General features: G+C 39.2%; 2 protein-coding genes and 2 long non-coding RNA genes across 4 annotated transcripts; 1 reads left to right on the top strand and 3 right to left on the bottom strand.

The window, feature by feature from the left end:
• Window positions 1-34834: 34834 nt before the first annotated feature.
• sf3b3 (splicing factor 3b, subunit 3) lies at window positions 34835-57976 on the bottom strand. The gene is made up of 27 exons (XM_044125844.1): window positions 57850-57976; window positions 56293-56413; window positions 55959-56114; window positions 55038-55208; window positions 54233-54405; window positions 53894-54035; window positions 53067-53179; window positions 52788-52925; window positions 52233-52336; window positions 51983-52148; window positions 51802-51897; window positions 50685-50757; window positions 49703-49854; window positions 49329-49484; window positions 48669-48824; window positions 47938-48081; window positions 47529-47651; window positions 47255-47409; window positions 46347-46521; window positions 45590-45795; window positions 45347-45503; window positions 42781-42906; window positions 40623-40835; window positions 40113-40211; window positions 36574-36717; window positions 36006-36110; window positions 34835-35482 (listed from the first exon to the last, which is right to left on the bottom strand). The coding sequence occupies exons 2-27, from the start codon at window positions 56360-56362 to the stop codon at window positions 35342-35344; spliced, it is 3654 nt and encodes a 1217-aa protein (XP_043981779.1). The 5' UTR covers window positions 56363-56413; window positions 57850-57976; the 3' UTR covers window positions 34835-35341.
• Window positions 57977-59967: 1991 nt separating this feature from the next.
• Window positions 59968-110962, top strand: st3gal2 (ST3 beta-galactoside alpha-2,3-sialyltransferase 2). The gene is made up of 8 exons (XM_044125843.1): window positions 59968-60344; window positions 92192-94829; window positions 102700-102759; window positions 102899-103032; window positions 108168-108347; window positions 108544-108589; window positions 109944-110063; window positions 110151-110962. The coding sequence occupies exons 2-8, from the start codon at window positions 94434-94436 to the stop codon at window positions 110322-110324; spliced, it is 1110 nt and encodes a 369-aa protein (XP_043981778.1). The 5' UTR covers window positions 59968-60344; window positions 92192-94433; the 3' UTR covers window positions 110325-110962.
• On the bottom strand, window positions 64653-65523 carry LOC122836134. The gene is made up of 3 exons (XR_006371413.1): window positions 65412-65523; window positions 65262-65342; window positions 64653-65194 (listed from the first exon to the last, which is right to left on the bottom strand). It is a non-coding gene; the product is annotated as an uncharacterized LOC122836134 (long non-coding RNA).
• Window positions 71673-72279, bottom strand: LOC122836135. Its single transcript, XR_006371414.1, has 3 exons — window positions 72113-72279; window positions 71963-72043; window positions 71673-71895 (listed from the first exon to the last, which is right to left on the bottom strand). It is a non-coding gene; the product is annotated as an uncharacterized LOC122836135 (long non-coding RNA).
• Window positions 110963-115164: the final 4202 nt, after the last annotated feature.

Raw genomic sequence — 115164 nt, 5'->3', positions numbered from 1 at the left:
AATAAGACAAAACAAACCTATAAGTAACTTTTCAGCAATTTATATGAGTTTTTATTAAGTTAATAATTGCTTAAAATTGATGAAATGAAAATTGCCGGCAGTAAGTCGGGCTCGTTTCCAGTGAGAGTTGGACTCTATCAGGGCTGCCCTTTGTCACTGATTCTGTTCATTACAGAATTCACAGAATTTCTAGACCAGCCAGGGTGTTGAGGGGATCCGTTTTGGTGGCCTTAGGATTGCATCTCTGCTTTTTGCGGATGATGTGGTCCTTTTGGCTTCATCGGGACGTGATCTGCAGCTCTCGCTGGAGCCGTTCGCAGCCGAGTGTGAAGCGGCTGGGATGGCGATCAGTGCCTCCAAATCCGAGGCCATGGTCTTAATCCGGAAAAGGGTAGAGTACCTTCTCCGGGTCAGGGGGGGTGTCCTGCCCCAAGTGGAGGAGTTCAAGTATCTCGGGATCTTGTTCACGAATGAGGGAAGAAGGGAGTGGGAGATCGACAGGCGGATTGGTGCAGTGTCTGCCATCAAGCGGGCGCTGTACCGGTCCGTCGTGGTGAAGAGAGAGCTGAGCCAAAAAGCAAAGCTCTCGATTTACCGGTCGATCTACGTTCCCACCCTCATCTATGGTCATGAGCTTTGGCTCATGACCGAAAGAACTAGATCATGGATACAAGCAGCCGAAATGGGTTTTCTCCGTAGGGTGGCTGGGCTCTCCCTTAGAGAGAGAAGCTCAGTCATTCGGGAGGGATGACTGAGCCGCTGCTCCTTCACGTCGAGAGGGGCCAGTTGAGGTGGCTCGGGCATCTGGTCAGGACGCCTCCTGGACGCCTCCCTGGTGAGGTGTTCTGGGCACGTCCCACCGGGAGGAGACCCCGGGGAAGACCCAGGACACGCTGGAGGGACTATGTCTCTCGGCTGGCCTGGGAACACCTTGGGATTCCTCCGGAGGAGCTGGTGGAAGTGGCTGGAGAGAGGGAAGTCTGGGCCTCCCTTCTGAAGCTGCTACCCCCGTGACCCGACCCGGATAAGCAGAAGAAGAAGATGGATGGATGGATGAAAAAGTACAAGGTATATCAGCAGATTATTTCACTCACAACACAGGAAAATATCTTGTTAAATAATATGCTAACTTTTAAAGCAGGCATTGAGTTAAACTGCAATGTGTTCCTGCAAAGTTATTTGCAAATTGTAATTGTACTAAGGCATTTGCACTAGAAACCAGACCTAATGTACTTGGTAAGATTTTGTTTTTGCAGTGCCGAAACAGAACTTCACTTTGTAAAAACAAAAAATCCAGCTGTTGGAAAATCACCAACATTGCTCAAGCAAAAGCATAAAGGAGCTTATTTGTAAAAAATCTACATTTAAATGTCTTTGGCTATTTTTCTTCGCAAAATCAACTCAAAGCCAAAAATTTAAAAAAAAACTCTGCGTTGTCCAGCTGCAACTCAATCATGCTTTGGTAACCATGTGCGACTCCAACTCTCAGACTTTATGAATCCAAAGTAAGACTGTTTTGACACAGAGACTCAGAAACGGACTTCCAGCAGCGTAAATGGCTGCGAACCGAGAGGAAAGTTCACACAGCCATGGATTATCCGGAAGAATCAGAAAAAGAAGAAGAAGAAGAATAAAACACTCCTGATGTTGTAAAACAGTGATGGGAACTCTGAAGTTCTTGATTTGAAGTCGCCCATCAGGGAAAGCCTCGCCTGTCCTGTTCCTAACTGGCAGTTTTTGGCTCATATGGTTCCATTTATCACAGCTGTAAGGGTTATTTTGAGACATGAACTCAGATTTGTTTGTTAGAGGAACTTCACAGATGCAGTGGCTCATTGAGACTCTTAAACGTTACGGATGGATTGAGCCGGGAACGATGCATCATTAACTGATTATGAATAAACTGAACCTTGGCTTTGTAACACAGGGCGGATCATCAAGGCGAACATGTTTGTAATTGCTTGAAATGTTTCCCGCTGTGTGAAGGGAATCAATATGATGGGTCTCACACACACTGCACACGCAGGAGGCCGGCGCCGTCCATAAAGGCCTCAAAGCCTCGCGGAGCGAAGAAAAGATTACAATAAATTACAAGCTGTCCATAAAATTAGATCAAACCAACGTTACATAACCAGCTTGTTGTTCCTGGCGCAGAATGTGATTTCAAACAAGGCCGATGTTGGTGTTTTTCTTGATTAAAATTGATAAAAATAATCATTTATGTTAAGAAGAAAACATCAGCGATGCTGTTTCAGCTGAACTCATTAAATTTTCTTACGGGTGGCCGATGTGGACAGAGAATTTTATTGCAATATTTTATGGAACTAATGATAAAAAATAATGAAAGATAATGTTATTTATGGAACAGCATTCATTGCGCCAAAAACACAAATAATGTTATTGAAAAACTTTTCATTTGAGTTAAATCACCACTGATTTCATATCATTTCACTAAACCACACACAGAAACAGCATTTAATCACATTTTCAAATATCCTGATATTTGTTGAGGCTGTTGTGGATTAGAGGAGTAAATATTTAGATTAACTCCATCGGTTCTGGTTTTTATTTAATGTCAGTAAATTTAATTTACTGAGACATTTATATACTAAATATAAATGTCCAACATTAAAGTCCTCTGCATCAGCCTTTCATTAAAGGGGCGGTATTATAATGCCAGTTAAGTAACTATGCTACCCTCAGGTGTTATGAAAACATTTGAAGGAAAAATCTGACTTTGCATCGCAGCTGCATCTGGAGCCTTGAAATTGGCCTCTGTCTCTTTATGAAGCTCCTACCATTTATGACACGCCCCTTCATTACATCATCACAGCCTCCATTCAGCCGTTAAAGGGGCAGAATCATGTTTCCCAGCCACATAATGCAACTCTAACCATGTTACCTTCAGTTGTTATAAAAATGTATGCACCATATCTGAAATTGTGTCTCTGTCTCTTTAAGAAGCTTCTGCTCTTTCTGAAACTCTGCCTCACACTGTGGCTCCTCTATTAAATATTCAACAACATTTTTACCAGAGGTAGCTGCTATAACGAGCTCAGCTGATGAGCAGCTCCATCAGGTGTTTGCTAATTGCTGCTGGCTAGTCTGCAGGGGCTGAGTGAGGGAGGGCTGCTGTGTGAGACAGAAGCTGCAGCCTGAAGGCAGAGCTAGGTTCATCTGAATGGTTGCCATGGAGGTTAAATGATTTCTCAAACATGCATGAAAAAAAATAAATCCAACTCCAGGTTTGTGTTTGATGATGGAATCACGTCATAACGCGATGTAAAGCTCAAAAAAGTAGATTTTATACAATACTGCCTTTAAATAAAGCAGAACGGGTCAAAGCAGACAGTTTATTGTTTTATTGCTTTCCTCCAGCCTGAAGTGCTGCCCTGCAGACATTTTAGGTGTTACAACCCAACAAATCGCAAATTTTCAGATTATTTAAAAAAATTCTCTAAAATTTAATTTGTGTTTAGGGGACGAGCAGCAGGAGCCAAAGTCTGAACAGTATTCATTCCATTTAAAAATTAAGTTAATACATAAATTGTGTAATGCACTTTACCATCAGTCACTGTGCTAAAAAGAAAATGTCAGACAGAGCTCCCAGACTTTGATGGATCTTTGAGGTTTGGAGGTCAACTCCTGGTTTGTTTAACGGTGCGATTATCTGTCTAATTACCAGGCAAACGCTGCAGGAAAGCTCTGCAGAAATCCTGCCTGTAAAGAAAATACCAATCTATTTCATCACAAAAACAGACGCCTCCAGTTACATTTTCATCCCTTCATCTTGTACATAAGGAAAATAAAGGTTTTTATAAATGTTGGATTATGGAGTTTGGCATCTTTCTTAATGATCCTTGGATTTCAGGTGGAGAAAGTAGCTGGAATCGAACTGAAAACATTCCGAAAACCACTTCCCACCGAGCCAAATCCCCCATCTGCTCTCTTAAATAAGATGTTCTGAGTTAGTTGGACAACATGGCTCTGAATAATAATTGGAAAAATCCATCTCAGACATGTTTTCCCTATGTATTCTGCTTTATTGTTGCATAAAAATCCCACACTGATATTGTGAATGACTCATTAAGTCATTGATGGCGAGCAGAGCCGTGGTCCGGATCAGCTGGACATTTTCAGCATGCAAACAAACCAACTCATGGCAGAAGATCTGCTCTCCATTAAGACACGACCTTCAGCAGTTATCCACACTACAAAGGCCTTTCAGCTGCAATTCTCCACAGAAAGTGAAGATCTGACTTATTGTTTGCTCTTATAAAAGCTGGATCAAAAAAAAAAAAAGAAAAGAGATTTGGAAATTTGAGAAATCATCAATCATCATAAAGTTTGTGCACACAAGCAACAAATTTGACTTTGGTTTCACTTTGGTTTCAGTGGAGAGAGTTTAAATGTAAACATATAAGAAGTGAAATCAAAATAAAAGCGTTTTTCTCTCCCATCTGTGCAGATATGGATGATATTGATCTGATCGCTCCAGCTGTTAACTGTTGATCAGAGACAGCCTGGGGGACAGAAACAGTGCTCTGAAGGTAAACAGTCTGTGTCCAGGATGTGTGAGGTCTGCAGAGACGCTAGCTGCCTCTTTCCTGACGTTTGACCTGATTAAGTCCTGGATGGAGGGGAAACGAGAAGCAAGTATTTCTGTCATAATAAAATATTTTAATGAATGATAAATTATCCCAGAAGTTGTAGCGGTAAATAATAATGTTGTTTTCAGAGCATTTTGAAGTAATATCCAAAATAAATGCATAAAACAACAAAAATATACATATTAACTTTATATATATATATATATATAGTCATATTTAAGCATAAAAGGCTATTTGGGACCAAAACTTTTATCATCCAGTTTTTGGTAGAAAAAGAGAAAAACAATAAATAATCCAAATAATTCGATCCAAAGCTGATTTATTTAAACAAGTTAAATTACTGTTACAATGATCTAACCATGGAAAAATTAAAGCTCAAGTTCAGCTTTTGAAATTAAAAGTCTAAGTTTTTTTCAAAAAGGTGCTCAAATTTAAAGAAAATAAATAAACTATGTGAAGAGTCCAAAACGTTTTCTGATATCTGGGACCAAATGATCAAAGTCTCAGTTGTTTTTCTGTTTAGCTGCAGAAAGTTGTTTAACACTTTATTAAGATCTTTGGGACAATTTTGTAAAATCAGAGCAAAATATCTGGACATCATCAGCATAAATATGATATGAAATATTTTTGTGCTGTTTGTCGTCTGGATCTGTCCTGTAGACGACGCACTAAGATCTATCGCAAGAAATAATCAATTAATTAACCGCATTAATCTATTTTATTTATAATTTTGGTCTTTGTTCATCGTTTTTGGTTTTCTTCCAGTTTCATTGTAGACTGTTCTGTGCAAAAGTAAAGTTTAACAGTCTGAGAGGTAGAACTTACATTATTATTGCATTATCATTATAGTACTTGAAAATGGTCTCAAATTAGCAATGATATTATCATTTATCGCAATAATTTATTACAATTTATCATCCTGCATGAGTTGTTATTGTGGCAGTTTAACCCAAAAAGGATAAACTACCAAAATACAACACTGCAAATGTTTTATTTTGGTTGTATTACTAAACACAACCAAAACAAACGCGCTAGCCTAGGCTAACGTAGGCTAACCTAACCTAGCTTAGCGCTAGCGGGAGATATTACCTGTGGTAGTTTTAATCAAAGACAAAAGAGAAATCCTACAACAGCTAAAATCTGTCGTTACTCCATTTTTGTTTCCATTTATGAAGAAGGAAGTGGAGCTCAGTGTCTCCAGAGGTTTTTTTGTTGTTTTCTTGAGTTGTTCTTGGTGCAGCGCCCCCACAGGCGAGGAGGGGAACAGGTTTTTCAAATGTTCTGGTCTGTTTGACTCAGTGCTGTCAGACAGATGTTGCAGTTTTGGTCCAGAGTCGAACTGAGTCAACCAAACTATCAGGGTTTAAACATCTTTAAAAACGGAACATTCTGATATTTGGTTCATGGAATCTAAATTTTGGACTCACTGCATTTATCTCCAAACATCTGAAAGCATTTTGTTGCATAAAACCGTTTCACACATCAAGGTCTCCAGCTCTGGACATCATCTCCATGTTTCAAACAGAAGGACTCCAGAACCGTTTGGACGCTGTGAGATCGCTGCGCTTTGTAACACTGACAACATGTGCGCCCCTATTGAAATGGATAATTGCATTTTCTTTTGTCACTAAACAGATTCTCAGCTAAGCTGCAGGAAAACACGAAATCACAGCGATAAAAGCAAAAGTTCACAGATTGAGTCCAGTGTGAGTATTTTTGTGGGGCCTGTTCTTCGGCCCGGCGTTGGTTTTGTCTTCTTCTATTCCATCCCATTCCCATTATTATGACGATGCTTCTGAACTCTGCGCTTTCTGGATTTTGTCAAGAAGATCACAGTTAATCTTCCACAACGCCCAGGAATGCCTCTGAAGTTCTGATGGAAATCAGGTCTCTGAGAATTAAATCAGCAACATGTGTCATAATTTACCCAACTCAGATTGATCAGATGTCGTTTAAGACTCAGCATGTCTGCTTATTAGCCAGGCTGTTGGAGGAATGGTGTAATTATGTCACTGGGTATGAAACTCATCAGGAAGTAAAACCAGTTTAAGACTGGTCTTACTTCCGTTTCTGCTTCAGATTTATGGGGAAGAATTACAGAAATATTGACTAATTTGAATTATGACTCACTATTTCAACCTGTGCCCTTCAAATTTACATGCTGCCGCTCTGTCATCGTCTCTTGATTTACATGTGAGAGTGAACTTCTTTAGTGCTCTGCAGCTGCACCTCCCTGAACAGCCAGCAAACTATAACTCAGAGAGTCCCTGCAGGGCGTCGCTGCAGCTGGAGGTCAACAAAAATCAGCAATAAAAAATTATTTTTTTACACACGGTGCTCTGGACTAATAGGGCCATTGTAGATAGAAAAAAACGGAGGAGTAAATTTCATCAGAAAGAAAAAAAATCTGAAATTTTTAGATTAACTTGAAAATTTGTACAATATTGTACAACAAATACAACATTGCACAACAAAACTTGAAAATTAGTGAGAAAAAGTTAAAACATTTCCACATTTTTCTAAAAAAAAAAAAAAAAAAAAAAAAAAAAAAAATGGACATTTCTGAAGTTGAGAAGCCAAAAATTTTCCACAAAAAAATTTTATTTTGATTTTTCCATCAAATTTTTCTAGAATTTTTTTGGGGAAATTTCTAAGTTTGAAAAGTCAAAAATTTGTGACAAAAAAAAAAAAAATCAGAAATTTTGAAATTAGTATCAAGTTTTACAGAAAATAATATCGGAAATTTCTGAGTTCAAACAGTTAAAAACTTGTAGGAAATAATTCAATTGTTCATGTTTTTTTTTTTTTTAGAAATAAACGTAAATTTCTAAGCTTGTAGTAAAAAATAATCTGAAACTTTGAGATTGATATCGTATATTTTATTTTTGGGGCTGCACAGTGGCGCAGTTGGTAGAGCTGTTGTCTTGCAGCAAGAAGGTCCTGGGTTCGATTCCCGGCCCGGGGTCTTTCTGCATGGAGTTTGCATGTTCTCCCTGTGCATGCTGGGTTCTCTCCGGGTTCTCCGGGTTCCTCCCACAGTCCAAAAACATGACTGTCAGGTTAATTGGTCTCTAAATTCTCCCTAGGTGTGAGATTGTGTGTGAATGTTTGTGTGTCTCTGTGTTGCTCTGCGACAGACTGGCGACCTGTCCAGGGTGAACCCGCCTCTCGCCTGGGACGCAGCTGGAGAGGAACCAGCAACCCTCCTGACCCCAATAGGGACAAGGGTGAACAGAAAATGGATGGATGGATATTTTATTTTTGGTTTTTTTTTTTCAAAAAGTTGAACATTTGAAGGAAAAACACTCCATTTGGTGTCAGTCTCACAAATTTCCTACAAAAGCTTTCCTAGAAACTTTCGAAACCCAGAAAGTTTTTCTAGAACATGTCTGAGATTAATCTCAAGATTTTTTTATTTTTTTCACAAATATTCAACTTTTTGAGCCCAGAAATTTTATTTTAGAAAATTTCTGAAAATAATCTCAAAATTTCAAAGTTTCTTTATTTTTTGCAGAAATATACTTCTTTTTTTCTGTCAGGTTCAAATTCAAAAATACGATTAGCTTAATTAATTAGTAATTAACTCTATTACTCTAATAGGATCCTAAGTTGTACCAGTCACAAATTGTTGTAAACTCTTTACCAGTATGAAAAAAGGGTGTGCCAAAAAATAAAAAATTATTCACACAAGAATCATGTTTGTCATTTGTTATGATCGATTTAAAACGTCCAAACATCAATTTGAAAAAAATAAAACAAACACGCTGCATGTTGGCCTCTATTCTGTAACTCCAGGGTCAGAGGTCATCACACAGATGGTTGTTTGTTTGGTATGAGACATTTAATCTGTGAAAAGGTCGATCTCCTCCACTTTCTCTCCGAGCTGCTGAAGAAACGCACGGCTCCCCGTCAAAAACAACCAGTCAGAGCCAGGAGGCGGGTCTTAGCGCTGCCAATCATGCTCATTTGAACTAGCTGTGGGAAGGGTGTGAGCAGCGTGTACACAGGCATGATTGACAATCTTTCTGATTGTAAGAGGTGCATTTCTGTAGTTTTGATTTCTTCACATATTATTTTACCAAATCGTCACAACACGGTGGCAGGTTTAACAAACATGTGAAAACAACGAGGTCATTAGCAGGACTCTGGAGAACCTGACTGCACTTTGGAGGTGATTCAGATGTTGGATTCAGGCGTGTTGGACCAGGGAGACATCAGAGCTGCAGGACACCGGCCCTCCAGGACCAGGAGTGCCCAGCCCTGGTCTAGGTGAATTTATCTGAGCCTCTGATTTTACCCCTTCAAGAGAGAATCCAAGGTAAGTTTACAGCCGTGAAATCCAATTGATGTTTTTGAAATCATAAATGTTGCATAAGCTTTCCAACCTGGAAACAGAACTGTTGAGGTAAGCCATGGACTTCTGACTGCGTCTTTATTCAAACGGACCAAGCCCCAAAACCAACATATCAAATCTTTTATTGCTTCTGAAAAATGCCAGCAATTCGTCCCACTGCACTGGGAACAAAGCAACAAATCCCAGCAATGGTTTTGGTGGAAAATCCCAAAACTATGTGGGAAATTATCACCAGATTAGATGCAGAAGTGAGCATAAAAACGTTTCCCAGAGAGGATTTCTGGTGTGAAAACAGCGATTCACTACTCAACCGAAAAGTGAACTACAACTCCCAAACTGCTTTATGTTGCATCACATTGTTCATTCAGTTTTAACTTATTAACTTAGATGAAAGCAATGTTGTGCAACTGCACCAGGAAACACATTAAACCATGAGCAGGCTGACAATCAGTCGCTTTTTTATATTAACTGCATCACATTTGCAATCAGTGTCATCTTTTCTAAAAATATTGTTGTTTTTATTAACAAGGATTATAAATTATAAACATAAAACATAGTTACCACAGGTCTGAACAGGGATCTGCGCCATCTTGGTAGGCAAGTGCAGCGTAATCCACAGCAGACCCATGACTTCCAGACCAAGAAATACACATAGATGCTCTTCTCCAAAGTGTGAAAGATACATGAACAACATCATGATGGAGATTTTCCTAAGATTTCCCTGAGCGATGGGGAAGGAAAATATGTCAGACGATGTGAACAAGCTGCCTCCCATCTCCCACTACGATGTAGTTCACTACACAAAAACACAACATGGAGGAGCTTCCAAAAATAAAACAACATAATGAAACAGATTTGATAAAGAGGAGCACCACCTACAGATGGTTTAAGACAATGATTTAAAGCATTAAAGCATGTAAATAAACAGCCATTTTGCAACATTTGACAAAAGAAGCAGCAGGAATTGCAGTTGTGGTTGAAGGCAGGTGTAATCTCTGACAGACACTCCTGCTGAAACGTCTGCGCCTGTGCAAAGTGTTGCTAAAGACACCAGAAACCTTTGTTTTCACACTGACGCAGCACACGAGGAATGCAGGTCCCACGCACCTGGAGAAACTGAAACCCTGCACCCGTGACCCCGCCGTGACCTTTCAGGACCAGGAAGACTGAAACAACCCTCACTATAAACAGACATCTTTAAAGTGTCATTTCTAGTTAAATGGCAAGTCTTATTTTCACTTTAGTTCATTTTATTTTTGTTTTTTAATCTTGCCCTAATGCGAATAATAAATTTGAGTCAGAGATTTTAAAAAATATTTTAAAGTATTTAGCACTTTTTAATCATGTTATATTTAGTTTCTGGCAATAAAGCTGACTCACCTCACAGCAGCAAAATCTACCTAATGGGATAAATAAAGTTGATTGATTGATTGATTGATTGATATAACATTTCTTTGCTTTAGCCACTTAAATAAATTTAAATCTTACTTGTGTTAGAAATCCAGCTGCTGACTAATGTCAGAACCACAGACCCAGAAAATGCTGAGTCACTGGTTGCCATGGTGACTTCGCCCTCATTTTCCGTTTTCTTTTCCGGAAAGCAGGTGAAACTGGAATATCACAGCCCCACACAGGAAAAGACAACCTTAAACAAACTGTAACTGTGTGAAAACTATTTGTTACATCAAAAATATTCTTTGTATGCGAGTGGGAGAAACTTCTGGAAGCAGCATTTCTACATTTCTACGAGCCTCCTGTGTTTGCTGTGGGAGTTATGAGAGAGTAAAGAGCGCTCTAAACGGGAGGAATTATGATTGAAACCAGACAGTAATATTTACATCCTGACAGATGTAGAAATGAAAATGTTCTGTTTGACGTCGCATTTGGGCCGTTGGAGATGGAACACAACAAAAAGAGGAGTTCCATCAAAATAGTCAAATTTGGAGATTAATCTCAAATTTTCCTTTTGTAAAAAAAAAAAAAAAAAAAAAAAAAGAAAAATAAAATTTTGAAAAGTCAAAAATTTTCTAGATTAAAATTAAACATTTTTTTAGATTAATCTCAGAAATTTTTAAGGAAACAAACTTGGAATTTTGTCAGTTTCAAAAGTCAAACTTTTTCAACTTTAGAAAATTTTCTGACTTGAAAATTTGTGACTTTTCATATTGAGAAATTTCCACCATTTTTCTAGAAAATTTCTAGAATCTTATTCTGGCACATTTTTAACTTTTCAAACTCCAAAAATTCATTGACGTTTCCAGAAGGTTTCCGACATTAATACCAAAATTAAAGATTTTTTCAAGAATTTCTTTTTTGTTTTTCATTTTCAAACTAAAAAAAATTCTTCTTTTTTTTTGCTGAGTTTTTTTTTTAGCAAATTTTTTGAATTTTCAAACTCAGAAACTTGCATGTTTTCTGAGAAAATGTGCAGAAATTTACTGGGTTTTTTATTTTTTATCTACAGTGGCCATATTACACTGCTTTAGAAAAAATAAATACATTTTGAACCGTTTTTTTTTATTCCGGTAAAGAGCAACTTCCTGTGAGCCGTTTAAAACCTGAACATTTTTTCTGCTGGAAAGTCCTGAGAAGAGGGTTGGTTCTCTTTATTCCCATGACAGAAAACATTTCAATGTCATTACCACACATGATTTTGATGCTTTTTATGTTTTTGTTTGGGTTTTTCCACCCTCACAATAGAGGTGAAAACCAGAGCGACTCCTAGAAAAGCTGCCTGAACAGTGAAGAGAAGAGAAGAGAAGAGAAACCGCCTACAGATGCAGGACAGGTTGAATTTTAGCCTCTGGTTTCTGCAGCCCAGACGGTTCTGATGCATCAACCCCCCCGGTCACAGCGACCGCAGGACGCCCACAGTCTGAACCTCACCAAACCTCATCTTAATCCTAAAACTACTGATGCCGCCCAAAACGTTAGCATGCATGGATGTATATAAAACGCCAAACCTCAGGCTGGTTCTGAAATGCAGCAGCAGACAGGAGGAGCAGGTCAAGACTGACTCACTGCAGCGGTCGCTCCGTTTTATGTTTGCACGTTTTGGTCAGGAATGTTATCATCAAATCCCAAAACAAAACGCTCAATGTGCTGAAGAATGCAAAACGTGTGAATCGTGTCAAAGAACATTAAATGTACATTTATCTGCTGGAAGAATCACCGTTTTTCATGAAATCTCACTTTAATTACTTTACATTTAACATGCAGAAAGCAATTCAGGCATTATTATTGACAACAGAGTTCATTTTTAATGTGATGAAGTTCATTTTCTTTAAGAAACTGAAAGAAAATCAGTTTTAAAAGCTCTTGAAGAAAGAGATGAAAGCACAAAAACAACTGCAGCAGAGATTCATCTCCTCATCAGGCTGGAACTAAAATCCTGCTACGTTTGAATTTTTCAGATTCAACTACAAACAAATTGTTTCTGTGGCATTCTGCTGGATTTAAAAGACACAAGCATTGGATTTCCTGTCTGAATAAAAGTTTTTCCAACCATAATTCGCTTTATTTTAAGCCAGACTGAAACCTATATGAACATCTGCAAGGATTTACATAAATATGAAGCTCCAAGGTTGTTTATGAAGATGTAAGGAGGAAAACGTGTATTTTTATTCTATCTCGATTTATAAGTTGCAAGACTGTTTATGTGAACATGTAGGCAAGAAAACGGATTGTATGTTCTCCAGTAGAAATACTTAATGCTTCAGTTACAGACTTGTTCTGCTGTTTCTCTGCTTTCAAATAAATGAAATAAAAAGATAAAATGTAGCAACAGAGATCAATAAAAAAACAATAACCGAGTCTCAAAGACCAAAATAATCACATTAAAGTCAGAAAAAGGAGGTAAAACGATATTCGTGCAGAAGTTCTGGGTTTTATCCAGCGCAAACTCTGTCCCTGTTTCCACAATTATCTAAATCAGTGTTTCCCAATTCCAGTCCTCAGGCCCCCCTACCTGCATGTTTTAGGTGTTTCCCTTCTGCCACACACCTGGATTGAATCTTTGGGTGATTAACAGGCTCCTGCAGTACTTGGTGGCTGCAGAAGATGTCATACAATCATTTGAGTCAGCTATTCTGGTATAGAGGCACATCTAAAACATGCAGGCAGGGGGGCCCCGAGGCCTGGAATTGGGAACCACTGGTCTAAATTATTTCAGGGGAGCAGAGGCGCACCGCTTCCACCTCTCCACTCCGCAGCTCAAACATGAGCGGACCTGGCTGTGACCCGGATGATCCGGCTGCAGCCCTAATAAAGAGTCGCAAATGTCAACAGCCAAACCTGCGCAACGTCTGACGCAAAGCCGGAGGAACGCACGTTTCGCTCACCTTGACGAAAGTGAAAGTGTTGCGCCCCACTGGGGTGTCTGAGTTTAACAGTCTGAGCTAGAAACGGTTTCACCTTAAAACCTGAGCGCCGTGACCGTGGGATCTGCCCTTACCTTTCAGAAACCGCCTCCACGCCCAGAAAGTCCTCCCGAAAAGCCGCGGCAGGTAAAGACGTAAGAGGACGCAGCAGCTCGACTGTCCCGCTGCGCTCCGGGGATGCGTAAAGTCTCTGCGCGCTCAGACGCGTTGGCCGGGTTGATCTCCTGTCATCTAAGCGGATCAATAAGAATCCATTCACAGAGCTGTGCGTAAAAATCAGCGTGGGAAGGTCATTTTCGGTTCAGTCCACGCGTGGAGCCGCCGCGATCTGTGGCTGTACGTTCCGCCAAGTGCGCAACAGGGAGCCTGCAGCTTCTTCCAATTGCTTCACACCTAAATACTGGCTGGATTTCAAAATAAAAGCCTGTCTGCGCACACCTCCAACACCCCTGGAAGAGCAGCCGACTTCCTCTTTTACAAAGCAAAAGCACAAGGAGGCAGCAGCAAACCTGACCGCTGGTTTTATAATTAGATAAATTAGAAATAATGACTGAATTACTTCCCCTGTAAATCTCTGACTAGAACTCAGGAAATCGTTTCAGGAAGATTTTAACTCACATCTTGATTTGTTTGCTGCAATCTGCTCGGTTTCCTCAGGCAGAAATATTTTAAACTAATTTCTTTTGTTTTAATTCTGTTTCCTATATTTTTTATTTATTGCCACTTTGTTGCTGTTTCACAGAAATTTCCCAATTATAGAAGAATAAGAATAAATAATATTTCTTAGAATTAAATTAAATGTGATTGAATTTAAATTGTTTTTTTCTCTTTCTTGTAAAGTGTCCTGACATTTATTATCCATTGGTGCTACATAAATAAACTGAATTGATTTTTTTTACATTTAAACAATTAAAATAATGATTTATTTTAATTTATATAATGTTGAACATTAATTGTTCATGTACATTTCATATTAAACGTGAAAATTCCAATAAAAGGTTAAATAATTTAAAAAACCTTCATTTAGTAAAGAGTATTTATTCCCACACCTCATCTATAAGACAATTCTGTTAAATCAAATATAAGCTAGAAAGTATTTTTCTTTGTAAATTAAACTGAAAAAACTAAGTATAATAAATGAGGTAGAAACCCTTAAAATAATCCCAAGTTTAATTTTTTTCATTTATTGATCTCTAAATTGTTTTGTTTGGTCAAATTAATTGTTGGAACAAGTTTGTCATTTGTTGAGGATCAAAATAACAGCAAGATGAAAAGAAATGTGCAACGTTTAGTGGAGATGTTTTGGAAAAAGGAAACAACACAAGAGGAAACGAAGCAGGGAAACAGCAGAATGAGAGCAACTTTAACAGCAGCAGCAACACAGACGGGATTAATTAACAATAAATGAGATTCTGCTGAGGGAACTGGAGAAAATGAGGATTAACCAGACCACAGGACAAATTCAGAAACAGGAGCAACAAGGGCAATGGGAGCAATGGGAGCAACGAGGGCAATGGGAGCAATGGGAACGATGGGAGCAACAAGAGCAACGAGGGCAATGGGAGCAATGGGAACGATGGGAACGTGGATTAATTGGATCTCATGGAAAATGTACAGAGTCACCAGAAGTGCAGGAAGAAAAAATAAATAAAAGAACAAAACGAAAAGATGAGAAAACTGGAAGGTTTCTATGACAACAGCAGATCTTTCATGACTGTTTGTTCAAACACCTTACAAATATAATGTCATAAGGCACCTAATGCTTCCAGAAACCCTAGCAAAGCTCCAGCATGTTTGGTCAGCTGGTTTTACTGACGCATGCACTGTACAATGGCTGCTGGAATAGACAAGCGTTTTGTTGTTGTCTTACCATCCAGAAACCATTGCTGCATTCTGGTTGGTTGTGCCGCAGGCTCCACTTCTGCTTTTCAAAGTTGTATAACTTAGCATCGGTTTCAGCCGTTTTTACATGTGAGCGTAAAAGTGACAGGAGGCCCTAAAACAGCAAATTATGAAGCTGAACTAAAGACTAAAATCTCATTATCTAAGAATAATTTTGTTCATTAAATGAAATGAACAAATTTTGATGAACATGATTGATTTGTAAAAGTAATAAAAAGGGTAAAACATCCAGAGGTGGATACTTTTTATACGAAATATGTGCATCGCTTTCGCCACGCAGGGAAAACAGAATCATCTGAGTTAATTTCAGCACAATCAATGTTAAAACGTGGAGTAAAGACATAATAAATGCATGTTTTAAATTTTATATTTTCCAGTTTACCTCAGCTCTCTTCTTTAAGTCAATCAAGATTTTTAACCCACTTTTGCAGGAAAAAAAAAACTCAGGCAGACCAGAAAGACTTTAAATAAATATAAATGCCAGCTGTATTTTATAAGCATCGTTTACAGTTTTAAGACTGGAAACACTGAATTCTGCAGAGACCGTCTCAGTGAAAAGAGTTTTAAACCAAGATGACACGTTTCGTGGTATTTTGCAGGCAGCAGTGAAGTAAAACGGTAATAAAGAAGAAGCTGCTGAGTCAGTGGTTGCTATGGTGATTTTCCTCTTTTGAAAACACACAATGGATGGAGCAATTAACGGTTACAGGGTTATATTTTTTGCTGATTGACGTTCAAACCTTTGTGATCACAGATTAGGAGTCCAAAGGAGAAAGTAAAGTTGGATGAATTACAAAATAATTATCTTGTAATGTTACTTTATTTTTCTTTAGACACTTCCTCAACCTTTCGGAGTAAGGACTTTACCTGAGAAGCAGCAGCAGGATAATTTGGACTCATTCTTTCCACATAAAGCTGGAAATCTTTGTGCACAATTTGCTCTCCTTCATGGCCCATAAGGAAACCAACGAACCGGTTTGAATGCAACATCTTATTTATTTCTGCCGTGATTTATTTTTTAATTTTGCAGTGTGGTGGAGATGACGCGGTGTAAACATCGCTTTAGAGGAATGTGGCGGCGGGCAAATGCCCCGTTCCCCCGTGGGCTTTCCCATCTGAGCTCAGCAAACCCATGTGGTTGTGGGGGAAGTTTGTTTTGGTCTGATCCAGATTCTGGTTCCTGACTGCTGGGATTCCATTACTGCCTTTATTTGGTGACTAATGAAAGTGATGCAACACCGTTTTGTACAGGTTTCTCTCCTCTTCTGGATGTTTTATTCTCAAAGTTGGAAAAAAAACAGAAGGATTATTGATTAAAGCTCAGCTGGCTTTGCAAACAGATCAGATCCATTGATTAATTGATTATTGCCCAGCTGTGAGTCAGCAAAATACTACAAGAAAAAAACATCTTATTCTGTTTTTTTAATCCCAGTTTTTTATTTATTCATCATTGTTTTACTCCGACGTTATTTGGCTTTGCTATAGCTATTATCATAAAAATGTTTTGATTTTATTCTGGTTATAATCTAGTTTTTATTTGAAGGAAGTAAAGTTAAAATTATTCATATAGCACCTAACAGAGACACTGAATTCACAAATCCTTCACAAACACATATATAAAAACTGACATTAAATTTAACATATTTAGATTTTGTCTTATTTTCATCTTGTTTAAATTTAAATTTTATCCTTTTTTTTCTGGTACAATATCTGCAAAAAAACGTCGACATAGAATATTGTTACTTTTTAAAGCAGTTTTTTTAAACCTAAACGTCGCTTTGATTTGGGACCAAAATTGCAACATTTCTTCCATTTTCAGCTCCTGCAGTTCTTCACGCTGCGAACCAAACATGTTCCCCTCCTCGCCTGTAGGGGAGCTGCACCCAGAACCACTAAAGAAAACGATACAAAATCTTCAGAACCACAGTTTCCTTCTTCGCAGAATGTAAATAAAAATGGCGTGCCGTCAGATTCCAGCGGCTGCAGGATTTCTCTTCTGTCTTTGGCACTAGATGCTAGTTTGTTTTGGTTGTATTTACCCAGAATGCCCTGCGCTGCAGTCCACTTCCCCAGTCCGCTTGCCATCCGTATGAGCATTCAAACCACACCACAGTTCACTTCAACCGAACTGAGACGGAGGTTTGTCGACAAACCAGATTTTGAATTTTGCTCCAAATCAGAGTTCAATTGAACATTCACAGCTCGAAAAACAAACCGGATCGTAAACGATTGGGGAGGATTCTGATTGGCGGTTCTTTACCACGACGGACTGGGTCCATCTGGAAAGGAGCAAACCAAGCAGGTGGTTCTCCACACCAATGGAGGTTAGACTGTTGAGGATGATATGATGGGGGATCATCTCAAAGAATGGGCTTTATGGACAGAAACCAGAATCAAACTCTTTGCAGGGATAATATTTTTAGCAAGATGATCATAAACTTGTAAAGCAACTTTTTTTTTACGGATTTCAAAGCAGAAATGTGAGGTTTGAAACTGGTCTGTGTTGGTTTGAGTGACCTGAATGAATGGGGCTTTGCTGTGTCTCTTAAACAGGCATCAGCATCTCAGATACCAGCTGGGCTTCATGCAACGTTACCAAAGAAGTTTAAGAGATCAGGAAGCCTCATTGTGGGTTTTTTGAAAGATGTATTAGATTTTTCAGAAATAAAATGGAGAAAAGGCAACAGAAAACCCCTTTAAAAACCTGGAAATAACAAATCAAAGAGACAGTAAAACCACGGAAATGTTTCCTCCCTCACCAACAGTGGTGACTCAGCTGGGACAGAAGTGCTGGGTTGCTACCAGTAAAGGCCCTGTGGTCAAACTAAGAAGTGTTGTTTCATCGACTTCTGCCTTCCCTTGTTTAGTCAACAGTTAGTCAAGATATGGAGCGTAATCTGGGCTAAATGCAGAAGTCCTCATGGATTACATCTGAGGAGATAACGGACATTTGCTCCAGATGCTTTCCAGTGATTTCTGCTCTGACTGTATTGATCCGACGTTTTTCCGGCTGTAGTGGGAATTTTTACATACAAACCTCAGATTACAAACATCGCTAATTGGAGCGGTTCCTCCAGCGATCGATAACTGCGACTGGCTTCCTGCCAGAAAACGAGAACAACAGAAAAAGTGGCTGAAAACAAGAAAGAATGGAGGAGTTTGTCATTTATATCAAGCCAAGTTTATTTGTATTGCACTTTTCTTCAACAAGCCAGTTCAAAGAAGAAGCAATAAATGTTACATTTTCTCAAATCCCATCATCTTGGCCATTTAAGCACCTTGAAATGCTTCTAATGGAGCCACATCTAGTGGTGCGTTCATACCAAACGCGTTTTGGGCATCAGGTCTGGTTTACATTCAAAGTTTATGTGGAGTCGGACGCATTGAACGCTTTCGACGCATCAAAGGCTGAAAACGCTCCAAATCGCGCCACAACGGGCCCTCAACGCGCCTCCACATGTAAACCAGACACACCTGACGCTCAAACCTCCACTCGTCTGTCTTCGCAGTGAGTGGCGTTTTTAACCAAAAAGGTCTATTTTGGTCTAATCTGCTTTTCTGCATCAAAAGGCATCAGTTGAGGTGATCCAGGCGTCTGATCAGAAAGCCTCTCTCTGCAAGTTTTCCAGGTATTTCCCAATGGGAGGAGATCCAGAGGAAGACTCAGAACTACTGGAGGAAAAATGCATCCCATCTGGATTGAGAAATCCTTGGCATAAGAATGACTGGGGCTTCTTTCTGGACTGGTTGAAGGCTCCAGAAGCAAAAGACAACATATGATGGATACAGAGAAAGATGAGTTGAGTTTCCATTAAACATCAGCGCCTGATTACACTGAAGTTTAATGTTTAATTGTCTTATGTTAAAAGGGACCCAATATGCAAAATTCACATTCTGCATGTTTTTTACTTTCATTTTGGTCTTTAGTTCTTCTAAAAACAGTCAACCTTATTATAATAAAAACCGGATTGTTTTTTGGAAATAAGTTTCTTGGTGTCTGGAAAATGAGCTATTTGAAAAACTTTCAGAAAGAAATGGTGCAAATCAGCAGGCACTGCCTGTTACCTAGCAACCCCAATGATGGGGTGCTGTTATTTAGCAATCTAAGCAGAGCTCCAGCATCTTTGGTCAGCTGGTTTTACCGCTGCATGCACTGTACAATGGCTGCTGGAAAAGACAAATGTTTTGCTGTCGACTTACCATTCAGAAACCACTTGCTGCATTCTTACTGGTTGTGCAGGAGGCCCACTTGTACATTTCAAACTAGTGCAGTTATATGATTGTTCATGTTTGCAGCCATTTTCACATGCTAGTGTTAGCTGCAAGCTGCATCCTATCTGGATTTAAAGTGACAAGAGTCCTTATAAAACAGCTCATTCTGAAAGGAACTCAAAATAGCAGACTAAAATCTTAATATCTAAGAATTATTTTGTGCAAAAAATGTAGTGAACATGTTTTGTAGAGACCATGTACCCATTCTAACCTGTTTAAGGAAGCATAATAGGTCACCTTTAATTGTAGCTTCTTCTGCAGGAAAGTTTTTACTGAAGGATTCAGTTTATCCTTCATGTTGATTCCTGATTCTTGATTTTTTTTAAATTAAATTTATTGTGTGACACTTGAGCAAAACTTTAACTGTGTCACGTGCTCTCTTGACACAAACATCAACAAATCGTCTGTTTTCCACAGGTAAGTGTCAAAATAAAGTCCCACATTTGTTTATCTGGAGCGCGGCGACCTTACACAACAACTGTAACCAGCTTTGTGTGTACAGGTGTCGTGGTGGTGGGTTGTTTGGGCAGAGAAAGCACAACCGCTCAGAACAATGAGGACAAATAAAATGGCTTTGTTCCCAGAACCGAACCTCTACCCTCTACCACCAACCAGCCGCTGAAGCCTGAGGACAGAAACGCAGCAGCCTGTCCGTAACTTTCCCTCCCGCCCCCGAGGTCGCTCCATCTCTCCAACGTTTGTGTAGCACTCCCCCCAAAATAGCCTCAGCATGTTTAACAAGTCCGTCGGATCTCTAAGGGTGGCTGCACAGATTCAAAACAAATCCTGTGATTATTAGCTTGACTTGATCATGACCATCTCATGCTGTTTGTTGGGAACATGCAGATGATCCACATGTAGATTATAATAACTGATTCACAGTTTGCTTCCAATGTCTGCCTTTAATCTTGCTTCAAATAGTGAATTGCATGCCGCTTGCAGACTGTTTCTCCAGCAGAAAGTATTGGACCAGTATTGGACCAAAGGAAGCATGATGGTTTCAAGCCTTTATGGAAGAGCTTTTGGGTCTGTGGTGACAGCAGCTGCACTGGAAGAAGAACCAGTACAGTTCGTGCAAAGACGATCTAAAGTCAAATTAAAGTCACGTGACGTCAGTCTCCCTGAAGAGGTTTGGACCGGAGACCTGGGAGTGTGTCTGGTGCTGGATTTTTGTGTCACTAACTTACTTACTAACTTCTGATCAGTTAATTTGGAGAAATGTTCCCTGATTTCAAAACTGGCTTGTAATCCCAGCGTCCAGAGTAGCGCTAATTCTTCCTCCAAATCAACATCAAAACTTAGAGACATTTGATTAGAAACCTGAATAATTCGGGTCGACGTGGCCCAGGAGAGAGCTGAGACTGTCAGGCCAGTGTAGTTAATCGTTTAATTTCATTATTTTTGTGTAGTTACTGGGGCAGAGAAAAACTTACATGAATTCATCTGCTTACAGTGTGATTGCATGATGTGGATTCTGTTCAACATCAAGCTGAATGGATATCATTATCACTTTGACGGGTAAAAACAGATTTTCTTTTGATACTGTCAGTCAAAATGACTGACGATGAAAAAAAATCCAGCGCAACTTCTGGTCTGAAATCTGAAAAACAGAAAAATGATAAGATGAACTACATCTTTCTGTAGTTCACTTTGTGAACACAGAAACGCTTTGAGAGAACAGAAGCAGAAAAAGACACAAAACCGTGGAAAGACTGATGAATAAATTGGAAGTAAAAAAATAAATCCCAACGCAGTGCTAATTAAATTAAGTTGAAAATAAAAGCACATCTTGCTCTGTTTGACTTTGCCATCAGTAAAATCCATTGTGCTTTTCTTGAAAGGTCCAGGATTTCATCTGATGCGAGGGCAGAGGCATGTGATTTTTATTTTCAGCCAACTTTAAAGCTTCAAGCGAGAACATGCCTGTGGACAGAAGTGACAAAGTTAAAAGTAAGATTTACGTCCTCAACCCCCTGCAGGTAAGAACTAAATACCAGCCCAAACCCTCAAAGACGGAGCGGAGACAAAGTCTCATGTCACATCTAATCAGATAGCAAGTCTGCTGCACTAATAAACTGGGCTGTTCATAACTTCCCATGACACATTTCACATCGCTTTTTGTAGAATCCATTTCTTAGCATAACTTGTTTACAATAGTTAGTATGTCAAGCTGAAGGCTGAGGAAGTATTTTCACGTGGCTCATAAAGAGCAGCTCAAGACGTTGACAATAAAAACGAAAAGACACGCAGTGATGAGACGGCGATCAGCGGACAGGAAGCAGAGGACAACTTGGACAAAACGCAAGTCCATCACGGAGGACAAACATCATGAAGGGAAATTTAGGGAGATCAATCAATCAATCAATCAATCAATCAAACTTTATTTGTATAGCACATTTCAGCATCAAGGCATTTCAAAGAGCTTTACATCAAATCAAACACAAAAACACAATGCAACATAGAATCAACAATAAAAACAACATCAAGTCAGATTCTGTCAATAAATTTGCAATTGATTACGTTTCAAATCCAACTCTAAACAAGTGGGTTTTTAGAAAGGAAGTCAGTGTTTCAGCTGTTTTACAGTTTTCTGGAAATTTGTTCCAGATTTGTGGTGCATAGATGCTGAATGCTGCTTCTCCTCGTTTCTCACATTTTTTGGACTGGAGGAAGCTGGAGAACCCAGAGAGAGCGACTCATACAAAGGGAGAACATGCAAACTCAGATCGATGCAATTAAACATAAACTGTGACAAGGGAGGAAAATATCACACAATCTTCAGTTTCTTTTACAAATGTTTACCCTGGCATCAATATTCAGCCATTTTCAACCATCTTTATCTGAATTTTCCTGTTTTCAAAGATCCTTTTTGAAAATAAATTATGCACATTTACATTACAGCTGCAACTCTTTTATTTTGGGATTATTTCTCTGTCATCTAAATTAAACTTTGTTCATTCAGTGCTGACCATTCCTCCATGTTTGTGTTGTGATGTGTGTGTTTAAAACTCAGACCGGAGCTTTTAAAGAACACAACGAGAGAATTTATTAACAAAAACTGAAGATTTACCAACACCGACGCAGACAAAGATGGAAAAACATGAAACCAGAACTCAAATAATGAAGGATAAAGGAGGTGAGGTGATAGTAATGGGGCAATGAGGACAGGCAAACAGAGAAAGAGTTAATCTGAAATTAAACTGAGATTAACACTTTAATTTACACAAATAATAATAAACCAAAAACTCACAGAGGAATTAACGAATACCAGGAAGAAATCATTAAACGCTTCTTAAAAATTTAAACTCCTGTCAAGATTAATCCACAAAAATTCAAAGATAGCTCTTTATCTTCAACTGAAATTTATAAATAAATGATTATTCAGGATTATCATTTATGTAAAGGCTTGATAATGTTTATAATGATGACTTAGACTGTTAGCTGTTTTTAGTGTTATTTTGCTTCATGCTGCAAAATGCTAATATTTTTAGTAATATGTTATAAATATATTTGTTTTTATAAATATTTTTATACAAATATTTTATATTTATTTTTATTAAATAGTTAAATATTTTTACTATTCATATAACAAATATTTTTATAAATATTTTTACTATTCATCTTACACTAGATTTTTTAAAAATCGATGTGAGTAACAGGGATTTTCTGATTTTTACTATGAAACAGTCACACCAGTTTAAGGTCAGTGAATCACTCCTGTTTTCTCCAGGATATTCCAGGCCCGTCACTCATTGAATGTATTTAAAACCCACAGAGTGACGGCAGCCTGATTCATTCCTGAAAACGACTATTTGTGTCCAAACGTGTTTAAAACCGACCACATCCCGCTGAGCGACGCTCCAAACCCTCAGCGTTCCCTCCACACACCGAGATGAGGCTTTTACTGCAGCAGGAAGGAAAACTTTGCCTCACAGCTGCTGGGATGAAAGCAGCTGTCAGAAATCACACCTTGGTTCCTGACGGAGGGAAGAACCCGGCGAGGCGCTGCTCTGATCTGTTGTTGTTTCAGCAGACAATAAATCACATCGATGATCGTTTTTTTACAACCCGCAGCGTTTTCCTCTCTACACATTACAACCGTTTCTCCTCGTCAAACGGGGAACTGAGTTCAGTTTTTATTCATATTAGTTTAAAAGGTTTTTAATCTAATCCAGCAGATTGGATCCAGTCATTGAGATGCGTTGAAATCATTGGGAGTAATAAAAATTCATTTAATTAACAGAAACATTTCTAGTTACATTTACATTAGTAACTTTTTTGGGGAAAAAATTACTTTTAGGAGTATTTTTACTAAGCTGTACTTTTAATCTTTACTTTAGTAATTTTATTATAAAGTATTTTTACTCTTACTTCAGTAAAAGTTTTGAATTTTATTCCCATTGAAAGAAAAAAACGTTTTAACCAAAAGTCCACCAGACAGATACACACCTGCAGTTTTTATTAAAGTTTTATAAGTTTTATATTGAAAGAAACTGATTTGGAAACATTTTCTTGTGCCTTATTTCTATTTTTATTTATTTTTGTTACTTATATGATTAATTGTCCTTTTAGTCCTTTGAAATACCAAAATTTCCACTTAGCTTTAAATTTTGGTCCATCAAACGAAGCAATTTTAAAATATAAAATGATTGATAATTTGATCAGTTACTCTGTAATTGAATAAACTTTTTACTAAATGTTATTTTACTATAACTTGAGTAATCTACGTTTTATTTTAACTTGAGTAAAAATATGTTGAAGTATTTGTTTAGAGTTGGTTTCATGCATAATAACTGGAACACTGATCAATTTATTGGATGATTATTTGCTTGGTGATTTATAAGATGAAATTTGACAGAATATAAAGTAACTGCTGTTTCATAATCGGTGCTTTTATGATGCAAAGCACTTTGAGTTGTTGCTGACATGCGTCATGCAAATAAACTGGACTTGATCGGGTGAGTTTCTACAGAGGGAAACTATGAGAAAAAGATAAAAGTTTAAATGAGCAAATATTGGAAAACGAAGAGTAACAGAAGAGGAATAATGGTCAGTATTGTTAGAGACAACAGACTTTACTGGCCCTGAATGAAAGTATTTAAACTGAACATTTTATTTTTCCAGATTTCTCAGTGTCATTTTCTGCTACTGCCACAACAGATTAATTCATTTAAGGGTTGGGGTTGTATGTATCTTTATTAAAGGTCCCACATTTTGGTCTATGAGGTTTTCTCAGAGTCCAGAGTTTGCGGTAACTTTCCTCAGAAGAACTCCGATGTTTTTGGTTACATTTAAATAATCGGCGAATCTGGGAGAGACCAGATGATATTTGTGATCTCCTGATATACAAAACCGCAGAATTACAAGAGGATCTTACAATGACTGCAAGTTAAATGAAGACAGGCTCAGCGATGACTCTGTCAAGATGACAGCAAAACCGAACCCAAAGAACATTTGACCGCAAGCCGAAACGACAGAAAACAAAAAGAGTTTTCCTTCAAACATCTGAATGATGGAAATGAATCTCTTTGTGGTTTGGCAGTCTGTTTTCTTCCAAAGGAAAACAAAGAGAGAAGAGAAGAAGAAACTTTCAGACCTGCGGAACACATCAACAATCATTTATTTGGAAAACAGTACCTGGAAAAAGCTGGGATATGTCTTCACTTTGGACGTACTTTGAAATATTTTGGTTTAAAGTAAAAAGTCTCAGAGTTCAGCAGATAAGAAACAGACGTTCACACGGCCCATATGTGACTATATATCTGATTTAAAAGAAAACAAGCTCTTTGTTTTGGGTTCTGAAGTAAATTTACCATGATTCTTTGTAAATGCGGCTGTTTTTGAAGATCTGTTTCTGGGGGGCATCATGCTGAAGTCCTCCTGGTTTATGGCTTTATGTGTTTTCCTAAGAGATAAAGTGGGAGAAGAGCTGCTTCTCCACATAGAAGGAAATAAAATGAAGTCGTTCGTCTTCTGGACTCCTTCATTTGCAAAAACACAACTCTGTAGATCAGCGTTTCTCAAAATGATTGCCACTTACTCCCATTTAACAAAAACTCACAGACCACATCATTTCAAATAGCCCGCGCAAAAACACATATTAATATTTACAACCTGAAATTAAAATATTAGCCTCTTAACTTATTGCCTTTGTTCATCCTAATGTGAAGGCTGGTATTGTTTTGTAAACGTGACTGGCTACCATACAACCATAAACCACTACTTGGGGCGTTTTGAGTTATTCACACATTTTGAAAGTTTGGAAATCAATAAAGTTCTTTATCAGAAATGTTGTGGGCACTAATAACATATTAAGGATTATTTGTAGTTAAGATCCAGGTCGACTTGAGTTGCTTTGGAAGCCAACAAACATTTTCTTTCAGCCAATAGTCCGATATAAATGATTTCATTTTAGGTGTTTAGATGCAGTTAGTCAGCGTGGGGCGCAGCGCTGCTTAGCCACTCATCACCTTCATGTTGCTTTCAGCAAAGCCGCAGACGGAGACAAAGGGTTGAAAAACTAAAGTTCTGCAGCTCATCTTGAGAAACTTCCCACCAGTATCTTCAGATTTTCTTTAATATGGCCCAGTTTTAACCAATTTATCCATTATTATTTTAAGCACAATCCTTAGCTAAGCTAACTGCAGCGTCACTCTTTGAACTGACGTCACAGCATGCAGCGCCTTGTTTACATGCAGTACTTTGCGGACCACTAGGGGGCGTCGGCCAACCACAGTTTGAGAAAGACTGTTGTAACAGGACCATTTCTACGTCGGCAGACTCTGTTTCATGATTCTGTCAGCTTGGCGTGTCACAGTCCTTATTTATGCTAAAAATACATCGAAGCTTCTGCTGTTATTTGAGTTCTACAGTTTCCTAACTTGTTGGTGAAGATATCGTTTTTAGTTTATTCCCAGCAACAAAAGTGAGAATTGTCTTTAAATTTTAAATATTGGGTGTGTCTAAGTCTGTCTGGCTGGAGATTCGTGGCTCTGCTTACTGTGACATTAAAATAAAAGCAAAAAACTTCATTAAACATGGCTAATAAAAGGAAAATAGCTTTCTTCTCATTGAAAATCTCAGACAAAAAAACAAAAAAAAAAACACAAAACCATTTATAAACCACATCCAGGGACCACACAGAACTACCCCAAGGGCAGCAGTTGGCCCCCGGGCCACACTTTGGACACCCTTGGTCCAACTTAAGAACAAGCTTCATGCCTTCCTGTCTGCTGCAGCTTAACATCAATGGAGAAGAATCTGCTGGACCCGGCTGCATCACATGACAACACTTTGTTTTGTCATGTGATGCAGCCGCGTTCTTCTGTGTCACTTTAATGCTTCGACTAATTTTACCACTGAGAGACGAGAGACAGAAACGACCGTAATGGACCTCAACTGGGACACATTACTTTCATTTGTTACAATACAAAATGTGGAAGTGCTGGAAAAGACAACCCAGTTCACTGTCAGCTCCTAATCCAGCTGGAATCCCAGTACGCCCAGTAAAGAGTTTTGACTTTTAGATAAAGGTTTGATGGAGATGATACGTTCCAGTGAAAGCTGGTTCTGATCCTCATGTACCAAAACAACATGGATGTTGATGAGAACCAGTAAATGGGTCATTACAGAAAGTATGGCAAGACGTCTTATCATTAAATCTCACAACACATTATTAGTAACTTCTGCACCAAATCAGAGCAACTTAAATTATTATATCATACACATTTACATCCAACTGAACATCCAACTGAACATCCAACTGAACATCCATCCATCCTTACATCCATCCATCCTGACATCCATCCATCCATCCATCCTGACATCCATCCATCCATCCTCACATCCTTCCTTACATCCATCCTTACATCCATCCTTCCTTACATCCATCCATCCATCCATCCAACCTTCCTTACATCCATCCATCCATCCTTCCTTACATCCATCCTTACATCCATCCTTACTAATCAGTCATTGACTTTCTTTGCTGCATTTGAGAAGCTCCAGTTACTTTTGATTAATTTTGACTAAATTTTCTCCAATTGCTTCGATTCTTGTAAACGGTAAATGGTTTGTAATTTTTCAGAGCTTTATCCAGTCCAGAGGACTCCAAAGTTCTTCTCATTCAGTCACGCACTTTAAAACTTTCTCTGTTGAGTTTGGGCTGAATCCTTCTTTAACTGGTCCTCTTGTCTCCCCAGTGAAGCGTTTTTGCTAAAGTGTTCATAATCAAATATCCATTTCCAAATCTAACTGCAAATCTTTAAACAGCATCCAGAAGGCGCAGCGTCTTGGAGCCGGATCAGATGGATCAGATTCTCTCTGGTCAACAACATCTTAGCGGTTCTGTTGCCTCCCTGGGAGGAACTGCTAAGCAAAACATAAATACATTAAGTTAAATACACAACAGAAATAAGATGTTTCTCCTTCTAAAACATCACAAACACATCTGACTGCATTATTATTTCAAATTTCAACCATTTCCAACCAAAACAAACCCAAAGATTCTGCACATTTCATCCCAACAGAGCTACCGCTTTAACCAATTTACGAAACTAAAACTGACCAGAGGTTGGTCATTTGCCATCATAATACGGTCGGAGAGGGAAATAAAACAAACAGCAGCAGTGAAAATAAATGATCCGCGAGGCCGGAGAGGTTATCAGGAGAGAGTTAAACCAAACACTTACTGGGACTGATCTCTCATTTCCTGACCCGTCTGCACTAAACAGGCCAAGGGAGGCAGCCTCTGTTTACTCAGACTTAAATTAAATGGACAGATTTATTTCAGCAGAGGCATGTGAGAAAACTCTGGTCCTAAATAAATCAGACTCAAAGTGAGACAGCAGTGAAGCACTAAACGTCCTGCAGCTGTGGCCCGCAGTCTGATAACGAGATGGCAGATTTACTTCGAGGCTGAAAATCAAACAAAGCACACAACTATGAGACGAGAGCCTGATTTATCCACTGCTCATTACTCCCAGCAGGTTCACACACACACACACACACACTGCTGCTTAACTTTGATCAGACTCAGAGGTAACCGCTGAAAGCTTTTATTAATTCAGGGTGCTTAAAGTATCACTTATCATTGTTAGCTTTAGCATGTTGGGACAGATGGGGAAACTTTCTACAACTAAAACTTCCTGCCTCCAGTTGGATCAACTTTTTAGAAGAAATAGAAAGTTTACACTAAACAACTCAGGAAGTTTACACCCTCAACTCAGCAAAGTGATTTTAAAGGGGCAGTGTTATGTATTTTCAAAGCAAATTGTGCCTTTTTGTAGCACAATTAAGTAATTATGTTACCTTCAGTTGTTATAGAAATCCTATATTTCTATAACCTCCCACCTCCTCCTAATGTCTACCACGTCTTATGAATCTCTTTCAGTGTGACGAGGGCAAAAAAAACAACAAAAAAAAACAAATGATGAAAATTTCCTTCTGAAATCCTTTGAAAGGCAAAAATCAGAAAGACAAAGAGTTGTTTTGAAGCCATTGATTCCTCCCGGAGTAAAGGAAACATCAAACCGAGTAGCTGACGCAACCAATCGTCTTGTGACAAACTGCTTCTTTCAAACAGCTTTCATGGTCTGTAATTGGATTTTCATGGCTGCTAGTGAAGGATTGGACATCTAACATATCAGGTGTGTCTGTGATTTAATTTGCCTAAATGTTGACGCCACTAAACCAGCTCCAAAATGATCTGAAGAAGAATCTCTGGTGTTTATCCAAGCATTTAGATGTTTTTTCTGTTAAGTCAAGTTTAGAGCAGGAAGATAAAATTAGCTCAGTTCTGAGGATTCTTAAGTCACGTAACCTGTTCATGTAATCTGATTACATTGGAGGTCACTATGAGGTTCCTTGTGTTTGCTGCTTTTATCAAAACACCAGAGCAGGAGCTAAGGCTGCATTCACACAAACCCAGGTTAGTTTGCTTTCATCCAACTCCAGTTTGTTTGTTTGGAAAGTCTGGTTTGTTTGGACCAGAAAAAATAACCGATTTGCCTACTAACCTTGGTGTCGGTTTGGCTGAAGTGAACTGATGCGATAATGAACGCCAAGCGGACCGGAGACCGCTCCAAAAGTAGGAGGCGGACTACAGCGCAGGGCATTCTGGGTAATTACAACAAAAACAAACGTGAGTCCAGAGCTAGCGGGAGAAACGACTCTTACTTTTTACAAAGACAAAAGAGAAATCCTTAAACCGCTAAAATCTGACTCTGCTCCATTTTTGTTTACATTTTGTGAAGAAGATAGTTGGGCTCTGAGTCTTTTTCAGAGGTTTTTGTGTCGTGTCTTTCAGTGGTTCCTGGTGGAGCGCCCCACAGGCGAGGAGGGGAACAGGTTTGGTTGATTTGACATTGCAGTGTGAAACAGAACTGCAGCAGCTGAAAATGCAGCAAATGTTGCAATTTTGTCCCCCAATTGAACTAAGTTTACCAAACTATCAACTGTGATAAGTACACACCAGAACCAAGAACCGGGTGTGAATTCACCTAAGACTGAATTCAGCAGCTCTGTTTAGTCCTCTTTAATAGTTTGTTTGGAAAGTGCAGTTCCTTTGCAGAGGTGTGAATGTGTAATCAAACTCTGATTTGTACCAAAACAGCAAACTGTAATCTGCCCATAAAAGTTGGTCTTGGTTCGGGTGAATAGAACTATGGAGCGGTTCAAATGTTTTTGGAAATGCTAAACGGACCGGAGATTGCTCCGAAAACAGGAAGTGGACTCTAAGGCAGGGAATTCTGGGTAAATTAAACCAAAATAAACATGCTAGCAGGAGAAATGGCTCATGGTCTTTAGCAAAGATGAAAAAGAGAAATCCTACGACACGATCAGACTCTGCTCCATTTTTGTTTACATTTTGTGAAGAAGGAAGTTAAACTCTTCTGAGGTTTTTGTGTCGTTTCCTTCAGTGTTTCTTGGTGCAGCGCCCTCCACAGGCAACAAGTTTTGGTGTTTGGTTTACTTCAACATGAAGGTCTCATCTGTACAAAGAACATTGTTCCAGAAGTCCTGTTCTTCATTCAGTGACCTCTAAAACTTAACTTGCTGCAGGAAAATTCTGATTCAAATCACTTTGTTTAATTGACAAAACCCAACGTAACTGATGGTATAATCAAAGGGTGATTTTATGAAGAGTTTATTCCTGCTGGTGTAAATTTGGTCAGTCTGGGTTGTTTAAGGGAACATTTTTTAATTATTTTTAACTTCAAAATGTTCCCGTCTCTCAGTAAACAACCGCTTTATGTTCCTCTACTAGCAGAAATAGATAAAGGTTGCTTGAAGGCTGATTGTGCAAAAAAGATATAAAGTCTTATGAGGCTAAACAAGGTGAGCGGGTTTAACCCAACACAGCTTCTCCACTACTTTTACCTCATTTTCTTGTTTAGTTTTTTTTGGAACATTTTCTAAAATATGTTTATAGTCCTGAGGACCAAATGAGCAGCAATTCAACTTCTCTTTTCATCTGAAAAACAATAAAACTACCAGGCACACAATTACATGACTATAATTAGAAAACAACATGCAGAAACATCACGCAAACACACACCGCCGTCTAACTCGGTCAAGTGCAAAAACAGTAGGAGAAAAGAAACAGTTTAGATAAATTTGAACCTTAAGCAACGTCTGAACCCAAAACACAAACAGTGCAGGGGTCACAGACGTTGTGCGTTCATCACATGCCGGCTGCATAATTTCAGTGTTGCAGTTTTAGCAGCGTAAGCAGATATTCTGGGAATTTTGTTGATGCTCAGAGCAGCTGTGAAACGACGGATGAGACGGATGAGACGCCGCTCTCAGAGACGACCTCTAACATCGGAGCTCTGCCGCAGGTTTAAAGGAGACGACACAAAGAATCGTCCAGGAGAACGTTTCTGTCCTCCTCGGGAGAACGTTTCTGTCGAACGTTTCTGTCGAACGTTTCTGTCGAACGTTTCTGTCGAACGTTTTTGTCGAACGTTTCTGTCGAACGTTTCTGTCGAACGTTTCTGTCCTCCTCAGGAGAAAAACTCTTTCTTCACAGAGTTGGCTAGTTACATTTAGTGAAGTAAAGTCTTGAAAAAAATTTACTTTTAGGAGATTTTTACTACGCTGTACTTTTTACTTTTCAGTAATTTTATTATGAAGTATTTCTACTCGAGTAACATTTCTGGATTTTCTACCCGCAGAGTGAAAAACAAACATGTTTTAACCAAAATTTCACCGGACTCAGCAGTTTCTGTTAAAGTTTCAGCAGTTTTTTTATTGAAAGAAACTGATTTGGAAAAATGTACTTTACCTGATTTTAATTACTTATATGAATTATTGTCATTTTGGTTCTTAAAATACCAACATTTCCACTTTATATTTTGGTCCATCTGATTTTATAATTTTTAAATATTAAATGATTGATAATTTGATCAGTTGCTCAGTACTTGAGTAGAATTTTTACCAAATACTTTTTCACTCTTGAGTAATTTCTTGGACTTTCACTTTTACTTGAGTAAAAATAAGTTGTGCTCCTCTCACTTGAATGCAATTTTCTGGTGCTCTTTCCACGTCTGGTAATTAGTCATTCATTCTTGCTCAGAATGAAGGAGATTGCTGCAAAATTATTGATTCAATGCCTCGTCAATATGAGGAAGTGATGAAAAATTAACAACTCCGATGAAGAAAAACATCTGAAAATACGAGTGGAAAATGTCCTGCAAGCCCTCAAGTTCCCCAGAGGTAAGGTTTTTCTGTGAGTGTTAAACAGGTAAGCAAACCACACGTTTCTTGCTCCTACTGTTGCTATGGATACCCGGCCTTTCATTTTGACTTTAAACCAGTGTTTCTCAATTCCAGTCCTCAGGCCCCCCTGCCCTGCATGTTTTAGGTGTTTCCCTTCTGCCACACACCTGGATTGAATATGTGGGTGATTAACAGGCTTCTGCAGCACTTGATGGTCATGCAATCATTTGAATCAGCTGCTCTGGAGTAAAGGTACATCTAAAACATGCAGAGTTTTGAGGACTGAAATTGAGGACTGGAATTGAGAAGCGCTGAGTTAAACCAATCAATACTGATCTGTAATCAGAGAATAATCCCTAAATAAATCCCTGTTCTTCCTTTAGGAATACCTTGGAAGGTTCTGGATGTGAAGCCAACACGGTGTGGTTCTGATCTGGACTGGATGAGAACCCACAGCAGAGAAAACTTTATTGCTCCATACGCGTTTTACAGACCCGCCTTCCTTGTGGCCATTGTTCTAATTGGGAAAGTTTAGTCTGAGCATGTTGTGTGGATGTTTTTCTTTCGTTCCCGCAGAGGCAAGTCATCACACCCGGGTCGTTACGCAACTTCAGAACGCCAGGAGGCAGCGAGGTTCTGTGTGGACATGCAAAACGGTCCCAGACGGGCCTAAAGTGGGTCCATAGGCTGGTGTTGGCATTAACCGCAGTTTCTAACCCAGCACAGACTGCGTCTCTCTGCTGGTTTAGAAGCCGTCTGAATCAGGAAGATTCCCCACCAAACTGTCAGAAACCAGAATTAAGGAAAAAACATAATTAGTTGTTAAAGCAAAGGTGTCCCAAAGTACAGACATCATTTTGTAAACTCTTCTTTATTAGGCAAAGTAATTTTCTTTTACTTCAACTGTAACTTCATTTAAGTTGAAGCACAAGCATCCTGCAATATGCATGCATTGTTTATCGATGGGTTTTCTCTTATTTTCTCCCTTCCTGCAGAAGCAAACTTCTATGCTGTCATCTTGTAGTTTTTATTCTTTATTTGCCTTTAAACTTTCTCCATTCCTTTTTCTGTCTATTCCAGTTGAAACAAACCCAGAGTAATCCCCAAAATGTTTTTTAAATATACAACAAGTAGAGCATTGGAACAAAAGCCGTAATGTTCCACTTGTGAAACTAAATCTATTCATTAAATCTTCAATAAATAGTTTTCTTGAAGACGCAAGTTGCTCATTTTCTGAAATCAAACAACTTTCTTTCGTTAAAACGATCCGAGTTTAATTTATTGCTCAGCAGGCAAAGACAGAAGGTAAAACAGATCATGTTTTATGTTTTACCTTGATTCGTTGCTGTCCCTCTGAAAAGTCAAAAACCCAGCAAAATATTTCAGATGTAGAAACACAGGTTCAGTTATCACAGCTGGAAACCAGAGATTAGGCCCAAAACCTGGGAGTAGCGATGGACTCTGGCCTGAATATTCAGAACCACATAAAGACAGTCACAAAGTCGGCCTTCCATCACCTAAAGAATATTTCCAGGATTAGAGGACTAATGTCTCAGTGAGATCGAGAAACTCATCCAGGAACGGCACAAACAGTCATGAAAGATCTGCTGTTGTCATAGCAACCTTCCAGACCTCTCAGGTCTTCTGGTTCTGCTCTGCATTCCCAGAACCAGAACCAAACATGGAGAAGCAGCATTCAGCTTCTACGCACCACAAATCCGGAACAAACTTCCAGAAAACTGCAAAACTGCTAAAACACTGAGTTCTTTTAAATGCAGACTAAAAACGCACCTGGTTAGTTTCTTTTGAAACCTAAAAATGAAACATCGACATTTGGATGTGCAACAACGGCACTCGACTAAATGTAAAATATTTACTGCTTTTCTCAAATGTCCTCTTTGTATTTTTATGTTTTAATAAATTAAAGCTCTTTTAAATGTGCTTTAGAAATATTTCTGTCTACTTCCTCTATTGTCCTGATTTATTTCTTTCAAACTGAAAACAAAAGCCTCTTAAAAGATGAGGTGTGAATTTTTCTGATCAGTATCTTCAAAATTAGATGTTTTAGAAATCAAGGAATTTGAATTTTTTTTCCATTTTGAAACTTTTATCCAGACAAACAAATTTTTTCACATCTTAGAAAAAAACATTTCTCTTTCAATTTGTCTCTTTATCCAGATCCTAAGAAGTTTCAGCAGCTCGTAACTAATGTTGACGTTTTGCATCAAAACCAGACCAGTTGGTACTGTGTTGTTTGTCGTCTGCTCCTGAGAATCCTGAGAATCCAGCGCTGGGTTTAAATCTCATCTGGGATTGACTGGAGAGGGAAACCGAGTAATGGGATTATCCGGTTTGTGAAGGAGTGACGGATGGATGAGTAACTTCCAGGTTTGTGAAAGAGGATTACTCCAAACCGGACTGTTTACACTGGAACCGCAGCGCTCAAGGTGCTGCGCTTTTTCATTCTCAAAACAAAAATCTAACTCAACAGCAGTGAAATTATAAACTGAGATGTTTCAGGTAGGAATGATTGAAGATTTAAAAAACTGGATTAATTTTGCTTCAACCTGGAAAGTTTCCAAAAAGAGACAGAAAACTGATTTTATAAAAACAGATTTATTTACAAAAAAAACAAAAAACAACAAACGTTCGCCCCCATCCCACAAACCCAAACGTCCACTGATTTTTTTATTCATTTTATTTTTTTGTTGGAATGTCGTCTGTGGCTGAGGTTGGGAATTTACCACCCGGAGCAGACGGCCAGTGTTTTTCCACCATGACTTTCCTGGTCATCTAATGACCCAGCAGGACAGAGAAGAGCCACACAAACAGGTGGAGGTGAGGCTGAAACTATGACTAATTAATGCACAGAAAAATAAAACATTTCCTCCATTCTGCTGGGATCAGAGTCAGCAGAAAATCAGGAATTGTGTCCTTTTCCAGCTTCATGGAGCGCCAGAAAATTTATTTCCACAGTTTTGTGTTTATGAACGTTTCTGCTTGAGCCGTCCGTAAAAAACTAAAGTTCTCTTCAGTGACCTGTGTCTTTCCTGCGCAGGTGTTACCTGATGGCGTGAGTACAAATGTGGCTCCCTGCTGGGCGGTTAGAAAGCGTAACGGGTGCGAATGTCCTCCAGCTTCTTTGAGACTTCGGGCGGCGTTCGGTCCAGCTCTTCCGCCACGCTCTTCTGCTTGTGCGGATCCATGCTGTTGAACTGCTCACACAGGTCGCCGTCGATCACGTTCTGCAGGAACGAAACAAACCAAAGATTAAAGCGTTTCATCTTTCTGTTCCAGCGAAAAGAGATATATTAATATATTTAGGGATCGATCGCTGATCAGAGGCAAACTCACGATCTGCTCAGAGATCCTCCAATCCTTTAAACTTTAACCACAATTTATTGCATCACAACCACAAATCTTAAGGCCTTTCATCGGGATTTTATGACAAACAGACACGAAGTGAACCGAAGTGTGAACTGAAGTCTAATAAAGGCAAATAAAAATCAGCAACTGCTTCACAAACCGGGTCAACAGTAAACAGAGAGAAAGGCGTTAAAGAGAGCAAGAGAAAAAGACAGACAGACAGAGAGACAGACAGACAGACATCTTTAGATGATCATTTTCTGTTATTCTGCTTCACAAATTAAGCAGACCGCTGCCGTTCAACAGAAAATTGGTCTGAAAGGTGTTAAAAACTGTTTTCCCATAATTTTTTTAATGAAGTTGCTGGATTATACGAAGCAAGTCCAGTAAAAACACACCAACCTTCACAGGGAAGTAGTAGGATCTGAAGCTGAGGTGATCTCTGCCGCACAGCGGAGGAAACTCGGAGCGCATGTGCATCTCCAGGTGCTGGAAAAAGTCGTGATCCTGGAGAAAAGATGGAAAAACGTTCCACATCTGAGAAACATTTCAGGGAAGACGGCTGGCAACGTTTAATACGAAAAAAAAATAAACTTAAAATGAAAATGTTCTACATTTTCAACCCTCATTTCAGAAACTCAGTCATTAAACCCAATCATCACAGAGTGAAATATTCAGTCCTTTTTCTTGAGGACTATAAAAACTATTTCTTGTAATTCTAGACAAGGACTTGACTTGTTGTCCTTGTTGTTCATTCAAGGACTTGAACTTTGTAATTCTTTAATGGACGACACAGCTGTCTATTTAACATGAACTTCCTGAACCACAGGCTGATCTTCTCCATGCTACACCAACATTTGAATGCATAAAAGTGACATTTCTGTTCAAAATAAAAGGGACTCTTCCTGAAATGGGATTATTTTTTCCTCTATATTTTTTGACATGTCTCTGTGTGCAGCAGACGTTTTACCTCGTGTGACGTGAACGGCACCAGAATGCCGATGCCCCCCGACAGCGTGGTGTACACCAGCGACTCCGACCCTCCGGGGATCAGAGTGGTCTTCTGCAGCGACAGCACCGTCTCTCCGATGTTGTAGTTCACCACAACCTCCGCCTGGAGACAAACAGAAAGCCACAGGTGACTGTGCTGCCCCAGAAACTGCCGACTGAAAAACTACAGAGCACCTGGCTTCAGCCGAGGCTAATCGATGACATCACGACGGCAGTCAGATGCAGCGGGTTTGGCCTTCAGCGTCTGCATGATCTGGCCGCACATTAACAGCCACATCCGAGCCGGGGTCGACCCGGTGTTGGGTTTAAACTGATATTGCTCGCCGCACATAGTGGAAGATAAGCACTGGGGCACAAAGGTTGCATTCAGCTGCGGCAAAACCTCAGGACTGGGTCGGTCGTAAATGATGCTGACGCCATGAGACCAGAGGGAGCAAAGCTGATGCTAACGCAGAGCCCGCGGTGAGACACAAATAAGCAGAGACTGCAGATTCTCTCTGATGCCGAACAACGGCGGCTGTGTGTGAAGCCGCCTCGTGACGGGTAGCGAAGCCCCCCGAGCGGCACGGGAAGACCACGACGCCGCGTTCTGATCGCAGCGGTCAGAGCAAATGGATATATGAACACGTAAACAAAGCTGCTGCAGAACCCTGCCCCAAAGCAGCCAGCTGAATGTGGGGCAAACAGTGAGGAGAGGAAATACTCTGCTTTGATGGAAAGATCATCTGGTCTAAAAAATGAGTCAAATCAAGAAAAACAAATAATTTAAATAAATAAAAAGAAGCACAATCCTCTTTACTTTTAAAGGAAATGTAGCAGACAAACTTATTATTTTATAGCTTTACTTTCATATTTGACTTTTTCTCTTGTACTGCTGACTGTATTCCTGTAGGATTATGACTTCATACTTACAAAAAAAACAAACAAACATACAAAACAAAAAACACAAATGCATCTAAGCCGGACACTTATGTTGTGTCATAGATTTGACCTCAATTTAAAGTCCAAATAACCATGTTCAAAAAACAAGTTTTGGGTGAGTTTTGGGAGCACATTAGTGGAAAAACAGATCCTGATTTTCCAAAAGTAAAATCTTCAAAAACCAAAATTGCAATTGATCAACAGAAATCATTTTATGTTCCAGCTTCAGTTTGATATGAGCAGCATTTTTATGCCAACAGAAGGAAACATTTGAGTTTCTAGAGCCAATATTCAACTTTTCAGCAAGAAATAGGAGCTTGTTTAAAGTCAATAATTCCTTAATATTGGTGAAAATGTTCTAGTGTCAGATTGTTTCAATTGTGGGAAAAAATGCCTTATTATGAGACAAAACTATAGATATTCTTTTTGGTATTGTGTCTAAATGAATGATTGATGCTTTGTTGTTTTGTGGTTCAGTAAATTAACTTTTTGAGTCAATTTGGAAGGTTTTTTTCTTCCATCTACTCTATGCGACATGTTCATTTTAAACTTTAAATTAATTAAATGAACAAAAATCTATATATTAAAAAAAAGCTCTATTCCTAAAAAACAGTAAAAGTTTCCATTCGGACAACTCATCTTCAGCTTCACAGAACATTTTGTGGACAGACGACCGGCCCTTTCATTTCGCCTTGTGTCCGCCTGACCGCGTTTTCTCACAACAAATTAACCAAATGAAAGAGGAATGCTTCTAATTTAATGTAAAACTCTCAGAAAGTCGAGCCGACACACAACATTCTCTGCGTTTCCATTCGTGGTTATAAATAGAGCCGCAGTACATTTCCAAATGAATCAACGGAGCAGAGGACAAACACTGGAACCAGCTCATCATGTCTCAACTGGAGGGACTTTCCCACCCTGTCTGCTACCTAAACAGATCCTGACCAGCTCCTCAAGTATGCGGCTGAGCGATGCTGCGAGGAGCTTCGACCTGCGGTTGGTGGAGGTCAGAAACAATGCAGGAAGCAGATCAGAGATTCCAACCCCAACACTCAAACAGTTTTCTCTTTGGCTTCTGTATTCCTCCGAGAGGTTTTGTTCTGTTTAGCTCCAACTTTGGTCTCTAATTTAGCCGTTTGCTGCGGCGCATGAACGGCAGGGCTCCAGACTTCTACCTGTGGTTAGGATCTGACCCTTGAAGGCCCAGACTGTCACTGTGTGGATAAATGGATTCAGAAACGCTCAGTGGACTCGCAACTCATGAGTCCACTGAGTCAGCAGATTCTGAGACGCTCTGGATAACATCAGGGCTGAAACAATTAATCGCATTAATCATGGTTAATCACAATATTCAGTAGGAAAATGGAAACCAATTAATCATGATTAATCAAAATTCTGATTAGTCACAATTTTTAATAAGGAAAATGAAAACCAATTAATCACAATTAATTGCAATTAAACAATTAAACATGAAACAAGTTCTTGTTCTCCAGACGTTCTTGTAGGCGACAGTTCTTCGGATTTTCTAAATATTTTTTGTAGATGTTCGACTTTGACCAAAGAATCATTCAGAGAAAAAAAAGTCTCTTCAACTCAAATGGACATCAATCACAAAGTAGAGATTTTATTCTAGTTAATTTAGCTTTTCAGATCCTTCTTCTGTAGTTGTCATCTGCAGATTTGATCCACGTCTCATCAGGTTCAATAAAGATGTAACGGGGTGTACTTTCTTTTCCTCACATCTGTGAAATCTGCTTTTTTGCCCCCATTGTAATTTTTCTTCATTCCATTTTAGCCAAACTTAAACTTACTGATCCAAGAAGTATGTAATTACTGTGTGAATGAAAATAACAAATCAATAGTCAGAGATCAATATTTCCTGTTTTTCTGTATGACAAATGAAACAGATTGAATCAATCAATCAATCAATTGTGACTAATCAATTATTAAAACAACCATCAACTAATATAGTAATCGATTGAACATTAACTAGAGTACAGACTAAAAAAAAGACCATTTGGTGACAAAAAACCCCAAACAAACAAAAACATGTTCAGAGCAGTAATTAAGTCGAAACTGGACAGAATATATACATAGTTTGTATTTAAGATAAAAACACCTTCATCTGTCAATGTTTTACACAAAACTCCTCAAGTGACATTTTTTGATTCACTCAGTTCAAATTCACTAAAGGGATGATGGATTATTCCATTTTAGCAAAAAAAAATGCTTATTTTAATATTCAAAAAGAATTGATTTGTTTATTTTCATCTTTTAATCAATTTCTAATATTGTATAGAAAAGGCTAAAATCTGCAGAATTTGCCAGTTTTATAAATCTGGTTAATCGATTAATCATCGGAATAAACGATAGATTAATCAATTTCTAAAATAATCTCCAGTTGGAGTCCTAGATAAAATCTCTGGGCCAGCTTGTCCTGGTAATTGTTCTTGTTTACTCCCGTATTATTTAGACGTTATTCTCTTAATTTATTGTATTTTGTATTTTCTTAGCATGGTCCTAAGACACCAATGAATAAAAGAGACTCAACTGGTGAAGGGCTTTTTATTTTCTTACCTTCTGTGATGCTCCGTTCAGGAGACCTCGATCCCACAGGGCCTTGTTTCCTGTGGGGTCTTCATCCACATCATCACTGGTGTTGGGAGGAAGACGCACCTGGGAAAACAAACCGCAGAATTAAGACGCATTAGTCTTCTCATCTCGTTAAACCCCCACAGGTCTCCAGATGGTTCGGGATTCTTAGAAGAACTCGCATGAAGGATACATTTTCCATTTGCACAGGGGTTGAATTTAGCACAACATGTTGGAACTACATTACAGACATCAGTGTGGGAATGTATGGATCAAACATGGAAAGTTCAAGAAAAAAGTCCTGAAATGGTCCAACGTTGTTAGCTGAAACAAATGCTAGAAAGATGCAACAACAGCTTGATTAATGAGAATTATTACAAAGAATTGTATTCATATAATCAGCTGTTTGCTTCAGGAAGTGGAAAGAGGAGAAAAAACAGAAACAAGAAGAAGAGCATCCCATTCCAATATGGACGTCCGTATTGTTGCACTTACGATACTGATGTTGCCAAACTTGTCGGCAGAAGCCATTGTGTCGTAGTCAAGCAGACAGGCCGTCGTCACCCAGCGGGGGTACGTATCGTCGGCGAAGATGATTAGTTGGTTCTCGTTTCGCCGGTAACGGACCCAGAACAGGCTCTCCTGAACGTCGGACACGATGACGCGCTGGCCAATGGTGTAGATGCCCGTCACCAGGTTGGGAACGTGCTGCAGGACAAAGTAAGAGCAGTGAGATTTCTGTGGCGACAGCTTCAAGAATGTAAATGTCATGCAGATGGTGGGACTTCCAGCATTCATGAGGGCTCAATGTGAACAAGATGCATCTTGATTGGATAAAAATGGCGGTATGTGTGCATCCGGAAAGATTTGCAAACATGCTGAAGGAAATTTGCACTTTTTGTCAGCAGTTTAAACTGCTGTACAGAACCCAGACTCTGCAGACGAAAGCTATCGACACTTTAATCTGAAGCGCTACTGCGGCTCAAACACTTTATCTATTGTAAACTGAGTGAAGTGTAAAACTAAGTGCTAGGAAATCAGTTTTGGTTCTGTTGCCATAAGTCTCCAAAATTTGATTTAGCATAGTTTTAATATATTTTCATGTTGTTCTACTGAGACTCAATGACATTTATGCATCCTTTCTCAAATGGAAGAATCGGTTTATAGTAGTTTAGTCTACTTCACATTGTCAGATAGGTTCTATATTATAGATTTCTTGATTTTAGAGTTGTAAACTGAACTGAGCTTTCCAAACCTTGTGATTAATCATAACTCATGCTTTAATAACAAAGCAACTACATCATTTTATGTCAACTGAGATCTGTTTGAAGATTTACAGACTTCAACTGAAAGAAAATCAATTTGAAGGCGGGAAATACTTTCCACAGGATTGTACAAACTACTAATCACTTCAATCTATTATGCAGAGAAACACGCAGGGGAAAAAATGAGCAAAGCTCTATAATGATCAGGCAACAGCTAGGATGAAGATTTCAAAGTAAGTATTTTTTTTTATCTCTCTCGTTTCTGCAGCAGCTTTGAGATTAATGTAAAAGCTGAGTTATTATTCAGAGCGATTCGTGTCTTCTCACAGACAAATCAATTAGTCGTGGGTGAGCCAATCGGCAGCTGCACAGGGAGACACCTCAACGTCTCAACCAAGGCCTCCGAGTTTCACCCTCCAAAGCGATTTCAGTAGGTGGGAGACATCAGAGAAAACCGTAAATCACTTATTTCATCAGGACTTTAAAGAATGAACGTACAGCTGTGGTCAGCCACATTTCACGTTCAACACCGTAACATTAATTTTGGTCTTTTAAGATTTACTTCACTCTTTCTTGTTCCATGTGGGAGAGATCAAACAACACACACCTGCTGTGGTTTCTATAAACAATAAGTGGGATAAAGGTTTGAATTTACTAAAGTTGGACATGGAGTTAAAATTAAAACCAAAGGCTCAAAAACTCACAGCCTGTAAAAGAAAAAAGGTCACACCTTCATCTGCCTCCCTTCTGACTGATGAGCAAATCACTGAGCAAGAGAAGAAATCAGTGCGATGCACCGATCCAGTATTAATATCTGTATCAGTCCTGATATCGGAAAAAATTCTAGATTGGATATCTGTGAAATTTGCCCGATCCATAAGGGCGGATCTGTTAAATCTAATTCTACGCTTAGTGCTCTGAGCAAAGTCATGCTTTATTTATTTTACATTATATTTTGAATTCCTAATTGCCGTTTCTGAACCATTTGAAAGATGATTTGTTGCAGTTTATTTATACAACCTGTTGTTTTTGTCAGTTTCAGTTTCTTTACCATTTATTTTATTTTGGTTGTTAACCTCCGAACTGCACTGACAAATCAAAAGTTGTTTTTACAAGTTCCACCAAGCTTGTGACACTATTGGTGTATTTAAGTGTTAGGTGGCACTAGCCCACAGGTATTATATACATTTTTAATTCAGTACATTTATGTTTAAAAATAAAACACTTTCAGTAAATTTAGCTGTTTTTCTGTACCTGCCGATACTAAAAAAGTGGATCGGTGCATCTCTACTAATCAGACCCCGACATTCCTCCACAGAACCAGCTGACGTTTAAGACTTGGAATATTCTTATTTATTTATTTTACAGGAAACTGTTTCTTTTCTTACCTTGTTCTCACACTTGCGCAGCAGCTTCTTCTTGCCCATGTCGTAGATTCTCAGCAGTTTTCCGACTCCCACCAGGATGCGTCCCTGGAACGGTGCAATGGCCAGAGGCACGTCCTCCACCGGAGTCTGGAAACACACAGTTCAGGGAGAATAAACACAGGAGGGCTGATATGAGCACCTTTCTGTCACATGTCCAAATTTAAACATTTATTGTCTGAAGTGTTTTTTTTGTTAAGTATGTTGTCAGCTACACATCAGGTTGGAATGAGCTAGCTTTTCTTTCTGGAGCGACTCTCATCCATGATGTTTACAGATCTGCTCCACCTCACACACACAGGAGTGAAAGATTCCCAGATTGGGATTAGGAAGTCTGAGCTCCTGGAGAGATGCTGCTGGTCAGGACTCACTGCTCCCTAAATAACATTTGGAATAAAGTTTGATGTTAATGACTCCAACTGATGGACTCTGGAGTTCTCAGTAGGATTCACAGATCTATTCTACTTATTCAACTGCGTATGCTCAGAGAATTTTGATCTGGTTTCTAGCGCAAATATCTTAGTGCACTTGAATGAAGACAAAATAACTCATAATTAGTAATTTTTCAGCACGATATACAAGCTTGTTTTAGGCCAATAATTCCAAATATTTGTGAAAAAATTCTAGTTCCACTGGCTCATAACTTGGGAAAAATGTCTTCCTGTAAATGAATAATCTGCCAATGTAACATGGACATTTTCACCAATATTAAAAGATTATTGACTTAACAAAAACTCTCAGGTCTTGCTAAAAAAGTTACTTGTGTATTAGTTTTTCAAATGCACTAGAAACTCCACCAAAATTACTCTGTAAGATTTTGTGTTTTTGCAGTGTTACCTTTCAGCACTAAACATTTTCCATTTTTTGCTTTTTTGGGGGGTAAAGGATCAAAACGGGAGGATTCTAGAATGTTGCTTTAAAAGAGAAGCTTTTAGTACAGAACTAGTTTTAGTAGGAGGTTAAAAATCTGCACAGACAGATTTTCTCACAGGAAGCTTCCCAATGATGTGTGCGTGCAAAACTAAACAAAATAATAAAGTTGATGACAGGGAATCAGAGATGGGAATCAAGAACCTGTCCTGTAAAGGAAAAAGTGAAAATGCTGGAAAAATCTGAAACACCTGGATCTTTCTCCTCAGGTTTCGTTCAGCACCAGCAGACCGGACGTTATTTGCTTTGCTAGACCACAAATATATCTGAGAGTCTGCCGAGGCGTCTGTGACCACGTTTCACCCAACTACTTATTTCAGCTCAGAGTTTTCTGGATAAAAAGTCCAAACTGGATCTGTGTGATCGGGCGGAGCGGCCGTGGGATCCGGCAAAGTGGTTGGGAAAGTCCTGGAGCTCCGTGAAAAGAAGAGGCTGACGCGGCTCTGAAATACGCTGACTCAAGTTTCTACCTAACAGAGCAGCCTTCCCTGTTACTCCCCCTCTCAGCTCCTTCAGACTAGCTGGAAGCAATTAGCCAACACCACGTGGAACTGCACATCAGCTAATTTTATACAAGCTTCTTGTCAGTGAAATGCTGTTAAAGGGATAATAGAGGAGCCATGTTGTGATGACATCCTGAAGCCAGAGTTTCACAAAGAGCAGGAGTTTCTTAAAGAGACAGAGGCCCAAATTCAAGATGTTAATTTAATTATTGAATTTAACATACTGCATTTTATAATAATTAAAAGTAAAAGTTACTTGATTGTAGGGCTGTAGTAAACGATTATTTTAGTAATCAAGTAATCTATCAATTATTCAAATGGTTAATCGAGTAATCGAATCAAAAATTGTTCCATTCTGTAGTTGCTACTTAAGGATCAATATAAAAGAGAAAATGCCAGTAAAAAAAAAAGATATTTTTTTCAAGAAAACATTTTATCACCTTGCTAATAGCGCTCTGCATTCATTAACACCTCATTTGCAGAAGTGACAGCGTTGCTGACAGCCCTTTAGCAATAAGCAATAAATCAATCACATGATTGATTTAAGATCTATAATTTCCATTTCCATGATTTAAACTGGATCATTAAAGTCCACAGTGTTGTGATTTGATCTTAATTCGCCCTTTTTCTGAAGAACAATTTTCCTTACAAAGACTTCTTCATTAATTTTATTTGTTGTTTAGTTTATTTATTTTGTATATTTAAAATGTCTTCCAGTTCCAGTGTTTAATGATGATTAAACATCGAATCATTACATGAATCGTTACAGCTCTAATTGATTGTGCTATAAATGTTACTATGAGACTGGAAAATACATAACACCGCCCCTTAGACTTAGATGGGAGTAATTTTCCCTTTTCTTCATTCCAAAACACATCGCTCCATCTTTTCCACATGTACCGCTAGCAGACATGATCGGCCTGATGACAGCTGCATCAGAAGCAGCTGCTGCGGACTCAAGGTGACCGGGTCAAACATCAGGAGAGGGGAGCAACTTAACCACATGGCAGGAGATTTGTCATCACAGGCAGAGGGAAGGAATCCCAGATGGAGAGCTAAATTATGGAGGTGAGCACATTCCCAGTTATCAAACCCACCTTGTGCACAAACTCCAGCTTCTCCCCTCCGGCGGTGAGGCGATACGTGTAGATGAAGCCACCGCCGACAGATCTGGGGTTGAGGATCATGTCTCTGGCGACTCCCACCAGGACGAACCAATCATCGGCGGTGTTAGGGAAGCGGCACACGGCCACACTGGGAAAGGGGAAGAAGAAGAAAACCAGTGAGAAGGATTCTGACGGGTGAGGAAAGTGAGATGGGATGCGTTCCATCCTGCTCACCTGAAGGCAGCTTCGTTCTGCTCCAGCTGCACCTGGTCCAGAGTGGTGCCCTGGATGGGGTTAACCAGTCGCACCAGTGAAGCCCACTGACCCGCTCCGGCTTTAGGCGCGCCGAAAATGGCTTCTGGGAGGTTCTCGTTCAGGAACGCCGCCGCCATCTCAGCAGCCAGCTCTCGCTCATCCTCACCAGCCGCCTCCACCATCTCCTGCAGGGGAACCAGAGGATTACAGCATTCTTAAAAAACTTCCACACCAAACATCCGTCAAACCTCCTCACTTCCAACGACATAATAGAAAATGTTACCAGAAATTTTTATAAACCTTACATACACCGATTGAAGTTTTCTGGATGATTGTCAATATCAGATAGAAAGCAAAAAAAATTATTCAAATTGGATCTGGTATAAACCCCCCTCCCCAAAAAACAGAAGGTTTTGCACATTTCTTGCTCCTCACTTGATGGCAGAGAGATGAGGACTCGAGTCAGAAATAAAAGACTTGACTTGGACTCGCCTCAGTAACCGTTTCTATCTCGTGTTTTATTGAGAAAGGATGAGCTCGATTATTAGCCAGTGAAGTTTATAACTCCTAACAATTTGTTCATGTTAGCTGTAGCTTCATAATAATGACCACATGACTTGGTTGGGCCTTTATGTCGATGGATTGAGGATAATCCAAGTAGGAAACACAAAGTAACAAAAAGAAATCCTGAAGAAGTCAACAGTTGAGTCTTAAATAAGTGGGAAACTCTTCGCACCTCGGCCATCTGCTGCTTCCTCTGAGCTTTGGTCGTCTCGGTGTAGGCGTTGTGGTCGGTCTCTATCAGGATGAGGTTGTTGGTTTCCGGGTGAATTACAAACTTCCGGGGCGTGTACTGCAGAGGAAACGCCACCTGGTTGAAAACGGCCCCCAGTTTCTCCAGAGCCAAAATCCTGCAGGAAGAAAAATTTAATTTTTAACTGGTTAGATTTACCTCAGCATGAACCAATCAGTAATAATAATGATCTACTATTATTGTTACATTATTTAGTGATGGAAATGCATTCAGACTTTTTATTATATAGATTTTATCTTCTTATCATAATAAAGTTCAGAAAAATAGCAAAAATGTGTTTTCACTTAGCCTGAAGGAGAATCAGAAAGAAAATTAATCAATTTTTGAAATTATTTATTAATCCCAAAGGTTAATAAAGCAATTCAAGGTTCTCCTGTGTAACCAGATGTTACATTTATAAAACTATATTTGAGTTCAGAGTAACAACAGAAAATTAAACAAATGCTTAACATGAAACTAGAGATGCTATCTAAATGTAAACAGAACATAGATGCCAACCTGTTTAGAACAAGAGCCTAAAAACTCTTGTTTTGTTTTGTTGTTGTTTTGAAAAAGTAAAAACAAACATTGACATTTTTCTATGTTTTTAATACAAATAACCACTGCACATGGTGGGAGGTTTAGAAGAAAATGTTTTTATATCAAATATTTAATAAACATTTGAAGGTTAAAGCTCAAGATTGGCCACAATTTCTGATCAGTTGCATCACTGTCAGGGATTATTAAAATGTTATTTGCATTTTTTTTTTTTTATGAAAAGTTTGAATAAGATCCACAACCAATTCAAATGATTTAGCATTTCACGGGTTGATAGTAAACCTGAATCTTACCTCAGAGTGTTGGTGGAGATGGCCACGATGCCTTCAGGGCATTGCTCTGAGGCAAAGCCGGACGCGTACTCCAGCGTTTCATAAGAGAGCGGCGTCAGATGGAAGCGGGACTGATAGGAGTAGCTGAGCCACGAGCGGCTGGACATGGCCAGAACCTGCCAGGAAGACCAAAACAGCTCACTTTCCCACAGGGATTAAAAAACATTTTCAGCAAAACAAAAATATTCACATATTTCAGCTTAATGTTTCATGCTGATAAATAAAAGTCACATACGGCCTCCTGTCCCTGCATCCGGACTCTGAACAGCTTGACTGGACGGGACCCCAGGTACCGGGTTCTGGTATCCGACAGGTCACCAGTAACCGGGTCTAATACTGTCCTCAGCAGAACACCGTTCTACGGGAAAGAAAATAAAAAAACACTTAAACAAATGATCAATCACCACGTTGTTCAGATTCAAAACGATTCAACATGTTGAGAATTCTGTTTGAAATAAGCTTAAAAATAGTAAAAAAATAAAAATAAAAAAAAAGTATTAAAAATACAAATAATTCAATTCATTTTGGCTTAATTACTGCTCTGAGTGTGTTGTTCTCAATTGTTTTATCCCTAGTTAACGGTTTTGAAAGACCAACGTATGTAGGGTTTTCTTCCTGTACGTGGATAAATTAAGAAGGAATACCTGCAGGCCAATGTTGAGGTAGAGGAAGCCGATGGTTCCTTTATCTCCGATTTCATCCTGTTTCTCGACGCCTCCCATCTCGACGATACAGAGGCTTTCTGGCTGAGCAGGAAGCGCCTGCATGCTCAGCGGCTGCAGACAGTCCTGAGGTGGTGAAGGTTTACAAGTTAGGACAAATAAAACTGAGGGGGGAAAACTATGGCTGCACTTTACAACAACAACATCTGCACAGCTCATCTAATTATTTTTCAAGTCAAATATGATGTTCTACATCCAACTGTCAAATTTCAAACCAGGCCAGTTCCAAGAAGTCTAAAAAGTTCATGTGAATGACAAAAACTGCTCTCTGGAATAGAGTTGAAGTGAAATATGCAGCTGGATTGGAATAAAAGTCTCTGTTGATCCCTAAAGTGCTTTTTTTTGGGTCAGCAGGGAAGCTTCATGCAACATAAACCTTTTCCTTCTGGGAAGGGAGGAACTGATAAGGCAGAAAAACACAATCCATCCTGCAGGAAACTCAAGCCCAACATTTTGGAACAATTTCTTAAGTCATCCTGATGTTTGGAAAACATCAACACTTAAACTATCATTGGATCTTTTGACCTTCATCTGAAAACCATCCTTAACTAAGAGGATAATGCAACTTAAGTCACACCTGAATGAACAGACAATAAATGAGCTCCAGAAGCTCCACAGGATGCTTCACTCTAACCCGGGTGTTTGTGTCGTACCGACGGGTCCAGGGAGATGATCCGGACCGTGTTGTCCACCAGGCCCACAGCCAGGAAGCGGGAGCGCTGCTCGCCAGGCGGGACGTTGGCCAGGCTCATGCAGACCACGTCTGCAGACATCTCCTTCCGCTCCGTGTATTCGTTCAGCTGGCCCGACTGCAGACGAAGCAGAGGTGTGTTATGAGCGCCAAACGCAGGAAAAATACCCACTCCGGGTGGGTTCTTCCACACCAGGCTGATCACCTACATCCACTGACTCTGCAGTTTTGTTGAAAAATGTTAAAGGACGGTGTTGGAGTAGATGAGGGGCAAAACTTTCCTACTGTTGATCAAAACAGTCCTGAAACAGATTGTCTTGGTTTTACATTACTTAGACACGTTAGTGGGAATAAAACCTGGTTTCAGTTCTTCTAAATCTAAATGGGTCCAGGACTGTTTGGACTTTCTCGGTACACAACTATAAGTCTAGCAGCCTTTGCCTCACAACAGCGTCATCATCCTTCAGATCATGTTCAGCCCTTATTTTTCTGACACTTGGCGTTCAAAAGCTGTCAGAATTTTTAAAATGCTAAATTTGGGCTTTAAAAAATAATTGATCCATAAACGTAGATAGTGTTAGTGCTAAATAAATTGTAAAATAGAACATTTCGGTTTTCTTACAGGGTCCATCTCGAAGTAGACGAGTTCTCCTCCGGTCAGAGCGATGACGACCTGCCGCTGATTCACGGCGCAGCGGACAATAGTTTTTTTCCCAGGAGTTTTCCACTCATTCACACGCTTGTCCGCTCGGATATGACGAATGCCGTCTGGGTAAACCTGGACGAGGCGGGAAGCGAGAAAAACACAAGATGAAACATTTCCAAACTCCTCACACCACCATCCCTGAACGCCTGCTGCAGGGAAGAAACAGGCCCACCGCAGCTGTTTCTGCTCTTCTGCACACTGCAGAATCTGGTTACTGTAGGCAAAAGGCCAGAGGTCAATAAGTAAAAGTATCCTCAGGCTGTGTCTGCAGGTATCCAGTAAACACCCACCTGCACGAGAGCGTCTTCGCCCAGCAGGGAGCAGGACAGCGTGGGCGTCGTTCCCAGAAACCCAGAGTCTGTCACTTCCTCCACGGTTTCTCCGATGGACAGAACCAGCGTGGCGTTGACGAAAGACACGATGATGTAAGCGTCGAACTCATCTGAGGAGCAGAGGAAGATCAAAAACCTGAAGCTTTAAACGTTAAACAGCCTCAGGCCTTCTTCATTTAAAACAATAATTTTCTGTCTCATTTGTGGCCACCAGAGGTCGCTGTTGGTATGAGGGAAAAAAAAAACAAGTACTTTTCAAACATTTTCAAGTTTACAATCTTCTACTTTGGAGACAAAAACAAAACAAATGAACTAAAATAGAAACTTCAATTCACTATTTATTACTGTTAATAATATATAATGATTAGTATTCAACATTCTAAGTAAATGTAAAGTATAACAAAATGTCATACTTTACGTTTCGATACATCTGACTGGTCTGAGAAAGTTTCTTAAAAATCTCATTAGGTAAAAAATTATTTTGGTAATTCTAACTGACCTAAAATAAGAAAAAATTGATCTGATTTAACTTCAGGCTGTAAGAAAAAATGTGTCTCTTTTCACCATCTTTAAATATCTGGTTTCATCATCATCTTTTCAAATTTAGACTTTAAATCAAACGTTAGATTGAAGTTATTACAAACATTCCAGCTTGAATATAAGCACTTTCCAAATTTTGAAAACGACTAACTGATATTCAAGAATTTTCAAGGATTTCAAGCACCAGTATGAGCGATCGGATAGAAAGAAAGAGTGATTCACGAGTCACAGAAAAGAGTTGGAGAAATAGAGTTGAACTGTAAACTGCCACTCTAGAAAAACAATAAAACACTTGACGTTGAATGTCCTGAATTTATTACTACATCTAAATGCTCATGTTTTGCTATAAACAGGTATAATTTATTTTTTCTTTGAGAATGTGTTTCTGCTGTTTGGTTACCTTCCACGTGTCGGCGTACGGTCCACACGGCGTTGGGGTTACCAGGCAGCTCAGACACAGCCATCTCTGAAACCTGAACACAAGAAAATACACTCAGTTCATTCCATTTCAGTTTTCTTTCACCCACTTTCCAAAATATGACACATAAATTAGATAATAATGAGAGGGGCTAGGCATTTTGATGACCACACATAACACTACAAGAATTTAAACAGAATTTCTCTGTTTAACATCAGTGATGCGCAACTACGGTTTTGATTATTTGTGTACTGCATTTCTTTGGTCTCTTCTGATCAATACATTATAAAAACGTGTTATTGATCCTACAGCAGGGACAGACTGGGAGTGCATAAAAATGAATAAGTCCAGACTTGGCTGAGCTGTGATGCTCCACAGCAGGGAGAATCTCTTTCTTTGGCCAAAATAACATTTCTGACAACAGAGAAGCTCACTGCGGTTTTCTAAAACTATTGTTCACAATTTATGATGAATTGCTAACAGATCTTCATATTTTATATTCTCTCTGAGGATGAGTAGGGAACTGGATACGATTACAGAAAAGGAGCAACAGGAGGAAATGTGCTGAACAGTAACAAGTGTGTCTCAATGCTTTGGCACCGACAGCCGTTACCAGGATGTAATAAAAAAATAGGGCAGCAAGTTACAATTACTTCATTATTTTATTCGATTGATTATTCTCACAAATAATCGGATACTTTATTCTGCAGATTTTTCATTTAACCACTTAAGCCTTTTTGGATACGATATTAAAAGTTACAAATAAGCAAATAATTCAATTCCTTTTTTAAATAAGAAAATGATAATTTTATTTAATTTCATTTCTTTAATGAATTTGAACGGGATGAATTTTAAAAAATGTGATTGAGTTTTGGGTAAAATATGACAAATATGACAAAAATATTTCAATAATTGGTTGATCCGATTAATCGTTTCAGCCCTAACGTAAAACAGAAACACTTTGCCTTCAAGCTGAAATCAGAATATTTCAAAGACTCTTCAGCTTTCATCAGAGAAGAGACATGAAAAGCTCATCAGTTCTTCAGCCGGCAGAGTGAGTGAGGGTCCGTATTGATCCGGGGGCAGGTTGGGGGTTTACCTCCAGTCCGTGGCGAAGAACCCTCAGTGTGGACCGTGGGCCCCGTCCACAGGACACATAGAGCTGAGGAGTGTCTTCATTGGCCAAATCAGCAATCTATAGGAAAAACAGATTACAGATGTATGTTCGTTCATCTTATCGAGCAGACCTGATAAATCTGACTGAAACTAGACAGACTGACCTGACAGGACATGATGGGGGAAAGGTTCTCCTGTTCGTCCACCAGCACCAAGTTTTTGAGCGGCCGAGGTTGGAAGAAGAAGGTGTCTCCCTCCTCCAGCGGCATCGCCGAGGAGAACTCCGGCTCCTCGTCGTCGTCGCCCAAGTGAGCGATTTGGTAGAGATAACTGAGGGAATCAGAGGCAGAGTTTCACTGGTTGGGGAGATCCGACAGAAACGAAGGATGATTGAGTTAAACCAGGAGAACTTACTGGTTTCCAAACTCTGAGGCCACAAACAGGAAGCCGGTCTTCAGGACGCACATGGCTGTTGCCACGGGGATCGTGTCAAAGTATTTAAGCCGAATTTCAGTGACCTGAAAATAGAGATGGATGATATGAACTTAAAGTTTAATCAGAATATTTTGTGGTACAGTTACGATAATAATAAAAGTGGAGATAAGAACTATTTATACATTTTTTTAGATAACTGTATGATTGTGACTGTGTCCCAATTGCTGTCCCACAAACAAATAATGAAAAACATTTCCATTGTAATGTGTTTCTTTAGGACACCAGCCACATAAAGAAGTGTCATTAGTATCACTAAACTGGACACGGTCTCTGTATTTTCAAATTTATTGGTATGAATTTATACTTTTATTGAACAAAACATTGGAGAAAATTATTATTGTGACAACAATAAATCAACAGTCTTAGAAGAAATTTATCATGATAAATGTCCACCTCTACTTGAAAACACAAAATTAATTTGAAACATTTATTACCAGAAAACCCATCATAAAAGAAAAAAAGGCTTTTATTCACCATTTCTTCATCGGTCTCCAGCGTGACCTTGAAGATGTCTCCCTGCTCAGTCTGAGCCAGGAAGAAGAACATGGACTTGGTTTTGTGGGTGGCTGAGCAGACAAAGATCATGCCGCGCTCAGGGTCATCCAGGTCGTTCTGTAGGATAAAAACAGACACATTTTCACATAATCAGCATAAAACCAGCTGCAGTTTTACCCGAGTGGCAGCAGGTTGGCTCCCCAGAGGCAGAAGAGTCACAGAACAGCACCACAGGGTCACGAGGTCACTAGGACTCACCCTGCGGCGGGGGATGGGACAGCGGATATCGGGCTGATCCCCAAAGTTCTTGTAGGTGATGTAGTTTTCAGAGCAGATCAGAACTCCGCTGGGTCCGTCCGAACCGCCGGGAACTGAACGGAGAGGAAAGAGAAACAGCAACAAGGTTATTTTCACAGGAATCGCAGATAAAACGGTGCAGCCATATTGGTTACGGTGAAATCTGTGTTGAGATCAGAGAGTTGAATGTTTCTCCACTTCATACATCAGAGAAGAGACATGACAAACTCATCACATCTTCAACACTTTGATCAGTCAATAATTTACCCAGTTAATTAATCCATCAATGATGGTAAGAAGCATTTCTCTGCCTAACGCTAATGTCAGAAAAACTCGTTTGTAATAGCCATGTTCCAATAAGCAAATTTATTTTTGTAATTTTAATTGTGCCATTATTTGGTCAGTGGAAACTCAACTACTGTGAGCACATTTACACAAGAGGTTTTTTTCTCTTCTCAAGCATCTTTGTATTTTACAGGGTTTCTGCCGGATTCACCAACAGTTAAGACTTTTTAAAACCATTACGAAAGAAAATTAGGATCTATATCTAAAAAAAAATTCAACTTCATCCAGCCAACAGGCGATAAATTTGTACTTACCTGTGATAGATGCAGAAAGGCTAGCTAGTTTGTTGACTAGCATGGGTAAGTTAGCAGTGAGTTACTGGTAGCCTCAACCAGTGATGTAACAAATGTATTTATTATTTAGTTATGTCTATGGCCTCAACTGTATAGTAATGTTAAAAGTATAATTCCAGGAATCTTTGGCTACGTTTTAAACATCCATACCGGTGATGAGGAAGTTCCCATGCTCCTCCAAAGCCTCGCTGTACTTCCGGACCACGTGGTTCAGACCCAAATCCAGCTCATAAAAGGTCAGCGTCTGCTGTGTGTTTGCAGCAGCTTCTCCTGTCGGGTCGTTGTCGGCTTCCTGGAAATAAAAATGCAAAACGAAAAACATAAATAACAAGATTCCTGACGGATGTGATTATTTTCTAATCAACCCTGAATTGAGATTTTTCTAAGGTCAGAGAAGGTAAATGTTTCTCCAGTGACAGTCAGAGAAGAGACATGGCAAACTCATCACACCAAAGGTTCAGACATATAAACTGGTTTCCGTCAGCTCACCTCATAGTCCATTTCTAAGCAGGCAAACATGGGATTCTCAAAGCCAACGTCGACTCCGACCACGTGATAAACAAGCGTGTTTGCTTTGTGAGCTTCCAGAGGAGATGAGATGGTGAGCCTGGCAGCGGCGTCTCTGTTCAGGATGTAGACCAGCTTCTGCTTCTCTATCGCTCCTGGAAGAAAGAGAAAAGAAAACCACACTCATTAGATCCATGAAGTTTCCCTTTAACTGGGAGAAGGAGAAGGAAATCCACCACTAATAAATTTACAAGAGATGCACTGATGAACTTCTTTCACTTCCCAGACCAATACAGATACCTAAGATTTAGTAGCAGCTGATACTGAAAGGATACAGAAAAACAGCTGAATTGATTTAAAATGTTGTTGTTTTTTTAAAAACATAGACATAAAATTCCAAATTTATTTACTAAATAAGTACAGCTCACTTAAAAACAACTGTAGCTTCACAAACTTGGTCAAACATGTAAAAAGAAAACAACTTTAATTTGTTCAGTCAAGAGTAGAACAGCCAAAGACACTGAAAAAACATCATCTGACCTTGATCAAACATGTAAGAATAAACTGCAACAAACCTTTTTTCTAATGGTTCAGAAAGAGCAATGAAGAATTTTAAGAATAAAATAAAATAAAAAATAAAGCATAGAATTAGACTGAATAAAGCTGCCCTTATGGATCAGGCAAATTGTCACATCCCTCCCCTGAAATTTACAGATTTTTTCTCCGATATCATGACAGATATATCTCTAAACTTTACACACTGCGTGAAAGGTACAACACCACCCACCGATCATCACAGCTCTTCCTTTTGGGTCGACGGCCAGGAACTGTCCGGGAACGATGCGCCGGCAGCCGCTCTTCCCAAATGTTTCCTGGTGAACTTTCTCAAACTGATTTTTGGACGGATGGTACTCCAGGATGACGATGCGGCCGCTGTCGCTTCCCACAACGATGTAATCTGCAGAAACAAACACAGATCACACAGTTACACACACACTGCGGCTCCTTCTCTGGCTGGTGAGCCAACTACAGCACCGCTGGGTCTCAATGACAACACTCTTCTGTGTGGATGGTTTTACTGAACAAAAGAAATTCAAAGTAGCTATTTTCAGTAATGAATTAAGTGACATAAGAAGCTGTCTAAAGAGAACTTTTTGAGAAATGTCAGAGAAAGAAAACATGATTATTGCCTGGAAACAAGAAGGCATTTTACAGTTATAAACTTTATATCCTTCTATTTTGGAATAAATTCTTTCTCAGAGTTTCTTGATAGCTCTCAGTAGAAGACAGGTATCAACCTGCTTCAGTCAAAGGTCAGGCTTCATTCGAATTTGTCGCTGATGTCTAACTTATAGACATTATTAATACTTCCTCCACATCATAAATTAAATTATTGTACTTATGTAGTAACTCAGTTATTAACCCATTAATAGTTCAGTAAATGCAATCAAAGTTTTAAGAAAACTTGCCGTTTAGTGTGCGGTATGGATGCAAGACCTCAATGAACATTGACGTTTGATAACAGTCTACTCTGTCAAAATTATGAAGTTATCTAAATCGGTGTTGCAAATCAAAATGGAAAACATGTTATTAAACTACAAACTATTCAGCTAAGATTTGGGATCAAATTTCTGGATTCTTCAAGCCACAAGTAGTTACTTGCTTGTTTAATTTCTGCATTTGAGTGAGCGTTTCCATGACGACATACCTTTAGTTCCTCCTGTGAGCCTGAAGGCCATCAGGGACCTGATGATGCCGAACACTTCCATCGTGAGGAGGGTATGCACCTTTCCCGTGTTCGCATCAGGACGCAATAATTCCAGGATCTTTCCCCTGGAAACAACAATCTCCTGCAACTTGGTTCCTACAAAAACAAACGGATTAAACTTAATCAGTGCTAAGCTTCCTAAAAATCTTAAAATCACTTCTTCTACTTTAAAGAGCAAAGGAGACAAAGACGGTTTTCAACCAAAAAGGGTTGAAAGCAGCTCAGCCAAATTACTCGACTGAGCAGGAAGCAAAAATATGCAGAGGAAACTCACCTGAGAAGTTTCCATGAATGGCATGAGTGATGCCGGTGGCCCGCTGCAGGGTGATGTTGTAGAGAAACATGGTTCCTCACGCTGTTGTTCTGTGACGGCTAACGGAGCGCTCAGCCCAGAACTGCAAATAAACAGGAAGAAAAGCAGTAGTGGAATATGTTTTATGTAGTTAGTTACAAAAACAGCAGCTTAACTATGTTTAGCTAAGAGTCCTGCTGGAATAAGAATAAAAATTAAACTGAGTAAATCAAATGTCAATGGTTACAAAAATTTGGAATTACTTCTAAATTACCTAATGAAACATGGACAGTTTACATATTTTCTCAGATTTATTCAATGCTAGTTGCACAGATTGTGGCCCTAATTATAAATGCTTCACTATACCTAGGTTTCCTACAGAATTAATAAACAAAAAGATAAACACCACCCGCATTCCATAAATCCATTAATAGAATAGTATTACGTAGAGTAAAAGCTTTAAAAACTGAAATTACAAGGATGTAATTTTCAAACAACAGTCCGTTGCATCTTCATTCAAATACAGTAAAAAAAAAAAAATCATTTAAAAAACTTCAAATTCTTGTTATTTAGACTTAGACTTAAGACTGACTTTATTGTCATTTTGTATGCACAGGGGTGTATACATAACGAAATTTCGTTGCATAAGGCTCAGGACAATGTTTTGAGGTTCCAATGAGGTTACTCAGAATAAATAAAATACAATATAAAATATAAATATTAAATATAAAGTGCAGGAATGACAGTAAAATAGAAGTTATTTAGCTATGTACATGAAGTGATATGTGGATAAGTATATATAGATATATGTATATATAAATATATTTTTGTTGAGATTCTTGAGAAAAAAAGATTTTTGAAGCGCATATTCTGACCCCTTACCTAGCATGCTATGGCCCACTGCGGGCTCGGAGCCCAACATTGAGAACCACTCTTCAATATTCCACAAAACAAAACCAGAACTTTCACTTTTACAAACATCTTGACATTTTTATAACTCCCAAAACATGTTTAAGTGGTCTTTACTACAAAATTACTTTGCGCTTGCTGTTTCTGCAAGTGCAAAGAAATGTTACTTTAATATTTTTTAAGTATGTTAATATGGAGCTCAAAGTTTACTCAATGAATTTTGCACAACATTTGGGATTTGTAATTTGATCCAGTGTGAAGGGAACTCGTCTCAGTGATGTGGTTTTGAATCCGGTGCTGGTCCTGGACTACAACTGACTTATTTTAGCTTCTCCTTTAGCAAACGTTCAGCTCATTGTCAATGTTTAGCTGCCCGTAACTCCACTAATAAAAAGTTAATAAATATTAGCACACAGTCCTGTTTTACAATCAACCTCTACAGATATAAACAGTGTTTTAACAGGAACTTGGCCTGTTTGAGTCGAGTTGACCTCCATTTTTACGTTTTTCATACGAAGCGCCACTTTCTGCCAGATGCATCCGCTTCACTGAAAAACAGCTACATTCTACCGCCATAGAGCCTCTCCTTTGCTTCAAACATACTAAAGAAGTGCAAAATAAAATATTTACCTGGGTAGTTAATTAGATGTTTGAGATTTCAGCGGATAAAAATCATCCATTCAAGGGTTTCTCTGAAGCTTTCCGACGCCGAGGTCCGTCTTTCCAACGGTCGCCAAAGATAGGTGGCCCTGAACAATGCCTGACTGAAATTATTCTCTGCAGTAACGGAATGTGTCCAGCAGATGTCGACAAAGGATAATAAAGTTACGGTACAATAAATAGTGAAAAGAAAAACCAAGAATTATTTGTTTTGGAAGGCTTCGATTAGGAACTGATCAAAGTCAGCAAAGAAAGCATATATTTTAAAAAATCTTTAAGAAAAGGAAGCACTGATAAAGGAGCTAATCATTGAAAAAAATATGCAGGTTTGTCTCAGTAATTTGAACTATAAAATTGTATTTGTTTCAGTACTGAAATTCAAAAATGTATATGGGTTATTTACAAAAAACATTATATATTTCAAGTATTTCTTTTGTCTCTTAAGTTAATAGTCAAGTTAAACTGATGGCATGTAGACCATTACTGACCCTATTTTCTTTCACTCAGCTTTCTATCGATATTCTATAGCAGTGACAATTTGTGGGTGTCACTGACAACCTGCCACACATCTATGAAATCAACAGTCTTCCCTGTGACTGCATTTCTTTATTAATAAACCTTTATATTTGTCTAAACTTTAGACTCTAAAGTTTTTAAGAAACTGAATGTCAGGTTTTCATGAGCATTCTCAAATCATTAGCATCAAAACAAGCACTTGTGATGCATTATGAATCCATGTAAAATATAACTTTATTTTTTGAATAGTGTAATTAGCTATTATAATGTATTCAGATCAAGATCTAGTAGGATAAAATATAATAAAACACTCAAAAAATACACAACAAATATGATTATTTCTTTCTAAATGAAAGTGACTTGTTATTACATAAATTCGAAATTTTTTAAAAAATAACATATTTTTATTATTCATTATTTTTATTTATCTTTTATTTATTTAGTTAAAACTTGATTTATCCATTTATTGCCTAGCTGCGTTTCAGTTAAAAAAATAGTTTTCTGTGTCTGATTTATTTAATTATGGCATTATTTAACAAGACTGTTAATCGAACTACTGTCCACCAATGCTTCTTCTCCAGTTCCTAAAGTGAAGATTTTTTTGTTTTCCTTTAAAAATAAAAAAATAAATAAATAAATAAATAAATAATAATAATAATAATAATAATAATAATAATAATAATAATAATAATAATAATAATAATAATAATAAGGATAAGAAGAAGAAGAAGATTGTTTATTTCTAATTTAATCCCATTTTAAGTTATTATATTCGTAGTTCTTATGTATATTTTAAGCAATTTAAGTGTGCTATATATTTTTTTTAATCCTTTTTGTAACTTTTGTATAGTTATGACAATTGTATTATTTGTTCTGAGGTATCTCAGACTTTTTGTTCACCTCTAGTGTTTCATGCTCATAATTAACACACTTCTGTTTCCTCAATCCTTCAAACCAAAATCACATCAGTTTAAAATATTTCTGTACTGGTACTATAATTAACCCCGAGCAGCAAAGCGCTGCGAAGGCCTTTTACTTTCATGCTGTTTATTATTATAGTTTATTTTTATTGTAGAATTAAAAAAAGAAAAAGTAATTTTCCGCCAAAAAAAATCTGAAATTTTTAGATTAATCTTCGAAATTTACTAGAAAAAAAAAAACATTGCTTAGTTTAAAAAGTTGAAAAGTCACACATTTTCAACTTAAGGGGTTCATATAGGTTATTTTTTTCTAGAAAAGTTTTAAATTAATCCCAAAATTTCTAAGCTTTTGGGCAGTAATTCACCTTTATTTTGTAGACTACGATATCCCCTTCATACCATATTTACCTTCGACTAGCTCTGATTTTCTCATTATTACCTTCTGTTTTTATTTATTTAATATGTAAGAAAATGCTCGAGAAATAAAGACAGATTGATTAATTGTGATTTTTACCAAGTCGTTTGTTTCTTTGCACAACCAACAACAACAAAATCTCTGCTGGCTTTTTTTATTTGTGAAAGATTACAACCGGAAGTTGCGGTTTATCGCCGGTGAGTTTGACAGCCGGGGCCGCCGGTGATCATCCACGGTTTCTCCGGGACAGACTACGACCTCGCAGCTCCTCCGGGACATGTCCGACCGGGCTCGGGGCTGACTCTGGCTCTGTGGACCCCCCGCGGTCCTCCACCTGTCCCGGCGTCCTCCTCCGCTCCGATCCGCTCCCAGTCTGCGGGGTTAGCAGTTTTTAGCATCCGCAGGGAGCGTCTCTGGCTGTTTTTCCGTCTGCTCCTCGGACCAGGAGGTTCTGGGTCCGGCTCCGGCTCTGGAGGCTTTGGACCCGGACAATAAAAAGACGCATTTACATTCAGACGGCGTGGCTGGCTGCTGGAAGGCTGCGGAGCCTGAACAACCTGCAGCCGCAGCAGCAGCAGCAGCAGCAGCAGCAGATCTACTGGTGCCACACGGAGGTAGGTCGTTAAATCATGTTTTAATCAAAGAAGGAGCATGTTTGAGCTTTTATGCGCACCCAGCTGGTGATGATGAAGAGCCAGTACCTTCCTCCTCATGGAGGTCGTCAGATTTGCTTTTGTTTCTGAGGAGATAAACTCCATATTGTTCTCCTCGTGTCGCTTCTCATGTGCAGAAATGAAGCCTGTCTCTTTAAAATCTCATGCTCACAGATCAGATGGTGACATTTCAAGCCTCCTCTTCATGCTCCATCCTTGTATCCCCACCCTTCCGTCCCTCTTTTTGTCCTCTCGGCCCCTCATCCATCTCTCTGTGGCTCCATTGATCCGGCCGCTGGCGTTGCTAAGAGACAGCAGAGGGCTGTGAAGGGCAGAGAAATGATGGAGGGCAGATTTACCTGCTCAGGGCCAGCAGATGCAGATCAGGTGTTCATGTCTCCGGCTGCTCCTCTGTTTTCTGTGTGAGAAAAATTATTTTTTAATGCTTTAAGAATGATTTTATAACTCCTAACAGAAGAAAAGTTGATGGATTTTTTCTTTTAGAAACATGGGAAAACTGTTTTGATGGTTGTCAGAGTGAGAAATGTGAAGCTGGAACATCCAACTGCATGAAGAAAGAAATGGGATACAGTTAATTTACTCCACTGCTAGAAATAAAACATTAGATTGACCTGATTGGAAGGTCAGAGATTTGACTGGATGCACTTAATAATTGGATGGCTGGATGGATGGATGGATGGACAGATGGATGGATGTCTAGATGGATGGATGGATGGATGGATGTCTAGATGGACAGATGGATGGATGTCTAGATGGATGGATGGACAGATGGATGGATGGATGGATGGACGGATGTCTAGATGGACGGATGTCTAGATGGATGGATGGATAGATGGATGGATGGATGGATGGATGGATGGACGGATGGATGGATGGACGGATGTCTAGATGGATGGATGGATGGATGGATGGATGGATGTCTAGATGGATGGATGGATGGATGGATGTCTAGATGGATGGATGGATGGATGGATGGATAGATGGATGAATGGACAGATGGATGGATGGATGGACAGATGGATGGACAGATGGATGGATGTCTAGATGGATGGATGGATGGATGTCTAGATGGACAGATGGATGGATGGACGGATGTCTAGATGGACGGATGTCTAGATGGATGGATGTCTAGATGGATGGATGGAAATTAATCAGGGAAGTTGTCCTGTTGTGGGTTTCCCAACCCTCCAGTTGTTCTGACCTCTGACCCATCTGACATCTGACCCTCCCTGTCACCATCCGTCCCTTTAACCCGTTTGGTTTGTGTTTCTGTGGATGAACCGTCTGCGGCGGCGGCGGCATCCTGGTTCCGTCCCGCTGATCCGATTCCTTTTGTCACATTTTCCTCCAGCGGACGGCTGAAGCGCAGCGAACATCAATCTGTCAGACTACAGAGCTGTAGATCAGCCCTGTGAATTTTAATTTGGCCGTTAAATAATCCAGAATCGGCTCTTTAATCTGCAGCCGGGGCGCCGTCCTCACGGGGCCTGGGGAGCACTTTGATTCTGCTTCACACCGCAGAACACGACTCGGCTTAAACTGACAGCTTTCTGCTTCGACTTACTGATCAGAAAAAAGAAAAGTGTTGTTTTTCTGCTCGCTCTGACTCTTGATTTATGATTTATTAGAGTTAAGGCAGGGAGAAGCCGACAGAACCACATCCATCAGCAACTCAAGCTGCACCGAAGCAAAGAGATAAACAGCTGAAGCAGCTTTATGAATTATTACTTCTGTTTAATATATAATATTTTACATTTCAAATGTAAGGAACCCCAAAACACACCATCACTGCATCCATATATAATTAATTTATTAAATTTCAATTTATTTGAATTTTATTTTTAATTAATTGTATCATTTATTTTAGTTTTATTTGGACATTGAAGTCTTTTTAAAGTACTTTTATTAAACAAAATATACATAGTTTGTGAGTGAAACACCTGTTGGTGTGTACCATCCAGAACTGACATGAATTAAATTTAATTAAACTATGAATTGTATTATTATTATTATTATTATTATTATTATTATTATTATTATTATTATTATTATTATTATTATTATTATTCAACCATCACTGCTACTGCTTTTTAAAATTCCTGTCAGGTTGTATAGATTGATCAATCAATCAAACTTTATTTGTATAGCACATTTCAGCAGCAAGGCATTTCAAAGTGCTTTACATCAAATCAAACACAAAATACAATGCAACATAGAATCAACAATAAAAACACAACATCAATAAATTTGCAATTGATTACGTTTCGAATACAACTCTAAACAAGTGGGTTTTTAGTTGAGATTTAAAGGAAGTCAGTGTTTCAGCTGTTTTACAGTTTTCTGGAAGTTTGTTCCAGATTTTTGGTGCATAGATGCTAAATGCCGCTTCTCCTCGTTTGGTTCTGGTTCTGGGGATGCAGAGCAGACCAGAACCAGAAGACCTGAGAGTTCTGGAAGGTTGATACAACAGCAGCAGATCTTTAATGTATTGTGGTGCTAAACCATTCAGTGATTTATAAACTAACAACAGTATTTTAAAGTCTATTCTTTGAGCTACAGGGAGCCAGTGGAGAGACTTTAAAACTGGTGTTATGTGCTCTATCTTCCTGGTTTTAGTGAGAACACAAGCAGCAGCATTCTGGATCAGCTGCAGCTGTTTGATTGATTTGTTGGACAGACCTGTGAAGACGCCGTTACAATAATCAATACGACTGAAGATAAACGCATGGATGAGTTTCTCTAGATCTGGCTGAGACATTAGTCCTTTAATCCTGGAAATGTTCTTCAGGTGATAGAAGGCCGTCTTTGTGACTGTCTTTACGTGGCTCTGAAGGTTCAGGTCAGAGTCCATCACTACTCCCAGGTTTCGGGCTGATCGCTGGTTTTCAGTTGTAATAACTGAAGCTGTGCACTGACCTAGATCGTTCCTCTTTAGGTCCAAAAGTAATAACTTCAGTTTTGTTTTTGTTCAGCTGGAGAAAGTTTTGGCACATCCACACATTTATCTGTTCTAAGCATCTGTTCAGTGATTGGATGGGTTCTGAGTCTCCTGGTGACATCGTAATGTAGAGCTGTGTATCATCTGCATAGTTATGGTAGCTAATATTATTTCCTGTTATAACCTGAGCTAGTGGAAGCATATAGATATTGAATAAGAGGGGTCCTAGGATTGAACCTTGGGGTACCCCACATGTGACCTTTGACCTCTTTGATGAGAAGTTTCCAATTGAAACAAAGAAATCCCTGTTCTTTATGTACGATTCAAACCAGTTAAGCACTGGACCGGAGAGTCCGACCCAACTCTCCAGTCGATTCAGTAATATGTCATGGTCAACAGTGTCAAAAGCTGCACTGAGGTCCAACAGAACCAGCACTGTGGTTCTCCCACAGTCCGTATTTATATGGATGTCATTGAACACTTTTACGAGGGCAATTTCTGTGCTGTGGTGAGACCGGAAACCAGATTGGAAGGAGTCAAAGCGGTTGGTTATCGTTAGGAAGCTATTTAACTGTTTACACACAACTTTTTCAATAACTTTGCTGATGAATGGGAGGTTGGAGATCGGCCTGTAATTCTGCAGTAGTGATTTGTCTAGATTGTTCTTTTTTATCAGTGGTTTGATTACTGCCGTTTTCAAAGCCTGGGGGAAAACGCCTGATGAGAGTGATGAGTTTACTATTTGGATCAGATCAGTAGCAACAACAGGCAGAACTTTCTTAAAGAAATGTGTGGGTAGGACATCCAGACAGCAAGAACTGGAGCTGAGTTGACTTATAATTTCCTCTAGGGTTTTATAATTAAGTAGTTGAAATTGGGTCATTTTTTCTGTATTTCTGTATTGATAAGTAAAGCAGAACCTTAACTACCTTTATTATTATATTTATTGATTAATCTATTGATTTTTGTGGTGATTAATCTGTTTGTGGCAGCACGAGTGGGAGAAGCGGCTACTCTGCCCTTCAAAGCAGGGTAGCCAGCAGGTGTCACAGCGCCACCTTGGGAATTGCGCCCAAGGAAATAGATGGGTTTGTACCCAAGGAGAACAAGACTTCTTTTTAATACAAAAAATTATTAGTTTTATTGTTTCTCTCCTTTTAAAAGCCAGTAAAATCCAAGGAGCACAATAGGAGAGGGAGTGCAGTGCTGGGGCCTACCAGCAGAGGGGAGGGCAATCCACATGTGGAAACTGGGCCTAAACAAATTAATAAATCACCCCAAGCACTTGTGAATAAACACTCAATCCGTGAAGAAATCCCAACACCGATCACTCGCACAGCACACTTGTCCGGTCCCTCTGGATGCCCCCCCCCACTGCCTTCAGCTCCCAGCCTGGAAACAAAAGGGTGGGGTTACACAAACCAAATACAAAACAAAGAAAAGACACTACAATTTACACATGGGTGCTAAAATGAGGTTGCATGCTGATACATCCAGTTATTAAAATCAGCAGTTCAATTATATGGTCTAAAAAAAACCCACAGCAGTCACACCCAGCCAAGCTGGAAGCAAAAACAAAGCAAAAACAAAGCAAAAACAAAGCAAAAACAAAGCAAAAACAAAGCAAAAACAAAGCAAAAACAAAGCAAAAACAAAGCAAAAACAAAGCAGCAGGGCTTCCAGCAGGCTGCAGCAGCTCTAGACCTGAAATTAAATTGGGTTAATAGGTGGTTTTTAGGAACATGGCACAAGGCAGAGGAAACTATGGTCACCTACCAGGGCTGGATAACGCCACTTCAACCAGAGAGCCCCTTCCGGACCCACAGCAGGAGGATCCACTTGTCAATACAAGCTATGCACAAATTATTGTTATTTTGTGGTGTTGAACTGTATGGGTGCAGTGCAATAAAGGTACATACCCTTTTTGATGTTGCCAAATTGTACTAGGAAGGGTAAATTACTGCCACATCCCAGTATCAACAGGAGGCTTCAGGCAGCTTCTAAATTTAAACAATCTGAATTAGCCAACTCAAATTGAGATCTTGTACAGAAGGAGAAACATTACTTACTATTTCCGGATTGAGTTTGACCACTGCAAGTTAACCAGCAGACATTCCACTGAAGTGACCAAATGCAGGCATGAAAAGAGAATGCGAGGGAGTCTGCCTTTATACTCACACCCACTCAGGTGCCAGGTGTCTTCAATCCTGGGGCAGGCTTCATACTGCTACATTCCACCCCCCCAAAAAGAATTGTCGCCCCGACAATCAAACCAAAATTTAGCTAACACCATGGTCTAAAAACAGCTGTTACCGTGTTTAATACTGGATCAGGTAGGTACCCAACCTGCTGTTCGGGGGCCCCTGCTGGTCTGGGGAGATGATGCACATTTGAGTGCTGACCTGCAGTTGCTCTCTGGGTTCGCCGCACACTTTCCCTACTAGTAGCAGGTTGGGGGAGTGATGGTAACTCCACCTCCAAAGGGCCCTGAATCCTAGAAGGACCAGGCAGTTCTTGATCTGGTTGAACTGTAGCCCATGGATGAGGAGTTTGTTGGGTCACTACAGCACCCTGTGCTGGGGGAGGAGATAACGACCTTACACGCATCACCAAGAAATCACCTTCATCTGACAGATCTTCCTCTGATGGCAACTGATCAAGTAAGGGTGAACTAAGAACAGACCCAACTGGAGACCCAGTCCAAACCACTGGTTTCAACATGGTACGATGAACAGTTTTAATCTTTAACTCATCATCTACAGGTGCAATAGTGTATACAGAGCCCCTTTCCTTAGGTGCTTTGAGAACTTTATGCACTACAGAACCCCATACATCCTGGATCTTGTGGCGCCCCCTTGCACCGAGCTGCCGAAGCAATACAAACTGCCCCTCTTTCAGTGGAGCATCTTTTACACGCTGGTCATTATTTTTTTTTCTACGCTCGGCAGCCTCCCTCAAACGTTCCCTAGCACCCTCGAAAGCAACCTGTAACCGACTTTGGTGCTCCTGAATCCATTCATGGACACTGCCACCTACAGGATCCTGAACCCTCCCCAACAGGAAGTCCACTGGTAATCTCGGCTCCTGGCCAAACAACAAGAAAAATGGGGACTCTCCTGTGGCCTGATGAGGTGTGGTATTGTAAGAGTATAGGAGTTGTGGCAAACAAGAACACCAGTCCTGTTTACGGGACACTGGCAGGGTGCGCAACAAATTGTGTAATGTTCGATTAAATCTTTCGCACTGGCCATTACCGGCAGGGTGGTATGGTGTGGTACGAGATTTCTCAATACCATATAGGCTACACAATTGTCGGATCAAAGTGCTCTCAAAGTTTCGTCCTTGATCTGAATGAATACGAGCTGGGACCCCAAACTTTGAGAACCATTCCGTCACCAAAACCTGTGCCACAGTGGATGCATGTTGGTCACGTGTTGGTACTGCTAATGTATACTTGCTGAAAACATCTGTCAAAACAAGAACATTCTCCAACCCATTACGAGAAGGCTCCAACACCGTATAGTCGATGGCCAGGATCTCATTTGGCCGTGAAGCTAACAAATGTCCCATGAAACTATGTACAGACGGTTGAATGTCCTTAGCAACTTGACATCTCACGATTACGGCACCACAATGCCACCTTACCAGACATACCTGGCCAATAACAGCGGAGCCTGAGCAGCTCTAACATTCTCTCCACACCTTGATGTCCATTCTTCTGGTGAACCTCTGTTAGAACCTCCTCCTGTAAAGCAGCCGGCAGCAATACCTGCAATGTTCCAGCTGTGGTTCTAGGGAGGAAAACCTGGCGATACAGGACTCCATCCCGTTCCACCAGCCTATCCCATTGCCTCAGTAGAACTAAAGCAGGCTGAGATAGATTCTTACGCTCCTCATGGGTCGGACGCCTTTTCTGTCTCCAGAAGATCAAGATTTCCTGCAAGACAGGGTCATTCTGCTGGAGAGCACACAGATCAGGGAGTGTATACTGAGGGAAAGCTGTAATAGCAGCCTGAGTTACTTCAGTTCTATTTTTCCCCAAGGCTTGTTGCAAAGGCTTAGGAAGCAAAGTACTTGGGAGCATAGCTTCCAAATCCTGTACCCCAGGAGAATGCAAGCGAGATAATGCATCGGCATTCTTATTACTTTTACCTGAACGGTACTTTATGTCAAAGTCAAAAGATGCTAGCTGCGCAGCCCAGCGCTGCTCTGTAGCACCCAGCTTAGCAGAGGAGAGGTGTCTTAACGGATTATTGTCTGTGTAGACAATACACTTCTGACCTAACAAATACTCCCGAAACTTTTCAGTCATGGCCCACTTAAGTGCCAAAAATTCTAGTTTCATAGAACTATAATTGGCCATATTCCGTTCAGGAGGTCTCAATCCTCTGCTCGCATAGGCTATTGGTCTCACCTTGCCTCCTTGCTCCTGTGAAAGCACAGCCCCAAGCCCCCCATGGCTTGCATCAACTTCCAGTATGAATGGAAGAGAGAAATCAGCATAAGCGAGGACAGGTGCAGTGGTAAGCTTTTTCTTTAGGGCCTCAAAACTGTTTTGACAAACCTCAGTCCAATGATCCAGGACCCCTTGGTCCTGTTTCTTCTTGAGTTTGGTGCTTCCACTTTCAGCCACTAGTTTATGAAGTGGTGCAGCCAATTTGGCAAATCCCTCCACAAACCGACGGTAGTAGCTGGCAAAACCCAAGAACGAACGTAGCTCTGAGATGGTACTTGGAGGTTGCCAATTGGCCACCACTTCTACCTTACTTGGATCTGTGGAGACACCCTTATCAGAAATTACATGACCCAGGTAATGGACCTCCTGTTGAAAAAAGGCACACTTTGACAACTTTACTTTGAGATTTTCCTTCTGCAGCCTCCCTAGCACCGCCTTCAGCCTATCTAGGTGTTCCTCTATAGTAGAAGAGAACACCACGATATCATCCAAATAGAGCAGCAGAGACTGGCACTGCTGATCGCCAAAGATTCTTTGCATCAATCGCTGAAAGGTGCTGGGGGCATTACACAGGCCAAAGGGCATGCGGTTCCACTCAAACAACCCAAATGGGGTGCAAAAAGCAGTTTTGGCCCGATCTGATTCAGCCACTGGAACCTGGTTGTAACCACTGGCTAAATCCAGGGTGGAAAACCAACATGCACCCGTTAGTGCATCTAAAGATTCTTCAATGCGAGGAAGAGGGAAAGCATCTTTCCTGGTCTTACTATTAAGTTGCCTATAATCAACACACATTCTCAGACTGCCATCTTTTTTCCTTACCAAGACTATTGGGGATGCATATGGGCTGCAACTTTCTCTGATTACCTGAGTGTTCAGCAGTTGGTTAATATGTTCCTTCACTACATCATAATCGGATGGAGGGATCCGCCTGAAGCGCTGACGAACAGGGACATCATCCATGAGAGGAATCTCATGGGCAATCAGGGTAGTGCAGCCTAAATCCCCATCATGGGCTGAGAAAACAGATGCATACTGGTTAAGGAGAGACCTCACCTTCTCCTGGTTGTCTGCTGACAAACTTGACAAGTTCACATCCTTCAGCACATCCAGTGCCACGTCAGAAACAGACTGGGAGGCCACGGTTGCAGCACAGGGTGACACCGCTGTAACATCAGCTGGTAAGCTTGCCATAGTGACTTCCACCAGGGTACCAACCCTGGTTCGGGGATAAAGAAGCACATCGGTACACCCCACATTGATAACCAGAATGTCAGTGATGCCATTCTCCACCCTAACCAAAGCAGGTGAAGCAAGTAATCCGGCTGGTAAGCCGGACTCCAAGGGCTCAAATAATGCACTCATGCCAGAATATTTCTGAGAGCAGGTGGATGCAACCAGTTTCATCATGCCACCAGGGATACGACAAGCCCTTTTACCACCCACTCTGGCAATTCCAGGGGCCCCACTTGAGGCCTTTACACTAGCTTGGTGGCACTGCTGCAAAGCTTGCCGAACAGGCTCAGAGACCTGAGACAACACTGGCAGATTAAATAAAGCCGAACCATGTTGTCCAAAAAGTTCTCTGTAGCATTTGCTAATAACATTCATCCCCAAGACACCAGGGAGGTGAGGTACACTATCACCCGGGATATCCTTAACTACCAACACACCACACTGCAGCATAGTTTTATCAACAAGTTCAACCTCAAGTTCTAAATAGCCAATATATGGTATGGCCAATCCATTAGCAGCCCTGAGTTGTAGCCAGTTACATGTTTGAAGCTTATCACTACCCCATGGTTCAAAATGTTTGTGAAAGAAGCTTTCAGTGATTGTAGACACCATGGAACCAGTATCCAACAAACAGGGAACTAATACTCCTCCCATTTTCACTTCCAACTGGGGACAAGATGACATAAGCTTAGAAGCCTCCGAGCCAGAAACCGCACCGCCAGAACTGTGGCTCTGCAGTTCGGCGGGCATTAGTTTTCCGACTGTGGGCCACGATGGAATTGCCTGGCAGACTGTTGGGGTTGAGGAATGGACTGGGGAGGGGCAACACGAACACCATCACATTCTCTAGCAAAATGACCAGGCTGCTGGCAACGTCTGCAAATGATAGGGCCCCGATTAGTAGAACGGCCCTGTTGAAGACCTTGCAGTGATGAGAGACTTTGGGTGAGTTTGTTTAACTGCTTGCTGCTGCTTCAACAACTCTCTCATTTCGGTTAACTCTGATGTTAAATGCAAGTTGGTCACCTGCTGAGGGCACTGCACTCCATATTGCAACCCAAGAACTGAGGGAACCGAGTGACTTCGACCCCTGACACCTCCAGACATCCCCTCACGCTCCCACCTGATTGCTTCAGCTCGGACATCTAACAATGTGGCTGTCTGTCTTACACGCACAAGCTGTTTTAATTCACGGCGCAGGGAGCCATCGATAACATGCTCAACAAATTGGTCACGGAGTAACACTTCAGCATTAGGAATGTCACTTGGGGCTTGCTGTTTAACAGCTGCCATCAAACTCATTAATGCAAGGGAAAACTCTTGCAATGTTTCTCCTTCTTGCTGCCTCCGTGAGAAGAAAGCCTCCTGCAAGGCAACATACGAGTCTGAACACCCATACAGTTCCTGGAGCACAGCAATTATTTTGGCTGGATCCTCCCTTTCTGCCCTGGGACGAAATTTAATTTCCTCACGCGGCTCTCCTTCCAAGTGGTCAAATAAAAAAAATGCCTGGTCCAACTCTGATAGGTGACGGGCTCTCATGCAAGCCTGCACTTCCTCCAACCACTCTACCAAACCTATACCCTTTCTTCCTCTGAAAAAGGGACATTTTCTATCCCGGGGAACAAGCACCAACCTCTCCATCTGTTGAACACCAGCATTAGCAGATGATGTAGATTGAGCGGGAGGGTCAGCACTGGGACCAGCTGTAACAGAAGCTTGTCCCCGTCTCAGTCTTTCATTCTCTGCCTTCAGCTGCAAAATTACCTCCTTTAATTCCTGCAACTCTTCTTCCATGGCTACAATTTAAGTAGAATTTGACACAAGAGATGCACAGGACTTCTGGGCCCAGGTATGGGAAACACTGCTGCTTTGTTTCAACCTATAAATTCAAACAATACACATTGAAAAGAAAAAGAGAAAAAAAAAAAAAAAAAAAGACAAAACAAGTGGAATGTCTGTTCTCAAGGGGTATCCTGCTCACAGCGCCAGTTTGTGGCAGCACGAGTGGGAGAAGCGGCTACTCTGCCCTTCAAAGCAGGGTAGCCAGCAGGTGTCACAGCGCCACCTTGGGAATTGCGCCCAAGGAAATAGATGGGTTTGTACCCAAGGAGAACAAGACTTCTTTTTAATACAAAAAATTATTAGTTTTATTGTTTCTCTCCTTTTAAAAGCCAGTAAAATCCAAGGAGCACAATAGGAGAGGGAGTGCAGTGCTGGGGCCTACCAGCAGAGGGGAGGGCAATCCACATGTGGAAACTGGGCCTAAACAAATTAATAAATCACCCCAAGCACTTGTGAATAAACACTCAATCCGTGAAGAAATCCCAACACCGATCACTCGCACAGCACACTTGTCCGGTCCCTCTGGATGCCCCCCCCACTGCCTTCAGCTCCCAGCCTGGAAACAAAAGGGTGGGGTTACACAAACCAAATACAAAACAAAGAAAAGACACTACAATTTACACATGGGTGCTAAAATGAGGTTGCATGCTGATACATCCAGTTATTAAAATCAGCAGTTCAATTATATGGTCTAAAAACAACCCACAGCAGTCACACCCTGCCAAGCTGGAAGCAACAACAAAGCAAAATCAATGCAATAACAAAGCAAAAACAAAGCAAAAACAAAGCAAAAACAAAGCAAAAACAAAGCAAAAACAAAGCAAAAACAAAGCAGCAGGGCTTCCAGCAGGCTGCAGCAGCTCTAGACCTGAAATTAAATTGGGTTAATAGGTGGTTTTTAGGAACATGGCACAAGGCAGAGGAAACTATGGTCACCTACCAGGGCTGGATAACGCCACTTCAACCAGAGAGCCCCTTCCGGACCCACAGCAGGAGGATCCACTTGTCAATACAAGCTATGCACAAATTATTGTTATTTTGTGGTGTTGAACTGTATGGGTGCAGTGCAATAAAGGTACATACCCTTTTTGATGTTGCCAAATTGTACTAGGAAGGGTAAATTACTGCCACATCCCAGTATCAACAGGAGGCTTCAGGCAGCTTCTAAATTTAAACAATCTGAATTAGCCAACTCAAATTGAGATCTTGTACAGAAGGAGAAACATTACTTACTATTTCCGGATTGAGTTTGACCACTGCAAGTTAACCAGCAGACATTCCACTGAAGTGACCAAATGCAGGCATGAAAAGAGAATGCGAGGGAGTCTGCCTTTATACTCACACCCACTCAGGTGATTAGGTGCCAGGTGTCTTCAATCCTGGGGCAGGCTTCATACTGCTACATATTAATAGGATAAAAATGATTGCCAACATTCTACAAATGTTTAATTTCTCCACATAACTTTTTTTATTTATATTAGAAGTACATTAAAAGATGCAAATAAGTCATCAATAATTAATTTCCTTTTTAAATAAGAAAATAAACATTTTTATTTCCTGCATTGCGACAATATGGCGTTCCTGTGGATTTGAACTGAGTGAAGCTGAAACTGCCACTTGAGCAGTTTTGGATAAAACATATTTACAGCTAAAGGTGTTTTTATTTTAAAATGTTTATATTTTTGTGCAGTTTTGGCTTAGATACCTCTCTGAAGACGTAGCTTTTCCACAAAATGGCCTTATTTTGAGTCTGAATAGTCCAGTTATCAAGTAATCGATTACTACATTAGTTGACAATTATTTCAATAATTCAACTAAATGTTTCACAATGGAATTAAATTACATCCTGATAGTTTAAAGCCAAAAGGAAGAAGATGTAGTTACTTTTTAAATTTTTTTATCATGACTGTAGCTGTGTTTGATCAACGTCAGACCAACCGTTGCCCTCTGCTGGACATCAAGCCATCAGTTGACAAACGGACCAAAGGCCAACAGTTGGCTAATTGGATTCCTCCCTTTAAACCGAGCGCACACTCACACAAACAGGCTTTATTATCTGCCTGCTTCGTTCTGAGAAGAACCGATTTGAAATGTAAATCCGTCATGCTGAGCCGCAGCCAGGTCCAACACCGTCACAGCAAACTGTTTATGCAACAGATTCTTAGATTTCTGAATCAGTTGATTCCTCCACGAAAGCAGAAGCCTGTGTTTGGAAAATGATTCCCAGCTGCCTTCGCCGTGTTTTCTCTTCACAAATAACTAAAGGAAAAGCAGAACAATAATTCAGTTACACTGAAAGGACTTGATTTCCTCCTGCAACACTGCAAAAACACAAAATATTATCAAGTATTTTTTCTTGTGCAAATATCTTAGTACACTTCAAATAAGACAAAACCAACATAAAAGTAACTTTTCTGCAAGACATAGCAGCTTGTTTTAAGTCAGTAGCTCCTTAATCTTGATGCAAAAGTTCATGCTTCATTGGCAGATTATTTCACTTAAAACAAGATTGTTTTTAACCAATATTAAAGAATTATTGATTTACAACAAGCTGCTATATGTAGTTGAAAAAATTATTGTGAGTAAATTTTGTCTTATTTCAATTGTATTAAGATATTTGCACAAGAAACTAGACCAGAAATACTTGGTAAGAGTTTGTGTTTTTGCAGTAAAAGGTTAAAAGATGTAAAATCAGTGCAGATTTTTTGGTACGGAAGTGAAACCTGGCAGAGAATAAAGATTAAGGGCTTTAAAAAAAATCTGTGACTTGTTTAGACTTTTCTGCCTCGAGGCAAAAGGGCCTCCAGTGAAGATGTGCATCGTGACATAGTCGTTCAGCGGCAGCAGGAATAAAGTCAAAACTCCCCTGACACACACACACGTTTGCACAGCTATCTTCCAAAAACAGCGTTTCCCCTTGTGGGGACCCGGCTACGGTCCCATCAACGTAGTATATGTCAGGAAAATGGTCCCCACAAGGTATTAGAAACAAATGCGTGCACACACACACACACACACACACACACACACACACACACACACACACACACACACACACACACACACACAATCCTATCATTTTAAACTACTTACTGTAAATGTTTTTCATTTTATCACATCCACTCAAACACATACGACCTGCATCCAATCACTGTAAACTGCTTAGCTTCACACACATTTAACTTGGTTAAACTGGGAACCAAACACATCCTGGAAAACCAAAGAAGGTAAAGCCAGGATGGAAACTGCAAGGTCTTCCTAAACTGGCTCTGCTTACACGCTGAGCTGTTCTTCCTTTTCCTGATCAGACTTAAAACAAATGCTAAGCAGCCAGCTTGAGTTTTCAGCTGGCTGGTTTACCAAGCAGAACTCTTCTTTTCAATAGAGGAGATTTGCAGTAGAGCTGAAACTAACGGTCCAATTAATCGTGATGAATCAGTTATTGAAATAATTGTCAACTAATTTAGTTATTGATTAATTGTTAACTGGAATATACAAACTCAAAAACACGTGTTACAACATAATCAAAATTGGTGCTGAACACCTACTTGTATAGGTTGCACTTCAGGAAGTGATTTTTTTTTAAACAGACTTTTCACTCATAATTTCAGTTTTATTGTTGAATTTTTCTAACTCTGTTGCTGATTTTGCTTAATTGACCACTGTAGGACTCGCCATTTGTTTGTTAAAATTTTATGAAATATATTTGTTCTATTTGATGTTTGTTGTGAATGACGTATAGTCACAAGAACGAGGTAATTAGTCTAACGTTTAGAAACTACGGCGGCTGTAATGCGCCACAGCAAAGGTAAACAAAGGTAAAATAACCCAAACAAGTTATCAACTCAAAACCACTCCTACCTTTTTCTCTCTCTCTTTGTAGTTTCTATTACCGTAGGGTGACCAGATTTGGGTTTCTGAAAAGGAGGACACTTCTTTTTTTGTTGGCGGGGGGCAGGTAGAATCGGCGGACACATGCGCCAACGGGGTAATCACAATGCACTGTAAGCTATGTAATGTGTTTTGAGGCAGTTGACCAAAATCCCGGACGATTTTTAAATTCCCCCTGGACATTTTTTTAGGTCTGAAAAGTAGGACATGTCCGGGAAAAAGAGGACGTCTGGTCACCCTATATTACCGTGGCAACCGCCTGCGCCCCGAAAGACGAGCAAAGATTACGTTAAAAAATCATAACATTCAGTCCGTTACGATATCAAGTTTCCAGGCTTGATATTTATTTCTCGATTATTAATCAGCGCTTCCCTGAACACAGCGATGGTTGACTGACTAGCTGTACTTGGTGCTAGAGTGGCTAACAGGAGTAACAGTTTAGTCCAAAAGCCTTTTCTGCTAAACTAAAATCTTTAGCGTGTCAGATACAGTACACGTTGCATATTGATCTGTTTAGCTAACGCTAGGCTGTGTAGCAGACAGGCTTCAAGGTGTAGAAGTTGTATCAGTGCTGCCATTATGCTGTACTCAGCTAATGGGAAGCGTGTGTTTGTGAGACGGCCACGCACGTGACCACGTAGAATGGGCATCAGCCAATGAAAAGCAGCCCCTGTGGTAAGGTCCATGTCTTGCCTTCATTGAGCTTCTCACTCTGATAACGATCAATTAATCAAAACCTCGGATCAGCAAGAAGTAGCTGTGGGCTGTGGCTGTCTCAGGAGACAAATTCAGATTATTTTAATGAAAAAATGTATTTCATATTTTGAATCCTGTTTCTAATAAAGGACGTACATATGAATCTGAAACTGCCTCACCCACTCTTTATCATCCATCAGTGTCCCTTTGATATCCGCCCCCATTCTCTCCTCTGTGCTTTGTGAAAATAGTTCATCTTTGATGCATTAAAGTTGTTTTTCAGGACACATAGAGTAAGAATACCATCATCTATTATATTATGTTAAAATTCAACTTCAGTCAGATTGAGCAATATTAAATTACCATAATCTGAAATTTGCTTTGCTGAGCCAAATCATATAATAATGCATCGTTTCTCAACTCACAAACTGAAGTCCAAAACTGCAGCTGATAATCTTTATTATATCATTAGAAGTCTGCGGTGGTGGGACTCTGAAGCCTTTTCCAACCTCGACTAATTACCTAATTAGGAAAAGCTTCAAACAGGTTAATCAGACACCAAGGGAGCGCACAGAGCTTTAATGGATCCTGACATCTCCAACTGGATTTTTCCTTTCTTTTTCCTCACTGGTTGCTGCTACTGGGTGAATATTCACTGCTTATAAAGAGCTTTTTTATCTTTACCTTGTACTGCTTCTCATACACACACAACTTAGAAGATTAAAAAGCAGACACTGCTGGGCATGCTGTGGTGGCGTAGGGGATGGCATGACCCACATTTGGAGGCCTTCAGTCCTCGACTCGGTGGTTGCGGGTTCGATTCCCAGACCCGGCCGACATTTGCCGCATGTCTTCCCCCCTTTCCTGTCAGCCTACTTTCGAATAAGGGACACTAGAGCCCAGAAAAGACCCCCTGGTGGGGAAAAAAAACAAAAAGCAGACACTGAAGACAGGGCAGCACATGGATTGTGTTTAATTCAAGTTTATTCGTATAGCACATTTTAGCAACAAGGCAGGTTAAAGTGCTTTACATCTTAAAAACGTCACAAACAATAAGCATTATATTTTGTCAAATGCGATCAAAGTAATCAAGCAAATGTTCATCAGAATTGCTGATCAATGTTCCATTTACTGCTAATCTAAACAGGTGGGTTTTTAGCTTTGATTTAAAGGCACTCACTCAGTGTTTCAGCAGTTTTGCAGTTTTCTGGAAGTTTATTCCAGTTAAGAGGAGCTTAAAAAGCAAATTTTGTTTCTCCATGTTTGGTTCTGAAGACCTGAGATGTCTGAAAGGTTGATACAGCAGATCTTTGATTCATAAACTAACAGCAGTATTTTAAAGTCTATTCTCTGAGCTACAGGGAGCCTGTGGAAGAACTTTAGATCTGGGTGACGTGCTCTAACTTGCTGGTTTTAGTCAGAACACCAGCACCAGTGTTCTGGATCAGCTGGAGGATTGATTTTTTTTTCTAGGCAGACCTGTTGCAGTAATCAATGCGTTTCTCTAGAGCTTGCCGCTATATTAGCCCTTTAATCCTGGAAATGTTCTTCAGGTGATAGAAGGCCGACTTTGTAACCATCTTTATGTGACCCTGCATGTCCAGGTCTAGTTTCTAGCTGTATTAACTGAACCAGACTGCCTCTGTACCACTGCTATGCATTGAGATCCTGTCTATAAACACAGTAAATGGGACCCAAGCTGAGGAGCTCCACCCTGTACCGTTATGCTGAGAAATAAAAATACACCACCTGTTTCACTCATTTTACATTCTCGCTCTGCAGCTGGATTAATTTTTAAAAGCCCTTCCAGGTGCTGCATTAACCATTTAAAGCTTGCATGAATCACAGCCTTTAATCTTTTTTAGATTTAGTGTAATTTCAGTGAATTCAGAGTGGTTAAAATTTTATTAGCCACAGAACATTATTGGTGCTGCAGAAGTGCAGGAATGATCAGGGGTGTCCAAAGTGTGGCCTGCGGGCCAATTGAGGCCCTTAGACAGATTTTTTTGTGGACCCCAGCTACAGTTCAAGAATGATATACATTTGTTTATTAAATTTCTTATTTCTAATTAGGGTAAAATTATTTTGACTAGATTTTCTTACAATGGAAAATGTAAGGTACGACAGAAAATGTTTGTCTTTTTACAACGGAGCTTTTATAATAATTAAAACAACGTCTATCCAGTAACTGTAACAGATAATCAGACTTTTCTGCACCCAAATCCTGTCCTTTAACTAAGAATAAATTTGGCTAAATGAGCCCAAAAGAATTTCAAAAATCTGTGAATTTCATTTAATTCATTAATTTGGATAAATAGCAGTCCTTTATTACAAAAAAAGCTCCTTTCCCTTCTCCCAGTCCGAACTAGAAACAACCAAAGAGAGCCAGGAGGCAGGTCTTAGTGCTGTCAATCATCTCATCCCATTGACTGCTAGCTCTCTGGTAAGATTCAGCTAGCAGACCCTATTGTGAATGCTAGAGCTAGTTAACATGGCCGCCAATGATGACAGACAGAGTTATGTGAAATGTTAAGTTCTTTCTTAGCACATTTAGCAGCAAACACCTGGATGATTGACAGCGCTAAGACCCTCCTCCTGGCTTTGATTGCTTGTTTTTGTTTGGGAATATTTCTTCAAATGGTAATAGCAGCTCAGGAGGGAGGTGGAGATTGATCTTTTCACAGATTATCTGTCTCATAGCAAACTGTCTCAATATGGTGACAGTTTTAACAAATATGTAAAAAAAAAAACATTTCTTTAAATAAAAGTTACATACTGCAGCTTTAAAACCCGTCAGACATCAGAAACCTCTTGATCCAGTCTGGCTACTGGGTGGTGATGTGTGACCCTCATAAGTCCTCCATTGTTCTCCCACTGGGACAGTCGGGATCATTGTCCATAGTTTCAGGATAATTCTTGCTGCTCTGATCCTGGATCCTGGAGAACCTGGAGCCATCAGGAATCTCCTCACCTCCAATGATTTGATTTAAAACTTGGACTGTAGCAGACATTCCCGATAACCTCTGGTGATTTTAGCAGCATCTCTGCAGCCTCTGTCAGTACTGAGATGATTCTGCAGAGTGAGCCGAACCGCGGGTTATGTTTCTGTCACAGATCTTCATGCTTCCCTGAGCAGTGTCTCCACACTAATGCGATGTAAGCTGCTGGCTCTGTTCCTGGAGTTTAGATGAAGCGAGTGTCATTTCTTCCTGTTTTATAAAGCAGGAGAAGTTCCCAGGGCTGCTGCCTGTCATGCTTTTACCTCATCTGTCTGCAAGAAACCATCTCGTTTCTCCATCTCTGCTCTGCGTGAAGCATGAAAGAGCTCCCATGGGAATCCCGTCCTGCTCTCTTTTCGTGAAGTTTTAGACCTCCTTGTTAATCGACTCTTCCCCCTGAAACAGCAGAGACGCTGCTCTCTGTGCAGCACCTCAGCATGTACTCATTACTTCACTGTGGTTGAGTGAGCGTGACCTGAAAGCTAGCGCGGTAGCCACCATGTTTTTATTTAAACGGAAGCAAGGGAAGCTAGTTGCAGATTTTCCCGATTCGAATCCCATCTGGAATCGATTCTTGATCGCATCTCCCTCCGCCCCAGAATAAACTTCACTGACCTAAACCTAGTAGGGCTTCAACTAACGATTATTTTAGTAATCTATTATTAGTCAATTAATCAGATTTTTTTTAAATGGGCACATTCTAGAGATTTTATGCACATAAGTGTATGACATTAAAAATACATAAAAATTTAAATAAATAATTCAATTAATTTTCTAAATAAGAAATTAAACATGTTATTTCCTAAAATGCAACAAGTTTTCACTCTATGCCATTGTTTTTATTATTATTATTATTATTATTATTATTATTATTATTATTATTATTATTATTATTATTATTAAGCTGTTATACAGATAAAATGATGTTGATAAAATGTTTATATGACGTCTTGGCCGTTGTTTTGTAGCAGAAGCATTATGTTTTTGTCAGCGCTGCTTGCTAGCTGTTAGCTTCTTGACAGAATCGTACTGTCTTTATTACCTGAACAGTTTGTTTTTGCTTTTTTTCGTCTCTTGATCCAAACCCACTCAACGATTTTCTGAGCGCTAGCATTTGCTGACTTACCAACTGCGTTGATTAATTTATTATGGTAGCATTTTCTGTCTCAAATATGTATGGCTGGATGGACAAGTCTTTCATTGTTGAGATTTTTAAGTTAATTTAGGAATAAAAAGTTTTTGAGCTGCTAGCTAATCATATCCCTGCTATCAAACTACAAAAATGGCTGATTGTGGTGGAGTGGATCGCGCTTCAAGCATTGCATTTAAAGAGACGGCACCAAAAATAGTTACTTTTCGATATACCCAGAACAGGGGTAAAAGTGGAGCCTTTGGAGCTGCAATAATGAAAAATTCAGACCAAATCATTACCGTTCCACTTTATATTCTTAATTGGAGAAGAGGTGAGACTTCATATTATGCATGCAGATAAAGGAAGCATCCAGACTGCTGAAGTTGGCAGACTGTCTTCGTTTGCATCAACCTTCTCCCCGTGTCTGTGGATGGATCATCTCTGCGGCAGCAGCAGCTGGCACTGGGCCTCAGGACAGAGGGCCGTCCTGCCAGGCTTCACTTTATTATTCCTCTCGCAGGACTCCAGAAAGACGAGGAGGAGAGAGGCTGAAAGGCCCAGCAGGGGTAGCAGGAGGGAGGAGAGGGAAAGTACCACTTTGTGTTTGCATCTTGAAACTGTACATCTGTTCACTTAGAAGGTCTCATTTAAACGTGCTGCTCAGCGGAGATACCACTGGTGAAATTGTGAAAAAATTTGATAAGATCTTCTACTTTAAAATTTTATGGCAAAGTTTTCATTGAATTTAATTAAAATTTTAATTGTAATTGGGGATTCATGAAAAATCTTTCCACACAATTTTAGGGTGTTTTCTAAACTGATAGTTGATAGATTTGGTTCGATTGGAGACCAAAACTGAAACATTTGTTACATTTTCAGCTGCTGCAGTTTGCTTCCTCACTGCACTGTCTCAAACAAACAAAACGTTTTGAGGAAACTGTTCCCCTCCTTGCCTGTGGGGGCGCTGCACCAAGAACCACTGAAGAAACCGACACAAAAACCTCTGAAGAAAACACTGAGCGCAACTTCCATATTCACTAAATGTAAACAAAAATGGAGTAGCATCAGATTTGAGCAGATGTAGGATTTCTCTTTTGTTTCTGGTTAAAGACAATTAGCCATTTCTCCTGCTATCGCTTGGCGCACAGGTTTGTTTTGGTTGTATTTACCCATAATGCCCTGCTCTATAGTCCACTTCCTGGTTTTGGAGCGGTCTCTGGTCCACTTGGTGTTCACGTATGACTTCAAACCACACCAGAGTTCACTTCAACCGAACCAAGACCGAGGTTTGTAAATGGAGCAGAGTTTCCTTTGTTGGTCCAAATCAGAGTTTGATTTCACCGAACAAACCGGACCTTCTTGGCAAACAAACTGGAGTTTGATTAAAATGGACCAAACATGGCCGATGTGACTGCATCTCTAGATAATACAAAAATACTGAATGAAACGGTGAATGAAGGGTTGAAAATGATGATTATTTTTAGTGATTTAGCAGCTCTGCTCTGCCTCCCGTTAAGTGCACTCTGTTCGCCATAAGTGGATAAATACAACACAGTCTACAGAGAAAAAAAATACTAAAAACAAAAACGACCGAAGAGAAAATGCTTCTTGGTCTCACCTGGAGGGCAATGTCTCAGATCTGCACTCTTTGATTTGTGCCAGTGCAAACAAGACAGAAGAACCAAAAAAAGTCTGAGCCACGCTGAGAAAGCAGAAGAGTGGAGTAAAGTGTAACATTCTGGGAATTCGTAGGCCACAGTGAGAGGTGGTTATTGATCACTATATTAAAAAAAGCCGATGGTGCAGAACTCATGAGCCAAGTGCAATCCAGTAAGCAGAGATAAATGACAATACTTCTGCAAGGCTAATTGCTGCTGCTCAAAAAATGTGCTTAAAGCTCATTTGGGAATCTGTTAAAATCAGGAGAAACGAGGTGTTTCTCAGTATCAACAAACATCTAATTGAAAAATAATCACTTCATTTAACCCTTTCAGCTCCTGGAGTAAAACTAAAACTCCTTCCAAAGCCATCAGGAAACATTTACATGCTATTGTTTTCTCAGGATTGTCTTATAGATGCTTAAAAATAGAAAGAAAATATAAATAATATTAACAATAAACAATAGAATCAAACCCAAGAGGTAAAAATTTCAATAAAACAATAATACTAAACAAAGAAAAGTTGTGTTTCATTAAACTAAAGTGAGTTCAGTAGACTGTAGACTGTGTGCATGGCAGAGGATTAATGAAACAATTTAACTGTTCAAAGATTTAAAAGGTTTCTATAGGTTTTTCCTGGTTATTTAAATTGGGGCAGTAAATAGATTGAAGCTCACATTACAAAGTGTTCATTGTTATATTTTTTGTCACAATTATAGTTTACTACTCATTTATAATCTAGTCTCATTTTCTGCTCTTCCCTTTGCTCCTTGATTTTGAAACATAAATATATAAAACAGTCTGCACTAAATTTAGTGGCTCAGTTGGGAACATAATAATTGCACTATGTTGTGTAATTGGCTGAAAACGACAGAAGATGTTCTTGAAACTTGAAGGAGAAAACCCAAACCCCTTTTACAGCTCCATACCTCAGCCGCACTTTCCAGCAAAACCAGCACTTAAAGTTTAAACAGTTTGCAGAAAGTTGGATTTTACACGACTGAACCAGGATTTTGATCCTTTTACGATTTTTTTCTTAACACAATCACAGTTTAAGTTTTACATATTTTTCAGATCTTCCAAAAAGAATATTCAACTTAGATTGATGATGTCACACTAAATATTCCGATTTTTAAAAATATTTATAAACTACATTCATGCCCACATTTCTATCTCAACAGCTACAATTTACACACCAAAACGGAGGTATTTCTGTCTGCTTTCACTTAGTGTGTCTCTCACTGCTGTAGGACTTTCACTTTTCTGTCAAATCAGGTCAGAATGCAAAGAACTCAAACTCTCATTTGAGTCCTATTATATTCCTTCTTACTCCCAAAATTGAACAGGAGGTTCTCTTTAATCGCTCGTATCTCCTACATAAAACCCTGCAGAGACATAAATATTAACACATGTGGCCACCAGAAGCTTCTGTCACTCCTGGTACTTGAAAGTTTTCAGAACAAGTTGCAGTTTCTCCACTGGGATAGTTTGTGTGATGCTAACGTTTTACTGTGGCAGATTAGACAGCCATCACCATGGAAACAGGTGGACATTTTCTGAGACTCAGGAGTTTGCTTATTCTGATATTAAGAACAAAATAATTCAGTATTTTCAGCCCTAAAAGCCTAAAAAGACAGGTCTTGTATGGACTTTCAAAAGAATCTCTTTTACATAAGAGACGAATTTTGTTATGAATTTGTTTGTTACTTCAGTAAGTTTGAAACCTAACAGGCTTAAAAGACAAATGTAAAGCTATGACCTTTCTCTAGTTTTAAATAATTTTTCTTTTTACTGTATCTAACAGTAATCAGTTCGCCACCTGCCTTTGTACTCAGAAGGTGCGTAAGTATCAAAGTATTGCAGTAGTGCAGCTTAAACTTTCAGGGATGACAAACCATGCAAAGAAGATGAAGCTGAAAACGTCATCATCTTCTGAGCTGCTTGGTTTTCAAAGTGTCCACATTGTGTAACGTTGTGTTACAGAACCAGAGGAATTTGGGTTAAGCAAAAAAAAAAAAGAAAGAAAGAAAAAAAGAAATCCTTGCTGTTTAGTTTAAATTTACTTGCTTTGTGCTGTAATCCTGTTGTATAACCGGTTCTTGTTGCGGTATATAACAGCAGAACGTAACATTTCCCCTTTCTTGCTGTAATTTCACTCGTTCTGCACCCTCCAACCCCCTTCATGCTGCTTGCAATAGTCTTCTAAATCTGACTACACTGGTCTGAGTTCAGGAAATTTACCGTTTGGTTGTTGTGATACATATGCATGGTTAAGCCTGTTTATCCCTGCTAATCCTCTCTCGGTATGTCTCCCTAAAATATGCAGCAAAACCGATGCATTATATCTCACAACAAAGCAAGACAGAGAAAGTGGTTGTGGTTGGAGGCATCTGACATTCAGCCATACACAGTGCTTCATACTTCTGTGAAATTTAATCATCCTCACATTAAATTGGAGCTTAAATGGATCCACAACCAGCAGAAGAAGTTGCTAATAGACTCTGGGATGTTTTATTTCTCGTGCAAAGATGCTCCATTAGCTTTGCTGCTGTTTGTCCCTCACTCATTACAATTTTAATTAGCGGTGGACGTCAAGTGTATAATATGACCTAAGTAATGTGGGAACTAACTAAATGTGGTGTAGGAGAAGGCCTGTCAGTTTGGATCTTGTTAGTTTGTTGTTTTCTGATTTCTGAAGCAAACAGAAGTCATGATGCGCCTGCGCATTTTGAGACGAAACTGTGGGCATTAGTGTAAGTTAAACCTGAAAGTTTCTGAATATTTCACATGTCAGAATCTGAAGTGTGACATCATCACCGTCAGCTGAAGATTCAGTGGGAAATCTGAAAAAAATTATCAAACTTAAACTGTCAGGGTGCAAAAACTGCTAAAGCTAATAGGACTTCAGGTAAGAAACTTCAATTTGAAACGGTGGAAAGCCTGGCTGAGATATGGAGCTCCAACGATACTGAGTTTATACTGCATCCGCCAAATTTCTGTTGTCAACAGGGGAAATACCACATCCAACAAATTTTATTGTTTATTGCAATAAATGAAAATATTGTTGTTTTTAGACCATTTTCATGTAATATAATGGTAATGGCATAATAATTTCTTTCATTTTTAAAGAACATTTAACACTGGAACTGGAAGACAATTTAAATATTCAAAATAAATAAACAAAACAACAGAAATAACGAATAAAGTGAATTATGAAGTTTCTGTAAACAAAACTGTCTTTAAAAAAAAGGACTAGTTGAGACCAAATCACCAGGCTGAAGACAAAAAAGTCATCCAGGTTTTGGTAGAAAGAGAGAAAAGAGAAAAACAATAAGAAAGGCTGTAAAGCTAAAAATTAAACTAACATTTTTAGTATTATTTGGTGAATATCTTTTATGAAATCATCAGATTTTTATCTTTCCTGCAGTGAGTCAACAATCCACTATCTTCTCTTTATTCCTGTCAGATTTTATCCTTCTTCTTCCATCCATCCATTTTCTATACACCCTTCGTCCCTAATGGGGTCGGGAGGGTTGCTGGTTCCTCTCCAGCTGCGTTCCGGGCGAGAGACGGGGTCACCCTGAACAGGTCGCCAGTCTGTCGCAGGGCTATCCTTCTTCTTCTCCTTCTGATTTCAGTTCAACAAATCTTACAATATAAAATTGCATGTTTAAACAGCACACTGCTCTGATTAGCAATGGAGAAATCCTTCAGATACACGCAACCTTGAAAGATGATCTATCACAAACCTCCAGACAAATCTCCTGAATCCGATGCAGCTCTCCATCCTGACACAAAAAGATGTTCACTTTAAATTAAAGCACAACAGAAATAACTTGAGATATAGCGAAAGGGCAGCTCAGCTGGAAGGGAGCTAATGGATGATTTATGGCTGAATTTAAGTGTCTCCGTTTTTACAAAGCTGTCTGCAGAAAGCCTCGCTTCTCGGCCGTATCCATGGAAACTCACTCTCCACATCCTGAGGAAAGAGATAATTCATTCACTCCTGTCTTCTGCTAATTGTGTCATTTGAGTTATATAAAAAAGGACTTAAACTGTGGTGCTTGTTAGTGACACTGGCACGTTGCTCAGCTTGTCTGTTAAATTAACAGACCAAATTAGATGTTTTCTGTGTATCTGTGGTAGACTGAAGGAAATATTTTTAAATATTTAATGAAATCCATCAGATTTCTTCCACCTTTTTTCACTTCCGGTGCCGATATCTGAGGCTTAGTATCAGCTGATACCGATCCAATACAGAAAATCATCGCAGAATTGACTTAAAACGTTTCCTATTCTTAAAAAAAAGGCATAAATGAACTGAATTATTACACATTTATTTGGTAACTCTGAACACTTAAATACACCAATAGCTTCATAAGCTTGGTCAAACATGTAAAAACATGTTTAATTTGTTCAATCAGAGCAATTAGCAGCAGAACAGACAATGTGAAATAAATAACGAAGAAACTGACAAAGTTGCACTCAAGTAAAAGTAAATACTTTTACTTCAGTAAATACTTTTACTGAAGTAAAAGTAGAGTAAAGTAGAAGTACTTTACTCTGTACTTCTATTGAAGTACTGGATGGATGGATGGATGGATGAATGGATGGATGGATGGATGGATGGATGGATGGATGAATGGATGGATGGATGGATGGATGGATGATGGATGGATGGATGGATGGATGGATGGATGGATGGATGGATGGATGATGGATGGATGGATGGATGGATGATGAATGGATAGATGGATGGATGGATGGATGATGAATGGATGGATGGATGGATGGATGGATGATGAATGGATAGATGGATGGATGTTTGGATGGATGGATGGATGGATGATGGATGGATGATGGATGGATGATGGATGGATGGATGATGAATGGATAGATGGATGGATGGATGGATGATGAATGGATAGATGGATGGATGGATGGATGGATGATGAATGGATAGATGGATGGATGGATGGATGATGAATGGATAGATGAATGGATGGATGGATGGATGGATGGATGGATGGATGGATGGATGGATGGATGATGGATGGATGGATGGATGGATGATGAATGGATAGATGGATGGATGGATGGATGATGAATGGATGGATGGATGGATGGATGGATGGATGGATGATGGATGGATGGATGGATGGATGATGAATGGATAGATGGATGGATGTTTGGATGGATGGATGATGAATGGATAGATGAATGGATGGATGGATGGATGGATGGATGATGGATGGATGGATGGATGGATGATGAATGGATAGATGGATGGATGGATGGATGATGAATAGATAGATGGATGGATGGATGGATGGATGGATGGATGGATGGATGATGGATGGATGGATGGATGGATGGATGGATGGATGGATGGATGGATGGATGGATGATGGATGGATGGATGGATGGATGATGAATGGATGGATGGATGGATGGATGGATGATGAATGGATAGATGGATGGATGTTTGGATGGATGGATGGATGGATGATGGATGGATGATGGATGGATGATGGATGGATGGATGATGAATGGATGGATGGATGGATGGATGGATGATGGATGGATGGATGGATGATGAATGGATAGATGGATGGATGGATGGATGATGAATGGATAGATGGATGGATGGATGGATAATGAATGGATAGATGAATGGATGGATGGATGGATGGATGGATGGATGGATGGATGGATGGATGATGGATGGATGGATGGATGGATGGATGATGAATGGATAGATGGATGGATGTTTGGATGGATGGATGGATGGATGATGGATGGATGGATGGATGGATGGATGGATGTTTGGATGGATGGATGTTTGGATGAATGGATGGATGGATGGATGGATGATGGATGGATGGATGATGGATGGATGGATGATGGATGGATGGATGCTATATTTGTTTTTTGTTTTTGATCATTTTCTTGTTTACTCGGTTCAAAATGTCTTGCCATACCCAGCTGTTATTATTGCCGTTAGGGTGTTGCCATATCGCTTCATTCCTTTCTGTTAAATCTTTTTTGTGCTCTTTCCTCTGATTATCTTGTCTTATCCTCTGCTGTCGGTTCCAGGCCTGTTTCCATTTACAACATGTTCAGTTCAGTTTATTAGTCTTTCTCCATCAGGTCCGCTGCTCTCACTGCCGCAGCTGCTCCACATCTCCTCTCATTAACCGGTCAGTCTTTGCAGCATGTGGGTCTGGTGAAAGGAAGGAAGTATGAGCTGAAACTGGGAGCAGCAGAAGAAAATGCTCTGCTCAAGTTTTTCTTTAGCATCACAAAGTGTCACAGCTGGAAGAGGGAGGAGCAGCGCGGCGACCGGTGGAGGAGCAGATGGCGACAGGTTATTGGGAAACTGATGAGCAGCTGCTGGACGCTTTTTCAGGATCTCACTCACCCAGAAGCAGAAAATGGAGGATATCCCTGGCAGGTTAATGACAGATTGGGAAAGCTTGTGCTGCTTACCGGCAGCTACAGGCAAAAAAATAAAAACAAAAAATCAAAGACGGTAATTAAATCTGGACAGGAACTGATGCCGACTGGCTTCTATAAAACTGTCTGCAGAGATTAAAAGCTGGAGTGGAAAACTGGGAGCCAGTTTTCCTGCTTCAGTCCGCAAAGACTGATCAGTTCAAGACAGGGGGTCCAAAGTGTGGTCCGGGGGCCACAAATGGCCCCAGGAGTGATTTTGTGTGGCCTCCGACTGCAATTCAAGAATGATGCAAATGCAGACTTTTTATTTCGGGTAAAGTAAATTTTTTACAACAGAAAATGTTAAATACAGCAGAACGTATTTGTCTTTTCATAACCGAGCGCTTATAGTAGTAGGTACAGCACTAACAGTAGGACTTCAAAGTAAGTTTATCTATTTATTTTGCACTTTTTACCCAGATAAATAAGAAATATATGGGTACACCTGAATTTTGTGGACCCCGCCTCCCGCCCGGAACGCAGCTGGAGATAGGCACCAGCAACCCTCCCGACCCCATTAGGGATGAAGGGATGGATGGATGAATTTTGTGGTGTTGCAGCAGTTTAACCGGTGTGTAAAACCTGTAGCCTTGTTTAAACAGAGAGGTGTTGAAATGCATTTTTTCTGTTTGTGTTTGTTAAACATTTTATTCTCTAAACTGAGTAATGTGTCCAGTAAAGGATCCTCTGCATTTTGCATTAGACCTAAAGAGCTGCAGGCTCGCATTAATTGGCCTGAATGATGAATGGGGGAAATTCTAATAAAGCATTTACACAGAATCTTTGAACCGACTGGAAACAGGAGCATCAGGGTTGGAAAAACAGGTCGTGTTTTAAACCTTAATGCATTAAAAAAGCTCCGCCAGCTCTACAGATGATCACATGCTTTCCTGTTTGTTTCGCTGCTTTAGAAATCAAACCTGCAGAAAGTCCTCTGGGTTTCTGGAAACATAAAACTCAGACAGAAACTGTCTGAACTGCAGGCCGTCTGTCCTAATTTTCTTTTGCTTTTTTCAGCATTGATTAGTTGGGTCAAGGTTGGAGACAGTGTTGCTGTAACAACCCGGCTTCGCTTTGCTGGTTGCCATGGCAACGCAACAAAAATAGGGTGATGGAAAATAAAAGTTTCTGGAGTGATGGGTCTGACGTTTCAATATTTGAACGTTTAATTAATTTTTATTGCTTTTTATGCTGAATATTGACCGTTAATTTTGTAATTAATTTTAATGGAATCCTCCTCCATGGTGTGATTAGTCTGCAGATTATCTCGTCTCTGTTAATCCACTTACGCCATTGTACATGAAATAATGGAAAAGCTGTGCTGAGTTCCTTTTAAATGCATACAAAAGGGTGAAAATTACAAATATTAAATGTCCAGTTTCCAGTTTTTGCAGTTTTTTAAGTCTGCATCTAGAATGCAAAAATCCAGATAAAATCAATCAATAAATGTATCTATCAGATTTAAGGCTGAAAATAACTATTATTCTAGTAATCAATTATTCTGACGATTAATCGATTAAAATGATAAACATAATTAGCACATTCTGCAGATTTTTCACTTAGCCTTCCCCAAACATTTTATACAATATTTAAAATACATTAAAAGATGCAAATGAACAAATAATTAAATTTCTTATTTAAATAAGAAAATAAACATTTTATTGCTGAAAATGCAACAACATAGAATTCATTTAGTAAAAGCTCGATTATTCGCATCAACAGCTAAGAGATGTACTTGACATTAATAGAGTCGACTGGAAATCTGTTGATTTTTATTTGATTAACTGATTAATAATTGGAAGCTAAATATGTTTTTTTTTTCTTTGTTTTTGCAGAATTTTAACCAGGTGAATCTAAAACTGCAATTTGAGAAGTTCTGTGTGAAAATATTTACAGAAAAAGAAGGTTTTTTATGTTAAATGTAAAAATGTATATATTTTAGAGTCTGTATACTTAAACGATTAATCTATTACTGAATTAGTTGGCGATTATTTCAACGATTGATTCATCACGATCAACCTGATTAATCACAAATAACTTTTAGTTGTTGGATTTGTTTCATGTCATCAGAAAGAAAGTTTTTTAAGAAACTATCCCACAGAATCCAGTAGGATTCAAGATTAAAAATAAAAGAACAGTTTTGGTTTTGAAACAAAGTTGTAAAACCAAATTTCCCAACAGAAAAGCCTTTAAAAGATCAGAGAAAGTTGCACTTCAGCTGACTGAACTGCCATTTTTATTCATTTTACACTTTTTACAAAATCAGTTAAAGTTTGATTAACTCTTTTATTGGATTTTCTCTCTCTCTAGATTCTGAAATATTCAGAAATGAATTGATTTAAACTATTTTCATGCCCACAGCTTGACCTCCACATGTGAACTTTGGATTTGAAAGCTTCACACATTTGCAGTAGATTTGTTTTCTGCACATCCATGAAGGGAATCTCTCAGTAAGATGGTGCAACATTCAATCGTACTTAAATCCTCTTCCTCTCTTCAAGTGAGATATATATATATATATAAATATAAGCATTTTGCTCCTGTCAACAAGTATTTCAGCAGGAATCATAAAGATTTTATTTGATAAATCACTCGGATTGTGTGGAAAGTGTTTGCTGAGTTGACAGTTTTGGTTTTTCTGTCTTTAAACTCCGTTATTTCTGATTTTAAAAAGGCTTTTCCAAGATTTGGTCCAGTGAGGAATTATGTTGTTTATCCGTTTACAACAAGAATTTACCGCAAGATTTAAGAGCTTTGCAAAAATCTCCCAGCTGACCGCTCTGTTTTTAAATTATTTTCTCTCAGCTTGTAATATTGATGGAGTTAAACTTGTTTTGTCATCAAGCAGCAGCAAAGGAAATATTTTCCAGAGCTTGTCAACACAACGTGTAATAAAACTTTATTAGTTAGCAGCCTCCTTTGTGACACATTTCTGTGTGTGTCACCGAGCGCTTAGAAAAAAATAACAGATTAATTTCCAGCAACAGCCAGAAGAGCCCAAAAGTGACAGGAAATTGTTTGGAAGTTCAGCATTCCTGTTTGGTATTCCACACGGGCTTTATCTGTCTGTACGCCGCCAGTCAACATTCCCAGTTCAGCACTGAGACATTTTTTAGAGGCATTCAAACATGAGATATCCAAACTGAGACACACTGATCCTTCTCTGAGAGACGAGCGGAGCAGCACAGAAGGAAAAGGAAAGAAGAACCGGCGAAAATCTGATGGGGAAACGTGAGCACAAAGTAAAAAATGAAACTAAATGGAAACGTGAGCTGTGTTGGACTGAGATGGGATTTAAATAGGTTAACAAAACAAGATTAAACATAGCAGCTTGAGATTTGATTCACTCAGAAACAGCGCTGAATATCACGATCTCTTCTTCATCATGGAGTTCCTCAAGGCTCCATCTTAGATCCGTAAACTTTGCTTCCCAAACAAGATGTAGAAATAGGATTGAAAATCACATCTGTGTTTATTTAAGGGTTCTTTTATTCACTTTTGTTCGACTTATTTATGGTTTTGTTTTTTGAGATTCCGACTGAATCCTCAGATAAATGTGAAGTCATTTAGAAATAATAAAAAAGGTTCTGATTGTTGGTTCAGGGTTTTAACACGTTTTTCTACACGATGATGTCACAGATTACAAAATGGGCTTTAAAAATCTGTATTTCGTGCAGAATAATCTGGTGCAGATTGATCATAATTGGTTTATATTCATTACACATCTACTAAATGTGTAGATGTGTAACATTTAGTTAAAGTTTGATTAACTCTTTTATTGGATTTTCTCTCTCTGGTACTTGGAACATGTCATCCTTTTGATGATATGTTCTAGTCCATAGAACATGTCATCCTGATTTTATGCTCTTTTAGGATGAACTAAGTTTGTTTTTAGACCTGTTAGTCCAGTATAGCTGTTCGCTCTCACGCTGCACTGAGCCAAACGATACAAACTCTTTAAAAAAGCTGTTTCCCTCCACGCCTATGGGGGCGCTGCACCAAAAGCCACTGAAGGAAACAACACAAAAACCTCTGAAAAAGACACAGAGCACAACTTCCTTCTTCACCAAATGGAAACAAAAGTGGAGTAGCGTCAGATTTTAGCGGTTGTAGGATTTCTCCCTCTACCACTAGACTGTCAGGGTTGTTTTGGTTATTTTTACCCAGAATGCTCTGCTTCCTGCTTTTGGAGCGGTTTCTGGACCCCTCAGTGTTCACATTTAAACTGCACCAGAATTCACTTCAACTGAACAGAGCTCTAGGTTTCAGGCGGTGTGAGAAAGTTACATATTTTAGCGTTAAGGTGACTGAACAGGGCTGGTGTGAAGAGCTAAAGTTGCACCTTTACTTTGCCCATCACTTTTATCGGCTGAGCTTGTTTTTATGATGCTTTAGTAAGGAGAACTGGATTTTTTATTCTGCTTTTTCTTTGTCTCTACAGGTTTTCTGGAAATGCTGATCTTCAGCATTCCTGGAAAGATTCACAAACACCCACATGGACGTCTGATAATCGATCTCCTGACTTTACTGGAAGCCTTGTGCCAAAGGGATCTGGAGAGTCTGGGGCGGCGCTGTGTTTCTGCTAGGTAGACCTGCGTCTGTACAGGCGAGTTAGGCAAAGTGGACACTCAGAGATTCCTAACATCACCGCTGCTCAACGTGAACACCAGGCACAGCTGGAGAAAACAATTAAATTAGTGCATCAAATGAAGCTTAGCACACATAAAACCAGAGCGCAGTCCCGCTGAAGGACAGATGCTGCCCCCACCCCGCCTCGCATCATCCTCTCAAATCCAGCCGCAGGGAAGATGAGATTTGGATCCGACCGACTTGTTCGCTCACTCGCTGCTTTGTTCCTGGCCAAATCGTTGGAAGCGTCGCTGTGAGGCGCCGCTGCAGTGAGGCGCCGCTGCAGTGAGCATGTTCTGCTGCTACCGCTGTGCTTTCCAGTTTTTCCCCCCATGTGGACAAAGATGAAGAGAATCTGAACTACTTTGGATCTACGTCAGCAGATCTGAGCTGAAAAATGCTCAAAAATATCAGCGTCGAGAGAACCCCAAAGTAAAAAGTATCTGTCCAAGACATTTTTACGCAAGTTAAAGTCAATAAAGTATTTGGTATAAAGTCTAGTCAAGTACTAAGAAACTGATAAAAAATAATTTAACGCAAAGAAGATTTTCATCAAACAGACCAAGTGGAAATTTTGGTATTGTAAAAATCAAGATATCAATAATTCATATAAATAGCAATTACAGAATCAGGTAGAAAAAACATTTTGTGTTTAATATAAAACTTAAAAACTGCAGGTCTGTGTCTGGTAAAATGTTAATTAAAACAAGCTTCCTCTTCATCCAGTGAGAATCCAGATATTTTACTTAAGGAAAAGTAAAAAGTAGCAGCTAAAATAATAAAAAAAAATATATAAAAAAAATAACTAGAGTAAAAAATGGTAAAATGTTACCAAATAACTGGTCAAAACAACCATCTGAAATTTAAAAATTACATAATCAGACGGATAAAAAATATTCTGCTACTTTAGAGCTCAAAAGGAAAATAATAAGTATAAATAACATAATAAATCTTTAAAACATTTTTTATTTATTTTATTTTATTTATTTTTTGTCGTTTAATCAAAAAAACTAATTTTTTGGTTTAAATAAGCTTCTGTTTCATTCGGTGAAGTTACTTTCAGTGGATAAAGTGTGAAGATATTTTACTCAGGTAAGTGTAGAGATAATTCATAATTACTCAAATAAAAACAAAAAATAAAGCGTAGTAAAAGTATTTTTTTCCAAAAAGTTACTGAAGTAAATGTTGCCCAAATGATTTATGAATTGTCATGTAGCTAACAAAACTGCATTTTAACTCGACTCTGCTCATCAGTTTTTAAAAGTAAGGAGTAAAAAAAGAGAACAGTTGAAGAAGAGGAGGCTGGTTTTCTTCTCCGTGAGGAAGGCCCTCCTCCCCTCCGCTGCTCCTCCCTCTCCTCTCATCCAGCAGCTCTCCTTCGCGCCAGTGCAGAGAGACGAAGCGGAGCGCAGGAGCCGAGCTCAGCATGCAGCCCGGAAAGTCTCTCTGCATCCGTCCGCCGGCTCTCCCTGCAGCCGCACGCTGCCGGTAATCGCGCACCGCAGCGCACCGCAGCGCACCGTGGGATGAAGACTGAAACCCGAGCGAGTTTTAACCGGAGATAAACGAGTGGATGAAGGATACAGCCGCGTCTGGACGGACTTTGGAGGCAGTCGGGTTGCAGCTGCCTGATATTCAGCGGAGACGGAGCATCTGGGGGCGCGTGCCTGTCGGCAGAGGCGGGTTTTGATATGGGCGCTTGCCCAGGGCGGCACCAGAAAGGATCGGCACAACCAAGAACTTCAAAATAAAATATCTTATTGAGAAACAGCTTCTATGTATGTTTAGCTTCTCTTAGGCGGTACATTAACTGCTTTCAGATTTAAAAATAAAGAATAAAAAAATTGTTTGGAGTGCAGCAGGAAGAGGGGCTTGCCAAAGAACCACAGCTGGTTGTCGGACGGGTTACAGTGGCAGGCCCAGGGGTGGGGGCATGGCCGTGGGGGGGCCGCATCCCGTCCTCCACGCTTCACCGTGACAGAGGCTTCGGCTGGGGGTCATGGAGCTGGAGCTCGCCCCGGGGGACCCCCAGACTCTCAGAGCTCCGCCCCTGGATGAGCGGAGGGGCGGTGGCGGCGGCCGGTAGCGGCGGGGACAAACCAGGCAAAGTGAAATGCTCCCGCAGACTGTGGCTCCTCCTGGGGTCGCTGGCGCTCGTCTTCCTCACCTCGCTGTTCCTCTCCGTGTCGCTGCGCGGCGGCGTCAGCTTCAGCTACCTGGAGCCGCCCGGGTGGGAGGAGTCCAGGCGGGTGAAGCTGGTGCCAAGCTACGTGGGAGCGCACCGGCTGTCGCCCCCTGAAACGCCCCAGCAGAAAACATGTGCCTGCAACAGCTGCGTCGGAGACCCCGGAGTCTCGGATTGGTTTGACGAAAACTACGACCCGGATATCTCACCGGTCTGGACCAGGGACAACATCCAGCTGCCGCCGGACGTCTACTACTGGTGGGTGGTAAGTAACGACATTTATTACTCCATTTAAAACTTAAATCTGAAGATTTACACTGCAAAAACACAACATCTTACCAAGTATCTTTGGTCCAATTTCACCTGCAGACCTTTTCACTTGTAATGAATTTTTCCCATGTTGTAAATTAAATAATCTGCCAGTGGAACAAGAACTTAAAGAATTATTGACTTAAAACAAGCTCCTATATCTGAAAAGTTAGTTTTGTCTTATTTCAAGTATAGATATAGCTTAGAAAAAAATACTTTAAATTGTGTGTTTGAAAATCCATCAAAGTTTTGCTTTTTTTTTCTTAAACAAGTCCAGAAATTAAAAAACACAAAATATCATCAAGTATTTTTGGTTTACTTTATAGTGAAAATATCTCAGTACATTTTAAATAAGAGAAAACTCACTTGCAAATAACCTTTCAACCAGTTTTTAGTAAATAATTCCTAAGTGTTTTTTTAAGTTCTACTGGCAGATTATTTAATTTATAACAAAATATTTTTCACAAAAGTGAAACTACTGATTTTTCATCAATATTAAATAATTATTTACTTAAAAAAGCTCCTATATTTGGCTGAAAAGTTACTTTTTAGCTACTTTTGTCGTAGTTCATGTGTACGAAGATATTTGCACTAGAAACTAAACTAAAAATACTAAATGTTTTAGCTTTTCTTTCCTAAGGAAGTGCAGATGTAAAAACACAACATTTTACCAAGTATTTTTGTTCTAGTTTCTAGTTCAAGTATCCTGGTAGACTTGAAATAAAACTAAACTAACTTACAAGTAACTTTTCAGCAAGAAATAAGAGCTTGCATTATGTCAATAATTCATTCATTATTTTTAAAAGTACTAGTTGCACTGGCATGGACAAACTTTTTGTTATAAAATAAATAATCTGCCAGTCGATGATAAGACAGATTAGATTTAATTCAGCTGATGTAAAGAAGACTCAGAAAACGCTGAGTCACCGTTTAGTCGGTGGTTTGTTGATATCTGGAGGTCAGGGAGAGACGGGAGCTCTGGGTATCTGCTGGGAAAGACGGCTGAGTTATGGAGCTGCAAACTGCGCTGAGGTTTTTACTGAGTTATACAAACAACATTTTGTGAATTTTGTAAACGTATGCCTACAAAAACCACAAAACACTTTTCCAAGAAAGAGGCATGGATATTTCAGCTCTGTTGAACAGAATTAAAAGCATTTCTGGAACTGCTTTGGTTGGATTTAAAACCATAACAGTGATGTTTTTACAGTGTTTTCTTTGTCTTTGAGTCTATGGTTTTATTAATGTCGGTTTTCATTTGTAAAGTTACAAAATAAAAAATTTACAAGAACAATTTGAGTTATTTAGCTTGTCATGGGAGAAAAAAATGGGGGTAATTTTTTTGTGATATTGTCTCCATGTTATTCCTTGAATTTATAAATGTTAATATTCCAAATTTAATATTTAGTTAACAAGCTAAATACTTAGCAACATAGGTCTGAGCTAAATATTTAGTCAGCAAGCAAAGATGTTTAGTTATGAAGCTAAATATTTATCTTTGACCTAAATATTTGTTGGCCGGACAAAATATTTAGTTAGCAAGTTAAATATTCAGCTAGTAAACTAACATTATATTTAGTTAACTAAATATTTGACTTTGACCAAGATTAATATTTAGTGACCAAGCTAACAAAATACTTTGCAAGCTGAATATTTACTTGGAGCTAAATATTTAGTTCACAAACTAAATATTTAGCTAACAGGTGACATATTTAGTTTGCAAGGTAAATATTTAGGTTTGAGTTAAACAGTTAGTCCAAAAAACTAAATATTTAGCTGTTGGCAAGTGAAGTGTTTAGTTTATAAAGTAAATATTTACTTGAAGCTAAGCATTTAATTTTGAGCTAAATGTTTAGCCTGTAAAGTCAACATTTAGCTTGCAAATAAAATACTTAATTTGAAATTGTGACTTTTATAAATGAATAAAGAAAATGAACAAAAATATAACTTTGAAAAATCAACCTCCATTTTTTAATCTTATGACAGACTAAATAACTCAGATTATTGCTGTTAACTTTTGTGTAACTTTACAAATGGAACATACATAGATTAACACAGAGATGTCCAAGCTGTGGCTCGGGGGCCATTTGTGACTCTCTGGATGATTTTTTTTTTGGCCCCCCCTCCTCAAGAATGTAGAGAATTTGCAATTAATTTGAGATTTTTATAAATAAAATGTTCATAGAACAAGACAAAATGTTTTTTCTATAATCAACTTTTTTTTTTGATGAAGACGATAAACCCCAAAAAGTTGTAAAAATATTTTCCTGTCATTTAAAACAGCAACTGTTCAGCACCATGTTTACTATTTGACTACTGTGCTTTAATAAAATGTCATCAACTATAAATGTGCTAAAAAATAAATAGAATTTTCAGCTTTAGATTTTAAAAGAATTGGCCCTAATGGTACAAAATTTACATGAATATTTTAGATGAGCCACTTTTTGTTTCTGTACAAGCACAAAAAAAAAAACAATAAACATCTCGCAAAAGAAAAACAGCTGATAAACAAAAACAAATGTTAAACCTAGTACTAAATGCCGGAGTGAAGGATTTAATGAGTTAAAGTGCCTTAACTTTGTCCACCATCCAGCACAGACACTGCAGGCGTAGGAAATGGCATGCCTGAGTCTGTCTAAAGATAACAAAATCTTCTTAGCAGCTTCTCTAAAGCTCTCCGATTAACAGCTTTCACTATGTCTGTTTGTTTGCCACCGGCTGAGCACGGCACATAATCCCACATAAAACTATTACCGAGTAAACATGCAACATAGAACATGGAAAACCTGCGAGCCTTTGAAATGCAGCGAGGTGGACTCCCGAACTCTGAACTCTGAACAGCTTTCAGATTCTTCCAGTCATTATGTGGAGCTCAGCAGATCAAGTCTCGGCTTTTCGCTCTCTGTCGCAGCTTTTAATGTAACATAAACATCCTTACACACAAACTACTGACTTTAAAAACTCATACTGAGCGGTTCAGACTGTGAGAGGGAGTCGGAGAGACCCGACGTTTGCACCGGGAAAACATGCAAACGGCATGCAGGAAGTTCTCAGTCGGATCAAACCGGACTTTCTTCCTGCAGGATCAACCTGAAATCAATAACATTTTATGGTTGTGATTATTTATGTTTGTACAGCTTACTTTTTACTGCTGCATTTTTTTTAAAAATCATACTTTTTAATATAAGTCTAACTAGATTATAAAGTCTGTTTATTTTGAAACAGAAAATCCAAAAAACCAACAATACACGGATTAAGGAAATTACATCAATAAGAAAATGCAGCAAAGCCAAACTTTTCAATAAATAAATATTTTTTATGTTGTTGTTTGTGTGTTAATTTAATTTTTGTTGTTATTAATTCTCTTATCTGATTATTTATTTTGTAGATCAATACGTCTTTTTGTTAGTCTGTAATGTTTGTTCTACATACATAAATTGGCGAATAAACCAATTTATTGGTGAATAAAAAAATAAATAAAATATTTAGTTTGCTAGCTACTTATGCAAAATATTTTGACCTAAATATTTGACCTATATAACATTAATATATTGCTATTTTTTTAGCAAAAGAAAAAAAAAACATATTCTGAGTAAAAAAGAAACAAATTTTCAATAAAGGCTTGTTGGGTTGGAAATAATGATTTCAGGTTTTTATTTTAGTAACTGGTACGTTTACTGTTAACTCAAAGAAAGGAAACAAGTTTATATTAATTTAGAAACAACAACACCAATGTTTTACCCCATAAATCAGTATTTGGTGGAAGAACCAGCAGGTTTTCAGGGTTCAGTGTCGGGGGCTCTTTATTTTTTCCAACTCAAAAACCTTGTGGTGAGAACTCAGTTTTTTACTCTAGAATCAGCCGCTGCACCATAAATACCATCTCTGACACCTTGAAGCTCCTCTGAGCGCTTCATCTTAGCGAGTTTGGCCCGTGGCAGGAAACTTCCTCAGGTCTCCAGCTTAAAGGGACAGTACATCATAATCACCTCCTCATCTTCACTCACTGCCGAGCCAAGCAACCCGTCTGACGAGGACGACATGCTCCATTTGTGTTCCTGCCAGTGGATGGAGGGAGAAAAAAGCAACATGGAGGAACGGCGGGAACAGACAGGAAACAGGAGGACGTCCCAACCGTTTATGGAGGACCAAAACTGACATAATTACAAATCAAAGCAGACATATTTAGTTTTTGTTTTCCCTTTTCCTTATACATGCATTTTTGTCAAGAAATTTATATATTTTCTTTTGCGTATTCCTTATACAATCATTTGTTCATTTAAACAAGCATTTTTAAGGAAAACGCAAAAGAAAATATTTTAATTTCTTGGCAAAATTGCATGAATAAGAAAAAGGGAAATCAAAGTACATACATTTTTTGTTGAATACAAATGAGTAATGAAAAGGGAAATATATATTTTTCTCTTTTGTTTGTAATTATGTCAGGTTTGGTCCTCCATAACTTTTTAACAAGATTAAAAAACATGAGGCTGAATAGATGCAGAGGAAAACCCATAAGAAAAATCCTTTTTGAATTTTTGCATTGTAAAAACACAAAATCTGTCTAGTTTCTAGTGCAAATATCTTAATACACTTGAAATAAACAAAATTAACTTAGAAGTAGCTTTTCAGGAAGATATAGAAGCTGAAATAGTTCTAGCTCCACTAGCAGATGCTTCACTTGTAACGAGACAAAATCCACTGATACGTTTTTATTTTATTTCATCAATATTAAGGAATTACTGACCTAACTGTAGGATTACTCAAACATGCATGAACGAATCAAGGCAAAACTCCAGGTGTGTTTTTGATGAGGGAATTATGTGAAAAAGGTCAATTTTACATAAATACTGCCCATTTAAATGTGTAAAATCTAAATATTTTACCTGTACTCCTAATGACAGAAATAAAATGAATACAATTAAATTTCTTACCTAGTAATTTTTTTCCAGTTGCTAGTCCAAATATCACTAAGACAAAATGAACTTAGCAAGATATGTGAGCTTGTTTCAGGTCAATAATTCCTTAATATTAATGAAAAAGTATTTGTTCCTAATACTAGTACTGACAGATTATTTCACTTGGGGAAAAATGTCCAGCTATAAGTGAAATTATCTGCCAGTGGAACAAGTAATTTTTCATCAATATTAAGGTATTATTGATATCATGTAAGTAGCTAAAATGTCCCTTTTGAGTTAATTTGGTTTTATTTCAAGTTATTGGAAGTAGAAACTATAATGACTCGGTAAGATTTTGTTTTTACAGTGTGCAGGCAGTTCTCCAAACGCCACTGTTCAAATTTAAACCCAATTATTTTCTTTTATCTCTATTTGACCTGCTGTGAATCAAACCCTGTTTCCCAAATGATCTACTTATACTTCAGGATTTATGGTCCCTTTTCTGGTCAACGTGACCCGACCCGCCGCAGTCAGCAGATCGCCACCGCTTCGATCAATAAATCCATTTTGACTTAACTGGAGTTAATGGATAGCTAGGAGGGAGAACTGGTTAGAGACCTAAAATGAAAAATTAACTGGCTCCTGCTCCGCGTTTCTGCTGCAGCCTGACAGAAAGCAGAGGAGGAGGACAAACGTTTGAAGATTTAAACGTCTTCCAGCTAAAGCTGCATTACATAACTCACATAAAAATATTAAGTTATGGAGAATTTTTGGTATTTTAAGGACAAATATGACAATAATTCATATAAGTAGCCAAAAATAACAAAGCAAGGCAAGAGAACATTTTTCTAAATCATTTTTTCTCAATAAAAAACTTATTAAACTGTAACAAAACCTGCAGGTGAGTGTCTGTCTGGAGAAATTTGGTTAAAACATGTTTGTTTTTCATTTAGTGGGTAGAAAATCCAGAAATTTTGCTCAAGTAAGAGCAGAAATACTTCATTATAAAATTACTCAAGTAAATTTTACTTCCTGTACTTCCCAACTCTGGCTGTGACAATGTCATTATGAGACACTTCCTCCTTGAGCTACTATTGCCGTCTGAAGAAATCAGAGCAAACAACCAATCAGGGCCAGGAGGAGGGCCTTAGTGCTGCCAATCAACCTCGTGAACATGTCATTCCATGTTTTAATGGTGGAGACGCAACAAGAAAGGCGTTTATCCACCGTCATCAGTGGACATGCTAACCACAACAGGCTCTGCTATCAGAAAGAAGCGTTAGCATAGCAGAGGGTGATTGGCAGCGCTAAGACCCGCCTCCTGGCTCTGATTGGTTGTTTCTATTTAGCACTGGAAGAATTCAGAGGACCTCTTAATTTGTTTTGTTTTACAGCATACTGTCAGAACATGGTGACAGTTTCAAGAAATATGTAAAAGAAAAATATTTATTTTTAGAAACATGCAGCTTTTATTATTCCGTTTCTCCCAAAATTGTTGTCCTGAAATAAACGAACAATCTTCACTCAACTATCAGTCCTAAGGCTGGAATTTTCTCCCTTCATCACTTCATTTTGTTTTTATCCAGAGATTTATCCAGCAGCCCTAAACAACAACAGCAACAAACAATCAGCAGGTCTGAATGAGTCAATTTAACCAAACAGCTAATCACTGTTTGGTTAAATTGACTCATTTATTTCAGAAATAAAATGCTAAAATGCAGAAACAGTGAAAGAAAACTAAAAATAATAGGCTGCATGGTTTCTGCCATCCAAAAGTCTGAAACACTTTTCACTGAATCAGGAAGACAAGAAAAACGAAGCAGCAGGGAGCAGAATAAAGATTATCAGCCACTGATGAGCTGCATGGCGCGTTTACATCCCAGAGAGACGAAGAGCAGGAGGAGGAGGAGGAGGAGGAGGAACAAAGAGGAAGCGAGGGAAATTAAGGGAAAGGAATTAGACCTGAGTGCTGGGAGACCGACGGAGAGGATGCAAACCTTAGTGAAAGAGATCTGTGTTGGGAGAATTGAGGCCAATGGTGGGTGCAAAGGAAGTGGTGACAAAAGAGTGTGAAATGAAATGAAGATTTCTGTGTGGGAGAAAAGGAGGCGACCGTCATGGAGACGAGGACGTGCAAAGAAAGTACATCCTCTACATCCTGAGGTTCTTAAGGTGCCTCAATGAGATAAGAAGAATATCCACTCCTCTCCAGGGTTTCATGTAAAACCAACATAAAACACATCATGTCATTTATTTTATTAAAATATAAACACTGAAGGAGTGAGAAACTAAGTGCATAATCCAGCAGATTGTCAAACCAGCTTTAACTGGGATTAATCTTTTCTATATGATCATTTCTTAGGGCGTTGTAGATGAAACATAAAAATGAGGACAAAGTTTTCTGCAAACATGTGGAAACCTTAAGAATAATCTCAGCAATATCCTAGAAAAACAAGGACATTTCTGAGCTTCAAAAGTCGACAATTTGCGAGAAAAAAACTCAGAAACATTTAAATAAATCTCAGGAATTTCCATAAAAACTTGGAAAGTTTTGAGTTTCTAAAAGTAGCTGAAAGTAGTTGGAAAATAATGTTTTTTAATGACTTATGACAGGAACAAATGTATTCATGTGTGATTTTAATAAAATATTTACTCTGGAAACTGGATCAAAATGACTTGGTAAGATTTTGTGTTTTTGCGGCGCAAACCTTGCAGAGTTCAGTATTTACAGCAGGAAATACTGAAACACTGATCCGGAAAATGTAAATGTAAAATGTAGAATTTTCAAAACAAAGCTCACAGATAACCTTACATTAAAGAGCCTTGGTTTCCATAGAAGTCTAGATCTCAGAATTTTTTGCTAAGCATTTTGTCCCTAATTTAGCTCCGTATGTTTACTCTAACCAAAGCCTTTGGATGTTTCTGCAGATGTTGCAGCCGCAGTTCAAACCTCACAACATCCAGCAGGTGCTGCTGAGACTCTTCCAGGTATTTTATCTTGATTTTGTTCCTTAATGTCATGATGTGGAGAGGATGTGTTAGAGATTAGGTGTGTGTCCTGCCAGCCTTGTTGCTAACTTCCAGTGAACGTTTTGAGGATGGATGTGATCATGACCGTCTCCCTCAGGTGATTCCCGGACGGTCGCCGTACGGCTCGTGGGATCCGGGGCGCTGCCTGCGTTGTGCCGTGGTGGGAAACTCCGGAAACCTCCGCGGCGCCGGATACGGGGCGGCCATCGACGGGCACGACTACATCATGAGGTGAGGCGCTTTAGATCAGAAGCCAAAGGAAGGAAGATGGAGAGGAAAACAGACAGGAGTCATTAATATTCAATGTGTTTTCAGAGAAATATGTGGTTACTAAGTGGGTGGCGTACCTAAAAATGGTACTATAGTGAGAGTAGCACTGCTTCAATGTACTTGTTGTCTTGAGTAAAAGTAAAAATTAGCCACTCAAGAAATGACTCAAAAAGTATTTGGTAAAAAGACGACTCAACTACTGAGTAACTGATCAAAAACATTAATCATTTAATATTTAAACAGACCAAATTATAAACTTATGTGGAAATGTTGATATGTTAAAGACTGAAATAAGGAATAACATAATTACAAAGTAACAAAATCAGGCAAAAGAAAAGTTTTTCCAAATCTATTTCTTTCAATGTAAAATGTATAAAACTTGTATTATGTATTTTCCAGGCACAAAATGCCATTTTATAGCACAATGAAGTAATTATGTTAACTTCATTTTCTAAAGAAAATCCTTCATGTATCAAATATGACTAAAAAGAAATTTGTCTTTCTAATTTAACACCTTGAAATTGGGTCTCTGTCTCTTTAAAAATCCTTAGCGTAGTAAAAATACTCCTTAAAGTACATTTTTTCCCAAAATGTTACTTAAGTAGATAGTTAGATAGTTACTACCAAGCTGAGCTCAGGCAGCTCATGTATCTATCTGATGTTCAGTTCAGTCTCACTGTTTGACGTTGTCCTGCTCTCAGCTCTCTGATTGGCTGACAGTGGTCACCTGACCTGCATGTTTGCCACAAAGAGCGTTATGTCCTGAAAGCTTTCATTCAGATGAAAACTGAGGCACAGAAGGCTTTCTGTTGCACTGATTGTTCTGGAAAATCAGACTCTGATTCATGGTGTTTCATGATGTTTGAATTAATAACATGCTAAAAATGCAAGATCAGTCCTTTAAAAGAAAACTTCTGCTCCAACAGCTGTAGAAACGGCTGTTTTTAAAGGTGACCTTTAGAAAAGTCACCCAAAAGTTTGGACACACAGTTGTGTCCAAACTTTTGGTCTGTACTGCATAAAGCTTCCTCTAACAGGGGGGGATAGGTCTTAAATAAAACATGTTCATTAGTTTTTACGCACAAACTGATTCTTAGATAATGAGATTTTATTCTGCTTTAGTTCTGCCTACTTTGAGCTCCATTCAGAATGAGCTGCTTTAGGACCACCGTCACTTTAAATCCAGATTAGCCTCTGCTGGCCACGCCCCCAAGTCAATGTTTACCTTCGCACATGAAAATGACTGCAACTAGATGCACAATTATCCAACTGTACATCTTTGAAAAACATTAGTAGAGCCTCCTGCACAAACAACAAGAATGCAGTAAGTGGTTTCTGGATGGTAAGCCAACAAAACTATTATCTTTTCCAGCAGCCATTGTACAACACATACAGCAGTAAAATCAGCTGACCAAACATGCTGGAGCCCCCTTTGGGTTTTTCTGTAATGGCGCAGTGAGATTCAATATTCAGGAGGTTTTTGAAATTGCTCATTTTCCAGACACCAAAAATCATTAACTTATTGCCAAAAAACATTTGGCTGTGCTTTTTGTTGTTTGTTTTTTTAGAGCTTGAGTTGTTTTTAAAAGCAGTAGAAACCCAAAAGGAAGTGTGAAAACATACAAAATGTCAATTTTGCATAACAACTCCCTGCATCATGTTGGTAAAATATTTGAGCATTAGCTTCCGATAAATACATAGAACTGTGTTAAACCAACATCCTGTGTTGGTTTTACATCTTAGCATTAGCTTCTACTTAATACCATGTTGGTTTGACACTTTTGCGCTAGCTTCTGCTAAATGTAATGATTGCATAATGCTTTAGCATCAGCTTCAGCTAATCTCATGTTGATTTAATGCTTTAGCATCAGCTTCAGCTATACACCATGTTGGTATAAATGAGCAGTGCCCTCACCCTCTCATCAATTATAGATTGACCTTTGACCCAATGAGGTTATTTTGTCTATTTCCAGCTGAATGGTATTTCTGTCAAGAACACAATGGTTGTTCTTCTGTTGGTGCCAGTTGCCAACTGGAGCATCAAACAGTAGGAATGGGAGTCTGAACATGCAAATTAGTGTTTGGTTAACCTTCTGAATCTCCTCAAGAAGCTTGTCTCACAGAGAGTGAGGTCAAACACAACGTTTGTTTACATCAGCTGGGTCTGAAAGCACTCAGCCATTTTAATTTGCTCTGGGGTTAAATAGCAGCACAAGCAGCTGGTATTTTGTGTTATTAGGATCAATTACAGCTGGATCCTCTCTGGATCTGCGTGGGCAGCTTTCATCTTTTCTTTTCGCTGGTTGGGATTTGTTGTTCATTTGTCTTCTGAGCTTCAGCTCGGCCACAGCACTCCACCAACCACACGCCTCAGTTCGCTCCAGCTCTCTGCACAATCATCTCTTTTGTTCCTAGTATATCTGGGAGTGCGCTCGGTGCAAGCTTTATATTCCTAACTTTAGCTCCCCCTGCTCAGACAAAAATATTCTTCCTGCAGACAGTGACTCACATCCAGGGCTTTGTGAACGCCGTCTCCTGTCAGCAGACAGAGCGGAGCGACTCAGAGGCAGACAGATGTCATGCTGGGGAAAATATTCCTGTTTCTGTGGATCTACTGTTGGAAAACAGTGAGAGCTCCAAAACTAACAGTAACTCAGTCCAAACTCTCTATGGAGGAGTTTGGACGTTTCTGTACAATTTGTGGTATTTAATAAATGTCCACTGTTTCTTTCCTTCCCCTTAAAGTTTCATATTCCTGTTTAGAGATGCTACATTATTTTTTTTTTTATAAAAGTCTATTTCAGGAAATTTATTGTCATTCCTAAAGAATCACATTTTTGATCTGTTGAAATTTTAACATAAAGAAATCATAAAACCTTTGCTGAAAAGAAGATGGATATATATGCTTCCCCCTGTGGGATGTTGAAATTTATCTAAAATGACAAAACAAAATACATCTAAAAGATTCTGTCATGGGATGTCAGTTTAATACAATAAAAAGCTGCTTAGACCATAATTATTAAAGAATTATCAAATTTATGTTTAAAAACACAAATCAGATTTTTTTTTTCACACCAGTCTGACTTTTCAGCCCCAAATATTCACATTTTTCTCTCTTCTACATATGTGAGACTAAATGGGATATCAATCAGATTGTTTTTAAGGGATCGCTGTCAGAATGGTCGAGTCGCATTTTGTCCAGTGTTTACGTCATCGACATGAGACCTGCGTCATAATTCTGCACCAAAAGGAGCCAAACGAAATAAATCAGGATATAAACACATCACATAATTTTTCAAAACGTTTTTGCGCCAGGTGGTTTGTCAGCCATATCGAAACACTCTTTTCGCGTCACGCGAGTCACGTGATCAAGAGCCGGTTGTTACGGTTACTACTGGCGGAAACGATAAAATAAGACGACAGGAAGTGGTAGGAGGATGATTTTGTTCTGAAGTCTCTCAGCATCACAGAGTTCTTAACAAGGTGTGTGTAATTCCAATGTGTTCTTTCCAAATCGCAAACTACAATTTTACCAAATGGCTTGTCGGCCCTCTCCTCTGATTGGCTGATAGATGATGAGCACGAGCGCCATGGAGGAATTATGAATATAATTCGTAACTGTTTACATCCGTCGCTGCCTTGATTTTTAGTAACTCATTACGTGAACAAGCTTATTCTAGTGTGAATTTAATTTTATTTCTGATTTAATGGAAACACCGCAATTACGAAACTCTGTTTTTTAGACATTAGCTGAATACAAACAAAGATTTGCTCACATTTGTAATAGAAACTCAGCTACTGAAGCATAATATAAGTGAAAATAAGACTAATATTCCCTGTAACCACCATGAATGCGTGTGCAGCTGTGAGTGAAAGCCTGCTGATGCCTGCAGGAGCTTTAGTTAATTTTGCACTTCTAGATTTTTAGCTGTGATTACATATTTGCACTGCAGTAAAACATCTCTTCTATTTTTACACTGCATGACAAGCAGTTTTATTGTTTTGTGGTAGCAGGTGCAGAAAGATGTCTTCAATGATAAATACCTTTAAAACACAGCCAGATGTAGCTGCACACATCAGACAGCTCAGACTTATTGCTGTTTTTCTCAGCAGAACAAATTTATCTTAGGTTTGCTTACATGCATGTTTCCTCCACTAAGCGTCCTGTTGAAGACTGCAGCATATTTTCACATAGTTTCCTAGTTTTTATATGCTACTTATTTGTTTTTATTAATTTTCATTCTTTGTGTAGACCTTACTTTACTGCTGAAAATATGTCTCCATAGGGACTCATGAAGAATTTGTTTTTATGCTCTTAACGTTGCGAGGGCTTACATGGCTGCAAAAAACCCGCAACATGTCAGTTTTTTTAATCAGAAACTGGGTAAGTCCATAAGTAAATGGGACCCAATATGCAAAATTCATGTCTTACTTCAATTTTGGTCTGAATTACTTGTAAAAACAGCCTTAGCTCTTAAAAACAAACAAAAACAATAAATTAATGCTTTTTGGTGTCTGAAAAATGAACCGTTTCAAATGTAATTTCACAATTCAGCAAGTATTGCAGCAAACCTAGCAACCCTAGCAGAGTTCCGCCGTTACCTAGCAACCCCAGCAGAGTTCCGCCGTTACCTAACAACCCCAGCAGAGTTCCACCGTTACCTAGTAACCCAAGCAGAGCTCCAGCACGTTTGGTCAGCTGGTTTTACTGCTGTATGTGCTGCATGGTGGCTGCTGGAAAAGATAAGAGTTTTGCTGTTGACTTATTGTCCAGAAAACACTTGCTGCAATCTTCTTGGTTGTGCAGGAGGCTCCACTTTGGTCTTTCAAAGATGTATTTCACATGTGATTTTAAATGTTGAGTTGAGGGGGTGTGGCCAGCAGCAGCTTATTTGGATTTAAAGTGACAAGAGGCCCTAAAACAGCCAAAGTCTCATTACCTAAGGATGATTTTGTGCATAAAATGTATTGAACATGTTTTGTGGAACCCATAGATTCATCCTAACCTGTTCAGGGAAGCATAAAAGGTCACCTTTATAGCCAAAGGTGGTTTGAGAAACTCCCCTGATGCTCCTCTTTTCCTCTGTCTCCCGCAGAATAAATCTGGCCCCCACTGTGGGCTACGAGGACGACGCCGGCAGACACACCACGCACCACTTCATGTACCCGGAGAGCGCCAAAAACCTGCTGACCAACGTCAGCTTTGTCCTAGTTCCCTTCAAAACGCTGGACCTGGTCTGGATCACCAGCGCTCTGTCCACTGGCCAGATCCGATTGTAAGCATCACAGATGTGCATGAGCCTGGATTAATAAAACAAACAGGACGGCCTCCGTTAGCGGTCAGGGCGCAGTAAACACAGACACACGTCTGTTTGCACTGAGAGGCTGCGAAGAGGCTGAGAGATTAGCGATCTGTCAATCATCCAGTAATCAAATAAAGTTTATCTCTCTGTGTGGTTTCTCTCTCTGCAGCACTTACGCTCCAGTGAAGCAATTCCTCCGTGTGGATAAAGACAAGGTTCGTCTGGCCATTTCGACAAAGTGACCCTGCCCCAGCGATAAACCCCCTTCCACATTGTCGACGAGGGATTACAAACCCTGCCTTTGTTGTCACTAATCTCCAGCTCGTGGTTTAATCTGTAAAATAAATAAACAAACTCCTCTTTGCGTGGAGGAGCTGAAGCATCTTCGCCCCAGTCAGACTCGCAGCATCTTTGAGAGTGACCTAGAAATAAATAATTTGAGGATTTACTCCTGCACTGTGCAGCTCTGAGCAATCTAAAGCTCCTTCTGTTGGGACTCAGTATCACCAGGAGGCCGCAGAACATTTTCTAATCACCTTTTATCTTGTGGCTGCAACCAACAGTTAAATTAGCAATCAATTATTTAGATGATTAATCAATTAATCAGATAAAAAGAATTGACATATTCTGCAACTTATTCATTTAATCCACATAAGCTTTTTAGAAATACACAAATGTGTAAATAAATAATTTAATTTCTTTTGTAAATAAGAAAATAAACATTTTATTGCCTAAAATGCAATAACAGAAAATTACTTGGGTGAACTAATTTTTGCATTAATAATCAGAGAGCAAAATATGCTTAACAGGAGGTTTTGTTTTTTACAGGATTCAAACCAGATGAAACTAAAATATTTATTTTTTATTATCTTAAATTCAAAATGTCTGTTTTTTTGTAGAGTTTTTGCTTTATTACTGGTCAGAGTATTTCAACAAATGGCCTTTTTTGAGTCTGTGTGCTCCTGTTAACAATTAATCGATCGCTAAATTAGTTGACAATTAGTTCAGTAATTGATTAATCAAGATTAATGCAATTAATCGTCCCAATCCTACTTTTAGTCCATTGACTGTTATTCTAATTGTGTCACATTTATCCATTAGCTCTTTATCTCAAATTAATTTGTGTTTAGTTAGCTTAGCTTTGTTTAGTGTATCTTTTTTAAACATTTTTTAAACGTTCAACTTGATTTAATCACCTCTTTTTATCCCATATGTCTTTTTTTGTATCGCGGTGCTTTTCTGTCTGCCAAAGTTTGAGTTGTGCACTGACAGTTTCATCGTGTTGCTGACTAGCGGCTAATATATCCCAGTTAGCTCGCTAGCTAGCTAGCTATTTTGCGTCCACCGTGGGTAAGTCCAGATGGATCCCCAATCATTCTCTGTATTAGTAATTTTTTCGGTCGGAAATTTAATTCAAAGTGGAATTAAAAAGGTCTTAAATTTGATTTGTGGAAACATGCAGATATTGTGGTTTAAGAAAGTTTCAAACAATTAAAGTCACAGGAAGCAAAACAGTCAGAAATGAAAACTAGATCAGGATTTTCTAAGTGGCCTGTTTACATATTTCAGGTTCAGATCTTCAATCCGGCTTTCTTTAAATACATCCATGACCGCTGGACCAGGCATCATGGCCGATACCCTTCCACTGGGATGCTGGTCCTGTTTTTCGCTCTTCATGTCTGCGACGAGGTCAGTTCTTCCTTTTTCTCTCTTTCTCATTTATAATTCATCCAGGTTCAACATTTCTCCATCCTGATCCTGACGTTGCACTTCCAGGTGAACGTGTTCGGCTTCGGCGCCGACAGCCGAGGAAACTGGCACCACTACTGGGAGCAGAACCGGTACTCCGGAGAGTTCAGGAAGACGGGCGTCCACGATGCGGACTTCGAAGCTCAGATCATCGAGCAGCTGGCCAAGGCCGGAAAAATCACAGTGTTCACTGGGAAATGACCGGAAAAACGTTGATGAAAATAACGGACGCCAGTTTGGATTCAAGTTGGAATAAAAGCAAACTAATTTTACCGATGGGGTTCGACGAGCGAAACATTTCCCCTTTGGGACTCCTCGAGACTCCAATGAGTCTGAAAGGTAAAAAACCTGTCACCTTTGTTGAGGAAAACAGGAAATCATGGCGGAACAAGGATTAATCAGGATTATTAAACCCTGACACAAACTATCTTTCACACCCATTCTGCATCTCGGAGGTCGTCGTGTGACTTTGTTTTCCAGCTGTGTGGGAATATTTTGCTGACAAAGAGCTGTCCTTTAGAATCAAGATCGTCTTTGATTTGCCTTAAATTCTCTTTGAGGTGAAACATCCCTGGCACCGCCACACAGCTGCCGTCGTAAGGTCTTCACAAAGCGGCCGATGGCTCGCTAAACAGCGATGAGAGCGGCTTTATCGGATTCGACTTTTCCTCACGAAGCTTCCCGACTCTTGTGTTCACAGAAACACTTCAGAATTTCAGCTTCTGGAGACTCTGATAGAGGAAGCCATCTTGGCTGCGTTCTGGTCCGGTCCGGTCCATCAGGGTTTGATTTGGAAGATCTTTGCTCAAATGTTGCTTACAGGCCATATTATGACCCTATGACGCCTTCATTGACCACTCGACCCAGTCCCGGCTCGGCCCTTCAGGAGGCGGAGCCAGCCAGCGCCTTAGCCTTCACCTCTGATGGTGACGTTTGTTTGATTTCTTAGATTTATGCTCAAACTGGATTTTCTTTCCACTTCTTCCGTCGCCATTGTGTGTGTTACCCATCATCATGAAGAAAACAACAAAATAAGTAGATTTGTGTTTGAATGTCAGGATCCTGAAAGAGAAATGCGTTTTGAAATTCCACCAGAAACAAAGTTTTTTTTTTTTCTACAGGCTTCTTTAGGTTTCAGTTTTTTTTTTAATCAGACACGTTTCAACTGATATGACCAAAGTAAATACAAGAAGCAGTTTTGAAATAATGTTTTCATTTATTAATGAAAGGATCTCTAAAACTATCTGGTTGAAACCTGAACACGACTGTTTGTGGCAACAATGTCAGAGTTTCGCCTTGCTGCGGAAAAACTTGGGTTTTAAATTCAGAAACATTGGAGGGTTTTCAAGCTTGTTGCTATGGTGATAAAATAAGTTTTTTTTAGTAAATGTGAGATATGTCTTTGTGCTGCGTTTGGTCAGCAGTAGTTTGGGCCTTACAGGTTTCTCACAGACGCCGTTTTTCTCTTTCATTAGCTGCGTTTCCATTAAACCTGTAATGGGAATTACATAAATAAGTTTGCTTATTGCAGACACGCCAATTTTGATAAAAAAATTTCAGTTAGGATTAGATGTTTTGTTTGGCTGCATTGAAATTAGACAAAACCAACTTATTAGTAACTTGTTATATCTTGCTAAAAAGTTACTAATTTGGTTTTGTCTTTATTCAAGTGTGCTAAAATATTTGCATTTGAAACTAGGCCAAAATTACTTGGTAGGATTTTGTGTTTTTGCAGTATGGGATGGTTCTCCTTTCATTTTTCCCTTTATTCTACTCATATCTATTAAAGTTGGGCCTGGATAAATGTTTTTCCTCTTTAATAAATGAAATTATCATTTGTAAAACTGCATTTTGTATTGACTCATATCTTCAATACAAAAATTTGTGGGGAAAAAAAATAAAAAAGAAATCTTAGACAAAGAAAGGAAAAGGAACAGTGTGGCTTTCACTTCCCAAAACATCCAATTTCTGTTTGTGTGACCGAGAGATGAGGAATTAAACTTTGTAATATGTTTTTGTTCTGTTTCCTGCGTTGTGCAGGCTCACACGGACAGATGACAGCGGCCGTGTTATGTTGTATTTTACTGTAACTCAACGTCCTCCTGGTGTTTTCTCTTCCACACCAGGTTTTCTTAGAGGCTGGACTGGTGTTAACAGCTGAATCCCGTCATATTGTTTGTTTCCTGCGTCTTGTCACTTGCTTTCGTGCCTTGTTCGGCTGCTGGACGACTGGCGCCCGCAGCCGCTTCATCAGCGACGCACACTTTCCGTTGTTAGTCTCGCTCACATACACACGTCTAGCTGAGTGCTGTGCCTTCTGAGCTGAACGGTTACACGCGAACGCACCACATGACGTCACACTCTGCCTTCTTCTCTGTCGCCTGTTGTTGCTAATGGAGACGATGTGAACTCTTACCACGGTCCGTACAAAACTCCTGATTCGGTCTTTGATTTTTCCTTCCAGGCTGCCAGATTTTTTTAAAAGTATTTATTAAAATTTCCAGTATTTAAAAAAGTCGTCTTATTTTTGAAGCATTCAAGCAAAAGAAAAAAAAATACTTCCGAACTCTTCCGAAACATTTGCAAAATGACATTTTGCAAATGTTTCTTCGCAAAAAAGCAAAGAAACATTTAATCTTATCACTTAATTTTGCTTCACCTTCTGGGGTTACACTGACTAACCTGGGTACAGCTAGCCTACGTTTTCTTAATTTTAGATTAGCTTAGTTTCAGTTTAGGTTAGCTTAGTTTTGATTAACTTACCATTGGTGAAGTTGTGCTTACATAAACCTAACTTAAATAAGAGCCGATTTAAGTATAATCCACTATATTTTTGTTGAATTTAGAATAGTGTAGCAGCCTATTTATGCTTTCTTAGCTAGCTTAACTTGTTTTGCCCAACTATGTTTTATTAGCTAATTTTTGCTTAGCTTAGCCTACCTTGAGCTAAGCTACGCTTACACTGGCAAAGTGTTTAGCCAAGGTTTCCAAAATATACCTTAGCTTAGCTATAAACTCACTGTATTATTGAATTGTCATGACTATCTACAATGAAGACACTGAAACAGCAAAAAGAAGCTAAAACCTGTAAGAAAAACATTGAAAAACTTTTAAAAAGTGTGGGAAAATATTGATCAGAACTGATCTTGGAAGAATCAAAGGAAGGAACTCAAGGGCTGAATCAGGATTTTTCAAATGGATTTTAAATGTGTGTTTTCTTTTTGTCATTATGCAGTATATTAAGATACTGCAACAGAGATGGTCTTATTTCTGACATAGTAAAAATAAGGCCATTGTAGATAGAAAAAGAGTAAATTTCCTCCCAAAAAATGTATTTGAAATTTTTAGATAAATTTCAAATCTTATTGCAAAAACCATGGAATTTTGAGCTTAAAAACTAAAAAAATTTAAATGAAAAAACATTCTCAAACTTCTATTTGAAAAGTTAAAAAAAAAATTTACATTTGGAAATATTCTTACTTTCGATGTTTAAAAAATTTCTAATACATTTTTGATTGCAAAATTTTAGTTTTCCCTTGCAAATTTTCAACGTTTTTTCATCTAGAAAATTCCTGAAATTAATCTCAAAATTTCAGTTGTGTCTTTAAATTTTAAAATTCTGGAGCTCACTTTTTTTCCCGAAAATTTGAGATTAGTGTCGAAATTTGAGTTTTTCTCTTTCAACTTTTTTACTTTCGGAGCGCAGAAATTTAGAAGTTTTTTTTCTAGAAATTTTCTAAGATTAATCTGAAAATGTGTGAGTTGTACTCCTTTTTTCCGTCTATAATGGCACTAGTTTGTACATCAGTAGGGACTTCAGATTAAAATAGAAACATCTGAACTCAATGTTGGCTCTCCTTCAGCTTCATAATGAAAGTGTTAATTATTCATGACCTCCATGCAGACTTTGAACAACAGAACTCGTTTCTCTGCTAAGGAACCATCTTGAGCTGCGGCTGCTGCTCCTCATCAGCTGCAGCCCAGGATGTGGTGATCCGATGGGGGGAGGACAGCAGCAGGGTCCCTTCAGTCCAAATCAGGTTCCTCCCTCCCACCGACAGAACATGACACAGATCTGATTCTTCCACACAGACGACCCAAAGTAGGTCTTCCCTCCTGCTGTTGGTGTCGACCCACATTTCTCCCTGCAGAAGAGATTCTTCTGGCTGCAAAGAACCACAGCGGTGACTAAAAGCTGTGCCACTTCCTGCAGTTTGGGCCGACTGTATTTAAACTTAACTGGACTGATTTATATGTGAAAATCCTCTTTGTTCTCGGCGTCAGTGAAACTTGGTACTGCGATATGTTTGAGGTTATTTATACTCTGCTTCATCTGGTACGTTCCGTTCCAAAGGGGATGTCACGGATCGCCTCGGAGTCGGAAATCTCCATTTTCCTGACCTGAAAAAAAATCCCACTGAGGTCATTAATATTCATACTAAGACTGGATAAGCAGAGTGGAGCGCGGAAGAACCTGCTGAGTGGGGGCAAAGATGAGATTTGAAAAAAATTTAAATAAGAAATTTGCCAAAATATCAAACTGACGGCGTATTTGGGCTATTTTAGATTTTTAAAAAAGTTAATTTCTGCCAAAACTCTGAAATTTTTAGATTAATCTCAGACATTTCCAAGGAAAAAAAGAAAGACATTTTTGAGATTGAAGTAAAAAAACTTGCTATAAAATCTGACATTTTTTGTCTTTTTTTTTAGAAAAGACATTTTCTGAGTTTCAAAAGTCAAAACTTTTTCAAAGAAACCTGAAATGTTTATGGCTTTTTTAGCTCATTTTAAAATTTTGGAGCTCAGACATTTCATGTTTTTCTTTTTTAGAAATTTTTTTGAGTTCAGAAATTAGTTTTTTTGTGGAAATGTATTTTGTTTTCCCCCACACTTTTTTATTTCTTGTCTTTGAACTTCAGTTTGTTTAATTTATATTTCATATCCGTTTTCCTCGCAGAAAAGCAGTTTTCAGTTATAAAATATTAGAATAACTTCTTAAATGTTATCTAATATTTCAGTGAGTTAAAATAACACGTTAATG

Source organism: Gambusia affinis, linkage group LG08 (genome assembly GCF_019740435.1).
Source record: "Gambusia affinis linkage group LG08, SWU_Gaff_1.0, whole genome shotgun sequence".
Lineage (NCBI taxonomy): Eukaryota > Metazoa > Chordata > Actinopteri > Cyprinodontiformes > Poeciliidae > Gambusia > Gambusia affinis.
Note: the sequence above shows the minus strand (reverse complement) of the source record. Positions and strands in the feature narration are given on the sequence as shown.

Excerpts from the sequence above, each read along its gene's own strand:
- sf3b3 (XM_044125844.1), bottom strand. The coding sequence starts at position 56,362 with ATGTTTCTCTACAACATCACCCTGCAGCGGGCCACCGGCATCACTCAT. Across the intron at positions 52,926-53,066 it reads GTCCCATCCCCCGCCGCAGG|AACGACCTGGATGACCCTGA; the intron begins GTGAGTCCTAGT and ends TTTATCCTACAG. Across the intron at positions 36,111-36,573 it reads TGCCGTTCACGTCACACGAG|GATCACGACTTTTTCCAGCA; the intron begins GTAAAACGTCTG and ends TCTTTTCTCCAG.
- st3gal2 (XM_044125843.1), top strand. The coding sequence starts at position 94,434 with ATGAGCGGAGGGGCGGTGGCGGCGGCCGGTAGCGGCGGGGACAAACCA. Across the intron at positions 102,760-102,898 it reads TGCTGCTGAGACTCTTCCAG|GTGATTCCCGGACGGTCGCC; the intron begins GTATTTTATCTT and ends CGTCTCCCTCAG. Across the intron at positions 108,348-108,543 it reads TCCACTGGCCAGATCCGATT|CACTTACGCTCCAGTGAAGC; the intron begins GTAAGCATCACA and ends CTCTCTCTGCAG.